The sequence below is a fragment of the Chionomys nivalis genome, chromosome 6 (genome assembly GCF_950005125.1).
Source record: "Chionomys nivalis chromosome 6, mChiNiv1.1, whole genome shotgun sequence".
Classification (NCBI taxonomy): Eukaryota; Metazoa; Chordata; class Mammalia; order Rodentia; family Cricetidae; genus Chionomys; species Chionomys nivalis.
The window spans coordinates 49,053,552-49,197,730 of record NC_080091.1 but is presented as its reverse complement, the minus strand read 5'-3'; the positions used below and the strand labels follow the sequence as shown (position 1 = coordinate 49,197,730).

The following is a 144,179-nucleotide window of genomic DNA, read 5'->3' as shown; positions in this document are numbered from 1 at the left end:
TTGTCTAGAATAAATTAATTAATACAAAAATATTAAACAAAAAAATTTAAAGTCATTAGGCTATTTCTATCCTATAGGTCTCTTCCTTGCATCCTTTGATTGTTGAGTTTATTACCTTTTTCCTGTTGATTTACAGTAGGTCATTGTGTATTGTTAACATTTTGCACACTGCATTTTCAATTCCATTTGAAATGTCTATTTTTTCCATTAGTTCTGACTTTTATGATTTATAATAAGGTAACTCAGATCATGTAAGAAGTCCTCCCTTTGCTTGTGGTCTGAGGTAGAGCTATTGCTTCACATTTTCCTCATCTGAGTTCTTTCCCCAGTGTGCACTTCTTGAATCTGTCTGTACCCACTGCCACATCTTGCCACTCCTATCAGCCAGTCCCTTATCATGCATGCAATCACTCTCAGGCCCTTCCCCTTTCATAGATATGACAAAAAATGCTGTGACAGCATGGGCTTTGTCACCAGGGCTTTGTAGTGAGCCTTCAGGTCTATTCATGAATGACCCCATATTTGCTTCTCTTTTTAAGATTTAACTACTTCTGGATTTTTAACATTAGCCACTAATTTGAAAATATGTATAACTGTCAAAACAACATCTTGAAATTTTGAATCTGAGTTGATTTAGAAATTTTATTAGGCTGTCTCCATTATAGTTTTCATATTCTACTCACAAAGACAATGTCATATTGATGTTTTCAGTCTTTATCTATTTCCTTCCTAAAGCTGTAGATTCCTCTATGTAAAGCTCTTGCACAGATTAGAGATGGAGCTTAATATGTTTGAGGACCTGGGTTCCATCCCCAGCACCAGGTACATAATTTCTTGTATAAGCTCTGTTTAAGTAGATCTTAAATATGCGATAGACTTATTATAACCAGGATAATCTTTTATCTTCCATGTTATGCCCCAGTTTATTACTGCTGATATAAAGAAACACTTCAGATCATAATTGTATATAGTATGTTAATATTACTGGACTTATTAACTAAACCATTGGTGAGTTGGTGAGTGTTTGTATAATTACTAAAGCATCTTCAATCAGTGTCACTTTTCCTTTCCCTTTCAATCTTAAAATGCATACTTCTGTTTGTGGCTTGTTTTTTTTTTTTTAAGGAAAGCCTCATTAGGTTCCAAGGTTGGCCTAGTCTCAGTCAAGTAAGTGCTAAGGTCATGAGACTGTGCCCCCACCCCAAGCACTACAGCCTGTTTCTTCTCGCAGAGAACACCAAGACCTCTACAACCACATGACAGTAGCCATGACAGATCATCACAGTCTGAGTTCTTTCTCTTAATGAGAACAAAGGCCTTTGCTGCAGGATTAGGGTGTATGGCCCTTCCGTATATCAAAAAAAAAAAAAAAGACATTTTGTTAACCCAGACTTAATGAGAGCCTTTAACATAAATGTGCATTAAATTCTACCTGATTTTAATCCATCACTTGTATGTCTATTCACCTTTAGATGATTTATTTAATTTCAGCTTCACTTTTGTCAATATTTTTGTGGGCTCAGAGAAAGCATCACTCAACTGTAATTTTATTGCTCACTTATCTGACATCAACACTTCTCCAGACATTTCAAAGTTGTCCATCTACCCTTAAAGTAGTTACATTTATAACTACCTGTGCCTGCTTGTCTCTGGGGTTTCTTAAACTCGGTATTAACTATTTTTCCTCAAAACTAGCTGCTGGTGGTATTGGCTATGTTGCAGGGTTGTCTTGTAGAAGTTAGTTCTATAGAGTCTGCTAACATGTCCATCCACTGAGTTCTTTTGTTCCAACTACTAGTTCTCATATCCTAATTTCCAGTCTGTAGTCCTTTACAATCTCCCGTCCTGGCTCTGCATTACATATCTTCTTGACTGCACCTTTGAGATGTCTACTACCTCTCTTTACAATCCTTTTTCTCTTTTTTCCATCCGCTCTGATTCATCTCGCAACCTTATTTTCATCCACTTTGGTTGCCCTTTGTTTAAAACTGACTGAACAGCCAACAGAAGATGCCCATTCCCTGAGGCACCACCCACACCCCCCCTTCTGCTTCACACAGCTTTCTGTCTCCCTCATTGGCCACTCCTACTTGGCTCCATCCGCCTCAGCTGGAGCTGCCTTGACAAGGCCCCAGAAGAGAGCAGTTAAATGACTCATTGGCCCACAGTTCTGGAAGCTAAAGTCCAGCAGTCAGCAGATGTAGTTCCTTTCATGTACTGTGAGGATGCATTTCCCATGCCTGTCTCCTGGGAACTGGCTCTTCACTGCAATCTTCCGTGTTCCTTCATTTATATCCATATCACCTCAACCTTGACTCCATCTTCACAACACTCTCTTTTCCTTGCTGTATCTGTGTCTAACTAACCCTTTCACTAAAGACACCAACGTATTGGACATTTTGGTTTGAATATGAGCTATCCCCCCACAGGCTCGTATGTGGGGACCCAGCATCCCAGCAGAAGGCACTATTTTTAGAGGTGTTAGAAAAACTCTAGGAGGTAAGGCCTAAAATTCTTGTACTTTCTTCTTCTTGCTCTCATTTTCTCTCACTCAGTCCCTTCTGCCCACTCCCCTGTCTTACTGCCATGACCTGAGAAGTCTATGTCAGTCTTGCCACCATGAAATTCTGCCCCACCACACTTCCAGAATCAAGGTAGACAAGAACAAACACAACCAGTAACAACCAGGACAGTATGTCTCCATCAGAGCCTCGCAACCCTACCACAGCAGGCCCTGACTATTACAACACAGCTGAAGCACAAGACAAAGACTTTAAAAGACATTTATGGGTGTGATAGAGGTCCTGACACAGGAAATGGATAAATTTCTTAAAGAAATCTATGAAAATATAAACAGTAGAAGGAAATGCATAAAACCATTTAAGACCCAAAAGTAGAAACAGAATCAACACACATACACACACAAATTCTTAAGGGAAATCTGGCATTAAAAAACCTAGCAGCTCAAACAGGAACATCAGAGGCAAACTTTACCAAGAGAATATAAGAGATAGAAAACAGAATCTCAAGTATGGAAGACACAACAGAAGAAATGGATCAAAGAAAATGTCAAATCAAAAAAAAAAAAAATCCTGGAACAAAACATCCCGGACACAATGAAAAAAATCAAACCTAAGAATAGAGGAAGGAATAGAGGAAGGAGAATGTCAAAGACACAGGAAATATTTTCAACAAAGTCATAGAAGAAAATTTCCCTAACCTAAAGGAGAGGCCTATCAAGGTACAAGAAGCATATAAAACACCAAAATAGACTAGAACAGAAAAAAGTCCCCTTGGCACGTAATAATCAGAATAATGTTTCTAAATGTACAAAACAAATAAAGAATCTTAAAAAGCTGAAAGTGAGAAAGAGCAAGTAACATATAGAGGAAGCCCTTTTAGAATTACATTTGACTTCTCAATGGACACTCTAAATGCCAAAAGAAACTGGACAGATGTTCTACAGACTCTAAGAGACCATTGATGTCAGCCAAGACTACTACACCCAGAGAAACTTTCAATCACCATAGACAGAGGAAATAAAACATACCATGATAAAACCAAATTTAAAGAATATCTATCGACAAACTCAGTCCTACAGAAGGTGATAGGAAGAAAACTCAACTCCAACCTAAAGAATTTAACCACACCCAGGCTAACATGAAGAATAAATGATTCCACACCAGCAAATCAAAGAGAGGAAACGCACACACCACCACCACCACCACCACCAACAACAACAACAACAACAAAATAACAGGAATGACAAAATAATAGGAATCAACAAAAACTGCTCATTGATGTCTCTTAATATCTCAATTCCTAGTTGACAGAGACTAACATAACACATGGCAGTAAGTTTTAAATCCCAGTTATTGGAACTCTGCCACAGCCAATGTAATAAGTCAATCAAACCAAATTATTAAAGCTAGGTTTAATCTGAGCAAAGCACTGCTAGGAGACTCTCAAGAGAATATGAGAGGCATCACATGGCAAATATGGCTACCAGGTCTTAAGCAGCCTATAGGCATAGTCTTGAGCAGACCCAAAGAGGGGCTGACTTTTGGCTGGATTTCTCAGGGGTAGAGTATTAAGAGGGCAGGCCCAGGGGAGGGGCATGCTTGGCACATTGAGCATGGTACTTGGAGAGGGCAGTTCCAGGAGAGATGCTGTTCAGGTGTGCTGAGGATGGGGTCTGTAATGGGGCTCTGAGCTGGAGATTCCAAACAGATGGGAAAACAGGATCCGTCCTTCTGTTGCATCCAAGAAACATACCATAACATCAAAGACAGACATTACCTCGGAGTACAAGGGTGGAAAAAGATATTCCAAGCAAATGGATCTAAGAAGCAAGCTGGTATAGTCATTTTAAAATTTGACAAATTATACTTCAAACCAAAGCTAATCAGGATAGGAAAGTGCACTACATACTCATCAAAAGCAAAATCCATGCACCAAACACAAGTTCATAAAAGAAATATTACTAAAGCTTAAATCACATACTGATCCTCACATGCTGTTATACCTTACTCTCACCAATAAATCATCAAGACAAAAACTAAACAGAGATTTAATTGACATCATAAAGCAAAGGTACCTAGCAGATATTTGCAGAAAACCTCACCCAAACACGAACGAATATGCCTTCTTCTCAGCATTTTATGGAACCTTCTCCAAAATTGACCATATACTTGCACACAAAACAAGTCTCAATAGATACAAGAAAACTGAAATACCATCCTGCATCTGAGATGACTACCAGAAACTGAAAATGGCTATCAACAACAGAAAGCATTCAACCCCACAAAACTCACTACTCAACTGAAAATTGGTGAGGATATAAATGGTTAAAGAAATTAAAGACTTCCTAGAATTAAATTAAAATGAATACACAACATATTCATCTTATGGGACAAAATAAAAGCAATTCTAAGAGACAAGTTTGTAGCACTATGTGCCTACATTAAGAAAAAAAAAAGAATAGGAGAGATCTCATACTGCTAACTTAACAGCACACCTGAAAAGCCTGAAACAAACAGATGAACCACATCCAAAAGAGAAAGATGGCAATAAATAACCAAATCAGGGCTGAAATCCATAAAATAACAAAACAAAAATTAAAATACAAATATCAATAAAACAGCCAGGCAGTGGTCGTGCACGTCTTTAATCCCAGCACTCGGGAGGCAGAGGCAGGCAGATCTCTGTGAGTTCAAGGCCAGCCTGATCTACAAAAGCTAGTTCCAGGAAAGGTTCCAAAAGCTACAGAGAAACACTGTCTCAAAAAACCTATATATAAAGAGAGCTTTGAGAAAATCAATAAGATTGACAATCCCTTGTTCAAATTAACCAAAAGGTAGAGAGAGAGAGTATCCAGATTAACAAAATCAGAGATGAAAAGGGGGACATAACAACAGACACTGAGGAAGTCCAGAGACTCTTAAGGATACACTCTAAAAACTTGTACTCTGAGAAACTACAAAATAAAAAAGAAATGGATAATTTTCTCTATATACACTACTTAGCAAATTTAAATCAAGATCAGATACACAGTTTAAACTGACCTATAACCCATTGTGAAATAGAAGCAACATTAAAATCTCCCAACCAAAATAGAGCCCAGGCTCAGATGATTTTAGTACATAATTCTACCAGACTTTCTAAGAAGAGCTAACACTGATATTACTTAAATTATCCTACAAAATAGAAACAGAAGGATCATTGTACAATTCTTTTTATGAGTCTACAGCTACCCGAATGCCCAAATGATATAAAGACCCAACAAAGAAAGAAAATTACAAACCAATTTCCCTTATGAACACAAATGCAAAAATTCTCAATAAAATACTTGGAAACTGAATCCAAGAACCATCAAAAATATGATCACAGAGATGCAGAGATGGCTCAACATATGTAAATTGATTAATATAATCCACCATATAAGAAAACCGAAATACAAAAACCACACAGTTATCTTATTAGATGCAGAAAAGGCCTTTGACAAAATTTGACATCCCTTGTTGGCATACAAAAGAGTTCCACAATAGCTGGAATGGAGTTTAACAAAGGTTTATTTATCTAGGGATAGACTCACAGAAAGAGCAGCGACTCACAATCCTTTGCGTGCACTGGGAACTGGAACCAAATCCAGCAGCCAAGAGACCTGAGTATGCTTTTCTGTCTGTATTTATAGTACATAAGACCACACCCAAAGTGGACAGGTATCTAAAGACTATTGAGTAGAGAAGTTCCGAGCAATCCCTTCATGATAAAAATTTTGAAGAGTTTAGGGATATATTGAAACATACCTCAAGACATAATAACATAGTTTATAGCAAGCCTGTAGCCAACATCAACTTAAAGAGAGAGAAATTCAAAGCAATTCCACTAAAATTAGGAATAAGTCAAGGTTTTTCATTCTCTCCATAATTATTTAATAAAGTACTTAAAGTCTTAGCAAGAGTAAGAAGAGAGCTGAAGGAGATCAAGGGGATATAAATTGGAAAGGAAGAATTCAAAGTATCTTTGTTTTTAGATGATATGACAGTATACATAAGTGACTCTAACAATTTCACCAGGAATCTCCTACAGCTGATAAACACTTTCAGCAAAGTGACTGGATACAAAGTTAACTCACAAAAATCAGTATTATTCCTATGTACAAATGACAAAGCCATTGAAAAAGAAATCAGAGAAACAGCATCTTCTATAATGCACCAAATAATAGAAAATCATAGAAATTATATCTTGAGGTAATGCTAACCAAGTAAGTGAAAGACTTATATGATAAAAAAAAAAATCTTCATGTCTTTGAAGAAAGAAACTGAAGACTTCAGAAGATGGAACAATCTCCCATGCTCATAGATCAGTAAAATTAACATAGTTAAAATGGCCATCCTACAAAAAGCAGTCTACAGATTCAATGCAATCACCACCAAAATTCCAACACAATACTTCACAGATCTTGAAGGACAATTTTCAGCTTCATATGGAAACAAAAAAACCTAGGAGAGCTAAAACAATTCTGAACAATGAAAGGACTGCCGGAGATATAACCATCCCGAAACTCAAATTGTACTACAGCATGGTATTGGCATGAAACCAGACACACTGATCAATGAAAGTGAACCAAAGACACAAATCCACAGACCTTTGGACACCTGATTTTTGAGAAAAAAGGCTACACTACATGCTGGGGGAAAGATAGCATATTCGACAAATGTTATTGGTCAAACTAAATGGCTACATATAGAAGAATCCAAATAGATCCATAATTATGACCTGCGGAGACCCAAAAAGGCCTATTTCTATGTTGACCAAAGGTGAGAGACTTGGGATTTGCTTCTAGTTGCTTCAAGGTTATGGTGCTTCTACCTCAGACAAAGGTCCCACCTGGTAGTAAACCTGAGAGTTCTGCTCACTCAAGGTTATTGTCAACAGGTGTGGCTAATTGCCAGACCTTGTACTCCAGGAATAGAGAAATAGATCTGTTCCTACCTCAAACAAAAGTCTAAGGGTCCACTGAGTTCTGGTTCCCTTTATGAAAATACTTGGAATTCCACCCAGGGAATGGTTTGCCTGTAGAAAGTTTTGGTCTAGGGTGTAAGCATGACTTGTTTTGTTCTAGCAACAGAATGCTTAACTGTGAATGTAGTCCATGACTTTCAATTCGTATGTTCATTTCCTTGTATCATGTTAATGCAGTCTTTTGTCTTACCTTTTGGGGTCAGGGATATTTTGAGCAGTTGGAAATTAAACATGGGTGAATTTTCTGTACTCATGGAAATCCCTCCAGATACTATCCTATATGTTTCTCTGTTTTATTGTTTTCATTTGCATCTTCATATTCTTTACTCTATTTCTAATCCCCTTGCCCTTACCCTGGCGAGAGGTATTTTTTTTTTTAGGCTGGTCCTTGACAACCACCCTGAACAAAATTCAACTTAAAATGGATCAAAGACCTCAACATAAAACAAGATAGACTGAACTGGATAGGATCGTTGAACTCACTGGCACTGGAGAGGACTTTCTAAACAAAGCACTTAACACAGACACTAAAATAAACAATTAATAAATGGGACCTCATGAAACTGAGGAGTTCCTGCATGGCAAAGGACACTCATTTTGGACAAAGTGGGAGCCTACCGAATGGGAAAAGGTTTTTAGAAACTACTCATCAGATAGAGGGCTACTGCTATCCAAAGTACATAAAGAATTCAAAAAGCTAGGTATCAAGAAAGCAAATAACTAGATTTTTAAATGGGATACAGATCTAAAATACAGTGATCAAAATAGGAAACTCAAGTGGCTGGAGATCATTTAAATAAATGTTCAACATTCTTAGTCATTAAGGAAAATTATGTCAAAATTACTCTGAGATTCCATCTTACACCCATCAAAATGGCTGAGATCAATAAAGCAAGTGAAAGTTCACATCATTGAGGATGTGGAGTAAAGGGAACACTCATTCATTGCTAGGGAGAGTGCAAACCTGTACTATTACTTTGGAAATCTGTGTGGCAATTCATCGGAAAGATAGGAATAGATCTACCTCAAGATCTAGCTATACCATTATTGAGCATGTACCCATAGGAAGTTTCATCCTACCAGAGACAATTAATTGTTCACGTGTTTCATTGTTGCTGTATTTATAACAGTCAGAAACTAGAAACAACTGAGATGTCTCTCAATGGAAGAAAGAACAAAGAAAATGTTCCATTTGTAAACTCCACTTACACATTGGAGTATTACTCGGCCATTATAAAAATGAAATCATGAAATTTTCAGGTAAATGGATGGAACTAGAAGAAAATCATTCTGAATGAGGTAACCCAGAGCCAAATATGTATTTGTCTTCATTTATATGTGGATATTAGCTGTTAAGTCAATGATAACCAAACTACAATCTGTAGAAGCACAGAGGATGGGTAAGGGACTGAGGGACTGAGGGAGAGAACACATGCATCTCCCTAGGAAAGGAAAACAGAATATTTAGGTATGCGTGGATGTGGAGACTGGGATGGGAGGATCAAGTAAAGAAAGGGAAGGAATATGGGGGGAAAAAGCTAAAATTAAAAACCATTAGAGGGGTAGTATGGAAACCTAATACAGTAGAAGCTTACTGTAATACATACATACATTTAGAATATCTAAATGATATCACCAAGTAATGGGGGAAACAAATCTACAACAGGACATTTCTTGATAAAAATGAAGCTTCCAGTAGTGGGACTGGGTTACTTCTAATTGAGTTGTTCGCCAAACAATCCAGGCTGTTGTCAAGACTATAGGTTGTTCTCCACACTCTGATAGCAAGACCTCATTGCTGAAGAGACTACCTACACAATTCATTGAACATGGATAAGTTGAGCTGGTGCCTACATAGAGCCGTCACCCTAAATCTTAGTGTTGCCACGCCTGCACGGCTGGAACCAAAACCTAAGCAAAGGACATCAGGATTAAACACGCACACACACCTCTAGTTACTGGTAAAAGAAGCCCTTTATTGAATAGCTCCACAGAGGCTTTTATACCCAACAGAGTCAGGTGGGCCAACAGGTGAAAACCTCATCTCCTGATCCTCAATTAAGGTCAAGGCAACATGTGCTCGGGAAGCAGGGCTGGCAGACAACTTTAACACAGCTTTTAGAAGCTCAAATCAGAAGAGCAAGAAAAGGTTACTAGCGGGAGAGAACAGCTGGAGGCCAGGACCCCAAATGGTTCCAACATTAGTGTCTTTGGTACACTAAGATACTCTGCATGATACAAAAACAGAAACACCAACCCAGGCCAAACCCTTTGCTCTACAAGGGTGTCCTGCTTGCAAGATATGCTAGGGAATGTTGGCACAAAACTGGTAGGAGTAACCAACCATTACTTCATTTGACTTAAAGCCCACATGATGAGCTGGAACCCATACCCAGTACTGCTGAGTGACCAAGGACCTGAGACAAGGTATCCCAGGGATCCAGGGTAAAACCAAATACTATTGCGCTAAAATATTTTAAAACATAGCAATAAAATTTCTCCTAATGATATTCTGCTATACTCATAGGTCAGTGCCTTGCTCTGCATCTTCAGAGAAGCTTCTCCTATAGTAGACAGGAACAAACACAGAGACCCATAGGGATGCATTATGCAGGGAGAGAGAGACCTTGGAAAACTCATCTCAAAACAGGACTTCTCCGTCAAATTCCCCTCAGGACCAGGGAATAACAAAGAAAGAGAAATAAGGGAGGGGGTAAGAGCCAGAGGGGGAGTCAGGACATCAAGGAAAGAAGGCCTCTAAATCTATAGGACTGACGCACACATACACTCACAGAGACTGAGGCAGCAAGCACAGGGCCTGCATGGTCTGCACAAGTGGGGTCCTAGGACAGAGAGAAGTGAACACACACCCCCATCCCTAAGCCACTACTGATCATTTGTTTGTGTGTTACAGTTTCCAGTTTGATGCTCTTATGGGATGCCTGAGTGTGCAAATGAGTGGGTCTCTGTTTCTTCTGCCTTGTCTTGGGTTATTTTCCTTCTGTCTGTTTTGTCCTATTCTGATGCACTAGTTTTTGTTTTATCATGATATTTTATCTTATTATTATCTCTCAGAAAGCCTGTTTGTTTTCTAATGGGAAACAGAAAGGGTGGATTCCGATGGCAGAGGAGGTGGGAAGGAACGGGTAGAGGAATGGGAGGAGAACTATAATCAAGATATGTGAGAAAATAAATCCATTTTCTTTTTTGTTGCTGTTGTTGTTGCTGTTTATGTTTTTTGAGACAAGGTTTTCCATGTAGCCATGGCTGTTTGGAGGACACTCACTTTGTAGACCAGGCTGGCTTCAAACTTCGCCTCTGAGTACTGGGACTTAAAGCCTGCTCCAGTGAAACCACACCCAGCTTTTAAAAATCTATTTTTAATAAAAGGGGGAGATAAGAATTTTAAGAGACATAACTGAATCCATCCCAGCCTTGGGAATACCTCTCTGTGCCTCCTGCCTGAGCGCTACAATTTTCTAAGTTACCTACGCATCTCCCTCTTGCCCTACAGGAAGGAATGGAGAGATGGCTGCCCTTATCTTCTGCTAGCTGCCCACCTCAGCCTCAGATGTAACAGTATATCTAGGTTGACAGCCTGAGAATCTGCTACTCTTTTCTAGTCTGTGTTTACAGAAAACACATGGCAGAGGAAAACAAGAAGGAGGTTGGGAAGGGGCCTCCTGTCTGCTGCACCAGGCATCTGCTTTCTCTAGCTGTTGCTTCTCTGCATTGCTACCTGACCTGTCTTCTCCCTGGAGGATTTGTTGTTGTTGCTGCTGCTGCTGTTGACCCTTTTTATTCACATTCTCTGAGCTATCCCTTTCTTTCTTTCGTGGTATTACAAAGGCCACTTGCCCAGACAGAAGGCCTAGTCTTGATTAATTTAATATCTGATTGGGATCATTCTTTGCCTGAAAGTTATTTTCTAAACACATCGGTCTTCAACCAACCTGGAGTTCATCAGCAGTTTCTCATTTAGTAAGAAAAGCAAGGGGTCCGCAGTCCCCACAATGAAGGCACCACCTAAGCAATTAAAGCCAAAAGCAAGGTTTTAGGATATATTTCAAAGTTAAAGATTTTTGCTCAAGAAAACTAAGTATCTATAGAAAAAGTTAGGACATTGATAAATGATGGTTTCTAGATGTGGATTATTGTTCCAAACAAAAGGATGTTGGTTAAGGAGCTGTAAATACATTCATTTTTCATTTCAGTGTTTTCCATGAATCCTCTATGATGGCTTCTCCTCGAGTTCTAGGGAATTTTATAATATGTGTGTCGCATGGCAAGCACCCATAGTGGCAGCTGAGGGCTCCAGGTGCTTTTACCATGCACCAGTTGACCTTGATCAGGCCACCGAATGAATTAGTTTCAGTCGGTGAAAGGAGGAAAACCCCCACATCTTCTCCAAATCTGGGCCAACTCTAATATTCTATGAATAGCATTTGCATATCACAGACTAGCGATGAGTGCATCTTGCATGTGTTTGTCTGAGAGCATAAAGAGCTTAATGTCCCTGAACTTTTGTTGTATTTATTTCTGTGTTTATTTAGCTTGTTGACAGAAGGGATGGTATATCTGGACTGAATCTGAATCTGAAGTTGAAATAATGATGACATGAGATTATAAACACATAACTTGACCTTGATGTCTAAATTTTCAATTGGATAAAAACAATTAATACATTCTGAGATGGGGAAGCCCCCTTGGCCATGTTCTTGCACTGTAAAAGTGATGATGAGACTTCCAGCAGAGATGTCAGCTTCTGAAGTATCCAGGGACTAAACCCAGAACCAATAGTGCCAAAGAACCCTGCAGCTTCAAGTCTGACCTGCGGCAGCCGGACGGCCACCCCACTGGAGCATCACCACTAAAGTAGGTTTTCAAAATTCAGATTTGCACTGTGGACACAACCTCTTCAGAACAGAGGAAGGAGGAAATGCCTGGTTCCCAGGAACTGACGTCATTCCAGAATGCAGTGACTGCTTTCTCCTCAAGGGAGTGGGAATGCCTAGACCCTGATCAGTGGAATGTATTTAGCAATTTCACATTGGAAAATTACAGAAATCTTAACATTTTTGTTTCCTATTCAAATAATGCGCAGTGAATGATCAATGCACCTTTTTGCTTCTACATATGAAACGTGACCAGCTGCATCATACCTGGTGTTATGAATGCCTTGTCATGATGGAGTACCCATAAACCTTTGCTCCTAAAAAAAAAAAAAGCACCTGTGTGAACCCACAACTCATATAATTCACAGTGACACACATGGAAATTACTCACAACTTGTCACCATGACATGTTTAGTTTCCTGGCATTGTTCATGAGGAAATAACCAGTCACAAGTGTGATGTGTGCATTCACAATTGAGCCACACCTACAATGCCAGCCTCCATCAAAGGGAGCTACTAGAGGAATGTGTGGATGCACTGCAGGCCATAGCCTACAGGCCTGGCAGGAATGGACATTTGTTGCAGGGCCCAGAACCACCTCTAAGAACCCCAATAGAGATACCACCTATTCGACATTTTCCAATATCAAGGACTGTGGCAGTTTCTGAAATCACACACTTTACTTCCATTACCAGTTATACAAATACATGGGACCCTGAAGTCACTGACTGCCTCATGAACTGAGACCTGTTGACACTTTATATTTCTATACACCTTGCCCCCTTCTTTGTCTTCCACACAGGGAAATGTTTCTGTGGTAGACATAGGTAAGACAGCCTAGCTAGCCGTCATCTTTGCAACTCTGACTGAGAAGAGTCCAGGAAACAAAGAAAATACTTTCGTCCAAGATCATCATATCAACTTCAAACTCAGTCCAGATACTTCATCCCTTCTATCTATTAGCTGCATAAACACAAAAGTAAATACCGTGAAAGTTCATGCACATTTAGCTCTTGATGTTCTCAAAGAAATCATTAAAAATGCAAGATAAGAATCAAGGAAGAGGTGAACTGACAGCTATAAAGACAATGAAACAGTGATTCAGAGACATGGAGAAAGTAGTCCATATTTTCAACCCTGCATCCACAGGGACCTTCAGCCCTGCATTCACAGGGACCTTCAGCCCTGCATCCACAGCAAGGATCTCATTTTGTGCTTCCTTCCCCTCCGGTAGACTCTCTCCCTTGAGCCACTCGTGAAGGTAAGTGCAAACACACACACACATACACACACACACACACACACACACACACACAGAGACTTTTTAATAATAGTTTTTGAGTTGATGAAAGTTTCTCATATATACCTTCACCTCCTCCCAAATGTCCTCCCTACTATCAGCATCCCATATTATAATTCTTTCTGTTGAACAGTCTGTAGATTTGGACAAGTGAGTAATGACATGTACCCACTGTAATGGCAAAATAAAACACTGTGGTTCCCCCAAGGGGTGTAGTGGCAGGCGGGTCCCAGGCAGGGCAGGCAGGAAGTCATGTGGTGGGTGAGAAACATGCAAAGAAAGAGAGAGAGAGAGAGAGAGAGAGAGAGAGAGAGAGAGAGAGAGAGAGAGAGAGAGAAAGAGAGAGAGGGGGGAGGAGAGGAGAAGAGAAGCTACTTCGGGAGAGATAGAAAGGAGAGTGCACAGGCTGAAAGGAAGATCTGCTTGCCTCTGTGGAAGGGGAGGGGAGTGAGTGTGGCTTATCTCTTAAAGGGACAGGACAGACCATTACACCCACCATTGTAACAGTACACAGAATAATTCTCTTATTGTCCTAAAAATCTTCTGTGTGCTTCCCACTTGGGCTTGGTACGCCACCAACAGTTATGAGGTTTTAGTTTTGTTTTTGTTTTTAAAGTTACTGTGTAACCTTAGCTGGCTTGGAACTTGCTATGAAGATCAGATTGGTCTTGAACTCACAGAGATTTGCCTGCCTCTGTCCCCTGAGTGATGGGATGAAAGGTATAAGCCACCAGAGCCTTGTTTGTTTTTGTTTTGTTTTTTTATCTCAATAGGTCTGGAAATAATTTTAGATTTTCAAAAACTTTGCAGAGATGTACTAGATTTATCTAATGAGTTCCCTGGATGGGAATAGTTTACATTTCAGCCCTCTTGTTGGGACTAGAAGGTGTCTTTCCAAAGTACAGTCACCAACCAGATGCCACCAGGAGAGATGGAAGAAGGATGGCTTTCTACCCTGGCTTGGTCAACCTTAAAGCGGTATGTAGGTTGACAGAAGAAAAATCCAGCCCTACACAGAGAGCCCAAGTTCCCCACTGAAGGCCTCTACACTCTGGAGATTAGCGTTGTTCACTAAGGGACCTGTATCAACCAGTTGTTAGAGGTCCCTTCTAATTGCAACCAAAGACTTCAATTCCTCCTCCTTCCCCACTTGCTAAACCTTCAGTGTTCTCTGCTGAAATTCGGCCACACCCTCTTGAGAAGTATTAATCCTCCAAGTGTCTCCCGTGTTACAAAGCTGGTATTTTAATAAACTATCCGATTTCTCTTGCTGATCTATTCTTTGAAATAAATGCCATGTTATCTCTTTGTCACTGTAACAAATCATATTAAATAACTGGGTGTGCGAGATTTATCTAATATCTCTGGTGGAATTAACTTTTATCACCAGGTTGAGGCAGTGCCTGCCAGAGGTCTCTGCTGTAAAAAGGCTACTTGTTTCCACCCTGTTAGCCTCTGGAAGATGTTACTAAGTGTAGCTACTCTCAAGAGGAGTAGAAATTAATCTCCAATTTTAGAAATATATATACATATATAAATATATATGATAAATTAATCTCCAACTCTTAGAAATATATATGAATATATAGAATTTATGTGCATATGTGTGTGTTGAAATATTCTTTATCCATTCTCCTTTTTATAGAGATTCTCTGTTCCCTTTTACTGTGTTTCCTTGAGTTTGTTTTAACCATATGCCTGTGGTGTGGCTCACATTATACTGAAACAATCTATTCCTCTTGCAAACTATTTGCAACTCTACTATTTTGCATCAAGTTTTGCAGGAGAATTTGTATCACAGACGTTGGCAAACACTGGACTCCATGGTTCCCATACACATTGACACAGGAGACCTCCTTGTGGTGTACTCCCTATCATGCACCTGTTAGATAGGCACAAAGTGTTATAAAAACAAAAAATTAAAAAAAGTGGTGGTTAGACTGTCAGCATGGCCTTTATTTCCTTTCTGATTGGAATGGAAAATAAGGTCAGCTTCCCTGCTCTGCCATCTCCCTCCTGCATCCACTGTATACCATTGAGAATGAGGCAGTTCAGCTGTGAGTTCAGGCAGCCCTTGGGCTGTCAGGAGAACAGCGGACTCAATACGTAAAGCACATGCTACCACGCAGTGGACTGGGATCTTTGGGAGCAGGTGTATCTCTTCCTGTCTTAGCAGTCCTGGAGCTTTAGACATCAGAAGAAGCTAAGGGGCCAGAATGACAGACAGAGACCTGTAGCTCTAATCCCTGAGAACTAGGGGCTTTTAGAAGTCATAGATCTGTGGCTTTAGATGCACAGACTGGCAGTGTATCGTCTGAGCTTTGGTTGTCAGAGACCCAGCACTCGGCAGCTGTTGTAATCCTCAGCTCTTACAAGGGGCTAATGACTGCTGCAGTCAGTGGCAGCTAATGTTACAGCTTCCACACCCTGAGCATTGGAACCCTTACTTTTCAATGGGAAGTAGTGTTACAGCTCTTGTCACTCGGGTGTTGGGACCTTGAGTCTTCCAGATCTCTGGAACTCCTCCAGCAACTGGGCCCCGTGGTTCCTGTCTTTGGGTCGCATCCTTGTCAGATGACACTGGTGGGTCTAGACAGCCCAGATGCCTTGTACCTCCATCCAGGAGCCAAATGTACCACCTCTCTTGCCCTAACTCTTTGGACCCTCAGCTGAGAAGTTTTCAGCATCTGTACTTAAGTCATTCTCAGTACATCCATGGGCTTTCAAGCTCAAAGCAATGATTATTATTTGCTTATTGCTATGACTGCCTCTCATCCCATGCCAACCCTTCCTCTCCTATAAGAACCACACCTTCACATACTGGGAATTTATGGAACCTCTGGAGAGGATTCCCCAGCATATGAACCTGGGGCCTGATGTACGTGCTGCCTCTTTTACTCCCCTTCTTCAAGGAGGGAACTCTAACCTGCCGAGGGTACCTGAATTCCCCTTGGGATGAAACAGAAAGGGCTCTGGTTTCTTGTCCTTTGGAGTGTAAATAAATGTCTCATTTCTCAAGACAAACTGGAGCTGACAGCAAGGGATCAGTGTCTGCCTTGGTAATGTAGCTGCAGAGATGCAGTAAGGTCTCCCGGCCTTAAACCACCCTTTAGCTTCCACACGTGTCCAGTAGTGTGAGCCTGACCAGGGTCTTTGTTCTGGAAACCTTAACCATGCAGAAACATGGGAGCCTTTTCTTTCTTATCTCACACTCCCCTCTAAGTGAAGACAAGAATGGGTCAGATTAATAACTTACTTTAAATCAACAAGAAGTAAATTTGGCCATCGCTAGACTCTGCAGATTTTTTGTGGTTTTATTAAAACTATTGTGGTTTTAATGAAAGAATCCCAATTACTAGAACCTTAAAAACTGACTGGTTGGGATTTTAAGAGGAGTGGTTGATGTCATGAACAGAAACCTGTAACAAATGCAACTTCTCGGGGAGAAAGAGGATGTTCTCTGCCAGTTCATGGGGCACACCTGTGTCTGGCTGTGGTAAGGTGGGCATGGCCACAGGGTGTGTGTATAAAGTATTCTCACAGTGTGGTTTTCCGACGCCTGCATCCCTGACACCAGGACCTCCTGGATTTGCGTCTCTAAGATCCTCTTGCTCCAAATTTCATACTTTTACATCTTCAGCTGGTAAGCTAAAAGGCACCTAACAAAGTTTGACATCTTTTGTGCCAACATCCCTCACATGGCAGAAAGATCCAGTTCTAGGAAGGGTTTCGGCGCCACCTAAAGGCGGTTCTTGGTTTTGCACAATCTCAGTACCATCCGCAGTTAGGCAGGTAATGCGATGCTGATGGAAGGTAAACATAATACATAAACGCATTTGCTTTTCAGTAAGCACCGAAACGCTTTAGGACGTCTTTGACTGTGATCTTGGGCAGGTTTCATAACATTCCAGGCATTTTATCAAATTCCTGAGCTATCTCTAGGTTTCCTCATCTCATCCTCTTAAGATGTATGGACCTGCAAACCCAGCCTTTCCTGCTGGCACAAAAGACTCCAGCTGACTTCTCACCTCCACAGTGTAACAGCCAAGATATGGGGAGTTGGTGCAATATCTGTTGTGTGCCTCCAGAGCCACGTCGTGTTCTTCCGAGCACTCCCAGCCGCTGTCCACTCTGCCTGAGTGCAGTATCAGGATCCTGCAGTTTCTGCAACCGACCAACAAAGGAGTGAGATGGCAGCGCATCCCTCCTGCAGCCAGCTCAGCTCTGGGTGCACCTTCCTCTATCTACCTTACATCCATGGCAATTGTGGCACGGCAAATATGTTTCTAACTTCCCTTACAGTTTAATACAGCCATGTGAGCTGGCGTCTTCTAGACTGGGAAGGGAGTTCTGGCCAATGCTTTCTTTTCCCTCAATGACAATTCCTTTAAAAAGACAAACACCTTTTTCAGCCATGCCTTCTCCTTCTTAATTCAGACATAGTGACAGAAGTAGCTGTACGAGTCATCCTTTAACCATGAAGAAAAAGCCAAAGGAGCAGTATAAATGTCAGCTCTGATGCTGGGGAGCATCTTAGTGAATAGAAGACTGTGAGAAAATCCTAACCTCTCCTACTTTATCCATTTTTGTCAGTTTTCAAGGCTCTGAAGTTACAATCACTGGGAAGCTCAATAACCAATTCCTTATTTGCAAAATTAGAGTACCAAATCCATAGGGATATTCAGAGAAAGTATCTAATAAGATACAGTATGTCTTACTTCATGTTTTAGTGCTGTAAAGAGACACCATGAACATAGTAACTCGTATAAAGGAAAACATTTCATTGGGGTTGGCTTACAGTTCAAAGGTTTGGTCCATTATGGTCATGGCAGGAAGCATGGTGGCATGCCGGCAGACATGGTGCTAGAGAGGTAGCTGAGAGTTTTGCAACTGGATTCACGGGTGGCAGGAAGAGACAGCCAATGGGCTGAGACCTCAAAGCCCGCCCTAGTGACACACTTCCTCCAATAAAGTCACACCTACTTCAACAAGGCCACCCCTCCTAATAGTGCCACTCCCTATGGACTTCTGGAGATCATTTTTACTTAAACTACCACACAATATATGAATCACTTTGAAGCTAATAAATATCTAATAAATTTTAGACCCACAAATGATAAGTGAATTGTCTTTCTTTTCAATTCTGTGCATACCTTAAATTTGGAGAATTGTCTATTGGCCAATAATCATCTCTGCCATCCTAGCTATCTACTCTTGTTTCTGTTTCTCATGAACAGTTCCAACATCAGTAAGTGATAGAGCTGTAGACAAGATCCTAGACTTGAGTCAGTATGTCCGCCTGTGTAGTGGTTTGAATGAGAACACCTCTATAGGCTCGTATATTTGGATGCTAGGTCCCTAGCTGGTGGACTGCTGAGAACAGGTGGCCTGGGGTGGACTTGTTGGGGGAGGTGTGACACTGGGGATGGATTTGGGATTTTATTTATTTATTTATTTATTTATTTATTTATTTATTTATTAAAGATTTCTGCCTCTTCCCCGCCACCTCCTCCCATTTCCCTCCCCCTCCCCCAATCAAGTCTTCCTCCCTCATCAGCCCAAAGAGCAATCAGGGTTCCCTGTCCTGTGGGAAGTCCAAGGACTACCCACCTCCTTCCAGGTCTAGTAAGGTGAGCATCCAAACTACCTAGGCTCCCACAAAGCCATTACGTGCAATAGGATCAAAAACCCATTGCCGTTGTTCATGAGTTCTCAGTAGTCCTCATTGTCCGCTATGTTCAGCGAGTCCGGTTTTGTCCCATGCTTTTTCAGACCCCGGCCAGCTGGCCTTGGTGAGTTCCCGATAGAACATCCCCATTGTCTCAGTGTTTAAAAGCCCACACCAGGCCCAGTCTTGCTTTGTGCCTCCATCTTATAGATAAGATGTAAGCTGTTAGCTATATGTTCCAGCCCCATGCCTGCCTGCCTGCCTGCCTGCCTGTCTGCCTCCATGATGGTCATGAACTAACCCTCTGAAACTGTAAATGAGCCCCTAGTTAAATGCTTTCTTTTTTGAGCACCTTGGTCATTGTGGTTCTTCAGAGTCATAAAATACTGATTAAGATAATCTCTTCCCTGAGTTCAATATACAACTGACTTACTCTCCACAGTATTTTGTTTTCTTTGTATTTCTTTTTACTTCTCTCACTTACTTTACTGAATTTTGTCTCTTAGTTTGCAGAAGAAACAATGCCAATGGAAAGAATAGTTTGTTAAATAGTGTCCCGTGGCAAGTCTCGTTCAATTCCTACATTTAGGGCCTTTGAATATAACCTTATTTGAAAATAAAGTCTTTGGCAATATAATCAAGTGAAGACTGGGTCATATTCCAGCAGGGTAATTCTATATCAGATAGGACTGACGTCTTTATAGAAAGACAAAGCCGAAAGACTGATGAGAGGGCTCACTGGGTAAGGGTATGTGCTGTTCTTCCAGAGGACCTGTGTTTGCTTCCCAGCACCTAGAGCAGGAGACGAGAACCTGTCTGTAAATCCAGCTCAGCTGGATCTTAAACTTCTGGCCTCTAAGGGCACCTATATTCGTGTACACAAACTCACATAGAGACACATATATGTATACATAATTTAAAAGGTTTTTTTAGTATTTTTGAAGGAAAAAAAGAGAAGATACGTAAGTCTAAGAAATCAGTAATGTTTCTGTTCCCCACCACCACCACAAGGCCAAGTTCTCAGAACAAAGGAGATTTCATTGCCCTAGAGGGACAAAAGTTACAGAAAACCACACAAAGACAAGCAATAGAGGATGAGGAAGAGGGGAAAGGAACAAGAGAGGGAGCAAGGGTATTTGTCCTGTGGTACCAAGGACAGCTTCTGTATAGCAAAGAGACAGATGTGGTCCATAGGAAAAGGAAGGTTTATAAAGATAAAAAGGGAAACCCTGTCTTAGGATGAGGTGTTTAATTTTAATTGGGCATCTTAACTAGGTGAGTCAAAGGGGGCTTTTGCTTACTAGATTTCAATACTCTTTTAGCTAGGCTTTGATCATCAGTCTCAGGAGGAGGAAGTAGTCAAATAAGGGAATAGACCTTGGGGGCTAGCTTCAAGAGTGTAATCTAAGGGTTTTTAGCAAGGCAGAGAGAATGGGGGAGAAGGGCAAGGCCTGAAAGAACCATCTTTGTGAGCTGGCTAGAGTCCCTTCCCAGAGGAGAATGTGTGTCATGATAATGACAACAGAAACCAAAGTAAATGGCTGGCCTTGTGACAAGGCAGGGAGATAGCAGAGGCAGGTAGATCCAGAAGAGGATGCTTCAGAGAGCGCATGGCCATGGCAATACCTTGATTTTAGATTCCTGGCCTCCAGAACTATGATAGACTAAATTTCTACTGCTTAAAGGCACTCAGTTTGCATAATTTATATACCAGCCATGGGAAATTGATACAGGAAGGGTGGCAGAAGTCAAGAAACGAAACAGGAAGGATTGTGATTATGCATAGGGAGAGACTGTGATAAGGCAGACTAAAGGGAAGCTGGTGGGCGGAGAGGAGGCCCCGTCAGTCTGACTGATAATTACATGTTCGGAGACAGATAAGGAAGGAAATATGATTGCCTATTTCTGGCCTGAGGAACTGACTCAGGCCAGCTACAGAGGTGAGGAACATCGGAGGAGGAGCAGATTTGGAAGAAGACAGTACTCCAAGGTTGGGAACTTGCCAGAATAAAGAGGACCATTTCACAGAGGGGGTACATCAGTTCGGGTATCAAAGAACAGTGTAGCCTAGAAATAGAGCTGGTCATTGAGGCCGTAAGAAGTGATGATATCATTAGCCTAGGTTCTGAGTAAGATAAAATGAGGACTCTAAATGTGTAAACAAAGGGCAAAAGGAACTAGAAGAGAGGGAACGGAAGGAGGAAGGCAGAGAGACAACATCAGAAGAAGGCAGTGCCATGGATTGCACAGGTAAAGTCTGCGATTGCAAGAGCTGCATCACTAGGAAGTTGTAACACTCTGTTTAGGTTCCTTCTCCTCAGACTACAGTGGATTTAAATAAGAAGGAAGTCTCCAGGGAAGCCCCTGTTCAAGAGAACTCCTGGTGGCTCTGTGATATTAGGACCAGAACTCGAGCCCCATTTTATTCTGCACATATCCTCTCTCTCTCTCTCTCTCTCTCTCTCTCTCTCTCTCTCTCTCTCTCTCTCTCTCTCTCTCTCTCTCCCTCTCTCTCTCTCTGCTGGTTTAACCCTACCATTTTATTTTGCACAGGAATCACCTCTCCTGACCAAAATACTTCACCCAGACGTGCTCTGTAGCCCGAGTGGCATTTTGGAGAGTTGAAGCGTGTGCATTACTTTTCTCATTGCTGTGCTCAAATACCTAACAAACAACAACCTAAGGAGAAAGATAAACCTCAGATCACAGTTCAAAGGGCTACCGTTCATCATGGTGGAGAAGGCATGGCTGCAGGGCAATAAAGTGATGGTCACATCGGGTCTGTAGTCAGAAAAAGAGGAAAAACAGAAAGCGAGGCTTAGCTACCACCAGTAACCTTCTTCCTCCAGCTAGACCCCACTTCACGGCCCACCCCAGCTACAAACCCAGTGCTCACACACCTAAGCCTTTAGGGAGCACTGTGTTTTCAAACCACAACCTAGTAAGGTTGCTGTAGTGGGGTTTGTTTGTTTGTTTTGTTTTTTTGTTTTGTTTTTGTAAGCTCCCTAAAGAATAGTTAAGAAGTACATTACCAAAGGGACCTTTAATTAGGAACAATTTATATTTTACTTTTCTAGTATATTTAAAAACAGTATTGGGCTATGTTATTCCTAATTTACAATTCATAAGGAAATAATCATATTTGAGAAGACAGGCTTGTGTTCTAGATCAAATCACCTATGCCAATAATGACATTTTGTGTAACGTGGTGTGTGTTTTTATGGCCTCCAAAGGTCTTTTGTGTCAAGCTTTGATAATTATTTTATCCTTTTTAAAGTGCATTTGTTATATCTCTACCTTGTTCAATGTGAAAATATATTCATTTGTGAGGGAAGGATGTCAATTGATAGTTCTATTAAAAATTAAGAATATGGTATTAGGGAGAAAAATTTGAAACATAAACACCTATATATTCAACATTTTTAATAAGAGATTTCTGAGATAAAATTTCAGAGATTTCAGGTATAAATTACTTTACAGTGGAATGTATAGTTCAGAAATGCAAAGCAGAAATGCTTGCATCGATTCATGTTGAATGTCACAGAATTTCATAGGAAGGAAAGGCAGCTTGGTATTTAAATTAGATTCTAGCAACAGCATCTGTAAGGAAACATATTGACATTGTGCTCTGTGCACTAGAGAATAATATCAAGTATTCTTTTCTATCAAATTGCAGAAGCTTTAAAATGTCATTGTACAGTCAACCATCAGATTTTTTTATATAAAAGGTTGAGCATAAATAATTTATTTAAATATTCACTATCATATTTAATTACTATGAATATATTTTATATTTGAAAATTTTTATAAAAATTATTTATGATATTTTAAAGATGTTTGTTAATTCTTTGGACACAGAATGTATTTTGATCATATTCACCCTCATCTCCTCGCCCAGCCCTTTGCAGATCAACCCTCAGCTCCCTACCTCTCCCAATTTTATGTCCTCTTGGTTTGGGCTGTTTTTTTGTTTTTTGTTTTTAAATAATCTGTTCACTCCAATTTGTGCTGTCCATATACTTTTAAGCGTGGGGTCCTGCACTGAAGCATGGTGGGCCTACCAGCAGCCACATCCTTAAAGAAGACTGACTCTTCCTTCCACAGAAGCCCTCAGATGCCTGTGGTTCCTCATAAACCCTTCCTACTCCATCCTAGAACACTAACAGGCTCGATTAGAGCAAATGACCATGCATAGTCACACTAGGTCCAGAAAACAGGGTCTGCTTTGGTCCAATCTTCCCCAACTTCTGGGTCCTGTGAACTTTCCAACCCTCTCTTCAGTAAGAGCTCCTGAAAGTTTGGAAGGGCTATGACATGGATGTCCCATTGTGGCTGAGCACTCACTGCTACTTATTCTCTGCATTTCAGCCAGTGCGACTTCTTTCATTAGCCAGCATCCACCGCACAAAGAAACGTCTATGATGAGGTGAGACAGTTCCACAAGTCTACTAGGAGAGAGTTGTTCATTCAGGGAGCAATTTGACTCTATGGCCACTTAGTAAAATAACAATAGGTTCACTCTCGGGGTCTGTAAGCTTCTTTTGTGTGTTCTTGGGCCAGATTTGTAGTGCCAGCCATGTCTTTCCTCCTGTCAAAGAGTCATTCAATCCAATAAAAATGCAGCTTGTTTTCCCATAATATCCATGCCACTATTACATATATATATTTATATTTATATATTCTTTTATTTATGTTATATTGAAAGTCATTTCAAGAATCAATATATTTACTGTAGTTATAGGACCAAAGAAAAAGCATCTTTACCTTTATCAAAAATGTGGTCCTAGGTGCCTTGCTTCATCAAATACCCTGCTTCTCTGGAGGGAAGTTCTATAATTAAGTAACATTAGACTCATAGGCAAATGAGAATGTTTCAAGACTTTAACTACAAATCTATATTCTGGTTGCTCTTAAAATATTTGCTCTTAAAATGTACTGTCTGTCTTAAAAAATAAAATAAGTACTCTAGGAAAGTGTTGGTGAATAGATTGGTTTGCTAGATAATCAGGGAAAATTACTTTATTCTTCCTAATGCTTGTCTTTATTGCAATACTACACTCAAAGGGTAATAGGGAAATTTTGAATTTACTAAGAATTCCCATTTAAAATAGTATATGTTCATGTTAATACCTGCAACTCTATATCCCTAAATAACCCATAACCCATTCTTCTCAGCATTGGGTCTTAGGTATGGACCTGAATTAAGAGGGAAAGAGAATGTGATTCAGACAAGTCAGAGGGTTACCACCTACGTTCTCTGAGTGAGGCCTTCCAGGGGGAGTTCTGGGAGAGAGGAAAGGGGAAGAACAAGAAACCATCCTTATTATAGTGCCCATACAACCAGGAAGAAATGAGGCAACCAGGCTGCAGCTGGGATGGAAATGGTGTATCTGGAAACTCAGGAGATCCCGCATGAAAAAGCATGGTTGTCTCACTTGGGAGTTTGAGATATGATCAGCTTTCAAATGTCCTTCCATCCCCCTTATAAAAATCATTTCTAAGTGCTATGACATGAGAGGCACCAATTTGAGACACCAGTAAACAAAGATACCATGTATTTTATGTGTCTCAGTGTTTGGACAGCACATATGTGTGTGTACTATGTGCATGCTTGGGCCCACACTGGACTGGAGTTACAGACTGGCCACCATGTGAGTGTTGGGAATCAAACCCAAGTCCTCTGTGAGAGCAACAAGTGCTCTTAACTGCCGAGTCAAACTGATGATTTTGTTGAATCGGTCCTTCTGAAAGAAATTGTAAACACTAAATATTTTCATTGCATCATGGCACATTGAAGGGAAAAAAAATCTTGTAAAATGAAGGCTACCCCCCTGCTTGCTTCAGTTTTCTTCTTAACGAACTTCCTTATACTGTATTCGGTGTGTGCAATAGCAGACTACATGTGCAAACACATAAATGTGTCTCTGAAACCCTGGGATTGCTTTCAGGTTTGCGTTATCAGATTGTAGGAGGGACCAACTAGAAGAAAGGAGGAGGATGAAGTGAGTAATCTACACTGCTAAAGTTATTTTCATGTATATTTGTGTGGGGTGTGTATGTACATGGGTGTTCAAACACATATAGGTGCAGATATGTGTGCATGTGTGGTGACCAGAAGCTGACACTGGAGTTCTCCTCCACTACTCTCTGAGTTATTCACTGAGGCAATGCCTTTCAACTGAAGCCAGTGATGGATGATACAGGATTAGTCTAGCTAGCCTGCTTACTGTCTCTGGCTTTCTAGGCCAGAATTACAGAAGGGTTGTCATGTCCACTGTCTTAGTTAGGGTTACTATTGCTGTGATGAAACACCATGACCAAAGCAACTTGGGAGGAAAAGGGTTTATTTGACTACTTATGCTTCCAAATCACAGTTCATCACCAAAGGAAGTCAGGACAGGAACTCCAACAGGGCGCAATCCTGGAGGCAGGAGCTGATGCAGAGACCATGGAGGAGTGCTGCCTACTGGCTTGCTAAACTGACTGGTTTTATGTCAGCGTGACAGAGACTTGAGTCGTCGCACAGGAAGGAGCCTCAGTGGATCCATCTGTAAGCATTTTTAATTAGTGATCAATGGGGGTGGGCCCAGCCCCAGCCCACTGTGCGTAGTGTCATCCCTCAACTGGTGGTTCTGGGTTCTATAGAAAGCAGGCTGAGAAAGCCATGTGAAGCTCGTCCATTGGCAGCACCCTCCCACAGCCTCTTCATCACCTCCTACCTGTGGGTTCCTAGCCTGTCCTCACTTTCTTTGGCGATGAACAGCAATGTGGAAGTGTAAGCTCAATCAATCCTTAATTAAGAAAATGCATTACAGGCTTGCCTACAGCCTGATCCAATGGAAGGGATTTTTCAGTTGAGCTTCCCTCCTCTCTGATGACTCTAGCGTGTGTGAAGTTGACATAAAGCTATCCAGCACACCCATCCAGAATTTAAGTGAGTGCTGTATATCCAAACCGTCATTCTCTCACCTGTCCATGAGCACTTGATCCTCTGAGCCACGATCACTTACCTTTTTTAATATAATTACCTCAGACAGACACATCTGCTATTTGAGTTGTTTTTCTGATGCATCAATGGTTTAGAAACTCAACGGTGACAAACAAACTGGATCATTGATTTAGGAACTACAGCGGCAACTCATTTACCAGAAGTGTGTACCCTGCTTCCTTAACACTGCCATCTGGCACAGCTTTCCTGTGATTCATGAGCAACCATTCCACAACATTACCACAAAGCAAACAATGCCAATTGCCAGCACAGCTAAGCCGTAATTACCATGCAAATGATTTCAATAATGTAATAAGATGCAATATCTGGTCATTCCAGAGCAGACAAGTCACAATGCTAATTAGGATTAGTCCATTTTCAAAGAATAAATAATATTAACTGTAAAATAAATCCAAGCTAATATGAGGTTTGGTTTTGCTTATAGTCAAGGGGAATGGTCGGCTTCTTAAATTATGTTTCCATTACAAAGCACAAACCATACTCACTTCAGTCTCAATCAAGAGCGAAATTATTTGGATTAAAAACATTGGAAATGGGGGTTGGAGAAATGACTTCGGGGTTAGGAACACTTGACTGCTCTTCCAGAGGTCCCGAGTTCAGTTCTCAGCAACCACATGGTGGCTCACAACCCTCTGTAATGCGATCTAATTCCTTCTTCTGGTGTGAATGAAGATAGGGCTCTCATATACATGAATAAATAAGTCTTTTTTTTTAAAAAAACAGTAATATGGGGAACAAAATTATATAGAGTCAAGATTTAGGTCCTGAAAACAGATTCAGTAGTTGAAGATAGATATGGAAATAAACAACTTTGTTTCCCAGAGAAGCTGAAATGAACCTGAGCAGGAAATAAACCTTTAAGGAAAAAAAAAAAAAAAAAAAAAAAAAAAAAAAAAAAAAAAAAAAAAACCTAAAAAGTAAAGAGAGCAAAGAGAAGGGAAATTGCTGATGTGTTTCCTCTTAAGTCCTCCTCCCACCTCATTCTCCTCGCTTACCCCACCTTGAATCTCCATTACCACTTATTTGATCTGTTTCGGTAGTGCAAGTCCATCTCCTTCCTTCCTCCCACCCATCCATACCCACTCTTTCCCATTCTGTCACACCGGAAGCAAACATGTGGCTCTTCCAAGCCACTGCCAATTCCCCACAGCTTCATCCCTTTCAGTAGAATTCCCAGGAGCCCCTTTCACCGGAACCTGCCTTCTCACCCTCTGTACAGCCTAAGGGAAACAGGTCATCTCAACTGGGCCATGCAGATGCAATCTCCCATTGCAGTGTATTACCCCAGGAGCACTGCCCTTGAAGAGTTCCTAATGCTTCTATACTCACAGCTAGCCAATAGCCAATTTCTGTGTTGACCCCTCCATCCTACTTAAGCCAAGTTTTCCACAGTCTCCCCATTCCTCAAACAAATTCTCTTTCTGTGACTTCAGTCAAACCCAAAAAAGAACCCCAACCCATGCATTTCCCCCTAAGAAATGAAAGCTAGATCTAGTTTTAGGTGGGAAGAATGAAAATACCCAGTTATCTAGTGAATGGAAACTGTTTATAAAGATTGCATAATGTCATTTTAAAGTTAAAAACATCCATGACTAGATGCAGTGGAAATAGTAAATGAGGACCAAGCTCTGGAAATAGAAATGCAATTCCGCTGTTTGAGCATTCGTGTAGAATGTACAAGGGCCTGGGTTTGATTCCTAATACTACATAAACCAGGCATGGTGGGGTAGGCCTGTTACCCCAGAATTCAGGAGGTAGCCACAAAGAGAACAGTTCAATGTCAGTTACATAAAAGTTTAAGGCTAGCTGGGCAGTGGTAACACACACCTTTAATCCCAGCACTCGGGAGGCAGAGGCAGGCGGATCTCTGTGAGTTCGAGACCAGCCTGGTCTACAGAGCTAGTTCTAGAACAGGCTCCAAAGCTACAGAGAAACCCTGTCTCAGAAAAAGGAAAAAAGAAAAAAGAAAAAAAAATTAACACCAACTTGGCTACATGAGAACCTATTTCAAAAAAAGCCAAACCAAATCTGATGAAGATTTGACCCTCACTCTGGCTGTCCTAGAACTCACTCTGTACACCAGACTGACCTCAGACTCACAGAGATACATCACTTCTGCATCGCAAGTGCTGGGATTAAAGGTATACAACACCTGGCTGTGTAGTCTACTTTAATAAGTACACTCTTTTGTGTTTAATAGTTATCCCATTTTAGATGGAACAAGCGCATACTTAGGTGTGCGGGCTCTGAGCAAAGATCTGAGGGAGAAATTCTGTAAAAAAGAAATGCTGGAAATGGCAATATCTTGGGAATATTTGTAGCCCACATGGATTCTATTGGATGTTGCTTAACTACTTGAATACAGACATTAAGTATGTTTATTGAACTGTTAATTAAACTATGTGATTTACTTACCCAAAAAGGCAGCATCACACTGAGACCATGTCTCAAGAAAGTGTGTGTGTGTGTGTGTGTGTGTGTGTGTGTGTGTGTAGCCATGCCCCCTTCTGTCTCCCTGCCTTGTCAAAAACTGATGCTGCATGAAATAGCAAAAGTGAAGAGCTGTGACTCTTTGTTCCTTTGGGGGCAACCATTTCCCATGGCTCTTCTCCAAGAATCATCTGGACATGCAACCTCAATTCCAGACCCTAAGTTTCCTGAGTGTCCCTGACAGGTTCAGGGGGATCAGGAACGACTCCATCTCAGAAGACACACACAGGGAACCAACTACAGACCAAAATAACAATACAACCAAAACACAACTTGGCAAATCAGTAAGCTTATTGTCCTTACCTAAAGGAGCATGGACAACTCAAAGATGGACTTTGAAAACCCACCCAGCATAGGTGGCCTGTGCTGCCACAGGGGCCATGGTGACATCTGGGTCTGAGCTGCTGCCAACGGTTAAGTCCGGATCCATGGTCTGCTGTGGATTAATCATTCTGGACACTGTGAAGCTGTGTTACTCTCATTATTATCAAAAATTTTTAAAAGCTGGTTGGCCAATAGTTAGGCAGGATTCTGGGGGTAGAGAGAATGCTGGGAATGAGGAGAGCACTATTGGAGGAATCTCAAGCCAGACATGGAAACATGGGAAGTTCATAGATTAGGCAAACAAGTCTCAGAGCAGCACATAGATTAATAGAAATGAGTTAATTTAAGTTGTAAGAGTTGGCTGGAAATAAGCCTGAGCTATCAGCCAAGTATTTATAATTAATATAAGTCTCTCTATGGTTATTTGGAGCAGGATGGCAGGACAGAAAAAGTCCACCTACAATGTCCCTGCTGCAGCTGAAGTCTGTTCTCATCTCCTTGGACCAAGATACCACAAGGAACCATAGAAATCACCCATGTTGTTATCCAGGGGTCACATTGAGGCAACATTGCCCTATGCTGGTCCTGGGAAAGCTGTCCTTGCCCCTCACTGGCCACTACAGCAGAAGAACTAGTCCCACCCTTCATGGGAGAGATGGTCCCATACTCGGGAGAGATGGTCCCACACCTTATCATAGGCATGGGAAAGCCCATTCCAATGGCATGGGCATAGAAGAGCTGACTCTGTCCTTTGCCTGAGGGGTCAGCTCAGCAACCAGTCTGACCAAATCAATTACCACCCTGAGCCAGGGTTTTGATTTGCCACACTCCAGAATCTACCCCATCCATAACCTGCTGGAGTTCATGTAGGGACTGGTCCTGTGGAACCATGGCCATGGGATCTCCATTACTCTTGGCAATGGCAGGATATCTGGGAGGAGTTTCAGTGACAGTACAGTATTGATGGTGTACCAGAAGCCAGAGGCCTTGAACCAGACCAACAGCTCATTACAATGACCATTTACAAGTAAAACCAAGTAGACAAAGGGGTATGTATGTATACTGTGTAACACACCACAACTCCAACTAAGAAGAATGAAGAGATGTTGGATAGACAAAAAAGATGAAGGAGCAAAATGGATATTTTTATTGGTTCATTTTGTTTTTAATGAATATTTTATTAATTTTCTTTTGGAGGGTACTACGTGGGTGAGGAACAAATATGGAAGGACTGGGAAATAGGGAGAATTGGGGTTCATAATGTGAAATTCCCAAAGAATCAATTGAAAATTATGTTAAAAAAATAAAGAAAACCCACCCAGCATGGGTGACAATAACAAAATCTGGGACCCTTGAGCTTTCTACTCAACTTACAAGTTGCTTGACAAGTCACAGTGTCTCTTCTCTTTGTCAGTCCTTACTGCTTATAGAAACTTGGAAACAGAAAGACCCTGTGCATCTAATAAGTTTCAGGGACTTCCTGACACTTGTGAGTTGTTGACTTCCTGAGTCTCAATGAGTCTCCCTTTAAAAGTTCCTGAGTTTTAGTGACCTCCTTCCTGGATAGGAGATTTCAAATAAGAGGAAATTGCTGCATAACAGCTAGCATGCCGGGATTCTATTTATTTGTTTGTTTGTGGATTTTTGAGACAGGGTTTCACTGTATAACAGCCCTATCTGTACTGAAACTCGCTTTGTAGACCTGGATGACCTCAAACTCTGTCTCTATCTCCCAAGTACTGGGATTAAAGGCATATGCCACCATGCCCGGCTAGGACTCTATTTCTTTAAGGCCAACTGAACTTTTTACATTTTTCTATGTCCTCATAAATCCTTTTGTTCTTTATATATTTTTGCAAACTTAACAAACTACTTCCAAATTTAGGGGCACAAGGTAGTTCATGATATTTAATCTCTCCTGCAGTGATTCCTTTTTCCTACTACTACTGATTCTTATTTGCCATTATTGTCAATATTAATAACTATTGCTGGAATTTTTTACTTGTCTTTTTGAAGACTAGTTTTAATGATTGTTTTTGGTTTGTTTCCTATTCAGTTTATACTGCTTTCTATCACTGCCTTCTCTATTTTAAGCTTACTCTGCCATTCTCTACCTAGCCTCTTAGACAAAGTAGATTTGCTATAGGAAATCAATCTACCAATAACCTTGGGGCAACAAGCCCTAGAGCATGGTCCTGTCTGCCATGTGATGACTAATGAGCTGAAGGTGAAAGGCTCTCGGCTCTCTTGCTCTTGCTCACACTTGGCATGGTTGGAGACCAAGCAGCAGAGCGGGATTAGCGGTGGCATCTGCTTTGTTCTGTATCTGTTTTTCATTGCACCCCTTAGTAAGTTGGTTATTATACTTTTTTGGGTTCTCACATCAAGGACTTTTTGTTTTGGTTTGGGAATTTTAGATGTTTTTGTATTAATGTCATAAATTTAAATTATTGTAATACCCGAATTCTATCAGCTTTTATTTGCAGTGTTACTCAACTCAATAGTTCATAAATTTAATTTGATTTCATCTTGGGATATATATTATTGATTGAAAACTGTTAATTACTTAAGTTATGAAAATATGAGGATTCTTTTTATCATTTCTAATTTAATTTGTCAGACAACTTGATTTGTGGACTCTTTGGTTTTATACTGTTACTCAGACCCAGTCTCTGGTCAATGTATTTTTATTCTCTAGTGAATAAATCAGAGCTCCATTATACTTATTTTGTTGCATTGTAAATTTAAAAAACAAAGGAGATGGGGGTGGATCCAGAGGAAGTTAAGGAGAGGAGTGAGGTAAGACATAAATATGGTCAAAATACATTATGTGAAATTCTCAAATAATAAGAGTATTACACTTAAAAACAAATTTTCTAAATTTCTTAAAATATTTGCTTCATCAAACTTTGAAAAAAGTCAGTTAAAATCCAGTAACACTGAACCTGAAAGAAGAGAAAATGGGAAGTACTTTTAAACACACTGGCACAGGAGATCACTTCCTGAATATAACACCAGTAGCATAGACACTGAGAGCGACTATTAATAAAAGGAACCTCCTGAAACTGAGAAACTTAGGGAAGGCTAAGAATACTGTCGACAAGACAAAATGACAGTCTGCAGTATGGGAAAATATCTTCACCAACCCCACATCTGACAGAGGACTAATCTTCAAAATATATATATATACCTTCAAGAAACTAGACATCAAAATACCAAATAATCCAATTTAAAAATGAGGTACAGATTTAAACAGAGAATTCTCAACAGAAGAATTTCAAGTGGCCAAGATGCACTTAAAGAACTGTTCAGCATTCTTAGCTATCAGGCTGTCAGAATGGCTAAGATCAAAAATACTAAGACAGCCTATGTTGGAGAGGATGTGGAATAAGGAGAACACTCCTCCACTGCTGGTGGGAGTGCAAACTTATACAACCACCTTGGAAATCTATATGATGGTTTCTCAGAAAATTGGGGATCAATTTACCTTAAGATTCAGTTATACCAATCTTGGGCATATACCCAAAACATGCTCAAATCATACCAAAAGGACACTTGTTCAAATATGTTCATAGCAGCATTATTCATAATAGCCAGAACCTGGAAACAAACTAGTTGTCCCTCAACCTAAGAATGAATACAGAAAATGTGGTATATTTACAAAATGGAGTATTACTCAGTGGTAAAAAAAAATAACATTATGAAATTTGCAGGCAAATGGACAGAACTAGAAAAAAAATCATCCTGAATGAGGTAACCCAGACCCAGAAAGACAAACATGGTATGTACTCACTCATAAGTGGATATTAGATGTAAAGCAAAGGATTACCAGGCTACAATCCACAGCCCCCGAGAAGCTAGGTAACAAAGAGGACCCTAAGAAGGACACGTGGATTTCCCTGGGAAAGAGAAATAGATGAGATCTCCTGAGTAAACTGTGGATGGGGCTGGAAGGGAGGAGATGAGCGGGGGAGAATATGAGGGATCAGATCGATCGACCAAGTAGGAACAGGACGGAGGGGGGAAGTAATAAAAGAGGTAGTTTGATATAGGGGGCTATTTTGGGATTTGGAAGAATCCTGGTGCCAGGGAAACTCCTAGGAATCCCCAAAATGACCCCCAACTAGGACTTCTAGCAATAGTGGAGAGGGTACCTGAACTAACCTTCTCCTATAGTCCGATTTCTGACTACCTTTACTGTCAACAGAGAGACTTCCATCCATTGGAAGCAGATGCAGAGATTGAGAGCCAAAGCGCTGGGCCAAGCTCTGGGAGTCCAGGTGACAAGAGCGGGGAGGGGTTGCTTACGCAAGAGGTATTAAAGATCTTGACAGGGGAACCCACTGCTGACCTGAGCTAGTGGGAGCCCATGGACTCTGGGCCGACAGCTAGGAAGCCTGCATGAGATCGCCCTAGGCCCTCTGACTATGGGTGACAGCTGTGTAGCTTGGTCTGTTTGTGGGGTGAGATCGGGACCTGAACTGGCGCCTGAACTGGCGTTTTGGAACCTATTCCCCATGCAGGAGTCTTGGGGGTGGGGAGCTTGGTCCTGCCTCAAAGTGATAAAACATGCTTTGTTGACTCCCATGGGAGGCCTGCCCATTTCTGAGCAGAGGAGAAGCAGATGTGGGAAGATAGAGGTGGGGGAAGGGAACAGGAAGAGAAAAGGGAGGGAAAATGGAGGTTGGAATGTAAAATAAATGAAATTTTTTAATTAAAAAAGAAAAAAATCAGTTAAATTCTGTCATTACTAAAGAGAATGTACCAATGTCTCAAAATTTTTTAAGTATTTGCTTACACATTTAGAAAGATAAGAGTACTAGGTAGACACAAATCCAGAGCCAATTCAGTTTCTTGTTTATTTTATATAGTGACTCCTTTCAGTCCAACATTGCCTGTACTGCTATGAAAAGCTAATATTTGACTGGTATTAATAATTAATCACTAACAGCAATAATTAAGTCAATATGAAAATTGCTATCTCAGTTTCGGGTCACAGGGCTTGGTTGAGATATGAATGTTGAATATCCTCTATCTATTGGATCTTGTGCTTAAACACTTGCTCTCCAGCTAAGGACACTAATTGAGAAAGATGTGGAACCTCTAGGAGGTGGTGCCTCCCTGGGCAGGCCTTGAGATTTTCCAGCATAAACTCACTTCCATTTCATTCAGTGTAGACACAATATGACCAGCCAGACTCCTGCCATCATGTCTTCCCAGGAATGATGGAATAACCCTCTAATGCTATAAGCCAAAATGCAACATTCCTTCCTTACTTTGTCTCGGCCATACATTTTGTTGCCTCAGTGTGAAAGTTACTAATGGAGACTTGCATAGAAAACTCCTTGTTTCTAGACTCCTGGAGGATGGTGAGGCTGTGGGGCCCATGAGCTATGCAAAGCAAAAGAGAGTGCCCTATCATTTTAATCTTGTCTCTCCTTGTCCTGCACACCCTGGCCAAACCTCCTCTCTCCACAAGGTTCTCCCCACACGTGCTGGAGAACACTTCTCCACTGCCTATGGACCACGTTACACGCTCCCGCAGAAGCCACCCTCCCAGCATCGTTCTCCGGCCAAACTGCAGCTTCTCTCCCCCCCAGTTCATCTTTCTCAATCTCTCCTACCCTAGTGTCTGGAGCATCTCCAGCCATGCAGACACTTGAGCTTAGTCTCAGTTCTGAAACAGGAGCACCACAAGACCCCTCAGTGTGTGTGCTTCTTCTATGACATAAAGGAAGGACGTCTTATTAAATCCTGGGGTCGTGTCTAGCTGAGGAATCCAACACCTGCTTGCATCAGGGGGCTCTACTTGATTTCAAACCCTAAAGACATTGCCGGGAAGTTCAAGAAACTTCAAGAATTAGACAGACAAATATGGGAGGGGGAGACGAGGACAACAGAGATGACAGAAAGTACTCATTGGGTATTGCAGGAGCAGGAGCATGAATGGTGACTTTTTCCCAGAAAATTCTCTGTTTTTCCTAACTTCCACCTCTCTGAGAAAAGAATGATAACGATTTTCAAAACAGAGCAAGTTATAGATGAAGAGAAAATATCTTTAACAGGCATTTGAATTTTCCAAAACTCTAAAAACATAGATTTCTATATGCTAATAACAGATTAAAAATAAATAGTCCATGGGCCTGGTGTCCAGAAAAATCTTAAATATACCCGTGTTTTCACCCTAAAATATTACTTTACTTGAAGGAGTCACAAATGTCAGCAACATTCAGACACAGAACTCACAAGTGTGCCATCACCGGCCCAGCTCCACGTCCCACCAAGCCCATGGTCCTCACTAGATGGCAGCATGTAACAACACATAACGAGACAGCAGCCATTGCTGCCGTCCAAAGCTCCAAGAGAGAGCAGCTGTCAACCTCTCGAAGGCGCTAACACAGAGCAGAGTCAGCCCTTCTTTGGCTTCACTTAAAAAGAAAACTCATTTTGAGTGGGGAGAGATATCTGAGACGAGATCTTGACTAACCATGATGGCCTTGAATTCTTTTGTAGCCAACCAGGACCTTGAGTTCCCAAACCTCTTTGTGGCCAGCTTCTGAGGACTGGGATTGCAGGTCTATACCTTTATTTCCAGCTAGAAAACTAAAAATTTAACCATAAGGCAATCCACCTAAGTAGCTAAGAAGTTTAAGGTCATGGGAAGGAAACTGGCACTCTACACCCAACGGAAGGATCTATTTTATTTAGCTTGAAGAAAAAAACCTGTCCATGCATAAATTAAAACAATTTCATTCAAAAACAAATGAAAGAAGAGGTAAATTGATAGAGAGTGCCATTCACAGACTGGAAGAATCAACACTATTAAGATGTAGCTCTATCTAATCAGAATCTCAGCAGGTATTTTGGAAAGCACAAAAGATTCTGCAAACAGAATATATAAAGATTCACAAAAGATCCAAAGGACAGAATTATGAAGCAAACCACAACAAAACCAAATCTGTATGATTTTCTTTTTTGTTTTTTGTTTGTTTGTTTGTTTTTCTTTAGATAGGATTTCTCTGTGTATCCCTGGCTGTCCTGGAACTAAGATCCACCTGCCTCTTCCAGAATGCTGGGATTAAAGACATGTACTACCACTGCCTTGCTGTATAACTTTCTTGGTAGTTAGTATTTATTACTGATAACTATCACTATGTATTTATCATTTAATTTTCTTAAACATATTCTAAAGCTACAAGCAACAAAGACAGTATGATATGGTTGCAAAGACAGACACCACAAGACAGGAGAATAAAGAGTTTAGACACAGATTAAAAACATGTACATTTACACAATGGAGTACTACACAGCAAAAAAAATAATCACATCTTGAAATCACAATCCCAGAGAACCTAGACAACAATGAGGATCCTAAGAGAGACATAAATGGATCTAATCTACATTGGAAATAGAAAAAGACAAGATCTCCTGAGTAAATTTGGATCATGGGGACCATGGGAGAGAGTTGAAGGGGATGGGAGAGAAAAGGAAGGGAGCAGAGAAAAATGTATAGTTCAATATAATCAATAAAAAAATTAAAAATTAAAAAAGAAAGATAATTATACAAAAAAATGCAAGGTTCATTGACTTTGCTAGAAAATGTCAAAGTTTTGGAAAAAGCCATGTCATACAATAAAATAGCTCATGCTTTATGAGACCTGAAGACAAAATTATAACTATAAAATATCTGTGAGCTACTTTTATGTTTTATATAAAAGGGGGGAATTTTTCAATGCTTTTTTTCTAAGAAAGCATTAAAAAGGTTCTGATAGCCTTGAAGTTAGTCAAAGATTTCTTAGGTTAGAACACAAAAGACACACTATGAAAAAAAATCGACTACTTTGACATTATCAAAATTTAATACTTGATATTTTTATTTATTTTATCTTATTATTAAAATATTTTGTTTTGATTTTTCAAAACAGAGTTTCTCTGTAGCTTTGGAGCCTGTCTTGGAACCAGCTCTTGTAGACTAGGTGGTTTTGAACTCACAGAGATCCGCCTGCCTCTGCCTCCCAAGTGCTGGGATTAAAGGCATGTGCCACAACCCTGACAATACTTGCTTTTTTAAAAAGATACTATAAAATGTGAAGACCAGCCACAATGGCCTGGGGTGATGGCTCAATGAGGTAAAGTGTTTGACTCACACCACACGCATGAGGACCAGAGTACTGGGTAGATGTGTCAATTGGACATAATCCCAATGCTAGGGAGACAGAGGCAGGAAAACCCTGAGGCAAACTGGCTGGCTGGGCCAACCAAATGAGTGAGCTCTGGTTTCAAGTGAGAGACTTGGCCTCAATCTATAAGATGGAGAACGGTAAAGTAGGGAACCGATCTTCAACCTTGGAGTATGCATGCATGTGCATACACAGCTGCCCACACATAAGCCTGTAAATATGTGAGCATACATGCAGGTATACCATATACATGCACATACATACCAAAAACATATAAGCTATATACTTGAAGAAAACATTCTCAACACATATATCTGACATAATACTTTTCTTCAGACTACAAAAGGAACTCTATAACTCAACAAGATGCTAAACACATATTTAAAATGTGCCCATATATTTAAATGCAACTAATTCATACAAATTAAAATAAAACTCTTCTTCTCAAAGAATGGGCAAAATCAAATAGGCATGCATTATCGATATTGGTAAAGTCACAAACCAACTTTGCTGTGAAAAACAGCTTAGCAATTTCTCATAAATTTAACAGTTCATCATACTCTTCAGCATAGAAATATAGATACAATAAAAATAAATTAAAATATGTGTATGTGCCTGAATGTTCATAGCAATTTTATGTATAATAATTAACTGTTGGAAACAATTCACTGTGTGCTTTGGTTGTGGCATACAGTTTTCTTGCAATGGTCTTGACTGAGTTTTCTTGTTCTGCCCAGTTCCCACAGTCATTAAGTCTCAAAAAAATCACACAGAGGTCTACAGTAACTATAAACTGATTGGCCCATTAGCTCAGGCTTCTTATTAACTCTTATAACTTAAATTAGCCCATTATTCTTATCTGTGTTAGCCACATGGCTCGGTACCTTTTTCAGCGAGGCAATCACATCTTGTTTTTTGTGTGGCAGGCTCACAACTGCAAAAGAGCTTCCTTCTTCCCAGAATACTCCTGTTCTCCTTGACCAACCTCTACTTCCTATCTGGTTGTCCTGCCTATACTTCCTGCCTGGCTACTGGCCAATGAGTGTTTATTTAAAATATAATTGACAGAATACAGACCACTCTCCCACATCACAATGGGAACACAATGTTAATATGCAGTGTAAATGAGTGTGAAATGTCCTTAGTGGTTTCTTTTTTTTCCTGTATTGTTAGTATTGAGTGGTACAAGCAGTACCATGGAAGAACAAATTACTGATTTATGCAACACAATGGATGGGTCTCAAAAGTACTATATTGTGGGAAAGAAGCCAAGAATGAAATAGCATTTATCATGTGAAAGCATTACAATAGACAGATGTGACTTCACCATAGAACATTCAGTATCCATCTATACCAAGATAACATAGAAATATAGGTTCCTGAGACTGGGGACTGGAGATGTTAACTGCCAAGGGCAAGAGAGAATGTTTTAAGCGATGAAATCAAATCTCTATCATAAATGTGCTGGTAATTACATAAGCAAGTGCTTCACCAAAACTCACAGAATTGAACAACAGTAAAAGTGCACAAGTCAGTAGTCCCAGCAGAGAGTCAGGGAGGATACAAAGAAAAGCCTCATCATTTCACCAGTGTGGCTGCTGTCCACAACGTGCGTTTGATATGGGATGCCTGTGTGGTTCTGGTTGCCCTGGCCTCTGTGCATCAAGCCTAAGAATGGTTAATACAGAGAGCAAAGAATTTTGTCTCATCACCAAGTACTTCAAGTCTTAATCATTTTTAATCAATAAATAGTCTGCACTCTGTGGACTTGTTTTCTTTCTGTTATCAAGGTTACTTTAGCAGTACAAATGTACCAGTATGAGATTTTATACATGCATATGTGCACGTACACACACACACACAGAGAGAGAGAGAGAGAGAGAGAGAGAGAGAGAGTTGTTTCTTTTTTACATTTTATTTTGCCTGAGTTACAAAAATATTAGCAATAATCAGACTTATCAGGCAGAAACCTAGCATAGCAGACGTGGGGATTCTAATATCTAATTGCTCAAATATATTTAATGCAGACACCATGATAGATGCCATGAAGTCTACAGAGATGGAAAGATAGAAGAGAAAGGACAAGAATGCAAGCATGGAAACTGGTCATGGCAAAATCAAGAAACCAGCTCAACACACTTAGGAATAAAGAAAAGCCTCAGTAGCATGATGGTGGGCCAGGTCACCAGGAGGAACCTCAGCAGCCCTGCATGTTATGGTGACAGCAGTGGCCTCCAAAAATTAGTCGACCACCAGAGTCTTAGCCTCAGCCCTGCCTGCATCTGAAAGAGCAACCATCTGAGCTTTGGGCCCATAGGCACCTAAAGGAATGTTCCCCAAAGCTGTCTTGCTTACACCTGAAGGAGTAGTCACTGGAGCCACAGTCCCCAACTATACCAAATAGAGGAAAATGGACTTCCCGGAAATACAGGCTCCACCTGTTCAGATTGGAAGAAGAAATGGGTAGACAGCAGGGAAAGAATGCACTCAACATAATAAAGAGCAATATGGCACCACCAGAAACTAATTGGTTCTACAACAGCAAGACCTAAACACGCCGACACAGATGAAGCAGAAGAAAACGACCTTAAAAATAACATAATGGAGCTGGGTGGTACTGGTGCACACCTTTAATCCCAGCACTCAGGAGGCAGAAATAGGCAGGTCTCTGTGAGTTTGAGCTAGTTCCAAGACAGGCTCCAAATCTCTCAATCAATATAGATGGAAAAAACAGGATATTTTATGACAAAACTAGATTTAATCAATACCTATCCACAAGTCCAGCCCTACAGAAAGTGCTAGAAAGAAAATTCCAAGCCAAGAAAGTTATCTACACCCACAAAAACACAGGCAATAGATAATCCCACTACAACAAATCCAAAAAAGAGAAATGCACACACAAAACCAAGAACAACAACAAAAACAAAAATAACAGGATCATCAGTGATCATCTATATCCCTTAGTATCAATGGACTCAATTCACCTATAAAAAGACACAGGCTAATAGATTGGATATGAAAACAGAGTTCACCCTTTTGCTGCAAACAAGAAACACACCTCAACTAGAAAGATAGACATTTCCTCAGAGTAAAGGGTTGCTAAAAGATTTTCCAATCAAATGGACGTAAGAAACAAGCTGGTGTAGTTATCCTAATATCTAACAAAATAGACTTCAAACTAAAATGAGTCAGAAGAGATAAACAAGGTCACTTCATATTTATCACAGTGTCCTAAGCCATCTTTTATGGGGACTTCTGTGGTGGTCCAGCCATGACAGGTTTGTAGGTCCCAAGATTGGGGCATGTGGATTACAGAGACACATGATAGTACTAGAGGGCAACTGAATTCGCACACATTTATTTTGTATACACTTTTATACTCCAATACAAAAGGGAGGGACGAAGACAAAAGACTACTTTAACATGACACAAAGGACAACCAACAGTTACTTGCTTTAATACTTGAGGCATCAAGCCATTATTTCCTGAGGAAAGCATTTGTTGTCTCGGGCAGGATTTGCAGTGAATAAACCCTAGACAAAGTATCCTGTAGACAGCCACTCCCTATGTCAAATCTCCTATTTTAAATTAAGAAACAAACAGGAGTATGCTTGAATTCTCTGAACTTTGGTCAGGGTGGAGTGGATCCATCTTTATGGGATATCTCAATGTCCAAAACACCAAGTAACCACACCCTAGGTCAGGGTGTGGCCACACCTGTTGTGAACAACTTTGAAGGAGCAAAAATAAGCTCAGACTCTCCAACCTCCAGTGAAGGTGGAATAGGTTCACATTTGTGGGTCTCCACATCACAGGAAAAATCCATTAAAATGAAGTCTCAATTCTAAACATCTATGCTCCAAATATAAGGGCACCCTCATTTGTAAAAGAAACATTACCAAACCTTAAATCACACATCAAACCCCACATACTAATAGTGGGAGACTTCTACAACCCACTCTCACCATTGGACAGGTCTGTCAGACAGAAACTTAACAGAAAAATAAAGGATTGAACAGATGTTATGACTTAAATATACTTAACAGACATCCATAGAACATTTCACCCAAACACAAAAGAATATACCTTCTTCTCAACACCTCATGGATTCTTCTCTAAAATCAACCATATACTCGGTAACAAAGCAAATCTCAACAGTTACAAAAAAAAATTGGAATAATCATCTCTGCCTTATCAGATCATTGTGGCTTAAAGTTAAAATTCAGCAACAACACTAATTGCAGAAAGACCATAAACTCATAAAAATTGAACAACTCTCAACTGAATCACCACTGGGTCCAAGAAGAAATAAAGAAACTAAAGACTTCCTAAAATTCAATGAAAAAAACTGTACAACATAACCAAACTTATGGGACACAATGAAAGCAGTGCTAAGAGGAAAGTTCATAGCACTAAATACCTACATAAGGAACCTGGAAAAAAACCACACTAGCAAATTAACAGAAAACTTGGAAGATCTAGAACAAAAAGAAGCAAATTCACCCAGTAGGAGCAGAAGACAGGAAATAATCAAATTGAGAGCTAAAATGGACAAAATAAAAAGAAAGAAAACAATACAAAGAATCAATGAGACAAAGAATTGGTTGGTCAAGAAAAATCAACAAAATAGACAAATCTTTTTCCAAACTATCCAATAGGCAAAGAAAGAATATCCAAATTTAACAAAATCAGAAATGAAAAGGGGGACATAACAACAGACATGGAGGAAATTTAAAGAATCATCAGGCCATACTTCAAAAACCTGTACTCCAGAAAGTTGGAAAACTTAGTAGAAATGGACAATTTTCTGGATAAAATTAAACCAAGACCAGATATACACATTAAATAGACCTATAACTACTAAGGAAATAGAAACAGTCATCAAAAGTCCCCCAACAACAACAACAACAACAGGAACAACAACAAAGCCCAGGACCAAATGATTTTAGTGCAAAATTCTGTCTGAATTTCAAAGAAGAACTAATACCAATACTTCTCAAATTATTTCACACAATAGAAACAGAAGGAACATTGCCAAACTCTTTTTACAAGGCTACAGTTACACTGATACCCAAACCACACAAAGACATTACTAAGAAAGAGAATTACAGACCAATCTTATTCATGAAAATTGGTGCAAAAATACTAAATAAAATACTGGCAAATCGAATCCAAGAACACATCAGAAACATCATCCATCATAATCTAGTCAGCTTTATCCCAGAGATGCAGGGATGGTTGATACAAAAATCTGTCAACGTAATCCACCATATAAACAAACTGAAAAATAAAAACCATATGTTCATCTCATTAGATGCCGAAAAGCTTTTGACAAAAATACAACATCCCTTCATGACAAAGGTCTTGGAGAGAGCAGGGATACAAGGAACATACCTAAACATAATTAAGGCAGTATACAGCAAGCCAACAGCCAATATCAAACAAAATGGAGAGAAACTCCCAGAAGTCCCACTGAAAGCAGGAACAAGACAAGATTGTCCACTCTCTCCATATCTATAATAATATAGCTCTTGAGGTCCTAGTTAGAGCAATATGACAACAAAAGCAAATCAAGGAAATACAAATCAGAAAAGAAGTCAAACCCTGTTGTAATAAGAGTGGTGGGGCTGCATCCCCGGCAACCGGCTGCCCGCATGGCTTTACCCAAAATAATTACACGGAAACTGTATTCTTTTAATCACTGCCTGGCCCATAAGTTCCAGCCTCTTATTGGCTAGCTCTTACATATTGATCTAACCCATTTCTAATATTCTGTGTAGCACCATGAGCTGGCTTACCAGGAAAGATCTTAACCTGCGTCTGTCTGGAGTGGGAGAATCATGGCGACTCCCTGACTCAGCTTCTTTCTCCCAGCATTCTGTTCTGTTTACTCCACCCACCTAAGGGTTAGCCTATCAAATGGGCCTAGGCAGTTTCTTTATTAATTAACCAATGAAAGCAACAGAATACAAGACCCACCTCCATCAAAACCCTCACTACTTGCTGATGATATGATAGTTTACATAAGTGACCCCAAAAATTCTACCAAGGAACTTCTATTACTCATAAACACTTTCAGTAATGTAGCAGAATACAAGACTAACTAAAATAAAATATCAGTAGCCCTCCTTACACAGATGATAAATGGGATGAAAAAGAAATCAGAGAAACATCACCCTTCATAATAGCCACAAATAGCATAAAATTATCTTACAGTAGCTCTAACCAAGCAAGTGGAAGATCTGTATAACAACAACTTTAAATCTTTGAAGACAAAATTGAAGAAGACACCAGAAAATGGAAAGATCTCCCATGCTCTTAGATAGGTAGAATTAACATATAAGCATTGTAATCTTACCAAAAGCAATCTACAGATTCAATGCAATGTCCATCAAAATCCTAGCAAAATTCTTCACAGACCTCAAAAAGACAATATTCAACTTCATATGAAAAAAACAAAAAACCCAGGATAGCGAAAACAATCCTGTACAATGAAAGAACTTCTGGAGGCATCACAATCCCTGACTTCAAATTCTACTTCAGAGCTACTGTAATGAAAACAGCTTGGTACTGGCATAAAATCAGACAGGAGGACTAATGAGTTCGAATTGAAGACCCTGATATCAATCCACACAACTATGAACACCTGATTTTTGACAAAGAATCTAAAATTATACAATGAAAAAAAGAAAGCATCTCAAAAACTGGTTTTGGATTAGTTGTATATCAACATGTAGGAGAATGCAAATAGATCTATATCTGCCATCATGCACAAAACTCAAGTCCAAATGGATCAAAGACTTCAACATAAAGCCAGCCACACTGAACCTCATAGAAGAGAAAGTGGGAAGTAGTCAGTCTTAAATGCACAGGCACAGGAGATCACTTCCTAAATATAACTCCAGTAGCAAAGACACTGAGAGCAACAATTAATAAATAGGACCTCCTAAGACTGAGAAGCTTTTGTAAAGCAAAGTACACAGTCAACAAAACAAAATGGTAACCTACATAATGGGAAAAAATCTTTACCAACCCCACATGTGACAGAGGACTCATCTCCAAAATGTACAAAGAACTAAAAAAAAAAAAAAAAAAAAAAAAACTAGACATCAAAAGAACAAATAATCCAATAAAAAAAATGGGTACAGACCTAAACAGAGAACTCTCAACAGTGGAATCTCAAATGGCCAAAAGACACTTAAGGAATTGTACAACTTCCTTAGCCATCAGAGAAATGTAACTTAAAACAACTCTGAGATAACATCTTACACCTGTAAGAATGGGCAAGATCAAATACACTGATGACAACTTATGCTGGAGAGGTTGTGGGGTAAAGGGAAAACTCCTCCATTGCTGGTGGGAGTGCAAACTTGTGTAGCCACTTTAGAAATCAGTACAGTGGTTTCTCAGAAAATTAAGAATCAATCTATTGATTGATTCATCAATCAATTAATCAATTGATCCAGCAATACCACTTTTGGGCATATATCCAAAGGATGCTGAATCATAGCACAAGGACATTTGCTCAGTTATGTTCATAGCAGCATTATTTGTAATAGCCAGAAACTGGAAACAATTCAGATACTCCTCAACAAAGAATGAATAAAGAAAATATGGTCTGAAGGCGCAAGTCATAAACAATCCCACACCAGTTTAGAATTGTGATTAATAGGGTGGTATTTATTTAAAGGGGAATAAACTTACAGATCACCGTCCCAGACAACAGCCCTCTGCGCAATTAGGAAGAAGTCTAGTCTAGAACCGGAGCAGGAAGTAAAGAGAGCAAGAAGGGAAGTAGCCGCTTTTTTAAAGGGAAAGAGACCATGCCCCAATGGGCTGGTATCTCAGCGGCTATTGGCTGGAGGAACGGAAGGACCTCCCGCAACAATGGTCCATTTACAGAATGAAGTACTACTCAGTGGTAAAATATAATGACATCTTGAAATTTGTAGGCCAATAGACTACAAAAAAACCATCATGAATAAGATAACCCAGACTCTAAAAGACAATATAATATGTACTGACTTATAAGCAGATATTAGACATAAAGCAAAGGATAACCAGCCTATAATCCACAACCCCAGAGAACCTAGAAAACAAAGAGGACCCTAAAAGAGACATACATGGATCCACCTAAGAAGGAGAAAAAGACAAGATCTCCTGAGCAAATTGGAAGCTTGGGTGTTATGGGGGAGGGTGGGAGCAGAGAGGAAACGAAGGATGGGGAAAATGTATAGCTCAATAAGAACAATAAAAAAGATGTTTCAATAAAAAAAATAACAAAAAAAAAAGATAAAATAGCGCAGTTCTCCAAGGGGAGGCAGCGGACCATGAGGGGCGGCCAGGTCCCTCCACCCAAGGCCTCTGTGGGTTCCAGGCGGTGGGTAAGAGATCTTGGTGGGTTGGCGGCGGGGCAGCAGGTCTCACGATGGGTGAGAGAAGGATAGGCACCATGCAGAGAAGGTGGACAGGTTTATTTAGTGGGTTATGGAAGGGAAGGGGGAGAGAGAAACAGAAGTGGAGGAGAAAAGGAGCAGCCATCTCTTCTGAAGAGGGACAGAGAGCACTGGAGGAGGTGGGATATCTGCTTCCCTTGTCAGAAATGGAGGGGTTGGGAGAGAGCAGGCTTGTCTCTTAAAGGGACAGGGTACACAGGTGACAGACCAGGCAAGTAGATCATAACAGAAAGGATGCACATGTAGGCAAGGTTACAAACCTGGAGGCTTTGCACCTAGGTACCTCTCATACTGACAGGCAAGCAAGACTAGGCAAAGCTGGAGCTCCCGGGGAACTGAGAGAAATTTGTGATAACCACTGTATAGAACTAGGAGTTGTAACAGAGAAGCCAGACTGAGCCTGCTCTGGACCAGCTGTGGCAGAAGGCAACACTACAGAGGGGCCAGTCAGTTTGGAGTTCGGGGTATCTCATAGGAAAGACCTGATTCTGTGATTCTGCCTTATTGCTTGAATCTCCTGGGGAGAGAGAGAGAGAGAGAGAGAGAGAGAGAGAGAGAGAGAGAGAGAGAGTTTATTGACCTCTGTGTGTGAGAAGTGATATCTTTCCATTCCTTACACCCTTTCTCATTTAATATCTTACTCTAGAAGCACCCCTCAGTTGTTTGCTTTTCTTGGCAGCTTTTTCTCAGATATAAATGGCAGCATCAACAACACCACCATAATGTTTCACATTACTTTATGTAATGGTTACCAAAGTGTCCATCTGGCCACTGTGCTCAATGTTTCATCAAATATTCGCCCAGATGTTTGTGTGGAGGTGTTTTCTGGATGAGATTAATATTTGTGTTAGCAGAGTTTAGATACAGTAGCTGCTGTCTGTAATATGAATGCCCTCACCCAATTACTTGGAGGCTTAAAAAAAACGAAGTCTGATCTTCAACAAACAGGACAGAATTCTGCCAGCAGATGGCCTTTGGACTCAACTGCAGCTCCTCCCTGGGGCGTTCAGCCTGGCAGACTATACAGTATCTGGCCTACAGTAATCCTCCACAACCATTGTACAAGCGAATAAAACTAGATAGACAAATGATAGATTAGACAGGAAAGCTGGCAAGCAGGCAGACAGGCAGGCAGGTGATAGATAATATCCATAAAGTCATAGGCATTAACATCTACGGATCTATGATCCTGTCTTTTCCTGTTTTTTCTGGAGAGCTCTAACTCTCTAATGTTTGAATGTGCACTGCCAAAATATAAGTGTTGAGAACTTAACGCCTAATGTGACTGACCTGGGAGGTGATGCCTAATGAGAGGTACCTAGGCCTTGAGGGCTCTGCTCTCTTGAACAGATCCAGGCCTTTATAAACTGTCTCGCAAGAGTGAGTTTGCCACAGTGCAGTGCAGAAGTCCTTGCTAGAATCTAGCACTTTGATAGTAGGCTGATCAGTCTTCAGAAATACAAGCCAATATTTTTCTGTTCTTTATAAATTACCCAGCTAAAGGTATTCTGTTATAGCCATCCTACATTTAACAGGATGCAGAGTTATTGAAAAGGTTTTCATTTAAACTACCCAGGAAATGGATAATAGAGGCCACTTCTACCAGTCAGTTCCTGCTGCCTGCTCGGTCTTCTTTCTCTTGGGAAGCTTAGGAAGGGCATAAATTGTGCAGTTCCTCCCCCATTTCTCTTCACTAGCTATAGCCGCCAAATCCCTTGCCCTAAACAGGCCACCAGACTCTGTGATAGATCAACAAGAGACCAAAGAGTTTCAGAGTGTTAAGTCTCACTTTATTATCTGCCACTTTAAGGCGAACTAATGACCAGGAACTAACTGATTCCTGTTCTGGTTTTCTTCTTTGTTGCTATGATAAACCATTCTGACCCCAGGTAGCATGGGGGAAGAGAGGCTTTATTTCAGCTTTCAGGGTACAGTCCATCATTAAGTGAAGTCAGGGCAGCAGATCAAGCAGTAACTAGAGGCAGGAACTGAAGCAGTGCATCATGGAACACTGCTAACCAGATTGCTCCCAGGAGCTCCCTGCTAGCTCTTTTTGCATAACCAGGCCCACCCTGCCTAGGAACGGTGCTGCTGACCATGAGCTGGTTCCTCCTACACCTATCGTTAATCTAGAGAACGTCCCCACAGGCCAATCTGACAGAGTCAATTCTTCAACTTTAGGTTTCCTCTTCCCAGGTATACCAAGATGACAACCAAGATTAGCCATCACAGCTAATGACCATAAACTAGTACCCACTGATCTTTCAGTAAGCTACTCCAACAGTGCAGAGTTTCACACAAATCATATTTACTACAAAGCAGATCTGGGAATGCATGCAGTCGGCTGGACTCAAGATGACTAATCATGTATTGTCAAGAGCAATAATAGCTAGGCTGAGGCAATTGACAAGTCACCCACATGCTCCTCAAAACAGCCTGTACCTTTTATAGATCCATGATGTCACACTGGCCACCTCCGCTTCATGCTGAGCTGCCAGGGTCTTTTCTATGACCCAGTTCCTTGACAGGTCGATACTTTCTGGGCAGACTGTTCCTTATTCTTGAGTTGGATGGGAAGTATTGGCACGAGGGTATGTCAGCTGTTCTCTCTCCTTGCAGCTCTGGTTATATAGGATCTTGTTTTGTGGAGAGTTATCTCTAGATACTTCGAACAGTCAGTCTTTTTCAGTATGATACTTGTTGGGAAATGGCTGCTACAGCAATGTAAACCCTTCCATTTATACTTGTCTGCCTCTGCTTTTTTCCCTCTTTGGGATTTGCCTTAGTTTCATTCTAATACTGTGTTAAGGAATATGACCAAAAAACAACTTGAGGAAGAAAAGGTTTATCACAACTTACAGCTTGTAGTCCATCATGAAGGGAAATCAGAGCAGAAATCTGAAGGCAGGAACTGAAGCAGAAACCAAGGAGGAATGCTGTTTACTGGCTGCTCCCCATGACTTGTTTAGCTTGCTTTATTATACAACCCAGGTGGGACCATTCATCAATGTCAATCATAACTAAAGATAAGCCTCCACAGACCTGCCTACAGGCAACATTGCTGTGGGACAATGGTCTTGTACCCTGTCAAGATTTGTCACTTATATTGGCTTAATAAAATGCTGATTGGCCGGGCAGGAAGTATAGGCGGGATGACCAGAACAGGAGAATTCTGGGAAGAGGAAAGAATCAGTCTGCAGTTGTCACCCAGACACAGAGGAAGCAAAATGAGAATGCTGCACTGATAAGAGGTACCAAGCCATGTGACTAAGACAGATAAGAATTATGGGTAAATGTAAGATGCAAGAATTAGTTAATAAGAAAGCCTGAGCTAATAGGCCAACAAGTTTATAATTAATGTAGGCCTCTCTGTGTTTCTTTGGGATTGAACAGCTATGGGACCAGGCAGGATAGAAACTTCTGTCAACATAACATGATGGAGCCATTTTCTCACTTGAGGTTCCCTCTTCCCACACCCCTAGTTTGATAAGATGTCAAAAAAAAAAAGAAAAGAAAAATAAATGAAGACAGGAAGGAAGGAAGGAAGGAAGGAAGGAAGGAAAGAAAGAAGGAAGGAAAGAAGGAAGGAAAGAAGGAAGGAAAGAAAGAAGGAAGGGAAATAAGAAAGATAAGCAAAGAAAAACAAGCCAACCATCACCTTCAAACAATTTCTAAGTAAAGAGACATGTATGACAGGGTCAGGTCTAGTTACTGCCAGCATCCATCCACTGGGCTTCACCAGTAGATCAAGATTAACACCATAAATATTGATCTGGAAAGTCTAAGGCATCCTTACGTAAAACACAGACTCTTTGAATAATATATCTTGTTGGGGAAAGTACTAGTAAAATAAGAGGCATAGATTTTTTGTAGCAGAATACACTTTATACTTATCAATAATTACTTGTTTAAGCCTACAATGTTCTAAGCTTTCTCTCTCTTTCTCTTTCTCCCAGGCTATTTGTGCTTCTGCAGCACACAAGCTGGGTAATTTATCAACAATGCACACTTATTTATCAAGTTCCTGGAAGCCAGGAAGGTCAAGATCAGGGTGACAGTGAAATGTTGTCTGTGGGAGCCTACCTTCTGCATCCTCCAGAAGAAAGAGATGCTGTGTCTTCACATGATGGAAGGGACAGAATGGCAAGAAAGTGCTTCCTGTAGTGCAGAGCCTTTATATTACAAAATGAGGGCTGAACATCTCCCACAGACAGACCACACCTTTTAATGTCATTAGATGGGGATTCACTTTCAACATGAATTTGGAAGAAGACATGAACATTCATAGCTCTCACACATGTAGACACATACATTATTTATTCCTTATGACAATATTGTGACTTATATGATACATAACCAGTTTTACCACCTATTACATGATTGATTGATGGCTAACATTAATCTGTATCCTAGATGATAAAGATGAGTTCTAGAATATGAGGTACTTTGCAGTGGCTAACTGATCCAATCTATAATGTCGTGATATGTGGGATTTTGTCTCCAACAGATGGGGGTGCTGCAAGAGGTGAAGTCAGAGCTGATAGGAACAGTGCAAGAGTGTTTAATCCAGTTTTCTAACCCAGTGTCCCAAATGTTTGTTCCATTCTTCACGTTCTCTTGTGCAAGAAGCAGGTTTTGGCAGAGGATTGAATAACCGGCCCACTGCAATCTCTAAATGGAAAACGTTCCCTGTTCCCTTAGTATTGGCATCTTATATCTCCCACGTCAGAAACTCATACTGGAATCCAACTGATTGATGGGAACTGTGCTCTGATTTCTCTTTGGTAATTCTTTTCTTTAAAGGAAAGGCACTTTGATACCCACGGAGATATTTTCTGTGTTCTCTTCACAGATTGTTTTTAATGTTTAAATACTGAGACTTCCACTTTCTGGGGCTATTATATAGTTGACTGGAAACTTGCCCTGGTCCTCACCCTTGCCTCAATTTTCTCTGTTCTTATTCGATGGAGAATGTTAGATATGAAGGCTTGAGATCAGGGACTATGTGTTCCTTATTATATCCCTGACCACTGACCTTGTGCCTAACAATGAGACAGTAATAAATATTGCTCAAGGGATGGCAAAATAGTTCCAGGAAAGAACAAAGAAGGTGCTTACCACCAAGCATGACAACTTGGGTTCAAACGTGGTGGAGGGAGAGAAACAACTCCCAGTTGAAAAGTGGTCTCCTAAGTTCTACACCCACACCACAACAAATAAGTATGCAAATGTAATTAAAATTTTAAATAAATACTGTTTGAGTATGGGAATATGCAGGATTGAGGGATTTTCTAGTTTGCTTTCCTGTTGCCATGATAAAACATTCTGACTAAAAGCATATTATGGGAGGAAAGAGTCTATTTAGTTTACATTTCCATGTCAAAATCCATCACGGAAGGCAATCAGAGCAAGAATTCAAGCAGGAGCTGAAGCAGAAACCTTGAAGAAATGCTACTTACGGGTTTGCTCCCAGGGTCACACTCAGCTACCTTTCTTATATAGCATATGCCTGCCTCGGGATGGTACCAACCACATTTGGGTTGAGCCCTCCTGTATCAATTGCAATCAAGCAAATATTTTCACAGATGTGCCTACAGTCCAATCTGATGAAGGCAATTTCTCAATTTGGGGTTCCCTCATCCAAGTTATGTCAAATTGACAACTCAAATTAGGAATCAATGAAATGGTACTGTTTAGTCACTTTTTGTCTCCTAATTTTATCTTTTGTTTTTTTGAGGCAGGGTTTCTCTGTAGCTTTGGCTGGACTTGAGCTCACAGAGCTCCACCTGTCTCTGCCTCCCAAATGCTGGGATTAAAAACGTGTGCCACCACCACCTGACATCTCCTGAAATTTTTTATTTCAGACTCCTATAATTTTAGTTTTTATCATTCTTTTATTATATTATCTGCATAGGATTTAGCTCATCCACTTTTTGTATGCAATTCATTGGTTTATAGCATATCCATAGTCATGCAACTATCAGGACACTCAACATTAGAAGATATTCATGACCCACCAAGACACCCTACACCAAATGAGTGATGTTGTTAGAACACCATTTCCCAAATATCACATCTGGGTGCTGTAAGACCATAGCAGAATTCTCTCAGGTTAACAATCCGCACATTCAATGCATGGCTCCTGACATTTGGTTCCCACTTTATACTTCCAAATAGCAAACTCTCACTGGGATAGTTGTTCACTTATTTCCAGATATTTACTAAGTATTTGCTATACACCAAGCAATATGTTAGACTCTGGGACTATTACAAGGAGGCAACCAGGACTGGCTCCTCAGACGCTTACATTCTAGTTGTAGAAAGGAGGCAAGGATAAATAAAATAGGAATAATTACCAACCGTGGGAAGAGAAAGGGTATGGTACTGGAATCCTCTCATCCAGCCAATACTGGATGAGAGTGTATGCGGAAGTCATGGTGGCAGAAATGTAAAGTAACTGGTCCTATGGCGTGCACCACTAGGAGGCAGACACAGGAAAGCTGGCACTCTACTGGCTTTCTCATGTCCATTCAGTCCGGGTCCCAGCTCATGGAATGATGCTGTCCACATTTAGGGTGGATATTCTCACTTTGGCTAAATTAATCTAGAAATTCTTTCACCTATGCCATTAGAAGTGTATCTTTTAGGTGACTCTTGATTCTGTCACGATGACACATCAAAACTAACCATCACACTTGGAGGTGGGAGCCATGAGTATATACTGCTGACCAGGGGCTCCCAGAAAGAGACCCACATGGCTTGTTGTAAATGGAGAATAAACAAGCAGAGATACTTGGAAAAGTAGATGCCAGACTTGGCCCACTCTCCAACTCAAAATGGTGAAAGAGGGCATGGGACAACCAAACATGTCATTTGCACCTCTTTCTTTTCTTCACATTCTAAGGAAAGAAAAGAATATTCCCTCAGTAGGAAGGAAATGCCTTAACAGTGAGTTCAGAAAGATCACCTGAAGGTGGGAAATCCCAGAGTCAAGTATGGTAGCTCACACTTGCAATCTAATGCCCAGGAGATGGAGACAAGATCATGGGTTCAAGATCAGCCTCGGTTACAAGAGACTCTGTCTCAAACAAAGAAGTGGGGAAAATCCCAGAATGGTAGCTTTATGTCTCTTGCGTGCACATAAAGCAATGAAAGAGACATCAATTACAGAAGGAACATGCACGGAGTACAGAAGGGGAAAGTCAAGGATGCTCAGGGAAAGGCAAATGGGCCATGTGTTTGATGAAAAATTAAAGGTTTTGATGGGGAACAGTGAAGGCGGTGAGTAGCCAGGTGGAAGAGGATCTTAGATGCAAGCCAAGGAGATTGTGGACTATTTGGTCAGAAATTGGAAGGCCATCAATGTTTTTATAAATGAAAGGAACATAATTACAGCAATGCGTTAAGAAGATTAAATGGGCAGCAGTGTGCAGAATATATTATCTAGAGAGACTCTGGAAGCAGAAGATTAGTTAGAAGCTCCCATTGGAACTGGGCGTAGAAGCAACATTAATTAGCGTCACTGTGCTGGGAAGCAAGTGACATCTGTGTGGTGCCTTGGAGCTTACAGAGTTCATGCTGTATCACTTATCTGGTTGGATACAGGACTTGTGGGAAGTAAGCAGGCCAATGATAAACACACTGTAAGGCAGTTTGCACTCAGCAAATGTTAATTGAATAAACACAAGGCTGACTCCAAAGGGCTCGGTGACTCCACATAAGGGGCTCAAGTGTGGAGTCAAGGATGAATCATCACCTTCAGGACTGAGAAGAACTCATTCACTCATCAAATACTCAAAGAGGTTTACTACAGTCTAGGAACTATTCCAGATGCTGCCATTGTGTGCGGTTGGGGGAAGACCGTGATGAACAAAACCTGATCCTCAGGGAGCTTATATACTAAGGAGAAGAGATGATTGATAAATGCATAAAAATATTAAGGCTTGTGCAGTAAAGGGAAAACAAATCAGGGGAGGTGAGCAGGGAGTCATTTGGGAATTTGTTTAAACAATGTCTTAGTTACATTTCCTATTGCCGTGATAAAATATTCCTGCAGAAAAGCAAGTCAGAGGAGGAGTTCCTTTGGGCTTCCAGTTCAAAGGCTTACAGTTCAAGAGTACAGTCTGTCAAAGCAGGAAAGTCATGAGAGCAGAAGCTTGAGACTGCTGGTCTCCATTGCATCCATAGTCAGGAAGCAGAGAGCAATGAACTTTTGTGCTCAGCTCAGGAGCCCCCTTTTATACAATCCAGGATCCCACTCCAGGGAATGGTGCCACACCCACACAGTGGATGGCTCCTCAACAAGCCTAATCAAAATAATCCCCCACAGCACGCTCAGGGGTGGGTCTCCCAGATGACTCTAGATCTCATCAAGTCGGCCATTAGTCTTCTTTCCAGAAGTGACTACTTCAAAGAGTTGGAAGCAAGCAATACAATGACCTTAGACATTTCCAGAAGAGTGTTCAGAGCACACATAAGAGCCAATTAGAGCCCTGCCAAGGCGCCCCTCTGGCAAGTGCAGGAAGTGGGACTGTACAGACAGTGTCCAGTATGAGGGAAGATGATAGAATGTGGTGAGTTTGGTTAAGGAGTGGGACTCTATGGAGGGGCTGACCAGGGAGGAGCAGGATGGACATGTAACAGTCAGAGAGAAGACACCCAAAATCTAGCAAGAACAGACTATGACTTGACCCAATAGGGATTGATAGAAAAGATAGAAAATTCTCAGGTTTCACATACATGATATGGTTAAGCCTTAAGAATATTTTTACTCAGTGTGATGTGTGTGGTGGTTTAAATAGGAATGACCCCCATAGGCTCATAGATTTGAATGCATTAGGGAATTCCCACCACTTGACAAGAGATTAGGAGTTGTGCCCCTCTTGGAAATTATATGGCCTTGTTGGAGGAAGTGTCTCACTAAGGGTGGGCTTAGGGGTTTCAAATGCTCAAGCCAGGCCCAGTGTCCGTCCTCGGCCTGCTGCCTGTGAATCTGGATGCAGAACTCTTAGTTATTCTCTTGCTCCGTGTCTGCCTGGACACCACCATAACCCCCAGCATGGTGATCATGAACTAAACCTCTGAACTGTAAGAAAGCCCCAGTCAAATGTTTTCCTTTACGAGTTGCCATGGGTCATGGTGTCTCTTCAAAGTGATAGAAACCCTAACTAAGACAATGTGGAATATAATAAAAAGGCAAATTAAAGATGCTTCTGATGTTTGTGCTGTGGGCAGATGGATTAGTGACAGAGCCCTGAGGTAGAGAATGGCAGGCCAAGGAATTCTTGCTGAGAACTTAACTACCTATGATAGGCCTACTAAGCATCATTTGATACTAGAAAGGAAAGACATGAATCTGGAAGAAGAGAAGTCAGGGTTAGGGTCAGGGACTTAAAATTAATATGGTTTCACCATCATTAAAATGAAACAAAAACAAAAAGCCTGAGGAGTCTGGCAAAATGGACTAGCAATTAAGCACTCTTCCCAAGCCTGAGGACCTGAGTTTGATCCCAATGATCCATGTGATGAAAGGTGAGAACCAGTTTGTCCTCTGACATCCAGACGCATGCATACACATGCACGCACACCCGCACATGCGCTCACACACACACACACACACACACACCATATAAACAGTTTTCCACTGACCATTTTAAAATGAGGATATAGTGCACCATCTGCAAGTCCATCTTGCAAAGTTGAGGTAGGAAAACTGCTTGAACCCAGGAAATTGAGGCCAGCCTTGGCAGCATAGCAAAACTAAATCTCTTAATAGAGAAGTCAAAATAAGCCAAAAAGCCCGGAGGAAAAAGCAGTTTAGCACCTATTCAACACCTACTATGTGCAAACACACTGCTAATCCTTGTGAGGCAGCAAACTAAAGTGACAGTCTTCTTGGGACCTTCATTGAGTTTGAGGTTATACACATACTCTCCTTGTAACATGGCACTTGACAGCCTAGGTCCATCACATGCATGCACTGTGCACACATATTTCTCCAAAAAATGCACTGACCAATCTCAGAATTCCTTCACCTACTACATGCGTACAGTCACATATGCCTATCTCTGAGCAATAGTCTATGTGTCCTCACTCCTGGTAACAGCCAAACTTAGGGGGTTTCTGTTCGAGTATATTCCCCAAATTTCCAATCATGAAGAAGGAGAAGAACTGATCTGGCCTCAACTGGTTTTGTGGTGCAAAATTTTAAGGGTAATCTCCCATTGACTATCTTGTGCCTATGCACAACCAGGTAAGGATTAAAATATGATACATTATGGGAAGGGACTCATGCTGTAGAAAAATCATCATATAACCTAGTCTATCAATCAAAACAGAGATCCATTCAGGCTACCTACTTCATAACCAATCCTCCTTCACTTGAACCCCACAAAAGGAATCCCTAAACAGGAAAAATAATTGGGGCCCTTGAATTAATAATTGTGTGATCCATTGTCAGTCTTGGCAGTGTATCCCTCAGAAACTTTTACTGTCTCTTGCTTCTTCTCCATATCTCTGTGGACATATTTTCAACTCCTTGGAAAAGAGACCAAAGCCTGGGAGTACCTGTCCACCAGTAGTGCTTAGAGGTGCAGAGATTAAAAACAGTCCTCTCTCCCGAAGACTCACAGTCCAGAGGGGAATATGAGCCAGTTATCTACAAAACAATGAACATTGTTTTAGCAATGTCAAGTACGTTGGTTACTTCCTTGCTGTTGTGAGAAAGGTTTTATTTTGGTTCACAGTTTGAGGGTAGTTGACAGAGCTGGGAAGACAGGAATGTAAGGCGGCGGATCACATTGCATCCAAAGTCTGGAAGCAGACAGGAATGTAGGTGGTCAGTGTATTCGCGTTTCTTCTCTTTGTGTGCCATCCAGAATACAGGCTCCCAGTCCACGGAATGGTGTCACCCGCTTTCAGAGTGGGTCTTCCCTCTTCAGTATAGTCTCTCTGGAAACATTATTGGAGACATGCAGAGGCATTTTCCAGGGGAGATGTCAATGAAGATTTTTCAGCGCACTAAATTTGAAGCACACAAAGGACATCTCTAGAAGGCAGACAGCAGGGAGTGAAAGACAAAGCTAAAGATAAAGCTGGGACCAGATTCACATATGTATTTATGTCTCTAAATATCTATGTATTTCACAGTCTCCCTCATAATAATCACTGGTGAAGCCCTAGACATGTATCACATATCCAAGACCTAGAAAATGCAGAGCAAAGAGAAACAGAGGAACAAGAGCTATTGACAATGTCTACAATGCCCACAATTAACAGAAGGAGCCGGTGTGGAACTCTAGACAAGAATAGTAGGGACATTCAAGAACTGGAGTGCCTTTTCACTCAGCCTCATAAAGAAGGCCCATGAAGCAGACTGGTTGGCAATGCCAGACACCAAGAGCCACTAAAGACAGTAAAATAAAAAAGAAGCCATTAAACGTCATACCACGTAGTAATCACCTGATGTGCTGGTTAGTTTTATGCTTGCATGACCTAAGCTAGAATCATTTGGTAAGAGAGAACCTCAACTGAGAAAACGCCCCCATCAGACTGACTGTGGGCAATCCTCTCAAGCATTGACTGATGATTGGTGTGGGAGGATTCAGCCTACTATGGGGCAGTGCTACTCCTGGGCTGGTGGTCCTGGGTCCTATAAGAACAGACTGAGAAAGCCAGGAGGAACAAGCCAGTGAACAGCACTCCTCTGTGGTTCCGACTTCAGTTTCTGCCTTGGCTTCCTTTGATGATACACTGTAATGTGAAGTAGAAGTGAAATAAATCCTTTCCTCCCCACAGGGTGCCCTTTTGGTCATGGTGTTTATCATGGCAAATGTGATGAGCATGGAAACCTAAGAGCAATGAAAGCAGACTACCAAGTAAGTGGGTTACCAAGCCTTCGCTGCCAAGCCTTCCCATCTTCCTGGCTAGTATCTGCCCTCTGGGCCCCCTCAGCATGCTCCTAGAATTTTGTCCTGTTGTTTTTGCTGCTACTGTCTACTGTCTCAGTGTGTGAGCACAACTCTTTCCAGTCACTATTCTAGCGTTTAACCAACTGGTAAGCCGTGCAGTGAGTTATCAACATCTGTAAGACATGATGTGGGATGAAATAGAGAGGATAAAATGTGTTGCCATGTATTCCCTACCATGAACAGGATCTCTTTAAGGATAGCATTAGTAACGTTCCCACCGATCTAACAATGGTCACTGGTAGGGTGCTGCCTAGTAAAAGGAGACAGGTGATAACACAACACATTATTGTTATTGATGGTACAAATGTTTCTTTTTTTTAAATTTTGAGTGTTGTAGTTTAAAAAGAAAGTAAAACAAAGACAGATGTCCTCTAGTCTTTTAATCTACAGATATATCATTTGGCTAAGGCTGTCTATATTTCTTATTTTTTAATACTGCCCCCCCCCCATTCTTTGGCAGTCAGAATTAACTCAATGGAAATTTTGGCAAACTCTCAGTCAGACATTTGTTCTTTTTAATGTCACAGCCATCTCCAGATAATTGTTTTCCTATACCAATTGGTATCAAGCTTTTAATGTAATTGGGTCTTTGCATAGCCAAAAGCCACTTAATGCAAATTAAAAGAATGACTCCACTCAATAAACTCAGAATGATAACCACAGTCTATCTGAGATCCAGCGAAGCTAGTTGAGGCTCCATCTTCATAATTTTCTTTTTAGAAACAAACAACTGAAACAAGTGGCACCAAGAAGGGAATAATAATTGGTCACTTAATCTAACCTTGCCATTTATGATAGTCATAACACAAATAGCAAACAAATTAACCACTGCTCTCCAGGAGCTGATCAATTACCAAGTTATAACAAGTTCACTTCCTACTCCTTGAGTCTCCATCACTGTTGCATCCAAACCCTTTCTTTTCTTCTCTGAACTGTGACATCTTCTTCACTTCTGAACTGGCTGGTTTTGTGTATCAGCTTGACACAAGCTAGAGCCACCAGAGAGGAAGGAGCCTCGGTTGAAGAAATGCATCCATGAGATCCAGCTGTAAAGCATTTTCTCATTAGTCATCAATAGAGGAAGGCCCGGCCCATTTTGGGTGGTGCCTTCCGTGGACTGTTAGTCCTAGGTTCTATAAGAAAACAGGCTGAACAAGCTGTGTGAAGCAAGCCAATAAGCAGCATCCTCCATGGCCTCTGCATCAGCTCCTGCCTCCAAATCCCTGCCCTGCTTTAGTTTCTGCCCTGACTTCCTTTGGTGATTGGCCACACTGTGGAAGTATAAGCTGAATAAACCCTTTTGTTCCCAACTTGCTTTTTGGTCATGGTGTTTTGTTGCAGCAATGGAAATCCTAACTGAGACAACCTCTCTATTTGTTCCTCCTAAATATATATTTCCATGTCAGCCATAATCAGTTTACTAGTACAGAGACCAAGCCATGGGATGTCTAAACCCTTCACTGTAATAAGAATGATGGGTAGTTTCTGTACAGTACCTTTGAGTCTTAGAAAATCAGGCTGAAATACACCAAGTTTGGTTCATTTACTATGAGTTGGGTTTTTTTTTTTTTTATAGAGTTCAGATCACTGCCAGACTCTGCTCTCTATGACAGTGAATTTCTCTTTGGAATCTGAGGGCTGTCCCCTGTCACTGCCCTATTGATAAGGACCACAGTCCATTGTAGCAAAATTTCCAGTCTTAACCATTTTGTTCCTTGTGGACATTGTAGGGTCTCATTGATAGGCGCTTAGAACCTGTGGTGCATTGGGTGTTGGTGTGAATGGGTTGGGTATATGCACAGAGAGGCCAGAAGCCAACCTCTTGTGTTGATTTTCAGATGCCTTTCACAAGATCTCTTACTGGGATCTAGTGTTTGTCAGTCCCCTCAAGCTGGATTGCCAGGCAGTCAGATCCATCTACCCCTGCTTCTCCTTGTTGGGATTACAAATACTTGCCACATCATCCAGCTTCTTCTTAATACTGCTAGGCATTGAACTCAGGTCCTCATGCTTGCACATCAAACACTGTTGACAGGGGTTTCTGTCCCCACAGTCATTCAGTCCCAAAGAAATACACAGAGGACTACATTAATCATAAACTGGTTGGCCTATTAGCTCAGGCTTCTTATTAACTCTTACATACTACATTAATTCATAATTCTTGTCTGTGTTATCCATGTGGCTTGGTACCTTTATCATTGAGGCATTCTCATCTTGCTTCCTCTGCATCTGTGTGATGACTGCAGACTGAGCCTTTCCTCATCCCAGAAGTCTCCTGTTCTGGTCACCCTGCCTATAATTCTTGCCTGGCTAGTGGCCAAGCAGTATTTTATTAAACCAGTACAACTGACAAAACTATGCAGGATACAAGACCATTGTCCCACAGCAATTCCTTCCTCCTTTTTTTCTCAAAACAAGAAGTCTGAATCGAATCTCCTTTGTTTAGCTTTTTTCCTGACCATTATCCATAATAACTTTGTAACCAACATTCTAAACATAGACAAACATTCATAATCTAGGTTTTGGGAATGTGGGCATAACTTTCTAGGCTACTTCCTGCTGATTGGGGGCACTGATAATCTTATGGGGACCTAAAGAAAATTTAGGATTATGATCAATTCCTGACTGGAATATTCTGTGAAGCTTAATCATCTCAACAAGAAGTCTTGAGGCTGTTCTGGATGTAGAACTCATACATCTGAGCCATCCACTCCTATCAGAGATTTCTTAGGTGGTCTTCTTTGATCAAACTTGATTTTCCTTAACCCAGAATAATTCCACAGCCTCTCATTTCCTGTGCAAACAAAAGCAAAACCTCTTCTCCAAAGTAACATATCTTTTGACTTAATTTTTGAAATCAAAGCATTTTCAAAATATGTATGTTGTATTAATCCAGCAACATTTGTAATCAAATGTCTTTTAGCACCTATTGCTCCTTCATCAGCCATCAAACCATTCAAAGACAACACAATAACCAGGCAGTGGTGGCACACACCTTTATTCCCAGCACTCGGGCAGTAGAGGCAGGCAGATCTCTGTGAATTCGAGGCCAGTCTGGTCTACAAGAGCTAGTTGTTAGTTCCAGGATAGGCTCCAAAGCTAGAGAGAAACAACCTTGTCTCGAAAAACCAAAAAAAAAAAAATTCACAATAACATAAAGTATCCCGACTCTCTGTGTATTTTCCATCTTTATGTGACTTTATTTTAAACTCTATTTCTTTCATTTTTATTTTTAATTTTTGTTTGTTTTTTTTTTTTTTGGGGAGGGACAAGCTTTCTCTGTATATCTTTGGCTGTCCTGGAACTCACTCTGTAGACCAAACTGTCCTCGAACTCACAGAGATCTGCCTGCCTCTGTCTCCTAAGTGCTGGTATTAAAAGTGTGTGCCACCACACCCAACTACTCACTTTTTAAAAAGGGTTTTCTTTTTCTTTTCTCTCCCAAGCCTACATATATTCAAACACATTGTAAAACATTTAGAGGTTTTCTTCGTCTGAATCTACCTTTACTCTATATCTCTTTTTCTGATTACATGAGTCTTTAATTTGCTAAGCGAGATGGCAAGGATTAAAGCGTGGCTTTGACGGTTAGATCTAGCCCATTCCTTAGCTTTATGAGAGTCTAGCCTCACGACAGAAGTACTATCCAGAACCATGTTTATTGCCACAACTCTATGGAGTTTCAAGGTCCCTGCCACCACCAAAATGCATGCAGTTGGCTATTCATCAACACTAAGTGTTTTGTGATAGGTCTTCTTGAAAGAGCTGCAAGGTTTTTGCAGTCAGCTAAAGCTGAGTCAGGAAATCTCTCTTAAATGCGATGCACTTGCCTCCAGCAAACAGAGCCCACCTGAGAAAATGTTGCTACCAAGAAGTCGTACTTAACTGTTCTTTTGTGTCTAGAATTCCTTTCCAAGCTCTCTCAAGTTTTATGTAGATGCAGTTGTCCATGTTGGCACCATGTGTTGACAGAGGTTTCTATCCCACCTGTTCCTCAGGCATTCAGTCCCAAAGAAACGCATAGAGCTCTATATACATAAACTGGTTGGCCTACTAGTTCAGGCTTCTTACTAACTCTTATATCCTATATTAAACCATATTTTTTGTCTGTGTTAGTCATGTGGCTTAGTATCTTTGTCAGTGAGGCATTCTCTTCTTGCTTCCTCTGCATCTGGGTGATGACTGCAGACTGAGCCTTTCCTCATCCCAGAATTCTTCTGTTCTGCTCACCCCATCTATATTTCCTACCTGGCTACTGGCCAATCAGCATTTTATTAAACCAGTACAACTGACAAAACTTTGTAGGATATAAGACCATTGTACCACAGCAAAAACACTACTAAAAGAGCTACTCCCCAACCCAGAGCCACAGAAGGTTTTTTTCAAAAGTTAATTGAACCTTTTCTTATTTTAAGAACATGCCTCTTAGAGAACTCTGCTCTGAACTGATTTTCTATGTTCACTGCTTTTTAAAAGGATTTCTTTTAATTGTTATTACATTTACACATTAGATTTGGGTATATATGATGGGGAGGGAGTTTGCACATGCATGGAGGTCAAGAGACAACATGTTGGAGTCAATTCTCTCCTTCCATCAACAGGATCTGGTGATTGAACCGATGCCATTAGGCTTGGTGACAGGAACCATTGTGCACTGAGCCATCCACCCCACCAGTCCTCTGTGTTCAACGATTCATAAAAATTTCAACCCAGCAGGCATATTATTACACCCACATAATTGGATTTTTATAAAATTCCAACCCACTGTGAGCACACATACATCTCAAGCTTTGCATCTCTGCTTAGACAATAACTTTCTTAACAGCCACCTTTCATAATGGCATTGTGTTTCCTAGGAGGCCTTACAGGTCTTTTGGTGGGTAAGTGGCATTGAGATCAGAACCTTCTCTGACTTTAACATGAATGAATGAGACCATTCAACTAACTGGTTATTATTTCTTTTGTGATAGATTTCTAAAAGAAGGGAGGAAAACTCTTGGTGGTATATTTGCTAGAGACTGTTTGCAAGGGCTGCTGAAACGGTGTTCTACAGACCTCTGTCTCTCACACAAGAAATTCCTACAGGTCCTACCAATCACTTGTAAGACAAGACTGTCAAACTCAGTCAAGCCCTTCCATCATGGGTAAAGCTACTTCTGGAAGACTTGCTTCAGGCATTCAGGATATAGCAATCTCGGAGAGAGAAATTTCCCCTGAAGAGATGAAACCTTCAGGAGTAGAATGCTGGGTGCTCTAATGACAGGACAATAAACTTCCTCAATTAGCAAGATGAACCTTTCCAGGAGCGTTTAATAGAGGAGGTATTACCGTGTGTGTGCTGTCAAGTCCTCTGGTTTTATGAGATTTCTGTTCTGCAGAAGATCAAGCTGAGGCAGACAAGGAGCTGATAAGAGATTTTAGGAGGTTCTGGAATCTCTGAGAAGGTCAAGGATTCACACTTGGAAGCTATCTGGCTGAGCACAGTGTAACCCACTGTGACTGGTTCTGATTATTTGTTCTGAGATTGGTTATAGAGAGAGATGAAGAAAGCTTCAGTGGTTGGAGAGATGACTCAGCGATTAAGTTCATAATGTCCTTGCAGAGGACACTAGTTTGGTTCCCAGGATCCACGTATGGTGGCTCACAACTACCTGTCACTCCAGATCTAGGGCATATGACTCAGATGCCCTCATTTGTCCTCCACTAGCATTAGCTCGTGCTTAGAAACACACACACATACAAACACATACACACACACGCACACACATACACACAAAATTAAAAATAAAAACAACAAAAAGAAAGGTTTGGTTTTCTGCACCTTAGAGTTTCTTTTCTTTTTCAGATAAGTACGTATAACCCAATATCCAACCCCCTTTTGCTTAAGCTGTCTGTGAACCTGGCCTTTGAGTTAGGGCTAGTAACATCTACTTTTTTCCAAGTATCACCTTCTTTATAGGGACAAATTCACAAAACCAGGAGGAAAAGTCCAAATGTATAAATTAAGTAGAAAGTACAGCGAGGCATGGTGGCACACGTCTTTAATTCCAGCTCTCAGGATGCAGAGACAGGTGGATCCTTGTAAGTTTGAGACCAGCATGGTCTATAGAGCAAGCTTCAGGATAGCCAGGGCTGTATACAGGGAAACCCTGTCTTGAAAAATCTTAAATATATACAATTATCACCATATGCACCAAAAGAAAGACATTATAAATAAATAAAATTAAATATTCTATAAGTAAATTAAATTAAATATAAATAAAATTGCCAGTGACTGCTAAGTTCAACCTAGAAGATCCAAAACCAAGTGTTCGCGGTTTCCCTTAATAGGTTCCTGTCTTCTTAGGTCATCATCCATTACTACATCAAGAAAAAACAGCAGAAGCAGCAGCAATGCCACCAGCTACCGACAGTCCTGGTTTCTATCTGAGGTTTTGCAAACCCAAAAAGGAAGCGTATTTATCTTACTGCTTCAGGGTCATTGATTGCACCCTGTCTTAACAGCTTCCCAGAAAGAGAATTAAGCACAAAAGGTAAATAGCAGTCCCCAATGTAGGAATCTTCTAGAGCCTGACACTTGTACTAAAGTCTCTGAAAGCTGTTGAGACACAGGTAACAGAAACAAGCTAATTCCTCTCTTACAGCTTCACACCCCCCCACTGCATCCCGCTTGCTCATTTTCAACCACTCTTAGAAGCTGACTAAACATCTGGACTTTGCTCATCTCCTTTAGAGACTGTGCTAAGAGTTCACAAGAAGGTTATGTGATGTCATCTGGGGAGGGGAGGGAGGGCTATGAACACAAAGAAGTCCTAGAGGAGCCCACTGTGCAAAACAGGCATGCTGACTTCCCACCTGTGGAGTGTGTGATGGGGGTGTCCCACAAGTCGTCTGTGACATAGTAGGTGGCTAAGTGTGGGGCATGTACCAAGAAATAAGAGCAAAAGAAACAAAGGGCAGACTTGTTGCTGAAGATGGGACACTTGGCAAAGTTCCCACTAAGCACAGCAGATCCGATCTGGGAGAAAGAAGAGTAGAAATGGATCGCCAAGCTGGTCTAGTTTGCTTTCTGCTGCTGTGATAAACACCACGACCAAAAAGCAACTAGGGGATGAATGTATTTATTTCATTTTACAGTTCCAGTTAACAGTTCATCTCTGAGGGGAGTCAGGGCAGTAAGCCAATGGAAGAACCTGGAGGCAAGAACCCCGGAGGTGCATTGCTTACCTGCTTGCTCTTTCCTTTCCTTTCTTCATTCCTTTCTTCTTACTTACCTTTCTTCTTTCCTTCCTCCCTTCTTGTCTTTCTTCCTTTTATTTTTTTCTCTTCTTTAAGACAGGATTTCTCTGTGTAGCCCTTGAAGGGATTCTAGGCATCCCAGGCCTGGCAAACAAACCTCTTACAGGTCTTGCCCTTCTCCCCCATTCCCTCTGCCTTGCTAAAACCCATTAGACTACAGTCCTAAAGTTAGCCCCTAAGGTCTATTCCCTAATTTGGCCAATTACTCCTCCTGAGGGTGACAACCAAGGCCCAGCTATCAGAGTACTGAAGTCTAGCCATCTAAAGTCCCCTTTGACTCACCTAATTAACACGCCCAACTAAAATTAAACACCCCATCCTAACACGGGGTTTCGCTTTTACCTTTATACACCACCATTTGCCTATGGGCCACATCTGTCTCCTCTCTATCCAGAGGCGGTCCTTTGTCCCTCTCTTCCTTGTTCCCTTTTCCTTCTCCCTTGTCCTCTATCTCCTGTCTTTGTCTCTTATTCCCAGCCCTCTGTCCATCTGGGGAAAAATAAATCTCCTTTGTGCTGAGAACTTGGCCTTGAGGTATCTTGAGCTGACTTTGAGATTCCCTACCACCCTGACTGTCCCGGAACTCCCTCTATAGACCATGGTGGCCTTAAACAGAGAGATCCACATTCAGGAGTACTCGCTCACATTGCATGAAGATTTGTCTATGTTTTGCCTCACCTGCCTAAGGCATCTGATTGTAACTGGAGGTTTCTCTTCTCCCTTCCCATTCCAGAATAAACACTCAGAGGCTCATACTAATTATAAAAGTTTGGCTGATGGCCCAGGCTTATTACTAACTCTTTTAAATGTACCTATTTCTATTATTCCATATTTTATCACAGACTCTTGGCTTATTACCTTACATCTTGCTTCTCCATTGACTGCTGGCATCTCCCAGACTCCACCTTTTTCCTTTATCTTTGCTTGGATTTCCCATCTGGCTCTCTTCTGCCTGGTTATCAGCCAAATCAGCTTCTTTATTAACCAATGGTAATAAAACACATTCATAGTATACAGAGAAATATCTCACAACACCCGATTGGTTTAATAAAGAGCTGAATGGTCAATAGGCAGGCAGGGGAGAAGAGGCAGGACTTCCAGGGAGAAAGAGGAACTCAGGGTTAGAATCTGGTGAGGCAGGAGACACCAGCAAGACATGGAGGGAGTCAGGCATACATGAAGAATAGGTAAAAAGCCATGTGACAGAATGTAAATTAATAGGAACAGGTTAATTTAAATTGTAAGAGCTGGTTAAAGGCAAGCCTGCACAAAGGTCAAGCTTACATACTTAATAATAAGTCTCCGTGTCATTATTTGGGGGCTGGTTGTCCAAAGAGTCTGGCAAGTTGGTCCAACTATGGATCTGCCTGCCTCTGTCTACCAAGTGCACCACCACTGCCTGTCTACCAACCCTTTTTCTTACACAACTCTTTGACTGCTTGGCCAGAGATGACTGGTCCTTCCCACATCAAACATTAATCAAGAAAATGCCACTGTGACATGCCTACAGGCCAACGTGATGGAAGGATTTTCTCAATAGAGGTTCTGCTCGTCCCAGATAATCAAGTTGACAAACTGGCCAGCATACAAGGAGAAAAGGTGAAAAGAGATATTACAGGCAGGATTCCCAGAAGCCCACGACTGCATGTATCCATGCTAGACAGGTGACCACCAAGAAAGCATAGGATGCCTGCAGGAAGAAGAACATGGTTAGGGCCAACTCCAGAAGCTGTAGAGGATCATGGGAATTGTTCCAGCAGGAAGTGCTTTGTTAACATATTCTCCAAAGAGCAAATCTTCTATTTAAGAAGCAAAGTAGGGAATGAAGAAGACAGCAAGACCAGTTAGGAGACTTTTCAGGAGGCCTGCAACTTACTGTGTTCTCCATGAGCACCGGGCGCTGTTCCAGACTCTTAATCCTCACTGCACTGTGTTAAAACCTCTTGTGCACCTGTGTTGACAGGAGAAAACCAAAGCTCAGAAGACCTCACTGCCGGGAGGCCAAGTTGAGGAGTACCGAGCAATGGATTAAAACTAGGCATCTGGCTCCTTGGTCTACAGATTTTTCTCTTCTATTTTTCCCGAAGCAGTCAAAGATGTGTTGTGGGGGCATAACAGGCGGTAGTAACTGCCATGGAGAAAGGGAATGAAACTAACTGCGCTTTTAAGATGGTTGTAGTTAAAGCAAGAAATAAGACAACAAGTTCTAGTTTCCAAGGACCAAGGAAGGGAATTAGAACCTGTGACAGAGAGAGCAACAGTAACACATCATTTGACGCATTCTAACTGTGTGAACTGAGAGACAACCTTATGGAATTCCTAGAAATGCTTTCCCGGACCCCCAGTCTTATCTTCCTTCCTCTCCATCATGAGATGCACAGTATCAGCCCTTTGCCGCATCAATGTCTGTTCTAACGCAAATGCCTAATAGAGATCTTCACACAGTAGCGACACTGAGTTCTCTTGTACTGGGTGGCTCTCATATTAAACAAGAGACTTTGTGCTGAGCAAAAGATTAGTGAAAATTGAAAGAATTTCATGGAGGGGCCAGAGAGATGCTCAGCAGCTCACAGCACTTGCTGCTTTTGTAGGAGACTAGAATTTGGTTCATAGAAACCAGACAGCCAGCTCAGAACCACCTGTAACTCTAGCTCCAGGGGCTCTGATACCCTTTGGCCTCTGAGAGCACACACACACACACACACACACACACACTAAAAGAGCATAAATAAAGAGGCTTCATGAAACCCATAAAAATCCTGCCTGCTTAATTTAGCAAGGTAGTCCCCGACCTCCCCAGACAAATCTCCACAGCGTCAACAAATCAGGATGGTCTTCCATGGACTCAGTATCTGTAGACTGGATTAGAGCCCTTCTCTAAGTCCTCCCACAGAGCACAAAAGCTGCAGGGAACAGAGAACCCTGAGAACAGTCACCGGCTCCCCCCACAGCAGCCAGATCTTCTTTCCAAAGTGTTGTCCTAAGGATTTACTCCTCCTGCCTTGTCCCGCCCCTGCCTTCATTCCTAGTTGTTCTTATTATAAATAGAGGCACAATTTTAAAATGTTCAAGAATTTATTATTTGAGCAGACAACAGTGCACAGATTTGGAAGAACAAAACTGGAAGAGGCTTGGGGCTCCATCAGAGAAGCCCAGGGGACAAGCTTCTGCAGAAGGGCCTGGAGTTAAACAACGAATCTGATTGGTTGCGGTGCCACAGCCTTACTTTGTCCATCCGAATGCAGAGTCCTGGGCTGTCAAGTGTGCTTCAGGCGGCTCTTTCAGACTGATGGAGCTTAAGTTCAGTTTTTCCCTACCAGAAGCATTTACAAACAATAGGCCCAAGCTGTGGTCATGTTTTCCGTCTTAGCACGTTTATTTTCAAGGTAGAACCGGCTTCGTTAGCTAGGGAAATTTCCCGGACTGGTCTCCATTTCAGTTTGCTTAACAAAGTCTCCACTCTGCTGTACCCTCCGACAGCTGAAAGAGGAACAACCCAACACTCCAGTGTGACTCTTAGTCACTGCCTTGGAAGATCTCTCCAGTCACTGGGGGTCATGTAAACATTATCACACTGGGACAGAGGATGTTGTCACTGTCATTAACAGTGATTGATCTTGAGCTTTTGATCCTGGTGACCTTAATTCAGTCATTGGGTGAATGTCACTGTTGGCAAGGTTTTGAAACCTCCGAGAAGATGCCATAATGATGGGGAGAGTAATGCAAGGACTGAAAAACTAATCCCTGGGGAAGAAATTCCCAGACCCAAGATGTAAACAAGTCCCCGGAGCAGTGTCTCCTAGTAGATATACTTAACACTCTTAACAGTCCCTGACTTGTGGACACATACCCAACTCTTCCCACCTCCTGGGAGTACCTGGTATCTAAGGCTCACCTGCCTTGCAAGTGTGTGTGTGTGTGTGTGTGTGTGTGTGTGTAAGGCTGAAGGCCACATTGGAAAAGTTTGAAGAGAAGCAGTGGCTTTGCTGAAGCTGTTTTCCTACAGTCTTAGAGACATTTTCAGCTGTCTCTTCTGATCCAAGAACACCTTCGGGAGGAATCAGCGCTCTGATGGGCAAGGGAAAAAGGAAAACGTGGAGCTACTTTAGCTGAAGGATTGGTGCTGCCTGGAATTTATGGACCAATGATCCCAAATCAATGATTTTTGTTATCAAAAGTGCCTTCTGAAACAGCACCTGAGCATGAGCAGGGACCAGTCCTAATCCATGGCACCCATACTGATGGCGAGCTAGCCTCGGACAAGGTTGAGCTGTTTGGAAAATAAAATGCCTTACCTTTTAAGAATAAAGCTAATTTTTCAGGTTCTAGATTAAGGCAAATCTTGGATTCGTTGACCTCAATTTCCCTAAGAATTAAGGAGCAAGCGAAACTCCTAACTCCTGAATTCAGGTAGGGTTTGTTTTAGGGTTTAGGATGGAGAAGAGTTACTTTGGGAACATTTATCTGCATATCAACACAAAACACAGCTCGTGCTCCAAAGGGAAGAAGAGAGAATTTATTCTGAAACAAATATGAGTGACCATGCCCCACGAGCTAAGATAGAAGCAGCTACATTAAGTTTTTCATAGTCATAGAACAACAACAAAACCCCAAATTTATTAATCATTAAATTTACAGAATACATAAGTGGGACATGAGGTAGGTGGATTGCAGCAAAGCAAGGGAATCTCTGTTCTAAGTGTCAAATGTTACCTGTCTTAGCTTTGGAATTGGTGGAAGCTAATAGTCTAAGTTAACACATTGCAAAGCTCCTACCTGATATCCAAAGGATGTTAGGCTAGATACAAAAGTTGGTAATAAATGGTTATTAAGAGAACTGAGGCTAGAGGGTTGATTCCTCGGGTGAAGATGCTTGCTGTCAAAGCTAAGGACCTGAGGTCAATCCTTGGGACCCACATAGAAGAAAGAAGGAGTTAGCTTCTGGGATAATTATTGGCAGCATTCCAATTCTCCATCACGGGACTGTTTTCAGCCAGTCAACCAGCCTATCAGAATCTTTAGCATAGGTGTGACTTTTGTTAGACATGCCAGTTCACACTGATAGTAGTTACAGGCAAAGGAGGGTTTGGTATGTTTGCACTGGGAGCACCAGATTCCAATACTTTGAATGCATTGTTGAAGAATAACAAATTCACATGAAATGTTCCGAGCTTGATCAGTAAGAAAACAGAAAGCGGTGTCTGTGGTTGCTTTAGAGGTGGTGAGGAAGTAGAGTTGGGGAAATCTGATTAGCTGGCCTTTGGGGATGTGTCCATCCCCTGGTGGAAAACATGATATGTTTTTACAGCTGTGCCCAACCAATAAGAGTCGATAGTCCAATAAGAGTCTGGTTCTCCACATCTGGTGTATGGGCACAAACCCAGCATTCTCATTCTTCTTGATTAGTCTCTCTCTCTCTCTCTCTCTCTCTCTCTCTCTCTCTCTCTCTCTCTCTCTCTCTGTCTCTCTCTCTCTCTCTCTCACACACACACACACACACACACACACTTGTTAAAGTGTCCATTAAGCACTATTTGTAACCACTGTTAGAAAGGCCTACAAAAATGGAAAGTGTGGTGAAAATAACTTGTAAAGAGATTAATAGGAGATACTATCCATGAGCAAATGCCCACTATGAATTCAAATCATAGTTTGAGCATGGTGTGGCCCTCTGAGAAAGGGTCTGAAGCTGAGAAATCTTGTAGTGCTGCTTCACCCCTGAGTTCCAGTCTAAGTAGGTCTGTAGAGCAGTAATAAAGGATAATGGTAGAAAAAAAAAAGAGTATTCTGAAGAAAGAGAACCCAGATGTCTCAAGAAAAGAGCAGTCAGGGAAAATGACAAGAACACTGGAGGAGAGAAGATGCATAGACGAGGCACCATACCCCCAACCTTATCACTGCCACCTGCAGTCCTCACTACCCTCCTATACTGGTGCTGACAGAGGTTCTGCCCCACCCGATCTCACAGCTGTTCAGTCCCAAAGAAACAAACAGAGTCTACATTAATTAATTATAAACTGTTTGGCCTATTAGCTCAGGCTTCTTATTAACTCTTACATCTAAAATTAACCCATAATTCTTGTCTATGTTAGCCACATGTCTTGGTACCTTTTATCAGTGAGGCTTTCTCATCTTGCTTCCTCAATGTCTGGGTGACAACTGCAGACTGACCCTTTCTTCATCCCAGAATTCTCCTGTTTTCCTCGCCCCACCCCTACTTCCTGCCTGGTTGCCATGCCTATACTTCCTGCCAATCAGTGTTTTATTAAAACAATGCAAGTGACAGGGTACAAGACCATTGTCCCACAGCATACTAGTATTTGTATTAGTTAGAAATATATTTTGTAGTAAAAGGAGTGGTAGGCTGCATTCCTGGCCACCTGTCTAGTTTATCCGAAATAATTACATGGAAACTGTATTCATTTAAACACTGCCTGGCACATTAGTTCCAGCCTCTTATTGTCTAACTCTCACATATTGATTCAACCCATTTTTAATAATCTGTATGTCACCATGAGCTCGTGGCTTACCAAGAAAGATTCAGCATGTCTGACCTGCAGCTTCATGGCAGGTGGCTCTCTGACCCTGCTTTCTTCCTCCCAGAGTTCAGTTCTGTATTCTCCACCCATCTAAGGGCTGCCCTATCAAAGGCCAAGGCAGTTTTCTTTATTCAACCAATGAAAGCAACACATAGAAAGAAGGACCCCCCTACATCAATATTTAGACAGAATCCATTATTTAAGGGGAACCCTCTGGTGGATGGCCATGTGGCAGGACACTATAGGGGCCCTCCTTTGGCATTCTGGGTCCTCTGGTTGATTCTGTGGAACCCAGAAAGGTTCAGTGTCTTGGGGAATAGATGACTAGAGTAGAAATTAAAAGCCCATTTGACTTACACTCCCAGTTCCTCCACCTGCACAAGAAGGTGCTAGAGCAGCCTTGGATGCTTAAGAGGAGACTATCGTGTCACTATAATCCAGAAGCAAAGGGTCCCACAACCAACCTGGGCCTGTACTCCAAGCAAGGCAAACTGGAGACAGACACAGAGAAACACACTAGATGGAATGGGCTGTGAGAAAGCCATGTCAGTACTACAAACAAAGAGCAAAGCCAGTTCCCAGTCATAGCAGGGAGTGTGTTCCAGCCACCAATGGAAACCCTGTCAGACAGGGAAAGAGTCACCGAGAGGGAAGCAGGTCTCTTTCCCTCCTTTCTGTTTTCCAACAGCGTATGGTAAGGAGACTTCAGAGCTCATATGAAAGTGGCATGACTTAGAGATCATCTTAACAGTGTTTACTGCACACTTCAGTTTGGGGATTAAAATGACAACCGGTATCTCTGATGATGTTTCTACCTCACTGGACATACTTCAATCAAAGCACCAAGGCTTGATACGGGGAAGCAAAAACAGCTGTCTCCAGGTTGCCTGGGCTCTTCCAGACTCTTGATGTCCCCTTTCTGTCCCCTATATAGCGTGTGAACAAGAGCTCTGAGAAAGAAGCTGTATCTGTGGAAACGGACTGGCCGACAGAACTGCAGTACTGTAGGGAGACTGCAATGTTACAGGTCCACATGCTGATTGTTCTATCTTGGGCTATTTTTAACACCCCCACCCCATATAGCCATCTCTTATCCACCTCTGTGTCAGAGCTAACATTCTGTGACTAATAAAAAGCCTTGGGAATCTCGTACCTAGCAGACCCCTTGCAGTGACCAACCCAAAAGCAAGAATGTCATCAGATGCTACCGGATGACCTATAGAGAAGCTTCCCCTATCTTGCTGTAACCCTGATGTATCCACCAATGTATTTGAATTGCCTGGTTTTATGACTTTTTTTTGTTCTATAAACTACAAAACTTCACAAAACTACATTGGAATGTGGAATTTGGGGTAACCTAAATCTGTGTCCCCAGGTCACAGTCACTCATCATGGCACCAGAATAAACTACCTTATTCCCTTTAAGAAGAGAACTGAGAGCTTTGGAGGTTGTTTTGTTTTAGTTGGAGTTTTTGTTGTTCTTTTATTTTATTTTTGCACTGATCAGTACCAACACTAGAACCCAGAAACAGTGGCAAGCCGGAGCTGAGCTTACTTACGTCAGAACCAGCAAAAACAGAGGCTAGACTTGTCAGGGAAGAATGTAGATGGTGGCTGGTCAGTCCACTTTTTTTTTTTAAAAAAAAAAAGATCCTCATGCCAGGAACTCAGATTGGCAGAAGTCAAGCCAGAATGCTAGACTCAAGATCAGCCAACAAAGTTGTCCTGCCCTTTGTCCCGCAGGCAAAATGACAGGAACAAGAACAGTGTCAGAATAGGATGGAAGGGGGATGCAAGCTGGAATTACAAAGGGACTCAAAGAGAATGCCCTTCCTTCAGTGTCCTGGAGATTCGGCCGCTGGTCTCTACTGCCATATAAGCAGGCAAGTTTCCTTTAAGATACATAGAGTCCTGGAACCTGTCCATTCTTGGAGATGAAGTTAACCTTTGAGGCTGTGTAATCTGGCAGGGAAGAGGCACGGTTAGAAGAGCACATGTCATGTTTGAGTGGACTCAAAAGTTTGTTAATAGATTCTATGGTGGGGAGAGAAAGGGGAAAGGAGAGATGGGAAGTGAAGGGCGGGAGAGGGAGTGGAGAAAGAGGGAGGAGAAGTGGGGAGGACAAAGATGAGGAAAGAAAGTTTACCAGCATTGATTAACCTAAACTAGCTGGTTCATTGCCCACCTTTTCACACAGCAGAGCAAAGAGGACTGGGTTATCTGTTAGACAGGAAGCTGCCCAAGGACTGTGCTTGTGTTTTTTTATGGTGTGAGCTCTCTGGCCTGGTATTAGGAAATGCCCAATAACCAGTGATGATATGAATGAATGAGTCTTGCTTGATAAACACAAATGATACATGTGTTGACCACTGTCCAGTTTGTGTGAGGCAACATACATTTTCCTGTAATTTGCACAGCCGTGGGACAAATGAGAAGAGTGATGGTGGCAAGGAAGGCCAGCGCAGAGGACTTTGTTTTGTTTTACCTGACCAGTGAATGATGGGTCACCATACATGTGGTAATTAAGTCTTCAGCCCATAGCTAGACAGTATATACAGCAAATTCTATCTGATGCGACGGCATTATGGGACAGCAGTATTTCTGAAGGGCAGTAATAGGCAGTGTGACAGGTGACATGGCTGTGGATTAGGAATAGACACCTTTCAGTGAGCTGGATGTGTGTTAAGTGTGTGCGTATACTGTGCACTCAGACTTCAGGGTGGGTGCTGAGGATCTGAACTCATGCTTGTGTAACAAGCATTTTATGGACTGAGGCAACTCTCCAGTCTAGTGAATATTTTGAAGTGCTGGGCAAGTAGGGTTTGGCTAATAATTGATCCACAGAAAGAATCAGAAACTGAAGGAGAAATCAGAGAAGTATAATTAGATGAGCCTGGTGGATGATGTTGGGCACAGGCTGCTGAAGGATCCCCAGATGTGGAGATGCAGGCAGGTAGACAAGTCTAAGACCCAGCCTATGGAGAGGACTAGGTTCTTACTTATGTTCACCAGGGAATTCAGCTCTAAGCTCATCCTGTTCTTATCAACCTATTAAGGCTTCACCATGCTCAAGTCTCCTCCATACTAAAGGGCAACAAATAGACTAGTCAAGAAACACACTTCCCTTTTGGCAGGCAAGCGTTACCAGTTCAAATTATCTCCACTTTGACCTGCCCCCCAACTTGTGTACATGCTGAAGGATATATCTTTCTCCACTCGTGAGATGGCTTTCCGCGAGGACAGGTGCACTCTCGTCGCTATTGCTAAGCCTCAACAGCACACTTCTGAACGTATCCTCGCCCCGGCTGCCAACCTCAGTGACCACTTCCTCTTCCTTGATCAGACTCCTCCCTCTTGTGAGTTTCTCTACAGCCTTGCCTTTCTGTGTTACATTCCTTCTCTATCTACTTCTTACTACAATAGTATTGATCCTACTGGGTTTGGAGGGTAATCTCTCATGATGTGTTCCCCTTGTGAGATTCTCTTGGGTTTCAGACACAAGCGAAAATGACACTGGGCCCAGATGAACTTCACAGATCTTTTATCAAACAAGTCTCCACTCTTGTGTCCATGAAGCTGTTTCCTGGACATCTCCCCTGGGTTATCTCTGAGCACATATACCTCACTGATGCTCATAGGGACAGTTTTGATCTGAGAGACTAACTAGAAACTGACAAGGGCCAAACTACACATAGCAAAACTTCCTATAGATAGAGAGGAGGCTTCTGAATCACCTATTACAGGCCAGAAAGATGGCAGAGAGGCTAAAGGCACTTGCAGCCAAGCCTGATCACCTGACCTGAGCTCCATCTCCAGATCTTACATGGGGAGATGGAGGAGAGTGAGGGGAGAGTCCACTTCTATAAGTTCTCCTCTGACTTCCATGTGCATCCACAGATAGACAGATAGATAGATAGATAGATAGATAGATAGATAGATAGATAGATGATAGATACATAGATAGATAGATGATAGATACATAGATAGGTAGATAGATACATAGATAGATAGATACATAGATATATAGATACATGGATGGATGGATAGATGGATGGATGGATAGATGGATGGATGGATGGATGGATGGATGGATGGATGATAGATACATAGATACATAGGTAGATACATAGATACATACATACATAGATAGATGCAATTAAAATAGAAATAATCACCTGCCGTGAGTAAATAACAATACTGAAATAATTCTCTGAAGAAAATATTGGGCTTTTAAAAAAAGATTTATTTATGTATTATGTATACAGTATTCTGCCTGCATGTGTACCCCAGAAGAGAGCACCAGATCTCATTACAGATGGTTGTGAGCCACCATGTGGTTGCTCGAATTGAACTCAGGACCTCTAGAAGAAGAGTCAGTGCTCTTAACCACTGAGCTATCTCTCCAGCCCCCTAGGCTTTGTTTTTTAAGTTAAGGTAAAATACACCTGAGAATAGTAAAAAATATAAAAGAGAAAAATATTATTGCTTGCAACTTGATGAAAAATCAAAACAATCTGATGAAAGTTTAGATGTCTAAAATTTGATGCGGTAAATTTGACACCATAGAAGCAGTTCTATAAGCTCAAATGAGATTTTGCATGGAAAAGGGTTAAACTGCAAATATCTGAAAGACGAAGTAAAACGAAGTTGATATATCAGGACTTTATTGTAAAATTCACATTAGAAAGATCCTGTGCTGGTACAAATTATCTTGGTACAATAAAAGTCCAAGAGGAAAGAATTTAGAACTGTCATATTGAAAATTAAAGCAAAGATTTAAATGGTGCAATGGAGTTCTCCCAGAACAAACATTTGCCACAAAGCCCATCAGTGTTTGACATGTCATATGATGACGGAGTATTCACATACAACAAGAAAAGAATCAGTGTTACAATATATAGAACTATCACAATAAAAGTCAAAATGCCCTACTCTTCCAAAGAGCACCCCAAATCCTAATTTCCATATTAGACTCATTTTATATACCCCACATTCTTAGTTTTCTCTCTCTGTTGCCACGACAGAAAACCACAGACTGGATAAATGACAACAGAAACTTGTTCGGCTGTGATTTGAAAGGTTGGTGTATTAGGTACTTTCTCACTGTTATAAACGATCTGACAAAAAGTAACTTAAAGAAAGGGGGTGCTCTAGTTCATTTCTGTTGCTCTGATAAGATAATTAACAAAAAACAACTTAGGTAAGAAAGAGTATACTTTACCTCTCAATTGAAGCAGCTAGTCATGTGCCATCCCATCAAGAGCAGAGAGAAATAAATGTGCTTGCTTTCTTACATGTGCACAGCTAAAATTCTGTACTCTTACATAATCCAGAATCTTCTTCCTAGGGAATCATATTACCACACACAGTGGGATAGGCCTTCTCCTATCGACTAACTTAAGACAATCCCCACAAGTATGCCCACAGGCAACCCATTGTAGACAACACCTCACATAGATATCTTCCAAGGCAACTCTAGGTTGTATTAACAAAGATAACCATTACAGGGGGTTACTGTAGCTTACAGTTCCAGAGTCCTGTCTATCGTGGCAGAGGAGGTGTGGTGTCAGGAGCATGAGGCAGCTGTTTACATTGCATCCGCAGTGAGGCAGAAAGCAGTGGCTGCTCGTGCTCAGCTTGCTTTCCTATTTTGATTCATCCCAGCACCTCGATCCAGGGAAAGCTGGTATCTACACTTGGGCAGGTATGTCTTCCCACCTCCACTAACACAGTGCATGGACTCCCTTACAGGCACACCCAGAGCTTTTTCTCCTAGGTGACTCCAGACCCTTCCAAGCTGATAGTCAATATTGATCACCACAGCTGGGAAGACTTTCCACTGAATCATAACATGGTGGGAAGCAGCGCATGATGAGAATGAATATGTGTGCCTATGCGCATGCGCATGAAAGGGAGCCTGAGAGAGAGAGGAACGGAGGGTGGAATGTCCGCAACAGGGCCCACTCCCGTGACATAAACCTAGACACGAGAGCACAGCCCCCAAACCCTAATCATTACATAAAGGCCCAGCTCTTAATGCTTACTATGGCAATTAAATTCCAGCATGATTTCTTGGAAGGGACATTTAAGACACAGCAACCAACTGTAGCTTATGAATTCTCCATCTTGCATTCCCTATGTCACACAGTGGACCATCAGCCCAAGTCAAAATCCTATAATCTTCCTTAAAGTTTCTCCTCTCCTTCCCTCCTCTAGATGACCACTGCCTCACCCCCCACCTTTTCCAGCTCCTTAAGTTTCTCTGTGTGTTGAGTCTTCCCCATTCCCACTGCTGCCCATGCTACCTTTGGTCTAACTGCAGCCTCCTAACTGGTCATACTGGTTCACTGAACCCTTTCAAAGAACTCCACACCTTGCCAAGGAAAGAGATCTTCTAAAAGCACAAATAGGATCCTGTTCCCTTCGCAGGTTCTGTGTCCTCAGCTGGCTTACAAGGCCCCTTCTGATGCTCACAGCTCTAACCGAGTCACATCATCACAGAGACATTGCAGCTCCCCCTGTGTTTTGAGCTTGCACTGCTCTGACTCTGACGTAGTCTGTGCACTTCGCCCTCTACTCAATGCCCTCCTGATGCCCTCACTCCAACCCTTATCCTCACAAATCCTGCTCATTCATCAATGATTATTTTGCAGTTGTCTATCTTCTTGTTTGTCCCTTTTCATAAAGTCTTTAGGGCAGGGTCATGGCCTGTTCACCTTCATGTTCTTAGTACTAAGTATAGTAAATAATAGTTGCAATTTCCAATGAGTAATAGGTCTCTCTATACATGTTGAGTTGAGAGATGGAAGTTATTTAATCTTGACCACAATCCTGCATAACAGGTATTATTATCCTCACTTAAGGAAGTTCAAAGAAGGTAATTGGTTCCAGTCCCCAGGGCAGGTAAGGAGGAATATTCATCCTCTAACAGCACAATTATGATGCGTGTGTGCCTTCTTTCTAGTTTATTGTTTTGCACCTTACAGCTGAATGTCATTAAAAAACAAAACCAAAAACCAAATTCGGGAAAAGGGCTCCTACAAAGGTGGCATTGAGAACTACAAAGGCTACTTTTCTTGTGGCTGTGGCAAAAGCATCTGACTGAAGAACTTTATTGGCAGGGTTTACTTTGGCTCCTGGTTTGAAGGTAGTGAGGGCCTGGTGTCAGGCGCTTGAGGCAACTGCCTGAATTGCATCAGCAATCAAGAAGCAGAAAGCATTGAATGCTGGGGTTCAACTTGCTTTCTCCTTCTTACTCATTCCAGGACCCCAGACCATGGAATGACGCTGTCCATATACAGAGTGGCTCTTCCGCATTAATTGACCCAATCTAGAAACCACCTCGCAGACACGCTCAAAGGTTTTTCTCCGGGTGACTCCAGGTCCTGTCAAGATGACAATATTAGCCACCAGAAAGGTCGACAGAGGAGGAAGCACTTTTAACAAAATGCTATGCAGTGCAGTCTGAAGTTGTAGAGGGTGGAAAGTTGTTATAAACGGAAGAGAAAGGTGGCCGCAGAGGAAATGTTAGTGAAAGATGGTTATGGGGAACTTCAGAGATTTGGGAAAAGACAGAAGGGCAAAGTTGGAGGACAATCCTTGGAAGATAGAGAAAGCACATAGTTTCCTCATCCATCAGCCACTTTACCAAAATGAGTAAGAAATTAGTATTCTCAGTGTGGCACAGATGACAGCAATGCGCACGCCAATATTTTGACATCTGAAAACACTGAGATGATTAATGTACAAGAGCATAAATGCCAGCCAGGGTGAGTTCTCAGAAGCTTACGCATCGCACAGAGAGTGTCTTTTCTGGACGCTGCCAGAGTCCTCAGGCAGGCCATTATGAATGTATTTCTTCATGTCTTGTGCCTCATCAACGCATTCCACTGTGTTCCAAGTGCTAATTAGAATTGCACACCAATTGCCAAAGTAAAAGCAAAAGCACTTACATTATAACGAGTGTCTAAATGAAATGGCTCAAAGTGGACAGTCTCATTGCAAGCTGACATATGCTGCACAGCCACCCACAGGAGGGTCTGGGGGGAAGACTGACATGGACCAGAAAATCAGATAGTGCGCTTTCCCTCTCGGAATTTATAACTATTCCAAATCTTCTAGAATTTCGAAATTTACAAATAACAGCGTCCTAAACGTCATCCCGTTCTACCTTTTCAGTAGAACCAAAGTGGCTCGGTTTGGGACTCTGAAGGAGCAGTGATGTGCATGTGATAATCAGATTGCCTGTTAGGAAACGGGATCTGAGTCCCTTGAGAAATCCCCTCAAGTAGTGATCATCTTACAGCCATACAAAGACAATCTTTAAAATGTTTGCCCCACAAGTGTTACCCTAACTTTCCATGAAGAAAAAAGAAGCCAGGTGCTAGAAAATTTTCCTAACTACATATTGGACTTGCTATTGAGAAGAAGACTTAGGACACCACTATACTTTCTAAACACAAGCTAATCCTCAGTGTTCCTGCCCAGCTGTTGTGGAAACAAGTGCAAGTGAATTTCCATACATAAGAGTTCCAAACTGTTCAGTCTGTGAAGGTGAGGGCAGTGTCAGCAACCTTTTAAGATTCCCTAGCTTCCAGGCCTGTTTCTTGGCCATTCTTGCCCATTCTTCTGCCTAGCCAATGTCTCATAACATGTTCTTTAGGATTATCTGGACACTGAAACTTTGTCTTCAAGTTCAAATCAAAGATTGCTATGTGTTCCTGCCTCACTCTGCACATTTGTCTACATCATCTGTAGGTCCTTCAGACGCCTTCCTTGGCCCTGCTTTCTGCTTGGCAAGCTCATCTTTGCAACCCCAGTCAATGGCCACTTCTTTAAAGCCTTTGTGGCTTCCCTCAAACTACAATTAGTCAGCCTCTTCTATGACTACCATGACACCTCATCTACTGAGCCCCACCCCCGCGTGAGTGTGTCCACACACGCACACTACTACATACATTTCTAGTATTTACTTCTGGGAGGGAAGTGCCTCTTAGTTATCTTGTCAGGCTAAGGCTTTGTGTAATACCTACCGCATAAAAGCACATCAACAGCGTGCACTGAAAAAGAGTACTACAGTCTGTTGGCTGAAGGTAGGCCATTCAAGATAAGCATTACAACTGAGAAGCATTCAATACAAAAAAAAAAATGATATTAAAAGAGAATGCAAAATCAGCATTGAGTGACAGCCTAAAATAATGCAAGAAGTAGCTAAAATCGCATGGTTCTAGAATAGGAGGAAATTTATTGAGACTCTAGTTTGTCCTTTGCTACATGAATTAGGACAATAAGGCCAATAAACACAAGGCATATCTCATGACAAGAGTGGCCAGCCTCCTACCCAGCTTTCCCAGTCTCAAGTCAGAAGTTTCCCCTGTCATATCCCATCATCTTTCTGGAGAACATTTCTTGCCACCACTGAAAATCCCAGCCTATGTTCTAGTCTCATACAACTATCTTACCCACTTTGATGCAGAAAAAAAAAAAAAAAAAAAAAGCAGTTGTTTTGAGAAACCATCCGTTAGTTAAAAACATGTGCTTGCCTGGGTGAGCCCACCTGGGTTTACTCGAGTCCCTGAAGGGATACCGGATATTGCCCCAGTAAAATGCTGGTGATTAGCAACTTTTAAAGCAAAATACTCCTAATACCAAGGAAAGTATTTACTTGACACGGAAAAATCAGTTACACATCCTACAAGATACCACTGTTAATCACACCAGGGGCTCTTTCCATGAGAAACGATTAAGTGTTAGAAATAAATGCAGACTGAAGGAAAACATCATGTTCCATTCAGTTCCAAAGTGAATGGAATCCGTTTATTTTAGTTCCTTTAACTCCGTATGAGACTGACTTTTATGGCTACAATAAGATAAATCACATATCATGTTTCTATCAACCTTATAAAAGTAAAAACCACATTTCATAAAACAGTACTGTTCTAAAAAGGAGTATCTATCCAGTTCTCAGATCATAAACTCCAGCACCATAATAAACATCAAAATTGAATACTTAAAAATGGTTTGCAACACGATAAGCACATCTCGATGTACACATTTAATGGTGCCATATATCTACTACATATGTAGATGAAAGGTCAGCGTGAACGCTAAGGAGAGGAATAAAGATCAGTGTCTAGCCTGGCCTTTCGTAGCGAGCAGAAATTCATGTGTGACTTACATGTGTCACATTTTAAACCCAGCATGTATGTGCCACCAGAGGACATGTGCTCAAGGGAATGCGATGCAATGTTTGTATTCCTTAGGCAAAGCAGAATACAGAAAACAAATCGTCCTCAAACACAGTCTGGCTAACGCCACACTATATGCCGTCTTTACTGCTGTTTTAAACACATGACCACACACTGCTCCTTTCTGTGAGGGAGACTGTCTTCCTAGGTTATAGGGGAAGCCAGGCAAGTTGTTCATTATTTGAAAGTGGCACAGAACGAGAAATGAGAGGAGCACAAGCATTTCACAAATATACGCCCGCCCGCCCCGGAAAAGAACTAGAATAGCACAGATGCGTGTGAAGACAACTGGAAAGCAGGTGGAGCTCTAAAACTAGGAAGGCACGAACCAAAAGGATTATTTTGAAAATGTGAAATTTCATTGAATATTTGTAATGATTTGTGGTAATCAGGGCAAAAGTGAAAGATTAATCATTTGGTTACCATAAGAACAACTGATACTGTAGAGTGAACCATTATTTGGGTCCCATTCATCAGCATTTTAGAATTTTCCAGAAAGTTAAACACCTATACAGAGTTATATTGACTATAAATTTTAAATGTTGTCTAACAGAGCATGGATTATGTTCATACCTTTTTTTTTCCCCTTTTAGTTTTTTGAGACAGGGTTTCTCTGTGTAGCTTTGGTGCCTGTCCTGGAACTAGCTCTTATAGACCAGGCTGGCCTCGAACTCACAGAGATCTGCCTGCCTCTGCCTCCCGAGTCCTGGGATTAAAGGTGTGCGCCACCACCGCATGACCACATTTTTGTCACATAAATAGAACTGGTCTTTCAGTTTTCAGAACTCAGTATCTTTGGCTAAATATTCCTTTTAGCAAAAAAATTATTAGATAAGAATATTTTGTATAATTTTCAGAGTTTTAAATACTGTGATCTCAGTCAAATATTCTCATGGTAAAGAAATACTTGGGGATAAAATTCTGCTGGTGACTGTTAAGTTGTAATGGGTAAATTACAATTAAAGGTGTATTATTCAGTGTGGTTACTTCTTCTAGAAACAAAGTTAGTTTCTATGGAACAAACCCAGAGAGGATAAAAACATGAGAGTCAGTCGTTGGAGGGGGGAGAATTGCAAAGGCAGAAAACACGACTGAAACCCAGAGATATAATAACCTCACACCAATTTAGCGCAGACTCATCATAGACCCAACAGTGTCTTTTTATTCCTAACCTTACAGCAAAGCCGTTTAGATTTCTTTAAAAGACCTCAACTCTTAAGCTGGGCGTAGTGGAGCACATGTGGAAGGCCAGCACTTGGGAGGCTGAGTTGGAGGATCATTAATTTTAAGGCCAGCCTGGGCTACATGAAACTCTACCTCCAAAGCAAACACTCAGGAGCTGGGCAGATGGCTCATCAGTTAAGAGCTCTGTGTCTCTTGCAGAATACTTGGGTTCAGCTTCCAGCACCCACACGATGGCCCACAGGTTATCTGTAACTTGAGGTTGAGGGATCCAATGCCCTCTTCTGGTCTTTGCAGGCTCCAGGCACACACACAGTACACACACAGGCACAAGGGCAAAACATCCATATACACATAAAATAAATCTCAAAGAAACCTCTATCTTTTTCTCTGAAGATAAAATAGCAAATGAATTCAATTCAGAGCTACAGTTTCAAAACTAAATATTGGCTTCCATGGTTCCAGAACTAGAAGTCATGTATTGTCAAAGTGGATTCCTACTAGAGACAGATATCACTGTACAAGAGATCAGCTAGATGTGCTATCAGGAGATTAAACTACTTCATAGTTGAAAACTGAAAGCATCATAAAGGTGGTATTCACGTTATCACAAAAGGGAAATAGTACTCTTTTGGCCTATATATTAATTCCAGGGCCACACAAGTAAATGTGTCGTTGCGACAGTGTCAGCCCCGAGACTTGTAACCACAAGCCCCATACTCATTGTTGTACTATTCCTTGAAGGAACAAATGCACCGAAAAAATCACTTACACTGAAGCATCACTCTAGGGAATCATGATGTTCTTACAGAAGACCCAGGTTCGGTTCCCAGCACCCACATGTTGGCTCACAACCACCTGTAACTCCAGATACAGGTGATCAGACGTCCTCTTCATGGGCACCAGGCATGCACATGGTATGCACACATACATGCAGGCAAAACATACAGGCAAGCAAAACACTTAAACATAAAATAAAAATGAATACAAAATGGCTTTCTGTCTTGCCATTTTCAATAGCCACACAGTGGCTATAACAACCATAACACTCTTCCCAACTTCTCAGCTTCTATCTACTGTATTAAAATTATTTCCCCCAAATAGAAAATTTCTTGATTTTTTTTTCTTTTTTGAGACAGGGTCTCACTATGTAGCTCTGGCTGTCCCACAACTCACTGTGTAGACCAGGCTGGCTACCAACTTGAACATCTGCCTACCTCTGCAACCAGATGCTGGGATTAAAGACCTGCACCACCACGCCTGGCTGGTTAATTCCTTTCATGAACACACCTAGTCAGCAGCATGTTTCTTGCTTGCAGAATTAAATTTACTATAGCTCATTATCATCCAAGTCTAGTCCTATAACTCAACGCAAAATATTTGATTTGGAGAAGGCTGCTATTTAAAACACCTGTTTTTAAATGATAGCGTTGTAAACCTAAGCCTTCGTCTTTCTTTTGAAAAATTATGTTTAATTGGTACTTAAGTGTTCCTCAGAGGTTTCCTGGTTCTATACTAAGTTATTTGTATCTTAAGGTTATTTGTAACCTAATTTTGAGGGTTCTGAATGCTTATTATTTTGAGGTTGGGGAGGAGAGGCCTCATGTCACCTAGGTTTAGTTTCCAGTTGCTAATCTTGCCTTGACCTTGAGTGTTAGAAGTACAGGTGTGTACCACCACACCTGGTTTCTAAGTGTAGATTAGAAGCACTGCTTCCTGGATTCTGAATTAACTGCTACAGGTCAAATTATCTTTAAAATGAAAAGAAAAATAAAAGTTGGTTATGGTGGTGTATACCTTTAGTCCCAGCACTGAGGAGGCAGGGAGGTAGGGAGGTATCTGAGTTCAGAGCCATCCTGGTCTACATAGTGAGTTCCAGGACAGCCAGGTCTATGTAATGAGACCCTAATTAAAAGCAAACAAAAAACCCCCCAAAATAGAAAGAAGTAAAATAAAATTAAAAAACCTTTGTATATACAACAGACTACTTGATGATTTAATTAGATACCTATACAAGGAAAGAATGCTGTCTGAATTTAAAGCATTTTGTGTGTACAGTGAGTTTGAAATTATGCAGTTTTACAAGTCAGATGCAATAATGTAGGCCTAGTATTAAAGCCCAATAAAAGAGAAGCTCAAAAGCCCTTGAATTTTTCATGTGTCCATCATGCTTACTCTGGCTGGAACACCTTCACTTCTTGGACAGGCTGAATTTCCTGACCGGGCCCCTCTCTCCCTCTCTGACTATTTAAGATAGGAACAGCCTTCGAAATATAGCATCTTTCCTCAGGTTTGAGACTCAAAAAGCGACAAGCCCATTCCTACAAACCTCCCTTAGCAAATCGAGCAAATCCCTTCTAGATCCAAGCGAATGGCGGGGCAATAAGCAGACAGATGAGGGACACAGACACTGGTAAAAGCAAGCAATAAAATCGGCTGCCTTCTTAACAATCAGCAGATAAAACAGGGGGTTGTCTGCACAATACCAGAGAATAATGCAATCTAGGCTGGAAGGAACCTTAGAGGCTATAAAACTTAATGTCTTTTGATTTTCATGATTCTGTTTTGACCAAACAAAGTTAAAACTGATATATTGCATTGTTCGGGTTTCCACAAGGGAATGGATTGGTATTGAGATTTCTTGGACTTTGCAAGTTCCTCTTTAACCTTTCCTCTCCCCCAAACATACTGCTCTTCTATCAAATGGCCTTGCTATGCACAGTCCTGCAAACTGGGAGTTTACAGTCCGGTGTCAGGCTACCCCGTAGGATCTCCTTGATGTACCATGACCTGTTCCATCGGTTCTCTTAAGTGCAGGGCAGATCAGTGCTAGGAGAGGCATTTGTTATGCTTTTACTAATTAAAAAGTTGCAACGATACAGGTAAATCCCAAATTCCGAAGTGGGCAAGAAGGCAATCGAGGGGCCACCGTGCCAGTTGCTGGGGCGCACAGCAATCACGCGGGAAGCCCGGGTGAAGGTCTCCAACTCTGAGCCGGATTCATTTCCACCCAGCCCGCAGCGGGTGGGCTCAGAGCGGCTAGCAGCGAGGGGTTATAGTCGCGGCCCCAATGAAAGCGGTGACCAAGTTACAGAACCAGGCCACCTTGGCTGTCACCTAACCCGAAAGGCAGCCCAGAATGTCCGCGGCGCGTCAGGCGCATCAGGCACACTGCCCGTCGGGCCGAGTCCCCCACCTGTTGGCACGCTCCCCCGAGCTAGGCTTTGGACACTGTCCACGGACAGGGAATGTGACAGACGATCATAAATATGCAGGACAGATGCAGCCAAGACAGCAGAGCCACCGGGCCGGCGCCGGCGGGAGCCGCGGAGCTGGAGCCCGGCCTCAGTCGCCGCGCTGCCAAAGCCAGGCGGGTCGCGCCGGCGCACTCGGGTCACCGCAGTGGCACCAGGGGCTCGGGTCGCGCCGACAGCCACGCCGAGCCCCGCCGCCGCCCGCCGTCCCCCACCGCGCCACCCGGCAGCATGGAGCCGGGCACGGCGGCCCGATCCGCAGAGCCCGCCGCGCGCCACGGCGACGGCAGGAAAAAGATGGCGGCGGCCGTGGCGGCGGCCACCGCGGCCTCCCACGCGCCGCTGACGCCAATGGCGCGCGCCGGCCGGCGGGCTGCGGATGGCGGCGGCCCCGGCTCGGGCGAGGGGCGGGGCGAGGCGGCGAGGGGGCCGGCGGGAGGCGGAGGCCGGGCGGGCGGCTGGAGGGAGGTGGTGGCGGGGACAGTGTGTGGCGCTCGGAACATGGCGGGCGTCTGCGACGCGGCCGCCCCGGGAGAAGGCGGCGGTGGCGGCGCGGACGGCCCCGATCGGACGGGCCGCGGCGAGGCGGAGCAGCCGGGCGGTGGCGGCCACGGGCCCGCGCCGCAGCACACCGAGACGCTGGGCTTCTACGAGAGCGACCGGCGGCGGGAAAAGCGCCGCGGCCGCGCAGGTGAGGCGGGCGGCGAGCGAGCGAGCGGGCGGGCGGCGCTAGGCCGCGGCGGGCTGCCGAGGGGCCGACGCGGGCTGAGGTGGCGGGGACGCCGCAGTCTCGTGTTGGCGCGCGCAGCGGCCGCGGCTCCGATGGCTCCCGAGTCCCCGCGGCCGGTGACAGCTCCCCCGGCCGCTAGTGCGCGCGGCCCGACGCTCCCGCGGCCATCCCCGAGCCAGGTGTGCCCCATAGCTCGGCTGTTCTCCTGGTCACCGTCTGCTCCCGGCCGGTCTCAACAGTGACAGGCGTCCCCCGCATCCGAAAGAGGTCAAAAATGGGAAGCGCGGGGCTTTGTAGATGATGTCCATGCCAAGGTGACTCCCCCCCCCCCCACCCTGTGTTTTATGCGAAGTTGAGCCTCGGAAACCTGTTAACTTTCTCTTGGAATACGTTTTTCGTAGACTCAGCTGACAGTGTGGTCGTGACCGTGAAGTTCACTAGTTTCCTCCGAAATGTGCGGCACCCCTTAAAATGTTACATGTGGACTTTCCCTCAAACTGAAACTTCTGCCAGGAGAAACAGCATTGCCACACAAGAAATCATGTACCACTTTTGAGCCCCACCGTCCATAAACACTTTAAAGCATACTGCTAAAATATTAGAATTCCTGTGTGTTCTTGGGCCTTATTATTTTAAAAGAATTTTTAATAGCTTTGGTGTTCATAGGGAAGCTTTGTAGTCAGCCCGGAAGAAAAGGGAAGATTTTGACATGTTTCTTTCATTTGGTATACTAGTGATTACATGGTAAGCCCAAGGTCTTGGACAGCAACTTGATGGCATTTCTTCCCACTTACTCCAATCTACTGCAGTGGAATGAGGGCTGTGTTAGCCTCTAGAGCGTGCAACCTGTATAAACACATTCACGTTATCATTCGCTGTGGGTGTTAAAGTTTTAGCAGTACAAAATGACTGGTGGATAGATCTGATAGAGTTGCCCCTTCTCAGAATTGGATGTAGAGTTTTATGTTGGTCTCCGTATCTTTGAAAACTTGTGCCTTGTTTGGTCTTTTTCGATTAGCCACTTCAAATTTTTCCAGCATTCTCTATTTGGTTTAGTTGTCGGTTAAACTCTCCCCTGCAAGAGTGTTTGCTCTCTGAACTGGCAGGACCTAATAAGACAAAGTCTTCCATCTCTCGGCTGCTTGTTTACTTAGATTGACTGCTGCAAGCAATAGAGGTGACCAGGTTTCAGTACAGTTTCTTTGAAGTATTTCTGAGCTTCGGGAAAGCTGTTACTGTTGAAACCGTATGTTGTTAGCATGAAGAAGAAAAGAACGAAGCTATGAGGAGCCCTTGGTGAACTCAGACCTTGAACTTGTGAAGAGGTGGACTTTCCTAAGGTGCCCCTGAATACTTGGATTTCCATAAACTCACCTCTTAGCACACACTTGTTCTTCTCCAAGGCGGTCCACTGAGCAGAGTGTGCTTAGTAGTTAAAAGCTGAAGTTGTCAACTTCCAGTGACAGAAAGTCCTTACTAGGGAGATACACAGCATTAGCTATTGGGATGACCCTCCTTTTTCCTCTGTCCATCAGTCTTGTGTAAAGGACCGATAGTGGCTACCCCTGTTTTGGTAGGTGACATTAGGGACCTAGGCAGGCATCCCAGGATCATTTCAGTTAGAGGTACCAGCCAGTGGTTTTCCTCTATGGGTTCCATATGAATCACCCCGTTTTGTCCCCTGGTGTCTGACTTTAAGATTCAAGCAGCTCGCCGGGCGGTGGTGGCGCACGCCTTTAATCCCAGCACTCGGGAGGCAGAGGCAAGCGGATATCTGGGAGTTCGAGGCCAGCCTGGTCTACAAAGGGAGTTCCAGGACAGGCTCCAAAGCTACAGAGAAACCCTGTCTCGAAAAACCAAAAAAAAAAAAAAAAAAAAAAAAAAAAAGATTCAAGCAGCTCTCACTGCCCACCTCTGACTGGGACTTCATTTGGCAGTGGCATCTGCCTAGAGTAGAAATCTATGCTTTCTTGATTCACCTCCAGTGCTTTCTTTCAAGGCTGTTCTCTTTCTTTGCCTCCTTTCCAAAATATAGGAAACTTACCGGTTGGGCCAGAGAGCACCACCTGGTGTCAGACTGGCGACATCTCTCCTAAAACTGGATGCTCACACTAAATAAAGTATTACTTGACCCTTCTCTGTAAAGGCTCCTGTGGACTTGCCCTGGCCTCCCTCTGCAAGCTAGGGCAGTCTTTGCCGCTCCCTTTGAAAGTCATAATCTTGTTGTCTAGATGGCTCTAACCATCACTTAGTTCCACTGTCCCCTTTACCATTTTCCCCCAAGGAATTCAGGGCTTTTATTATAAGACATTTCTTGGTCAGTCCGAACAGTCTAGCAGTCTCTTTAAATGAATATCCAGTTAAGATGCGTATCCATACTTTAAGTGAAATAAAATGCAGTGGTCAAGGTTCATTTTGTATTGTATTCCTGCCCATCCTGATTATCTGTTGAAGAAAATATGTATATATGTTTATTAGTTTGAGTATATACGCTATAAATATGACATGCATTTATCTGTCAGTTATGTTTTCTTCCTGTTTCTCAGACTCTGCTTTCATTTGACTCTCAGCAGCATCTTTTTTTCAGACTCACGTACTGTCTGACATATACTACTACTCACACGTTAGCACAGTTAGAAATGGATACACTACTCACCATTCTTGTATGTGGTCCCTGGCCTCGAACTCTGGGAGTAGTGATCACCAAGAACTGCAGTCTCACCTTGTTCTTTTTTCATACTCTTAAATTCTTGCCTTTTCATGTTGCACTTTTAGACATAGACCAGATAGTAAGCAGTGCGTATCATCCTATTCCTGTGTTGTCCCGTTTGACTCATCCACAAAGTTCCAGGTGAGAGAGGCTCTATGTAGCTGTACTTGCCTTTGGGAATTGATGCCTAGCAAGTCAACTTTGGACTACAAATTAGGCAATCTGTGTTCTTAGCTTGGTTCAGTTGTTGAATTGCTTTTGTTTAGACTACTTGCTTAATCCACTTGGCTCTGTTTCATCAGGCCACTACTAAACAGTATTTAACTTAGCTGTTTTACTCTCCATGGAGACGTAACAGGTTTGTAATAAGATAAACATGACACTTGCCCAGGAGCATCAAACAGTTCCCAATAAGGCAGGTGTAGGAGGTGAGCAGATAAGCCTTGCTTGTAAAATGAGACGCCTGATGGCAGGTGTGGTCACCAGTGCTGTTGGTGCTGGACGGGTGCTGGACTGTTGTTCTCTAGCATGCTGACTTACGGAGCTCACCCTTGTCCATTTGTTTCCGCCTTTGCACATCTTGCTGTAGCCCCATGAGCAGAAAGAAAAACGGAAACCCAGAAAAGCCAACTGGTTTTCTGTTACCAGTTCCCACAGATTGACAATGGGCTTCAAACAATTCATAGTTCCTGCATCTTATTGTTTGTGACCTGTAAGCTAGCTATAGGTTTGTTGATACACTTCTCACATTTTTGTACCTTTCTGTCTCTAGACTCTTCCTCTTTACTGTCCTAAATGAGACCACCGTAAACATTTTTTAAAGGGTGGGAGGCAGAAGTAGGAAGATTCTGAGTTCAAGGGCAGCCTGGGTTACAAGGGGAACCTAAGTCTCAAAAAACAAAACAAACAATAAAAAACTTCAAGAAATTAAATATAGGTGGCTGGAGAGATGGCTCAGAGGAATAGAGCACTGGCTGCTCTTCCAGAGGTCCTGAGTTCAATTCCCAGTAACCACATGGTGGCTCACAACCATCTGTAATAAGATCTGGTGTCCTCTTCTGTACTGCAGGATACATGAAGGAAGAAACCTATATACATAATAAATAAAAATCTTTTTTTTTTAAAAAAATTAAATATAGTATGCAAAATGGTTCTTTTTCTTACATTTGATTTAGGAGGGCAAAACTACTATTGTGCTGTCTCCTAGAAAAGTTGATTCCTAGTTTCCCTATACGAAACATGCCTATGTGTAAGAAAAGTATGTTTAGTATTTAAGGTATCTGTTTAAACTTCAGAAACACTTTCTTAAGGCTGGAGATATGCATGTTTCATAGTTTAACGGTCAACCAGCATTCCTTTCCAATTTGCTGTTTTAAATGTGCAGTGCAGTATTTTAAGAAAGATATATTTAGACCTATTGCTGAACATATAAATATATGTATGATTACTCATTATTTTAATAAATACTTTTTGATCCTAGCTTCTAGTTCCTAAAGTAAGCTGTAGTAAGCTGTCTCTGATGAGTAAGACTAATAGTTCTGTTTCAGGGATGAGGAAAAGGATTGATATATTTATTTCTCAATCTAAAGTACAGGTTTACAGAGCATTTCTGTGATAGGTGAATACTGATTTAAATACACTGGTGGAATTGATTTGGACTTACGACTGGTGTTATTTTACCTTATTAATGTGTACACTCTTCTAATATAGACATACTTATAATTAAATAGTAAAGTTGCTCTATTTTCAAAAGATTATACCCTAAGTCATAGTACAAGTAAACTCAAATAGGTCTATAGAATGCCACCTCTCCGGGGAGTGAGGGGGATAGTGGCACAGGCAGCAAGGCCAACATGACAGGTCAGGTCCAAGGCAGTGGACGCCCCTTCCTTTGACACGGGTCAGAGCAGACTCTAGCCAGGTCTTTTTCTCTAACATAACCAACAGTGGGTGTGGATGTAATCATGGCAGGAGAGAGAGCGCCATGCGTTTGCTGGTCAGAGTTCTGGGCTTTGCTCTCATGTTTGTCCTTTAAGTGGATTGACAGATCTGTTGATTTTCTCTTTCTTCATTTGTATTATGTGAATACTGTTGTCTTCCCCTCTTTAGTTATAATTGTTCTGAGAATTATATGACGCGGTGAAGAGAAGACATTTGTAAGCTGCCTCAGAGTAGAAGGATCCCATCCCTTGAACAGGGTCTTATCTCCTTATTGTTAAGGAGGCAGGATAAGGCCTTCATGCTCTTTGCTACCATGAAGCCTGGGCTTTAGTAAGCATTATTTTACTGTACCTTTGAAAAGCATTCTCCAGCCCATTAGCATGGTGTTGTGTGCAGAGACAACTGTTACATTTAGAGCTTGCTTAGGAGGGACATTATAAAAATAAGGTACATGGTACTTGGTTATGGTCTCCTAAGGGAGTGCACTGGCTTAGTGTGGCTGCACAGCAGTGAGCTCAGGTTCTGTGGAAGTACAGAGAATAGGAACTGATGGGGTACTGGGTTTTTCAGAAGGAGTATAGGTGTCTATTTTAAAAAACTCTTGGAAGCTGGGCGCGGTGTCTCATGTCTATAATTCTAGTACCTTGGAACAGAGACAGGAGGATCACTTCAAGTTTGAGGCCAGCCTGATCTGTATGTGAGTTCTAGACCAGCCAGCCATAGCAACTCCCTGTCCCAAGAAAGAACAGTACTGGAATGTGCAATCTAGTAGTGAAAACACCCACTTGACCAGAACTCTCACTCTGGTCTATCACTTGGTTTGGGGGTAACCTCGGAGATGCCTTTGCTTCTCTATATCTTGGTTTTCTTTTTCTTCATCTGCAAGACAGCCATATCTATAGAACTGGTTTTACAGTTTTGAGTACTTGTAATTAAAGAATACTCTTTTATGATTTAATGTTTTAGCATTATAGAATCTAACTTGGGGCAGGAGTTAAGAATTTAACTTGGTGCTTAACACTAAGATTCTTGTATTTCTAGAGGTAGATTCCTCACATGGTCCTCTTTTGTGTTTATAATACAGTCATAACATTTTTGTGCATATCATGACCTGTTTATGAAATCTAATTAATGTAGGTTATATTGTTTGTTAAATGTACTTGTGATACTTTTCACTGTAGAACCAGGATTGCAGAAATAATATTAATAGATATTAGGTAACAAGCACACCAGGAGTGGTTACTATTACAGCTAATATGTAGACACGACACTGCATCTGCCTTGTGGCTTTCATCTGCTCTCCCACAAACACTGGCAAGTGCCTCCGGATCTCTGTAGAAGGCAAGACCCAAACAGGTGGAACTGGCAGCAGGCTCAGTTTTCTCTTTGGGGAACTTGAGATTTGTGACTTGACCGTCACGGACCTCAAAGGTAGGAGAGTTGGTGCAGTAGTCCCTTCTCCATCTGACCCCACGTTCTTTTCGTGGACCAGAACAAAGCACGGAATATGTCAAAAACTGACCTCCACAGTCACCAAGCAAAACGCCACTATGGCAGAGAATTTTCCCAATAAAACAAGGTGTATCCGGGACTTTTTGTTATAGTTTGCTCTTTTAAAATATAAAGCTATTGTATAATGACCTGCCTATGTGTCTCTTTAGTACAGATGACAGATTCCTAGTATCCCCTACTTCTGGCTCATGTTGAGCAGGAAACCTCTGATCCTGAGATGGCACCTTGACACCGCTCCAAGGGGTTAGGCCCAGGCCCCTTAGGCTGTCATTTATAATCATAGTCACTGAGGACCATAGGACAAGGCTGAGGGCCTTAGGTGCTGCCAACTCCCCAGTCTCAGAACAGTGCCAGCCGTAGCACCCAGCCCTTCTCTTCTAGAGACTTGTATTCTCTTCCGTTACACTTCTGAGTTGATTGTCTTTTAAAAGTGTATCATTGATATTTGCTAAGTTCCACTAATGTTGAACATTTGGATTAATCCTCCTTTTATGTTCATGTAGATCATCCTCAGTTACGTCAGTGTTAAATAAGGTTAGATGGGTAATGCCAAAAGTTGACACTGAACTCAGTATAAGCGTAGCTTTCTTTAGGGTTAGCGTTTCTTATATTCAGCACATTGGGGCTCTCTTTTTCCCTTAAAGTTTTGCTGTAGTTCTAGAAAGTTTCTCACCGAAAGTTTTACTCTTTGTGGGTGAGGTTATAGCACACCTTTAAGTCTGAGCATCTGTTAATATAAGCAGAAGCATCTGTAACACCCTACGAAGGGAAAGCAGGGTGCACAGTGACCCTGCCAACCCTGTGCCAAGCAACTATGGGGAAATGGTGACATTTCTCCCCATGAAGTCTTGCCTTCCCCCATTTCAAACTCAGATATTTCTTGATATATTAGCAATTCTGCAAATACAATATTAGTCTGCTGTTTAGAGGTGTGTGTATGTGTGTACTTACATACAACATTCCACTTAGCAGAAGAAGTCAGGCATGTGACCAGAGCTAGGAATCATTCCAGTGCTGATGGAAGTAAGCTTTAGGGAATACTGTTCAGACCCTCAGCTAAGCCTGCTTCTGGTTCGCAAGAACCTTCTGAGGCTCATTTTGACTGTCCCCACTTGCCACATTTGTAAGAGCAGAGCACAAGCTCAGGGGTGAGTTTGAAAACTTTTGCTATCCTGGAGGAAAGTTTGGCCTCCTGTAGAGTGAGAAGGTGATGGTCAGGTTGTTGAGGTACCATGGGAAACATGGCACACCAGAAAGAATGGGCTCGGGCATCTCCACCTGAGCTGCTTACCTCAAATCCAGCAGAGCCGAACACATTTCAGCTACTTTGGCCTTGCCTTCCTCTACTAATCTAAGCTGCCTGATGAACTTATGCTGGAGGAGCAGAGGAAACATGCACAAGTGGACCAGCCTCTGGAAAGGGAGGTTCCACTTTGTGTGGCTAATGACCTAAGGCGGTGGGAAACTTCCACATAGCAGGCATAAGCTGTCACAGGGAGAGGTGCCGCTGTTAGCCCACTTCTGCAGGCTCTCCGGCTCACCTGAGCAGGAGGGAGCTGACCTGTATCTGCATGGCTATCCTGGCATAGGGATGGGCTGAAAGCAGTGCCTTCCAGGCCTCTGGGCTACTGGAATACCTACTTGATGGAGTCTTCATAGCTACTCTTTCTTCTGTGTCTCTACCGTTCACTGGTTGGAAAGATATTCTGACTTCTCTGGCTCTCAGTAACCATCCCTTCCATGCTCCTTAGTGTTTTCAGTTTATGCACCAGTACTCAGTCCCCAACAGTACCCTCCAGTCATTTGGGTGTCTTTCTCATCAAGGCACAGATCGTAGCATTCCCCTTTTGCTTCCTATGTGTATTACTTATGGCCCCAGCTCCCCTGTGAGTTCCGTGATAAACACTGTTCTTTTTGTTTTGTGTCCTTTTCTTTTTTCTGTAGAACTTTCATTATTGAGGTTCCTCAGTGCTGAACTAACAAGAGGGTACTTCCTCGAACATAACGAGGCCAAGTATACAGAGCGAAGAGAAAGAGTGTACACTTGTATGCGAATACCAAGAGAATTGGAAAAGGTACTTTTTTTATTTCCAAACATTATTTGAAAGTTTTAATTGTGAAAAAAAATTGTGAATAGCTTGTGTTGAGTTTTTAAAATACCATAAGTAATATGGTAAGTAATTGAACATGCTTGGGGCTATAGGATTGCTGTGTAGAAAGCGGCTTATGGCAGCTAGTTTTAGTGAGAAGGGAACATTACTGACTCTCTCCACGCCTTAGTTTGTTACTTACTAAACTTAGATATTTTCATCTTATTCAAACAGCCTTATCCAGGATTCACTTTCTGTCTCTGAGCTCTGCTAGCTCCCCTCAGTTGTGTTCATCTAGAATAGCACTTTCTTTTTTTTCCACTTAAGGTATTTAATTTCAGCCTTTTCTGGGGCTTCAGTTTTTAGAATAGCCACATGTTTGAAGACATAGGTGACAAACCTTCAAAGGAAAAAGATGACTTGTTTAACCCTTGTCACAGAAAGCGTCCTGTTAAAACAAGACCAAGTCTTCAGTAGCTCATTGCAAGGTCAGTCAGAGGACAGGAAAGCCCTTTTCCTCTGGTGCTGCTGGGCTAGGAGTCCTGAGAGATTTCAGATCTTATTACAAGGAAAGATGTATGAGCTAACCCATTGGTTTTTATAGTAACAGAAGGCTTGTCGAGTCTGGCTGCCTCCTCAGAGCTGTGCTTCCTATTGGAATGGCTGTGGGGAGCTTCCCAGCTTGTTCTTCTCTTGCACTGTGAAGCAAGAGGCGTGGCAGGCGGTGGGAAACCAGTACCCAGCCACTGTGGACGAGAAGAAGAACAAATGTAGGCAGCCAACTTCAGCATCTTTACTTTGTTGAGGTTCTTGGTAGAGTGTCACATGCTACAGATTTGAGGGAGCTGGCACTGGAGCGAGATTTAAGATTTAGAGGACTTCCGAGGAGAGGCAGAGGCCCTGTGTGTGCCAGTGATCAGCACATCGTTGTCTCTCTGAGAAGGATGGAGGAGCCCTGGAGCAGCCTGAGGGACTAATGGAGCCGGGGGAAGAGTAGCTGCATTTTCTCTTGGGGGATTCAGCTAAAATTGTGTCTGGGGTTGGCAAGGTGAGACAGATGTTTGTTATGGGAAGAAAGGAGATTTGAAATCAGTTATGTTGGAAAACACTGGTTGCCTTTTAAATCTCATTGTTTATTTTTTCCAGTGGTAAACCATGGGGCAGAAGTGTTTGGACGTAGTGTAGAGGCAGGGGTAAGACAATCTGCTGACATCTAGTTTGTCTGGGGTAAGACCAACATGTACCCACCTAGCCTTAAGTTTTTCTCTCAGTGAGCAATCCCAGACACAGTGTTTCTCGGGAGAAGACAAGGAGGAATTTCTCTGCCAGCACAGCCAAACTTCTCAAATGCAACCAGGGTCTGTCCTACAGTGGGACCATATGTATCTGGCCCCTTTGTTACAATATCCGTTAATTGTTTTCTTCATCAGAACAAGCACAGTGTATACATCATTTTCCTTCACAGCAATTTTAAAGTGGCAAGCAGATACCATGTTTCATGGTGAGGAAATGCTCACAAGTCTCAATAAGACTTAATACAAGCAAGTGTTCTTAAACTAGAGTCCACTGTGAGACCACAGGTGGGTTAAGTAATGTATGTGGTGTGTTGCCATCAGGATTTGCCTTTTCAAAGAAAGAATCTGTACCAGGAGTTAGTATTGTTTATAAAATTGCATGTATTTGTATGAAGGTTAAGTGAATAATATCCCAAATTTGAATTAACTTTCATTTCTCAGTTATTTTGCCTTCCATGAAAGTGACTGCTGGCTGTAAGACTTTTAGGAACATGGGAAATGCTTCAGAAGAGAGTCATATTTTCCAGTCGAGTACACTTCTCCTTGACTGCTAATATAGAAGCAGGACCTCACTAAAGCCTGGGAGACTCTTGGACATTCAGGTTAATCAAGATGATTTCTTCCCTTTTAGTTAACATTGTCTGTATCAACATACAATACCTTATTGACCGTTTTCTTGGTAAACGCTGTCACATAACATTATTTGGAAGAGACACTTTGCAATTAGTGAGCTCTGTGCTTCTCTGAATTCTGCAAGGACTCTAAACATCGCTGTTTATACTTTAAGGCCAAGGAAAATCAGTTCAGTATCTTTTACCAAACCTGTCAACTAATGTGGAACAAAATAATCCCAAAAACTACATATGTCAGTGGATTAACAGCTTTACACTTGATGTTGTGTAGAGATACGTCCTCTGTTTAAAACAGTACTTCCAGCTTTTCCCCAACATTCCATTTCAAACTTATTCCTCTGGTATAAGGCCCTGACATTTTAGAGTACTTCCTTGGTCTGTGTAGGGATAAATTTCTTTCTTTCTTCCTTCCCCCCCTCCCTCCCACCTTCCCTCCTTCCTTCCTTTCTTTTCACGCAAGCCTCCCAGTCCTGCTCAGCTTTGAGACTCTTCTGAGGTCTGCTCCTAAGTTCTTATGGTCCATTTGGGGAGTGTTATTCTGTGTCCCGTAAAGCTGAGGAGACTGGCATTCTCTGAGAGAGAAAGCACGAGCAGAATGGTGCAGTGGCTCTCAAACCAGGCTGCTGCTGCTGCTGGCTTCAGATCCCAGCCCCACGGCTTCTGGCTGTGACTCCTGGGTTATTCCCTCACCTTCCTGGGCCTGGATTTCCTGCTTCTGGATCAACTACATGTCAAACCCTGTAGAAGTGTTTTAAAATCTTTACCAGTCCTTCACTTTAGCACCTTTTCAGGAGTGTCCTGCCATAGAACAAGATGAATTTCTTCATCCACAGGTTTCACTCCTGAGCTTTCAGGACGCGGCAGGAGGTGCTTGGGAGAGACCTGCTTCCAAGGCACCCTTGGGTCCCTTATCTCCTACTTTGCTTTCATTAAACATGACTTTGCCAACTGTGCAAGAAATGGTTGTTTGCCAGCCTTTCTCAGATTGCTAACCACTGGTGGACAGAGAACATAGGGAAAGCCTATGTTCCCACTTTCCTTTTAGTCAGACTGTCTTGGGGTAAACCTGATCTTATTCATGAAGATTTACCAGACAGGCACACTAGGTAGCATGGCCTACAGTTGATTCATAGTTCACAGCTTTTGAAGTTTAGTTTCAGTGGGATACAACTAGAAGTTAGTTGAGGACAAAGTCCCATGCCTTCTGCCCTGTGTGGCAGTTTCTATGCTGACTTCCAGACTGAGTTCTCTTCCCCTCCATATTTTGGTAGGGAACAGTACAAGGGAATGATTTACTATGTGTCACATATGCAATTATCTCTGTCCAAGGGCTATTTTTGTTGTCTCTGTGAATCTAAAATTACAATTTTGCAAAAATTAAAATTTTGAAAACCTTCCCATCATAGTGTTTTCTAAAATTCCCTGACCAGTTTAAGTGCTAATTTAAAGAAATAAAGATCACATACTTACTGATTTATTTGCTCTCTCTCAAGTACTTATAATATATCCTAGGCATTTGTAGCATGGAAATGAGTAGGTAAATATAAAAATCATATTTTATCATATGGTTATCTTGGGAAATACTGAATACAGAAGTAATTATAATAGAAGGTAAAGAATGATAAGTGCTTTTAAGCTGTATAAGTAAAATGCTGCTAAGAATTTCAAGAAGGGAAAGTTTGCTTAGAAGGTGAGCTGCAGAAGAAGGCTGGGGCAGAACCTATGAAAGAAATTGGTGTGGCAAAGTTAGAAAAGGAAAGGCAGATTGCAGAGGTAAAGCGAGCATCACAGGGTATGTGTACATGCACCAGGTGGTACAGGTGACGGTGCTGGAAAGAGTCAGAGATGGGCACATGGTGTGAAAAAGGAGCCACCAAGAACTGGAAGATGAGCTTCGTCTAGATTTTGTCTTAGGATCATGCTGAAGAGTTTCGAATGTAGGCTTCAGGAGGAGACTACCCAAGATGTATTTGTTAGGAGTGCTCTGGCTGTGTGTAGCAGACAGTCAGGATAGTAGAGGCTTGCTCAAACATGCTTTATCTCCTTCCCTTTGAGCAAATGTGGTCCAAGGAGGTCTCAGTTGGTCCAGCAGGCTAGTGACCTGCCACAGCTCCAAGACATCGTTCCACCCATTCTCCAGTATTTAGCTACTGGTCATCCCGATTATTGATTTTAAATAGAAAGTTGAGAACAAGTTATTAAATCTGCATTATAATCAGAAAAAAAAAAAGAGGGACTGGTAGTGCCACCTTTTGATGCCCTTCCTAAGGAATTAAAGATTTCCCTGAGCTCTTAACACTCCCACTTGAGTCTTGCTGACTAAATAAAAATAAGCACATGGCCACTCCCAACTATAAGAGGGACTAGGGTGATGAATGTTGGGTTTGGGCAACAGAGCAAAGGATTAAGAACAGTTACTGGGTTAGCCTCAGAGTTCTGCTTCTAAAAAACTAGGACAGCAGCAGTCAGTGTGGACTGAACATGAGCAAGGAAAGCTCATATCCTTCCTTATGTTACGTATCTTTCTATAAAATATTATCTACAATTGATTTATTCACGTCTACTTGTCATTTATCCCTCATGTTAGATATATATTAGATATAGGTTACAGTAATTATTGTTGTGCAACTTTTACAAAAATTACTTGTTTATGAACCTTGCCTGTTATGAAAAGTTAAACTAAAATGAAAGTATGTTTTACCTTGTAATGGCATGTTTTGGGCAACCATTTATTTCACGGTTACCATACTTTGTATATGATAGTTTCTAAATACATCTTATGTAAACTAAGCTCCTCTGTTTAGTCTTAAATGCAGCTACCGTTTTTTAAGGAATCTTTCAACCACCTATTTATTCATCATTATTTATTTATTTTGTTGTACTAAGGATTAAACATAGGGAGATGCAATGAGGCAAGTGCCCCACTACTGAATCACCCCAATTTTTATTATTTCAAAACAGATCTCACTAAATTTTTCCTAGAACTTAGTGTGTAGCTTAGACCAACTTCAAAACTGAAAATTTCCTGCCTCTAGCAAACTCACAAATTTTTTGAACCTTAAATTTATCAGATTGAAGGTTAAAAATAATGATATTTATGTAGTTGGTCAGATATTTGAAACTGGCATAAACAACTAGGGAAAACAAAATTTACTTGTTCATATTATTTCAGAAGTACAGTACATAGACCTTAACTCTGTGGCTTCTGAGTTGCTGGTGAGGCAGAACCTAGTGATGGGAGTGGGTGTCAGAGGCAAACAGAAAGCTGAGAGAAAGCAGAAAGGTGTCCAGGATAGAATACAGCTCCTAAGGATAACCCTTCCACAACCTCTCCCCTCCCTAGGCTCTGTCTCCTAAATTCTCAGCCTCTCACCTGGGAACCACATGGTCAACACATGAAACTGTTGTAGGACCTTCATATTCATCCACAAGACATGGGAAGTTATTACTTAACATGGACTTTTAACCAAAAAGAAGAGGGGTTCCCAGAGTACCAGAAACATGTGGTCCACCATCAGCTGCCTGCTCGTTTGAGTCTCCTATAGTAAATATAGGACTTTACTATATTCATCTAAGATGAGAAGATTGGCAGAGTCATCTCAAGAGGCCCAATAGTATGTGAACCTGTCATAGTTACTTTTCTACTGATGGGAAAAGACACCATTACCAACACAACTTATAAAAGAAAGCATTTTGTTGGGGGCTTCTTTACAGTTTCAGGGGGTTAGTCCAGGATCATCATGGTGGGGAGCATGGCAGCAGCCAGGCAGGTAGGCATGGCTCTAAAGCGGTAGCTGAGACCTTACATCTTACCTGCAAATTCAAAGCAGAGACAGACAAACAGAGACTGACCTGGTGTGGACTTTTGAAACTTCAAATCTCACCCCAGTGACACACCTCCTCCAAGGCCACACCTCCTAATTGTTTCCAAAACAGTTCCAATGACTAGGGAGCAAGCATTCAAATATATGAGCATATGGGGACCATTCTTATTCTAACCACCACAGGCCCTTTTAATGAGTTTGCTTCTGAGAAACAGGGAAAATAGATGGTAACAGAAACATTCTAGTAGGAGAACTCAATTCTTGCCCTTTTTTTTTTTTTTTTATCATTTTTTTTATTCTTTTTTAATTAAAATTTCTTGCCCTTTTTTGACAGTAAGCAAAGTTAGCATTTAAGCAGAATAATTCAAAAGTTTATTTCATAGTAATGAACTTAATTTTCATCATATAAAGCTGGTTTTGTTTCATCACAAGGCGTATGTAAAGAAATCTATCAGTTCACTTTATTTCAGTGAAACAGCTCCTGATTTCATTGTGAAACTGACATACTGCTTACTCAGACCCCTGTTTCTGTCAGTGACTTATTGGTCATCCTCTTGGTTTCTAATTCCATGACAACACGTTTATAGAAACTTCCTCTAAATCCATCTTGGGATGCAGCCTTTCTTTGTCTGGGACACACACACATTGCCCAGATCCCCATTTAGGGAGTTACATAGAAGATGGAAGACCAGTGCAGCCTGATTAGACTCAGCATTTTGGCACGCCTTCCTCCTCTTCTTTCCAGAGTGTATCATCCCCGCCTGAGGCCATGATGACAGAAATAAGGCTTGATAAGACAGGCCAGCAGCCAGTGAATTATCACTACCTCTCATTGTGAAGTTGCTGTTGTCTGCTGGGCACATAAGACCGTCCAGCTAATTAGAAGACGACTGTTTGTAACCTTACAACTTAGGAGCTGTTGGTCAGGAACTTTTTGTCTTGTTGGCTTTGGATACCTTATATGATGCCACCTTGATCCCTTACTCAGGCTGTTTTGACTCGACTGCTTGCTGTCCACCTACCAAGGCTGATCTCTTCCTGAAAAGTAGATCTGAGCCTAAAAGATGTGTTGTCACCTTGTGTCCGCTTCCTTCGTCTGCAGGAGCTGTGAAGGCCTCATGTATTTGGATAACTTTCATCCTGTTCCAGCTTTAAGGGCACACTTACTGTCTTGCATCTGGCCAGCCTCTCAGCAGGACCCCCTCTGCCCAGTCTGTCCCATTAAGAGTATCAAGTAGTAATTCTGCCTGTGTATTGAGAAAAGTCCTAACCAAGTTAGCATAAGTGAAGTGCTTAGGACATACCATCAGATAAGAGACTAGAAAATAGTAGGGTCATTCATTGTACTTACCTTTCCACAAATTCAGTTCTTCAGTTTCTCTACCCTTCATGAAGTCTGTCTATTGTTAATTGTGTACCAGATGTGGATTATGATGACTGTGATGCATTGATTGAGATTGCCTTGCTTTCTGTGCTTACAGGTGTGTATATAAACTCACCCAGCACAGAAGAACCTGACTCAGCAGTCCTTTTGTTGGCCATCTGAGTATAGACTTCTTAGGGACATGAATTTTTGAGTTCAGGTACATGGAAATTATTTACTTTGCAGATATCCTTGAATGTGTGGCAGTTATGTTCAAAGTCAGATCCTTACATATGCGTTTGTTGAGAATTGCTGGATAAGAAGTTGAGCTCCTTAGCTATGAACTGAAGATGGTATTATGCCTCTTATATAACTGTATCCACAGCCTACACCCCACATTGCATGAGGCGCGTGTTTCTGTGTGGAATTCTGGTTCTCTTGACTGCCTGGTAACTGTTGTTTCCTCTGTGGAAATCTTTCCTGACTGTCTTGTGCATAGGCTTCAGTTCACCCCACATCTCCCATCACAGACACCACAAACACTGATCCTTCCCTGGGGCTTTTAAAATAGTCACTTTAGTTCTTAATTTGTAGAAAGGTTATACATCGTGAGTGGCCTCTCTCACCATGCTGTTGAGCATTGCTGTATCCCAGGCACTCCACTTAGCCTTGCTTTGGACTCTTCCTTGGCTCACCACTCACCACCTGCACTCACTGCACTGTTTCCTTCCAGCTCTGAGATCATTAACACCCGTGGAGCCTCTGTCCCCAAGTGTAGGACCAGATACAAAGTGGCAGTTGGGGCCAGAGAGGGAGCTCTTCTAGGCTCTTTACCCATGTTTTCCAGCCAGCACTCAAGGCTGCAGTGCCTTGACATAGTAGAAGATGTGTGCTGGCCTCGGTAGAGGAGACAATACTCACAATTCTGATGAACTCTGAAGAAACAAATACATTCCACACCTGTTTCTGTTTCTTTTAGCCATAGTTTTATTTATTTTGAAATTTTAAATGACATTAAGGGAGGGGCCCTGGAGATTTTTTTATTGTCAACTTAAAAAATCAAATTCCCCATACATAGAAGCTATGTTTTTGTTTGTTTTAAGACAAGTGTTTCAATGGCTAAGAATAACTTTAATAGGTTCTGTGTAAATGCTTAGAACATTTCACAAGTGTTTAATGTTTATTGCCCAGCAGTGTTACAGAAATATTACCACTCCTATAACAGCCTCAACACAGAGTATCGCATGGGAAAAGCCTTCAGTGAATCGTTTTTAATATAGAGGACTAGGAATTCAGCAGTGAATTTGAGCATAGAACATGGTGTGGTTTTCTGCAGAATGACCAACATCTTTGCCATGGCCCTGCTGCTCCAGAACATATCCGTAGTGTCACTGCAGAGTTAGTCCTGGCCTGATGGCCGTAAGAAGGGGCTACACCTATAGAGGCCTCAGTAGACTGAGGAACAGATCTCAGCATCAGACTAGCAAACAGTCCTGCCCCTTGATTGCACTCAAGGGCTTGCAGTGGTCACCTTATTAATTAAGCCCACAGTTGTTTTTGAAGGAATCTTTTTATGCACGTTTGATCAGTCTGTGCTCTGAAGATTGAAGAGAATACATTTGAGAATGGAGTGTCTGCAGTTTGTAACTTGTAATTCAAATTCACCTTTGTAAGAACTTCGCACTGTATTCCAGCACTGCCCTCAGCAAAGGCCCACTGTCTCCATGTCTGCAGTGTCTGCTCCGGAAGGAACCAGACTTTAACTCGCCTACCTTCCTAGGCTGAGGTTTTTTTCATACTATGAGCCAGCATGGATTGGTGGTTTATGGACTCCCTGAGAACACGTTTCACTTGGTGCTCAGGATTGGAGATATCATTATTTAGAGGGAAAATAGAAAACATCAGCTTGTGCTCCAAAAGCAGATACTATTTTTGTGAGGCTTTCTTCCCATTGTTTCACTATGTATATAAATCTACATAGTGAAATACAGTGTAAAGTGTATTCTTAGCTGTGGGAAAGTTCCAGCCAGCCAGGAATACACAGAGAAAATCCTGTCTCAAAAAACAGCAAACAAACAAACAAACAAATCACTGCTGGTTTTGTGGTAGTCACAGCATTGCATTGTTTTGAAAATGAAGTGATTGTCCAAGGAAGGCAGGAGACCTTTGTGTCTCAGTAAAAAGCTGCATACATCACTGGTGTCGTTCTTTACTTTATACTTTGTCTGCTAGAGAAGGAACTCATTCACAGATACTTACAAATGACTAAGTAAGTTATAGTTAGTGTAAATAAAAAAGAAATGCAAATGACCTGCCTTCCCAAGATACCACACAAAGATTTGAAAGTACACATTATTTATGTTGATGTGTTCTCAAAGCGTTTCATTGGTCGCATAGTTTAAAGCTAGCAGCCAGTCTTAAATGTGTGATCCATTAAATTCTTGGATTTTCTAAAGACAGTAAACAGATTACAAGATAAGTTAGTGAAAAGAAAACCCAGCCTAACCCATAAGACTAGTAAGAATAGTGGAAGTACTCTGCTTGAATTACTTGAAGAAGCCAAAACAGGAAGGACATTTGGTCTGACTGGACAGACTTGCTAGTTTCTTTGCTGATGCCCATCCCTGGGCCAGCTTTCAGCCTTCACATCCATGGCTTCCTAATGTGTCAAGTAGAGGTGACCATTTCCTCAGGAGCTGATAGGAGCATTACATGCTGAACACCAAACCTGCCCCTTGCCTGGAATGCTGCAGACATTGGCAGTAGGCCAGAGCATCCTGAGTCACTGTGTCCATGAAGTGGATGATGGACAGTGATATCCTGCACAGGGCTAGGCTCACACTCCGCTTGTCTCTCTAATTTCTTTGCATTTGTAAGGAATTTAGAAGAGTGCTCTTTAGGAGAAAATGTGATGCCACAGTGGCAAGGACTGTCCTCTTCCCACATCTCCAAACTGAGGGGCTTTCCTCTTGCTTTTCCTTTGCATTTTGTACTCTCACACTTGTGAATATTTACCCTCACTCAGCTAAAATGGCTTTAAATTGCAGTCACATGCTCTCCTCTGTCTTAGTCATGAGATTTTTTTTTTTTTTTTTTTTTTTTTTTTTTGCTTTTTCAAGACAGGGTTTCTCTGTGGTTTTGGAGCCTGTCCTGGAACTAGCTCTTGTAGCCCAGGCTGGTCTCGAACTCACAGAGATCCGCCTGCCTCTGCCTCCCAAGTGCTGGGATTAAAGGCGTGCGCCACCACCGCCCGGCTTAGTCATGAGATCTTTTACCAGCTGCAGTGGTTCAGTTATAGGGCCTACACAGTCACTGGGTTTAAGGCATAGACTTGTATTGTGAAAGGAAGGTCTTTAGACTTGTGCTCCTGCTGCACACAAAACCTGCTGAGCTGAGGAGGAGTTTTATTCTTTCCATCTTTACTCTCTTGCCAGCACCTCACGGCCCTTAAGGCTTTCTTTCTCCCTACCCCCCTAGGCCTGGCCTAGCATGAGCTCATGAGGAGACAGGCACACACTGCTCTTCTTAGTGTTTTGTGTCCTTGTGTAGACATACCCAAGACTCTTCTTGGGATGTGCAGACAGAAAGTGTTCCTCAAGGGCAGGAGAGTCATAAGTAAGGACTGCTGCTCAATCTTTAGTACTCCTCTGCATACCCGAAAACATGGATGAAAACCAGCCCTGCACACCTACAGTGACATCTGGGTGACTCATGAAGAGGGAGGACCTAAAACTGTAGTCTTCCACATGGCTTAGATTAGCATTCTGCTCTCATTGTTGTTCATGAGTCTAGACTGTTGAAAAAAGCTGTATGTTCAGATTAAGAAATCTGGCATATAGATAAGGTATTTATTTCTTGGATTTTGTCAGAAATTAATAAAATACAGGCTTTTGTTTAAATACGTATGCATTTGTTGGCTGAGACTACCATAACAAAGTATTGTGCATTGTACAGTTTAAGCAACAGGAATACAGTAGGAGGAAGCCAGACATGTAGGAGTCAGCAGAGTTGGTTTCCCCTTGGTTTGTGGACAGGCTCCTTTTCCAAAGGTCTCATCTGGTCATTCCTATGGGTGTCTATGTCCTAATTCCATCTCTTATAAGAGCTCTAGTCTGGGCTGGAGAGCTAGCTAAGCCATTGAAGGCAAGGCTCACAACTGCCGTATCCAGGGTCATGTTGGATCAGGACCTAGCCTAATGACCTTTGCACCTAAATCACCTCTTTAAAGACCCCATGTCCTGGAAGTTAGAACTTTCTCATGAGTTTTGAGAAATTTCTGCTTATAACAGGGTGAATTTGGATAGTACATACAGGCAGGGCAGTTTATTGCCTCCAGTTATGTAGGGTATTGTAGTGAGAGCATATCCCTCAAACATGTTTGTATGTCAGGCGTACAGTAGTCACCACGTTGGAGCAGCAGAGTTTAATAAACTAGGTCCAGTTACTTCAAGCTAAGAAAATACTTTACTTCCTTTTAGGAAGTATCCTGCTAAATTTAGTGGGGGAAATGGAAGGTATAAATCCATAAGAAACAGGATAGGTTAAAAATAGTAATTATTTCTGCAGTTAATCAGAATAGGGCTTTCCAAGTATAGCAGCTATCCATGCTTGCAAAATTATATTAAACTTAGTAACCAGTTTATAAAAACTGTTCAAATTTAAACTGCCTCTATCTATCTGATGAACAGAACATAGAAGAATAAGGTTAAAGGTAGGAAGCTCATCTGAAAGACTTTACTTAGTTTCTCTAATGTTTTAAGAAGTACCAGAAAGTCACGTCATTGAGTCCAAGCCACTCATCTTTTGAGTAGTTAGTTGGCTTCTGTGGATGGTAAAACTCTGGGAGGAGGAATGAGAGCCTAACATTGTGCTGGTTCTTAAACCAAGTCATCGGGAATTCATTTCTCATAAGTTTAGAAATCCTGAATGTTTGAATTTTGGGTCAACAACTATTTAAAGAATATTTCTCTTTTTTTTTTTTCCCTTCTCTCCTTTGTCAATGTAGCTCATGTTTTTTGGAATTTTCCTGTGCCTCGATGCCTTTCTGTATGTGTTCACCCTGCTTCCTTTAAGAGTCTTCCTGGCGCTGTTCAGGCTCTTCACTCTGCCTTGCTATGGCCTGCGGTAAGTTTAGATCTTTGGCTATTTTTAGTGTCTAAACAATTAATTTGCTTTATAACTTGTAGGGTTCTTAGAATAAAGATAATTCATGTAGTTTCAATCACAGGTCTTTAAACACTGCTTATCTGTTCAATTTATATTAGATAATGTTACACATCTTATATATGCATTGTTTTCCAGAGAGATTTTGTGCCAAACCTTTGCTTAGCCAGTAAACTGATACTGATGTGGAGGGCCGTGTGGGCGAGTAGGAGAGAAACGAGACTAAAAGTAGAGACTGGCTGGCCATGTTCTTAACCCACCTGTATGTGGATTATGAGGTCTTCTGCGCCTCATCTATGAAAGATCCAGCTTCTAGGCTGGGCAGGTGGATATCTGCGTCCCCTAAGTAGCCCTCACTGCAGGCTTCTTCCTCTAGTTCTCTTGAAAATCACTGTTGGTGACCTGTGAATCCTTCATCACAGACTTCCAGCTGATGGCAGTAGAGAACTACAAAGGCACCATTCTGATAGGAAGAAGTCAGCCCAAACCACCTTGGATGGAGTGCCTGCCTCCCCTAAGCTTGTCCCTCATCTGTCAAAAGAGGACATTGAGAGCTCAGTACCAGTTCCCAGAAACCTGGAGATATAAAAAGCATGCCAGCAGGGTGCCTGCTTACAGCACCCAGGAATAAATACCAGTTCCTTTCACTTCTGGTGTGTTAAGCCTATGTGGAGTTGTGTGCTTTTGTTCTTCAGGGGAGTAGGAAGTCTGGTTTTAGAGTTTCCTTCTAGACAGTCATGTCGGCATGCCTCTACTCCATGTCGTCTTCTTTACCTGTGCTACTTGGCTCCAGCACAGTTGTTTGTGTTACAACTCTAACAAGGGTCACTTCTGTAATTTTTTTTTAAAAAAATTCTTTTCTGTATGAAATTTTAAAATGCTAAAATGAATAATAATTTGTGAAACTCCATTTAATTATGGTGAATATTTGATGGAACATAACATTTGGAATTACGGTTTTACCACCAAAGTTGAGTTAAAAAAAATTCCTAGTACATATTCAAAATTGTAAATTTTTTTTTTTTTTTTTTTTTTTTTTTTTTTTTTGGATTTTCGAGACAGGGTTTCTCCGTAGCTTTTGGTTCCTGTCCTGGAACTAGCTCTTGTAGACCAGGCTGGACTCGAACTCACAGAGATCCGCCTGCCTCTCCCTCCCGAGTGCTGGGATTAAAGGCATGCGCCACCACCGCCCGGCCTGTAAATATTTTTTAAAGACTAAAGTCACAAAAATGTTTCTTTGGAGGTAGAAAATTAGCCTATACTTAGTACTTCTAGTAAATACAATCCTTTCAAAAGAGCCTCAATCCATTGAGAATGAAGAAATGCTTCTAATGCAAATAGAATAATAGAATGATCAGGTTGTGGAAGGAATAAAAATTACTCTTAGCAAAATTGCAGAGAATAAAACAATTGTAAGAGTTCAACTTACATCAGTGTAATAGAAGTTAGTATTTTGTATCTGTAATCTTTCTCAGCTTCCAGAATGATATGAATTATGCCACATGCTTTATTAGTCATAAGTTAATCAGATTGTCTTAGGAGCTTAGGATCTGTCACGTATTTCTTTTGACTTTGAGGAGAGTTTTCCAGAGGCTTGATCTCATTATCATTAGTAAGCATTTGGGGACCTCTGTGGCCGGGTCCTTTACTCCTCACAGCCTCACCTTCATGTGCTGCTTTCTGTATTGAGAGCTTGCTGGGTCTTGGCATTTTAGTTCCCTTTTCTCAAGCCAAAAGAAGAAAATCAATAAAATGCTACCAGTTGTAAATCGTCATGTGTGGCTACATAAAGAGGGAGATATAGGGATGTTAGATTAATCCAGTGCAACAACCTGACGTAAAATAACTAAGGTCTTGCAGGGGTTTCCCACGTGCGTTGTGAGTGAGATTACTTCTTTGTTATTCCTTTATCAGCAGTGTTGAACAGGTTCATGTTCTATCCGTGGCATGCTCTGATCAGCTGTTGGCATTCTTGGGTGAAACATTGAAAGGGTTTATAACCTAGAGACTCTTTCTTCTGGATTGGTTCATCCCTTTCTATGTGGGTAGAGCATGGGTAACATATACTGCCTGATAATGGCATGTCAGTGTTCTCAAGATTCTCTTGAGGGTCAAATTCATCATCTCATTTGAAGATACTTCGTATTCTTGAGGCATCTAATACGGTTGTATGCTCAAAATCATTTCTGTGTTTCTCTGGCAGTTGGGGAAGCAGAACATGTAAGTAGCATCGAGCATAGCCTTTCTATTCCAGATATTAAGAGGTATTGCAGAAAATAGGAATCTTAAGTCATTTATTCCAGTTTGCTTCAGGTAAATGAGTGGTGCTTCCTGTAGTCAACCCTTTTATAGTAGTATAAGGTTTTTTAGCACGTAACAATGATTGCTTTAGCAGATTAGTTTGAAGCATTTTTCAGTCAAAATTAACTTTGGTTACATTTGAAAAGTGCCTTCTATTTCCATGGTTTTGTAACTAAGAGGACTGTAGGGGGCAGCCTAGTATAAACAAACAATACTCTGTCTGCAGTGTAGGTTAAGTGAAGAGTTATATTTTATGCTGTCACTCATATTTAAATAATAATTGAAACTTGAGAATACAGTTAAAATTGTATTGAAGAATTTCAACCATCTTGAAACATCTATATGAGCAGGCAAGAAAATACGAAGTATTGCTTTAATGCCTTACTTATTACCTTCAATATTGTTTATCTGAGTCAAGCAATGTGTGTTTAGAATAATGTGAGCCACAGTTTATTTTCTCTGATCAGTGAAAACAAAGTCTGTAGATTGTTTGAAGCATGGAAATATATTAGACTGTGAAAAGTGACTCTGAACAAACCTACTGCTAACATTATGCTTACAGCCTTTCGGGTATTTCTGGAAGACCGAAATACATTTGATTTTTACAGAATTATTTTTAAATAGCCAAATTCTTCTATCTTACAGCTTCCCTTTCAATGTTCTCTACTTCCGTTAAAGATTATTTGATTGTTTTGCCTATCGCTGTTTCATGTTCCATCTTTTTCAGCAAAGTGCTCTCTCCTCCAGTCTGACTCGAACCTGCAAAGTTGACTGTGTGCTTCTTCCCAGCCGCTCTCATTCTCACCTCTTCTGTTTCCAAAAAAAAATTTTTTTTATTCAAAGAATAAAAATCTTCCTAGTCTCTTTGTTAATTTTTTTCTAAAAATAGAAGAAAAGTGTGCTTGTTAATTAAGCCCGACATGGAAACGGCAATCTGTTGCGGGGCAGACTCAGCAGCAGCAGAGTGGCCCTGAGTGAGCCTTTCCTCCTCTGCCTGAAGTTCTCTCTGATCAGCGTCTGGGACAGGCTTTTTAAAGCAAGCAATGGCCGGGACCCAGAGTGCCTGCTCTGAGCCTGTTCCTAGATCTTCTGCTATCTTGATGTGGTTTTGGCTTTGGTTTGAGGTTTGAGTTTTTGTTGCCGTTGATAACAATGGACTGAACAGAAACATTGCCTTAGCCAAGGGTGGGAAGCAGCAAGATTTTGTAGCCTATTCAGTAACTCAGCCTTCATTTTGACTTCCTGGTCAGCAAACCATGTTGACAACTCTGAACCAGCTAAAATTGTGTTGTTGGGGGATGTTGTCAGGATATAATTGTGAGTCTACCCTGGGGTGTGCTCCTTGTAAAGGATGCTGCACTGCTCCTGCAGAAAGCGCATCCCACTCTCAGGGATCCTAGAAAGACTTGGCTGCATCTGTTTCTGATGAGTTAACAGTCTTAGCCCCTACTATCCAATGTTTAATGAGAGAGAGCGATGCATCTAGAATCATGAGAAACAGGTTCTTTCCTTTCCTAGATAGGATAAGATAGCTCATTTTACAGAAGATTAGGATGTTTTTGATACTGAAAACAGAAACAGAATTGGGTTATGATAATTATATGAGTTATTGGGATGTATCAAATATCATCTTTCTAAATTTAACATTCCAAGTTTGTGAAATATGTTAAAAATACCAATTATATGGGTAATTTAAGTAGTATCATTGTGAATACTATCTCTTCCTAAAATTTCCATTATTTTGTGCTTTAGAATTCTGTCACACTTAGTTAAACATTGAATGAGATTGCAGAGGGAAATGGTAAGATCTCGGCCCAGAGCCTACAGCTGTTAGTAAGAAAGCCCTGCTTAACATTACAATGCTAAGTGCTAGATTTAGGAATACGGGAGTGTTTTTCTTTTATAATTAGAGTAAATAAAATTCAGACAAACAGATTTTCTGGTCCCTTGTCTTGCTTTTAGACATGACTCTTACTGAAGGCTTCACTGGCTTCTTCTTCTTTTTTTTTTTTTTTTTTCTTGTTTTAGGAAAGGAGAGTATCTTTTTCTTTTGAGTGATGACCCCATAGGAGAGTTCTTAGCTCCCAAAAGAACTATGGATTTCAAGTTCTTGAGTTTCTTCACCTGTTGGCTTTCTTTCATGTGCCTTAACCTCATTCAGTATAGTCATGCTCAAATTAGCATTTTATGTGCAGTATAAATAGGCTTTTCTCTTACCATACAAAATTAAGTCTTTGAATCTGGCCTGAATAACTAATGCCACCACAAGAGCATGTATGGAGAGCTCTTAGTATCTTTGTTGGGGAAACAAGTACGTCCATTATTTCCTCTTGCCAGGCAGATGGTGTGCTGCACCAGTGGAGAGCATTATACTGTTGCATAGAAAGCCCTCATAGCATCAGGTTTTGTTGTCCCGTGTTCCTCAGCATGACGCTCTAAGTAGCGTAGCAACATTACAACCTTCTTTCTTTCTTTCTCTCTTGTAAATCAGACCGAAGGGAGGAGCACTTTCACTTCCTTTATAGGATGGAGTGTGGTGGCACAGGGACTCCTTGTGGTGAGTAAACCCTGATTTTTCCTTCTATACTCTTGGCCAAATTAACCTGCGTACAAAAGCAGAAGCACCAACATAGGCCACATAACCACTTGAGGATGGAAACCTGAGGAACTGGGATTTCCTGTCCTTCTCTAGCATCCTCACTTGGTCTTAAGCTTTATCCATGTTTATCCCACAATGTTTGACCATACCTCACCCCTGACAGTCACCTGTGACGTAATCTCTAATGACTTGTTTGAGTCTCTGTGGCAGCAAACAGCCCAGTTCTTGCCCCAGAACACAGCCCAGCTGCTTGTTCCTAGAAGCACTTTTTACTGTTATTCCAAACACAAACAGCTTCATAAATCAGCCACTTCATTCTAATATAACTAATATAAGGTAGAAGAAAAGATGTTAGCCATCAGGTATAAACTGCTAAGAGATTATTTAGTTACTGTGTGTCAGTCAAACTTGAAAAACTCTTCAGTTTCCCAGGTCAGGAAAAGCATCTTGTTCTTAGTACTTTATTCTAGTCTACTTTAGGATTATAAAGGGACTTCGCTTACCAATGTGAACACGTGAAATACATAGGTTTTAAGTCTCAATAGTACTTGTCCTTCTCCCCCCTTTAGTTGCACACGTATTTTACAGTGAAATAAGTCATGCTGACACTTGTCCTGTGTCCATGGCTTGATTAACTGAGCAGCAGGGCTCTGGTGCCTCGGCTTGAGGTTGCCTCTTCCTTCTTGATCTTGCTAGTTAGTACCAGTTTCACTTTCCCGATAGAGTATCAAGGGTGAGGCTGCCTCCCAGTGAGCATCATTCTCCGCCACATAATTCTACTTCCATGGATCTATGAGACTTTAAATGGCTCAGAGATGTATAATGTATAAAAGTAAAATGTAAAACAAGAAATTGCCATCTGTAATAAATGCAAAAGTATAGTGGAAGTATTTGTAGGAATTAAAAGGTGAAATTTAGGATGCAGAGAATCTTTCAGTATGGGTTTTTTTTTGAGACTGTATGGGTGTTTTAACTTGAATATCCTTTAAATTGTGTTAAATATCATATTTTTATTTTAAGTTCTATTGAATATCTTATTTAAGCTTGTCACTCCATGGCATGTAACCAAACCATTATTCTAAACTATATTAGATTGGTGTGGGGTATTTTTGGATTTTTTTTTTTATTTTGTCCAGCATGCGCTTGAGATTTCCAGCATTTGCTGAAGGAGCTGCCCACAGCTGCTCTTTAACAGCCATCGGAACCAGAACCTCAGGTTGTTCAGGTGCCTATTCCAGGTTAATTGGCAGCTTTATAGATAAGCTTCTTACGGTGTTGATAATGCTGACTGATAGTCATCTAAAAATATCCTGGCAGAGAGGAGCAAATGCTGTGATTGGTTCAAGTTACTTTAATTAGATAAACTCATTTGTGAGCTTAGATCTTGAAGAAGATGTGGTGCATGCAGGTATCTTGTAAGATGCTACTTGAGAAGTGAGTTTGTTGTTTTCTCTTTGTTGCTTTCCTTTTTTATTAACAACACGTGTGGAAAAAGAGCCTTGTTTACAGGGCTGTGAATCACGTTTTGTGCTGTATTTGAATAGTAGTCCTTAATTTTGAAAACCTATAGTCACCATAGGAGCCAGTTAAGATGTTATTAGTCGAAGAGTTCACCAGAGCAGACAGTGACAGATAGCTGAGGAACCAGAGAAGTGTATATTGTCCTGTTTTTTTACTGTATATTTTAGAAATTAATAAAATGAGAGGTATGTTTGTTTCTTAAAGCAGTAACTTTTCCAAATGATAAATTTTATAACGTTAAGTTTGCTGACAAGTAGAAAACAGTAAATTGCTGACTTGTATCAGTTTGAAGGTTCAGTTTTTAAAATTACTTATGTAGTAATTTTGTATGCAGTGTTCTGCCTGTATATATGACTGCAGGTCAGAAGAGAGTACCAGATCTCATAGATGATTGTGAGCTACCATGTGGGTGTTGGGAATTGAACTCAGGACCTTTGGAGGATCAGGCAGTGCTCTTAACCTCTCCAGCCCCTGGAGGTTCATTTTTAAAGTGTTGAAAGTCAGTGTTTGTTAGAGCTACACCTGCATTAATGCTTCTCAGTGTCTTCCCTGGCTGTTAGTGGGACAACAAGCACCCTAGCCCAGGAATGCAGACTATTCAGCATGTCTCCTTCTGATATTTGAACTCAAAATGTATTTGCTCTTGACAAGAATCCCTGTCCCCAGTTCTAGCCTCGTGTGGAGTGAGGCATGAAATCTCTGGGATTATCAGTTAGCCCTTGGTAGAGAGTGTGCTCTAAATTGGGTGTGTGGGAAGTGGAATATAAAATTTACCCTGCTTTCCATGAGTGTGAGCCTGGGATCTCTGTGGGAGGAAGGGGAGCAGCCCTGGAGAAAGGAAAGTTGGGATAGAAGTAATGATGGTGACTGTGCTGGCTGCGCTTCTGCCCAGAGCTCTAACTTGAGCTGCAAAGAACAGTCAGTCAGAATTCGACATCTTTTGGAGGATGTGATCCGACTAACGAAGCCAGGCTTGTCTCCATGTAGGGTCACTAGAATGTCTTCCCATCTACTTATAACCCTTCCTGAATGTGTCCTTTTCATACCTGCGGTGTCCTATATTGTTTCCAGACTTGCTGGTAACCCATGGAAATGCAGTCCTGTGACAGGTGCTTTCAGAGCTGCACTGCAGCCTAGTTGTAGGAACAGTTTAAAAGACTTACACGTTCTTTTGGAAAAGTCCTGCTCATATGGGCTGGCTGAGAAGGAGCTGAACAGAACAGATAGCCATGGTTATAATTTCAGCACTGACCTCAGACTCTCTATGTGGCCCGCTAAGTAGAGTGGACGAGGTGCAGAGTGGTGTGCATAGTGCACCCACTGGGCTGGGCGGGTCCGTCCAGCAGCCAGGAATACGGGGAGCTTTGCCGTCCCCGGAAAGCTGCTGTCTTAAAGCCGGTGCCTGCCCACTCTCTTCAGTTGTGATCTACTTCTAGGATAACGTCTTTATACTGTGCACACAGCAGAAAGTGTCCTGTTACAGTCTTCTGGGTGGCCATCCTTGTGAAAAGTTTTACAGCGTCAGCCTGATTTTCACTGTGACTTTGGTATGCTTTGTGTGTCCAGTAAAGATGACTTGCTGCGAGAACACGTAGAGTGAAGCTCCTATTTCCATTACTTGTGTGTTTCAGGGACAGACGTGTGCTTCAACCTGCACAGGTGTGTGACATTTTGAAGGGTGTCATCTTGATAATCTGCTATTTTATGATGCACTATGTTGACTACTCCATGATGTACCACCTCATAAGAGGGCAGTCTGTCATCAAGCTCTACATCATCTACAACATGCTGGAGGTAAGGGCCCTTGTGCTGCAGACTTGCGGGACTCAAGACTTGAGTCTAGCAGTGTCGAGGGAGTGGGGAGAAGAACGCTTGCTGTAGCTTCTGGCAAAGGCGCTTCATTCACCTGAGGGTCTTGGGAGCTGAGCTTTTGTGGAGGTGACGCCTGATACACTGGTCCTGGATCGGTGAAGGGAACAGCTCCTCAAAGACAGGGGTTTCCTCCAGGTGAAGGCACGATTCCCACTGCGTAGTTCTGAGAACGCGTGCTGTCACACTGCACATTCATTGGAAACCCTCTTGCCTATGGGTTTTTGTTGCTGTCTTTTTTTTAACAAGAACTTTAAGGATTCTGAGTGACTGTTAATTTTGAGCTTGGTATACTAAATGTAAATTGCTTTGAACTTTTTAGTTTAAGTTTCTCAGGTTTTTTTTTATATATACACCTGAAAAATCGTTTATTGACCACTGTCCTTGCTAGTTTTTATGTCAACCTGACACAGATGAATCATTGTTGAAAAAATATCTCTACCAGATGGACTTTTAGGCAAACCTATGTGATATTTTTCTTTTTTTTTTTTTATTGATTTCTTAAAGATTTCTGCCTCTTCCCCACCACCGCCTCCCATTTCCCTCCCACTCCCCCGATCAAGTCTCCCTCCCTCGTCAGCCCAAAGAGCAATCAGGGTTCCCTGTCCTGTGGGAAGTCCAAGGAACACCCACCTCCATCCAGGTCTAGTAAGGTGAAGTTTCTCAGTTTTTTTAAGTTTTTATTTTTTTTTTTTTGTTTTTGTTTTTTGTTTGTTTGGTCTTGTTTTTTACAAATCCCTAATTTGACAAGGCCAATTCTGAGTCCGCAGTGTATTGAGTACTCAGCTGAGCCAGGAGTATGTAGAGAAAGTGATAAGCTTTGCTCTTCTTCAGCTTTCCATCCAGAAGTGTAAAACTCAGGTTTCTAATGATGGATTTTCATCTGATTGCTGGCAAAGTACTTAAATGAGCAGTTAAGAAACTTCCACAATTTCTCTCTGCAGGTAGCTGACCGTCTGTTCTCCTCTTTTGGACAAGATATCTTAGATGCTCTCTACTGGACAGCCACAGAGCCTAAAGAAAGAAAAAGAGCACACATTGGAGTCATCCCTCACTTCTTCATGGCTGTTCTCTATGTCTGTATCCTTTTTGACTTAGTGGACATTCCAGCCACCAGTGTGATCTACCCTATTTTATTTCTTTACCTATCCCTGCTTGAAATGGTGTATATGTGGAGATTAAAATGAAATCCCTGATTCCTTTTGAAAAATTGGTTGTAATATCCATTGTAAATTAGTTTAAGGCCTTCTGCATGCCCAACTGCTTTTTTTTGTGATTGGTTGATTAAGGGAAAAGTTGATTTCTGTCTATAACTGTGTGACTCTTATTATGCTTAACAGCTTTTTGAAGTTTCTGATTTGCGTGATACAGTGATAGAGATTTTGTATGTGTCTGTGTGTCCGTATGTGTCTCTTCAAGTTTCTCTTTTGGAAAACAAGTACTTTCCCATATTTGTGTGTGGCTGTACATGTGTGCATACTTGTACCTATGCTTACCCTCACATAGATTTACATACACGTGCTTAACTATGAAACCTGTACTCACTCACAGAACTCTACCATGTCTTTTCCCCACTGTCAGTGACACTTTGGAGAAATTAATACTTGGGTACAAAATGGGACAAAGCTTGTTCCCATTTTAGTGGAAGAAAGGTAAATTATTCCGTGTGCAATATAATATAATTCTGCATGACATGAAGAACAATCTAAGGCATTTCTTACCATTTTAATTTTCTGTATCAGTTGAGTAACCAAAGAAAAGATATTTAACACTAACTTTGTGTTCACTTTTAAAACTTTGAATTATAATTCAGATTTATATATCTTCATCTCTTCTTTCATTGCTTACCATGATTTCTTCCGTTTCTTTAACACCTGTTTGAAGGTTTAATTCTTCTTAGGTACTGTGCCAGGCACCAGGGGTTCAGTTTTATATAATGAATGTACAGATTTCTTCTGCATCTGTTTGTTTCACCTGGAGAAATCTGTACCAAATAGATAACAGGAAAATTGTGACAGGATAAGAAAATATTAGTCCGATTTGCTTTAGAAAATAAGACCATTTCTTCCGTTTTTGATACTGTGTCAATAATTCTGAAAACAAGTTTTTTCCTTGACTTACTGTTAGTTCTACATGCAATTCTCATAATGGTTCAAGCAACGACACTCAATGTGGCTTTCAACTCACATAACAAGTCACTGCTTACTATCATGATGTCAAACAACGTAAGTGCAACATTCTGCTTTCTATTGTTAGTTAGGAAGGGCGTTCACATGAGTACTATGCACGAAAACAATTCTTTGTTTCCTCTTATCCTAAGAATCTTTTTGTGGAGAGAGTTGATTTTACAACTGTTGAAGTGACAAAGATGGTATTTCTGTTGCTATTTCAGTTTGTTGAAATTAAAGGAAGTGTTTTCAAGAAGTTTGAAAAGAACAATCTCTTTCAGATGTCAAATAGTGGTAAGTAGTTAGATTCTGATTGTAGTTCTAATTAACATTTGTTGAAAGTGACTCATTACCATAAACGTTAAATAACATTTTAATGAAAATTAATTGTATCTTAAAATAATTTTTAAAGCTTTAAAAATCGTATTTTTCTAAAACAGATCTGTATTTAGTGAGGTATTTTTCACGTCGTAGTGTTAACATCTGGATAAATATTAAGTGAAAGAACTTTGACCCCAAACAAATTAATTCAGAATGTTCTGTTGCCATTAGTAGGAGTGCTACATCTTAACATTTCTGAAATAAAATATGGGAGACTATATCCACAAGTATAGGGGAACATTTTTAGAGACTACGCAAATAAATTCGTAACCATCAGGACAATATAAAAGTTGAATTTCAAAATTTAAAATATATATGCTGATTAAAAATGAAAAGACAGGGACTGAAGAGATGGCTCAGAACTTAAGAATACTGGCTGCTCTTTCAGAGGACCTGTGTCTGTAACTCCAGTCCCAGAAGAGCCAACGCCCCTTCTGGTCTCCTTAGGAACTGAAAGTACATGGAGCACAGATATACCCATAGGCAAAACACTCAGGCACACAAAATAAAAATGAAGGAAAAGCATTTTTTTAAATGAAAAGGTAGATCACATTTATGTTAAGAGAAAAATGTTGAGGTTATATATATATATATCGGGAAAAGGACTTTATTATCCCTGAATATTTATTGCAAATTCTGCCAAAAAATTATGAAAGAGTGGTCTGATTTAGAGGAGCAGAAGACTTGGATTTTGAAAATGAAAATTTTCGAATGGCCAGTGTGTTCTCACGAACGTTCCTAGCATCATTAGGGAAAATATCACTGGGAAAATACAAAGGAAAATCAAATGAGACGTTACCACATGGCCACGAGAATGCTCTTGTAGGCTGCCAGTGCCCTATCATGGGAAGACAGGCATGACTGGCTCTCGTGCCTTGCTGGTGAGTGTGAGTGTAAATGTCGAGCAGCTCTGGAAAGCTTTGGAACAGCTTCCTTCTCAGTGTTCACACTCCCTGTAACTCAGCACTGGGAGTTAGCTTGACGGCTCTGCTCTAAGAGTAGCCCCAAAATGGAAATGACCCAGGATCCACCAAAGCATGAATAAAATGAATGGTCGTTCATACAGACCGTGTATTACTGCTCAGCAAGCGAAGGAAATGGAGGCTGGAAGTAGCCTGGTCGCTACAGTGCTTTGCCACCCTGACCTGAGTGCCCGAGTCTTATTGTGAGAACACACAGAACTCTGGATGAGGGGCATACGCTTTTAATCTCAGCCTTGGGGAAGAAGGCAGGTAGATCCCTGAGGCTCCTAGCAGCCAACCTGACCTACTCAGCGACCCTCAGCACAGTGAAAGTCCCTTTCGAAAGAGAGGCGTATGGATCCTTAGCAAAACCACCTCTAGCCTCCGTAAACTATACAGACTTCAGCACATTCACGTAATGCCAAACAAATTAAATAAAAATAAAGGAAAAAAATGAATTACTGATATAGCCTGCTATGTACATCTCAAGCATTGTGTTCCTCAACAAACACCAGCCTCAAAAAGTACGATTTCATTTTTCTGAGGTCTGCAATCAGACAGAATTAATTCATGATGACAGAAATGAGAGTGGTTACTTGTTGGGGATGGGACATGGCTGGAGGAACAGTCAAAGGAACTTTCTTGATGGTAAAACACTTCCGTTTCTAGTTAAAAGGGCACCAGACATTACCAACCTATGTACTCAAGATCTGTGCATTTCATTTTATGGAAATTAATGACAAAAATAAAGATGGATAAATAAATTAAAGCAAATAGCTTAGAATTGTAGATTTGAAAACTTTTCAAATGGGAAATTAGTGAGGTCTAGACAATTCTGTGGGTCTTTAGACAGTTCTGTGGGGCTATCAATGATGGGTCTGAAAGCTCTGAGCCACAATGGCATTTATAGATTTTACTTCACTAGGAAAACCCCTTTTTAAAGATTTGAGATACTAAAGAGCAGTCCAAATTCCCTGCCCTACAGGAAGACCAAGGTCCTCCCACTTCCATCCAGGCCCAGGAAGGTGAGCATCAAAACAGGCTAAGCTCCCACAAAGCCAGTTCATGTATTAGGATCGAAACCTAGTGCCATTGTCCCTGGCTTCTCATCAGCCTTCATTGTCCGCCATGTTCAGAGAGTCCAGTTTCAACCCATGCTTATTCAGTCCCAGTCCAGCTGGCCTTGAAGAGCTCCCAATAGATCAGTTCCACTGTCACAGTGGGTGAGTGCACGCCTCGTGGTCCTGATTTCCTTGCTCATGTTCTCCCTCCTTTTGCTCCTCATTTGGACCTTAAGAGCTCACTTCAGTATCGAGAGGGAGGGGGAATGGACTGGGGTGAGGAGAAGAGGAGTGGGGATGGGGGAGGGGAGTGGGGGGAGGGGGCAATGTGTGGGAGGAGGGGAGGGAAATGGGAAACGGGGAGCAGTTGGAAATTTTAATTAAAAAAGAATAAAAAAAAAATTAAAAAAAAAAAATTAAAAAAAAAAAAAGATTTGAGATATGTTTTAGTAGAGCTCACAGCTTATGTAAATAAAGCCTTGACTTCAAGATGTATGTAAACATTAAAATAGAAAAAATAGAAAGTAGCAGAATAAAACTTCTTTTTAATATTCCTGGGTTTCATTTCATACTTAGGTTGATAGATTTTTTTTAATAAAAATTTAATTTTTTATCTTCTCAACTTTTATTACTATTTAAAACTGTCATTTTTCTTTTCTTTTTTATTTATTTATTTATTTATTAAAGATTTCTGCCTTCTCCCTGCCACCACCTCCCATTTCCCTCCCCCTCCCCCATCAAGTTCCCCTCCCTCATCATCCCTAAGAGTAATCCGGGTTCCCTGCCCTGTGGGAAGTCCAAGGATACCAAGGCCAGCTGGCCTGGGTCTGAAAAAGCATGGGATAAAACCGGACTTGCTGAACATAGTGGACAATGAGGACTGCTGAGAAGTCAAGAACAATGGCAATGGGTTTTGATCCTACTGCACGTACTGGCTTTGTGGGAGCCTAGGCAGTTTGGATGCTCACCTTACTAGACCTAAAACTGTCATTTTTCATATTGCAAACTTATATTTACCCATCAGAAATGGTTGATTTTTATTCATTTTCTCATATTTTGGATCACCTGTCTTCTGAACTGTTTTCCTCAAGAGTCCCTGAACAGTTTTTTCCTCTCCCATCAGTGCCCTTCCAGCTGACATGGCTGTGAGTGTTGTATGTTGTAGCTTCTATGTGCGAGAGTTGGATACAAGCTAAATACTGCTATCATTCTGGCTCCATTATCTCAGCAACCCAGTTGTCTTACTTCAAATAATAGATGCTCAGTTTCCTTGCAGATAATTGGGTTAAGAACCAAATTTGTCTTATAGAGCCATTCTTAGTAGTATGGTTAAAATGAGTACATTTCTTTAAGTTTGTGAATGAAAATTAGAAAGAAGTCAGCACACATACAGAGACAGATTTGTGAATAGCTGTATAAAATTCCAGTTAAAGGTACATTAAGAAAAGCACCCCCACAAATTCAGATCCATCTCTAATGAAGCACAGAGAATATGTCCTCCCGTTGGGCTGACTTTGCTAGGCACTATGCTAGGACAGACATGGAAGCGTGTGCACGTGTGTTGTGGAGCTAGTCAGAACATGCACTTGGAAACCTCACGTGCTTTTCCAGTTTTAGTATGCATTCACAGGGGGTGAGTCTGTACTCCACACCTCAAAACTCATTGCTGTACCTACCACACAAATGGTATTGTGTAAGGATTTATACGCTGGCTTCATGGATAGCACAGCATTTGTGTCCACAAGGAGTTAAAGGCCCAGTTCAGACCCATAAATGAGAAGCTTGGCAGCTCTGGAAGGGCAGGTTCCAGCTCTGACTGGAAGAGTTCAAGAACTTAGGGAAGGCACAGACAGTAAAGGTAGCTCACCTGAGAGGATTTGCGGTGGAGGGAAAGTCCAGTCGTGTTGTAGAGCAGCAGCAGTGGGAAATGGTGAAGCAAGGACAATCCTTAGAGGACATTGAGGTGACAGTAAGATGCATGGTGCTAGCAGGCGGTGCCACAGTCAGGTGGTATGGAAGCTATGCTTTGTGAGGGAGAGTTTCTAAGCACAGCTCCCAGGCACACACAGACACACACACATGGTTCACACTCACTGTACACGTATTTATTTCTTGACTCCTAGAAGAAAATAACAGCTGAAAAAAATTAAATATATAAACTGTCTCTGGCAAGAATTCAATTCTTGGTTTTCATTGAATTCATTCCAATTAATTGGCTAGTTATTAACGTAGGGCAAACACCTCTGTGAAACCTGCATAAACACACACACAAAAGAAATTCTCCGCATACCACCAAGCAGTGCTGTTACAATGCCAGCATTCTCTTAAGTAGGAAATTACATACACATTCACTACCAGGTTAGATAGTTCCTGGGAGCACACAAAGTCTTGTATTTTATTCTGTGATTCTGTTTTCCTTCTATAAAATGAAAACACTTGTCATATATTCCCAAAGACTGTTGGAGGCATTTAATGACTCAATTTGAACATTTTAATTTTTATTTTTGTTTTTGTTTTTTGTTTTTTCGAGACAGGGTTTCTCTGTAGCTTTGGTGCCTGTCCCGGAACTAGCTCTTGTAGACCAGGCTGGCCTTGAACTCCCAGAGACCTGCCTGCCTCTGCCTCCCGAGTGCTGGGATTAAAGGCATGCGCCACCACCGCCCGGCTTACATTTTAATTTTTTAAAATTTCTATACTAGAAATATGTTGGGAAACGAAGTAATGGTTTGCACGGATGGGGATATGTGCATATGTGTGCACACGCGTGTGTGCACAAGTGCCTGTGAGTCCTCTATGGCTGTAGGAAATTCTAAACAGAAGTCACATCTGCATTAAACATGTGAAGACTTTCTTGTCCCTGCTCCCCACGTAATGTTGTATCATAACAACTTTATACATTGTTCTTAAGTTGTATCAAATATTATTAAGGATGGAGATGACAGAAGGTGATAGATTATGTCCAGATAGATAGTGCAGTGTTTTGTCTGAGGGACTTGAGCACTGTGAATTTTGGTATCTAAAAGGTAATCCCATAAGTTCCAAAAAACACTTTGTTTTTTAACAGATGTTTTAATAAAATTACTTTAATTATCTCCCTATTTAATATATTTTAGCACTTAATGTTCAATCTCTTTTTTTTTTAGATATTAAGGAACGATTCACAAATTATGTGCTCTTGCTAATAGTGTGCTTAAGAAACATGGAACAGTTTTCTTGGAATCCAGGTAAGTGCCTCTTGAATCACATATGGTGTCCTGTAAAGTTTACTTTTAAAATAAACCAAGGCTGGGTAGTAATGACACATGCCTTTAATCCCAACACTTAGGATGCAGAGGCAGGTGGATCTCTGAGTTCTACAGAGCAAGTCTAGGACAGTCAGGACTACACAGAGGAAAACCTATCTTTTTTAGTTTTCAAAAAAACTAAAAAATAAATAAAAAAAATTCTTCTTTTCCATAGAATGAAGTCAGTGCTGGAGGGACTGTCTGTACCAGGGTTTATGTGTTGGAAATGGCTCTTCCAGATGGAGTAGGGTGCTGTCATTTCTCATCAGACCCCTGTCATCTCTGCAGATGTCTGTGGATAAGCTTACTTCACCAAGCACAGCAGCTCTGGGCTCTCTGTTGGAGTGGGCTGTGTGGTTACTCTGGTTCCCGTTAAGACTAGAGCCTTTGATCTTCCTCGTATTTATCATTTTTAAAATAGGGGTGAATTTTAGAAATAGGGTATCAGTAACTGTGTTGCTTATATTCACTCCTGATCCTGGCTGACACAAAGTTGTCAGAATTACACAAATATTCGCCTGTTTGGTTAGCAACTAGGCACTGGTATGCCCCATCTCAGACAAGCGGCCCAGCCCTGTGCAGCTTAAAGTGCTAAGAAATGCGCAGGACTCACAAGCTGATGGAGTAGAAGGCGACTGCAGTGCAAAACTTGCTCAGATAGCTCAGATCTTTGTCAAGCTTTTTTTCTTAATGTACAATTTGTTCTTAATGGAACAGGCAGTGTTTCATATTTCTTGTGTTACTTCCAACATTATGGAAGTCCTAAGCATCTGAAAGAAGCCCTTGCCTCCTTACATGACCTATGCCCTGTTTTCAGGGACAATTAAGAATCAGGACCACATATAAAGTGATACTGAGTTTGGAAATACATTTCCAGAGGTTACCTTCTTACAGTAAGGTCAAGTCGTGGGTCTTAGCAAGTTCTAATCTGAATAGATTCAAAGGCCATTTGATTTACAGTGGGAAAGCCCCTCATGCAAAACACCTGACTTTGAGTTATCTACATGCTTTCAAAATGTGTGTGCACATGTCCTCACTCATGCCTGTGTGTACAAATGCTCACTTGCATACTCATGCAGTTAGAGAACAGCTTGTGACAGTCACTTCACTCCTTCCACAGTGGCAATTCTTGGACATGAACTCAAGTGGTCAGGCTTAGCAAATTCCTTTACCCACTGAGCCATTTCTTTGGCCCCTACCTAGATGTTTTTGGTGCATAGTGTTTACAAGATCATCATAGTTACCGCAAAAGACAGAGTGTCTGTGTGTGGCTGGCCCTGGGAGCCCAGATGGAATCATTCCCAAAGGAATCTTTTTTTTTTTTTTTTTTTTTGTTTTTCGAGACAGGGTTTCTCTGTGGTTTTGGAGCCTGTCCTGGAACTAGCTCTTGTAGACCAGGCTGGTCTCGAACTCACAGAGATCCACCTGCCTCTGCCTCCCAAGTGCTGGGATTAAAGGCGTGCGCCACCACCGCCCGGCTAAGGAACAGAATCTTTATGTCAACGGAAGGCCTGAGCCGTCTGACGACTGAATGTGTGAATTCCTATAATCATACTTTAAGTCTCCTTTATCTCCACTGTACAGTGACAAACCAACACCATGCTTTGATGCTTTCAGTTTTAGACATTGTGCTTTGATATTTCTGGGTTTTTTTTTTTTTTAATTCCTTTTCCTTTGTGCCCAGGGCAACTAATAACAAAAATACTGTTTTGCATGGAAAGCACATGGCTGCATATCAGTATCTCAGTTAAATCTTATGGTAATGAAAAGTAAACATTCTGTTATTCTCATTTTGTCGATGAGGAAACTAGAATTTAGTTGCTTAGAAAATTTGCCCAAGAATGTAACAGGAGATGGCAGCATTTGGTATTAAGAGTTCTAAGAGCCGGGCATTGGTGGCGCATGCCTTTAATCTCCTCACTCAGGAGGCAGAGGCAGGCAGATCTCTGTGAGTTCGAGACCAGCCTGGTCTACAGAGCTAGTTCCAGGACAGGCTCCAAAGCCACAGAGAAACTCTGTCTCGAAAAACCAAAAAAAAAAAAAAAAAAAAAAAAAAAAAAAAAGAGTTCTAAGAGTCTCATAACTTCCGCCAGACTCAGAAAAACTGCTCTGTGTTGGCCATGTAGGTGGCCCTGCCCTCCAGGAATCCATGCTGAGTTTCTGTAAGCTCCTGCTAGCATTTCCAAACAAGTTTGCTTTATATCTCTTCAGCTATGGTTTGGGGCCTAGGAAGGATGCCTGTAGATGTGTTTATCACTTATGTAGCACTGAATTGAGGTCTCTTACTATAAAAGTAAGTAGTTAAAGTAAGTGGATATAGTAAGTTTTGTCTATGTGGCTCTGAAATAAATGAACCAGATCTTTAAGTGATCACGGTGATCAATGAGGAAAGGGCTTCACCACTTACCCTCATCTCTCCAGTGGGAGGTTTCCTCCCAGGCCAGAGGTGCAAAGTGGTGCTAGGATAGTGCAAGCTGAACAAGCATTAATTATCTTTTGACTTGTAAGATGACTCTGGAACGCTAGTTCTCCACTGTTGATTGAAAATACTGCAGTGCACCCTAGTGGAGGTTCCAGACTGCTAGGAGCTTGAGGTACAGGTTCTGTTTATGAAGAGGTCTAATTATCTGGTTCTTCCCTGCTTTATAGATCATCTCTGGGTCTTGTTTCCTGATGTCTGTATGGTGATCGCATCAGAAATTGCTGTGGATATTGTAAAGCACGCCTTTATCACCAAATTCAATGACATCACTGCAGATGTATGTATTTCTAGCAATTCCTAGTTAATATTTTCTTGATTCTGTATTATCATAAAGGTGTAACCTTTATTTTATTGTATTTATGAGTTATTAAAATCATATTAGATCTATTTTTAAAATAGAAACATCAAAACCTTGATTAATTTGCAAAATATTTCCTATTTAAATTTTTTTTTCTCTGAATATAAACAGGTACCTAACTCCTAGGAAACAAGCTGTACATTTTACTTGTGAACTCACTTGAGGAAGCTTTAATGGATTTGCTCTATATTGTAATCATTTTCTCTAAGATCTTTAGAAATAGTTCTGTGCCTATAAATCACTATCCAGATACGTGAATGTGGAGAGTGTCATGGCACAGCCTCAGCCTTAGTTCCAAATGGAGAATTGGCTCAACAGCTTTCTTGATTTTCTTGTGTTGTATTTTTGACAATCTGTTTATTGTTTACCTCAAAACTGAATGGAGTATCCGTTGTAACATTCTATTTCTATTTTCTAAATGCTTGAAGCATGTTTCTGTCCTTTCAGCAAAGCAGGAATCATCATAATTTTTCTCTCTTGGCTTCTTCAATACAGGGTGGTTCTCTTTTCATAGGGTCATTTTCTCAATAACTGAAATTAAAATTAAAGGTTTGATTCATGCCATTTTTAGTGAGACTATAGTTGTGAGGCTCCCCAGTAGCTGCTACCATGACTCTGATAAGGTCCAGTCCATTTCTGTCTCCTTCACTATCGCCATCCTTTTGTTATTGTGGTTGAATACATGGTTATAAAACTTATTTTATAAAAACTTATTTTAAGAATTATTTTTTTTTTTAATATAGCACTGCTTCAAACAGCCACATCTCCGTAACTTCTAAACTCTGGGAATGATAGTCATTGGCTGCTCCTCTTCTTTGAAGCAAATCCTCAGGCCAGCTTAGACTATCTTCCTCAAGCTGTGGGTGGCAGGCTGCTCATTAGCATCCTGCATCTGTCCCTGAGCAGTTAGCAAGCATTTTTATCTACAAAGTCTAAACCTTTCCACTGTGTATATGTTCTGGACTACATCTTACTTTTTTTCTTATTTGTCTTCAGGTCTACAGCGAATATAGAGCCAGCCTTGCTTTTGACCTTGTTAGCAGCCGGCAGAAAAATGTAAGCATTTCATTAAAGTGTTGTCTGAAATTAACTCCCCAGTAGTTAAAAGTACTAGAGATAAAACACTTAAACTTGTCTTTTTCTAGACATTGAATATTTATACAGCAATAACTTTAAATACTGTATGTCTGAAACAGTGTAGCAAGGATATAATTTCTTATTTGAAATGTAGGTTCCTGCATCCTTCTGCTTAGTTACAGGGCAGGTGTCATGTTCTCTTCTGTTCACACTGCTCCTGCTCAGAGCATTTACTGATTAAACCGACTGAGTCCTTTTCACCTTTCTCTGCAGGCATATACAGACTACAGTGACTCAGTAGCACGGAGGATGGGATTTATTCCTCTCCCGCTAGCTGTCTTAGTAAGTTCATGCTTTTTTATTTTCATAATGAGATGACCATCATCATAAAACATCAGTGTGTATTATCAATAAGTTTGTTTCAACAAGTCTTTGTATTTCAAAAAATTATAAGTAATCCAAAAGAAGAGTTTGTCTTAAATTCTAAAATCATTATTCCTTTGGATTTTGAACTATCCAGCAGAAAAGTGACATCAAGAGGCTGCTTATCCAAATAGTTTTTCTAACAATGAGGCTATTCTTTTTTTTTTTTTTTATTTTTTTTTTTTTATCCATTGAGTAAAGAATTTTCTTCTCTATTGGAGATATACCCGAAAGTGGGCAATTTGCTCTGGCTACTGGAACATGGAGGTGGCAGCACAACTCGTCTTGTTTCTAGAGGGCACTTTGATAGTGATGTGCTAGATGCCATCGATCTAATGCTGGGAATTTATGCCTAGGAAAGAAATGCAGACTGCAGAGCGTGAGTGGTGAATACGTCTGAGCATTGCAGTGTGGTTACACCTTCCACACTACTGAATCCAGCATCAGAACATGAAAAGACCTGAAGGCAGTTGTGTCCAGGTCAACTAACAAGAAACTGGAAGTCATAGCAACTGTATTTAGATTTTATCCAACATTTTCAGATGGTGGGTGATGATAGGCTTAATGTTAAATTTCAACAACTTAATAGATAACCATATCCTAAACATTGTTATGGTTTTAATTGCTTATGATATAGTAAAACAAATTTCTTTTCCTTTAGAAAAGGAACTCCTAAAATTTTGGAGAAACTCAGATTTCAAAGGTTATTTAGTGAAAGTTAAAGAAACTGAAAAACAATAGCATATCAAATTTTTCTACTTGTATTTCCTGGTATTAGAAAAATTACATATTCAGTCATGAGGGTAAATCTAGCTTGTGCAAGTGTTTTTTAATAAAAGAATTAGTTAAATGGTAGTAGCCTTTTCTCTGCTAGAGGCTGTGGCACAGGTAAGGGTTCCATGGTGGTTTTCTCAGAGTGAAACTTGATTGAACACATGACAATCCAGTCTCATATCTCATTCCTATTGTACCTTTTATTTTTTTTTATTTTTTTTATTTTTATTTTTATTTTTTTTTTTGGTTTTTTGAGACAGGGTTTCTCTGTAGTTTTTGGAGCCTGTCCTGGAACTAGCTCTTGTAGACCAGGCTGGTCTCGAACTCACAGAGATCCGCCTGCCTCTGCTTCCCAAGTGCTGGGATTAAAGGCGTGCGCCACCACCGCCCGGCTTGTACCTTTTATTGGTAACATTTTAATTATATTTAAGGCATCACAATAGAATCTTGGCATTACTGGGTGAGGCCAGTTATCTCTGCTTCATTTCCATGTAGCCACTCCCACCTGTAATATGTAAATGTTTTCTCTCAGCTGCTCCCACCAGATTCACTCAACAGGCTTCCAGGGATAATACTTCTGTTGCATAAGAAACTAGGTGTTAGCCATAAGTAGCCAAGGGGACAGAGCTTCATGGCTTTTAAGTAATTAATTGTGTGCTCAGTTTCCTAAACAGTGTAAGTCTTCCTTTGCCCTATAGTCCCTACAAGTTACTGGGTGCTCTTAAAGAATTTGAACAACGGACAGGAAAAAAACAGGAATGAGAAAAATGTCCAGCCAGTATTTTCTCCCCGAGCAAGAATTAGATGAGCTTCGACAGACAGACTTATGGATTGAGTTTCCCACAGCTCTGTTAGATGTAAGCAAAAGCACAGTCAGTGAAGTAGGCCATGTGAGGCCCTGAGAGTCTGTGGCAGCTGCACTGCATGCTGGGTTTGCCTGCGTAAACCCACGCCACCACAGATGCCATAGGAGGCAGATTGCCAATGAATTGGGAAATCTAGACCCAAGCCCTTCGACCTAGATGCAAGTATACTCTAAAATATTAAAATAAGGAAGAAAAAGTAGTTTTAAAATATTAACTAATCACTCTATGGTTGTGTTTTGTCTGTGTTTTTTTGTGTGTTTTGGTTTGTTTCTGGCTAGCTCATCAGAGTTGTAACAAGCTCAATTAAAGTGCAAGGAATCCTGTCCTATGCCTGTGTGATACTCTTCTATTTTGGGTAAGATTGACTATTCTTGAATATGTTTTGCTTTTACAGAAAACTGTGTATAACTATAAGATGTAATAGAAGCTAATTGCATCCAAAAATATTTTTCCTATTCTAGTATTTAAGATTAAATCTTTAACCAAAAGTTTACAGTAAGGTCTTTTTGTTCAAGATCTATATTCTACCCATACTTTTTTTGGTGGGGGGGGGAGAAGGGTCTTTCATTGTGTTAGCTTTTCCGTATTCATAAACACCTTTGATTGTCCTGTGTGCTTTCCAAGCTTAATATTGAGCACACTGGACCTGTGCCACATCAGCCTAATAATGTCAGCTGAACCTTCTGTGAATTTGTTGATCCCAACTAGCTTAACATTTCTGGTTGGGAAACACAAGCAGGAAGTAAACAGTTTAATTTCTAATAACCATAAATGTTAAATGTTATTTTGCCATTGTTTGATTTTTCAAGAAGTGAACTAAAATAAAGAGCCTGCCTGAGTTCTGAGACTTTGCCCAAAAAAAAATCTGGGAAATCCATAGCTGAGCTGGCTTATGTGGGGTGCATGGGCAGGAGTGCTGCAGAATGCCCGCCAGTGGGAGCGTGCAGACCTGAGGACCTCCAGAGGAAAAGGCGGTGCTCAGATAAGCAGAGCAGGAAGTCTGATTTCCAAAGGCATCACCAGCCTCATGTTTGAGTGTTTTGGTTTATGTGTGTGTTTGTGTGTGAGAGAGAATATATATATACTGGTTTCTTCATATAATGCCTGGCTCATGGCAAGCCCCCACATACTGTTTGGAACATGACAGGTACCCAAGACTGTCCAAACAGCTCAGACATGGTCACTCCTGTGGGCTGCACATGAGATCCCTAACTCATTGCAAGTCATGAGTGCTTCCCAGCGCCTCTCTTAGCCCTCCTCCTCCAGAGCTGTGTCTGGGTGAGGTGACTGTTTGCTGTGACACCAGGGTGTGACCGACTGAGTGCTGTGGTTACAGGTGTGTACCATGGTTTATGCTGTGATGGACATTGAACTCAGGCCCTTGTGCATGCTGAGTATATACTCCACTAGCTGAACTACATCTCCACCACACACTTTTTTGTTGTTTTTGAGACAGGATCTCACTTAACCCAGGCTGGCCTTGAGCTTGCTATGTACCAAAGGCTGGTTTTGAACTCCTGATCTCCTCCCTCTGCCTCCTGAGTGCTGGGATTACTGGCAACATGCCACCATGTCCAGCTCTCTTAAGTTGTTTGACACTAAGGTTTTTATATGAAATTATGCAATATTAGAAATTTTACTGTATACTTCCTTTTCCAGGTAAGAGTTAAAACCCCTATCCCAGAAAATTGACTGTTATTTTCATGTTCTGGACTCTTCCCATCTTTATCTGCATTTCCCCTGAGCTGCTTCTTCCTTTGGCTATAATCATACTTGCCTTTTCTCTCTTCTCTTTTACTAATATGCCAGAGTTGTTCCAACTGCACACCAAAGACAATTTTAAAACTTGAAGCTATTGAAGCTATGTGCTATTTTTGAGGATTGATATTTAAGGAGGTTTCGTTGTACTTAGACTGCATTACAATAGATGCTAAAATATTTCTTAAAAATAGAAAAAATCCTGACGCTCCTTCTGTAGTGCAGGTTCCCACATCCTGCCTTTGGTGCTCTTAGCGTGGTTCCCTGTTCCTACTCACATTCTTTGTGTAAAGATAATTGCTCTCATAGTTTGATCATAAATCAGGAAAGTGAAACTTGAATATAGCATACTTGAAAACTTGTCATGCATCAGCTAGGATGTGAGACCAAGAAGATACACAGAACACTCAAACATGAGGCTGGTGATGCCTTTGGAAATCAGACTTCCTGCTCTGCTTATCTGTGCGCCGCCTGCTCCTCTGGAGGTCTTCAGGACTGCACGCTCCCACTGGCGGGCATTCTGCAGCACTCCTGCCCATGCACCCCACATAAGCCAGCTCAGCTATGGATTTCCCAGATTTTTGTGGAGGGGGAAAGAGATGGAGAGTGACAGGAGGACAGCTGAAGTTGTGACCACGGCAGAAAGCAAGTGTGCTTGACCCAGGGAGTCCAGGGTATAGCCTAGAGGGTGGGCTTGAAGAAGGTGCATGGCAGAGGGAGAGAGCTTCAGATTTTTTCTAGAGGGCTTTTTGCAAGAGCCATTCAATGCCTATGTAGAGGTTGGCCTGGAGTGTAGCAAGAACAATGAGTCAGGAAGCAATGGCTCCACCAGGAAGAGGTGAGCAAGGCTGAACTGGAAGTGCTGGCGGTGGAAGGGTTAACACTTGTCTTCTGGATGCACATTGCTTGTACATGAAATAGAAAGCAACGGCTTCAGGTATGGTAATAGAACCTGGGGTTAAGCAGGGAAGGTAATAGAATTATCACTTACTGTGATTGAAGCTTGTGGCAGAAGCAATATATAGGGGTGGAGAGATGAGGGCCTGCTAAAAGGGTGACTAGAATCTGGAATTGGGGTTGGTTTGGCAAGTATGGAATTTTCTTAGGCAGAACCACAGAAACGAGGGGGGTGAGGGTGCGGTGTGTGGAGCCCTGCAACTGGCAGTGAATTTGCACCTGTGGGGCCATGAGCTGTCTGTGCTGTGTTCTGAGATCCCGAGTGAAAGGCCTGAGGACCCGGCAGGAGTCCTCATCTCTTTTGTACATTGACTCACGGACATGTTGAGCCACTGATGGTTCTCACTGGCTTGTAATTCCATGGTACTGACAGTGTTTCGTCTTGGGCAGAAAAACAGCAACCTACAGCTAAATTGTCAGTCACAGCCACAGTGTGTGAGAAGATGGAATGAGATACTGCAGTCTCTAAATCATTTTGCCAGAATTACAGTAGGCATTTTAAAATATTAGATAGTTTTTGACCAAAAATTTCCATGTCTGTGATTGTAGGGATTAGCCATTTATAAGTACAGGTTTAAGCTAACTTTTCTTAATTACCAACTTTTTAATAGAAGCAAAATGTTAGAAATTATATCCAGTGTATTTGTTATGTAGCCCATACCACAAAGCATTCTTAAGATCACATAGGAGCATTAACCGACATGGAACAATGTTTGTGTGTGTGTGTGTGTGTGTATGTAGTGTGTGTGTGTGTGTAGTAATGTATGGTGTGTGTATGGTGTGTGTGTGTGTTATGTAGCAGAGTGGTAAAGGTGCAGGCTTGGTTTTCATTTTTTTGTGCTGAGCATGGCTCTGAGCCTCTCCTAGTCCTCTTCTTTCTGATCAGCTCTGGAGGATTTTGCCCACATCCATAAAGGACTCCACTCACACACTGGCCCCAGATCCCTCTTCTTGCTCCCACTTTGCCTCTACCACAACCTTGTAAATAGGCACCATTTCTGCACAGGGAGGAAGCACAGACGATGTGCGTAGAGCAAATGGCTAATATAGACTGGATGCCACATAGGGAATTAAAAATCATCTTTTATTTCTTGCTCACCTGCATCTACCTGTTTCACGCTTCAAGAATACATGTTGGCTTATCTATACTAAGAAGAGCTGCTGACTGATAGAATTTCTCATGAATTAGAATGTATCAGAAGTCTTCCTTTGTGATAAAGCCTTGAGAAACTCAAACTTTGTGCAAGGAACTCATGTTCACCAGTCCAGCTCCCCTCATCCTGTCCTGCATCCCAGAAGCAGGCTAGGAGGTTGGCTTTAGATCAATTCCCACAACTCTGTTCTCTGTCTAAGGTTGATCTCCCTGAAAGTACTTAACAGCATTGTGCTGTTGGGCAAGTCATGTCAATATGTGAAGGAAGCCAAGATGGAAGAGAAGCTGTTCAATCCTCCCCCAGCCAGCACTCCCGGCAAACCCTCCAGTAAATCCCAGAGCAAGGGCAAGTCCTCTCAAGGTACGTTGGCTTCAGAGGTCATCTGAATTCTTCTGAGTAAATCGCTGCTCAGCCAAGGCTAAGTGGTTTTAGAGACGTGCTTCATTCCGCATCACTGTTGGGTCCTGTAATAGTTCTAGTCTAGGACAGATACCCCTGGCCCAGCGCTGTTTCTCATTGGCTAGCCCACTGTTCTGGTGGTGGTTATTAAGCACCTATTACATGTCAGTACACGGGGATGCAGTAGGGGAGGAAATGCCGTGTGCCTGCTCTGGGGAACTGGATCTGACTAGTGGGAGGAGGGAAGAAGAGCAATAGGTGGAGCCTGTGTCGGGCACAGTGATTGCAGTCAGGAATGGGAAGAGCTGCAGTCACAGCCAGTGAAGGACTTTGGTGTTCAGAGGATAACACGAACCCGGTGGCTGCTGTGCTGGTTAGGGCTGACTTGGTCTGAGGCCTAGGAGGACCGTATCTCCCCGTACCGTAGCGGTGTCACTCTCGCAAGGCCCTTGACTTAGACTTGAAAGGGAGAGGAGGCCAGTGCATCCAGACAGCGCCCAGCCATGCTGGAGAGTGTAAAGCTTGATCTAGAGAGAGTAAAGGAGACCAGCTGGTGCAGGGTCTGAAGCAAGGTCGTGTTCCTGTGTGTTCTCTCAAGCTAAGGTGGAAGCTCAAGTTTTAGATTGTACGTCGCTGTGAGAACTCTGATCTCTGTCAGTGATGCGAAGGTGCAGGTGCATCTGCCTGCGTTCTCTTACTTACATCGAGAAATTAGTAATGTCCTTACTTCGAGAGGGCCAGTCTAATGGAGGATGGCCATCAGATGAGGGATCATGTCATGTCACATGAAGTACACGTAAGAGGAGTGTCTGTGAAGGGTGCCCTAGAGGTCAAGAGTTCAGGGGTTGTTGAACTCAGGCTCTGAGGAGGGGTGGAAGTCAACCCTGAAGACAGGCTTAGCTTTTCACCTTCTCAGAGTCACAGATGACAGGGTCTCGGCACAACTGCACACATGGCAGAACTTACCAGGTCGCATCTTAGATAGTGGCAGTTTATCTACAGCTCACTCTAATTTAAAGCTTCCTTAAAAGGATCGGATTGGGTTAGGGAGGGGCATTGAATGGGGTTGAGGATGTTAGCTCAGCGGTTGAACACTTAACCTAGCAAGCATGAAGTCCTGGGTCCAGTCCGCAGCACCTGGGAGAAGGAAAGAGGAAGGGAGTAAATTTTAAATCAGAGGTCAGTGGGTCCCAGTCTCGCTCAGCTGCCTCCTAGGCCAGGCTTCTAAATTCCTGGGCTAGGACGAGGAGGTGGGGGCCTTCCTTCAGATGTGGACTTTCTGCGGGTGATGATGCTGGTCTGAGATGAGCCAGACCAGCAGACAAGAGATGGAGCACCTTAGGGTCTACTTAGCCCCTAGTATGGAGTAAAGAACAAGTGCTGTTTTCACTCAAGCAATAGTTCTGTTGATTTGCGGCCATGTAAGAGGGAACTGTAAAGACAGGGAGGATCTTTCCAGAATCAGGTGGTAGTATTACCTATGGGTGTACGGAGTATGACTAGCCTCAGAACTTTATTATGAATTACAGTTTATACAGTATGCTTTTAGTTTTTATTTGTTTATCTAAGAGGAAAGAAAACAGATACTTTTCATCACCCCTGAAAACATGGTGTTTGATAAGTGTTTTCTGTGGCTGAGTCATCTAATCTATGGATCTGCTTTCCCACAGGCCTTTCCACAGAAGAGAACCTGTCCACTTCTGCCACCAGCCAGCCTGTCCATCAGAAAGAAAACGTCATACCCTTACTTGTGACCAGCAATTCCGATCAGTTTCTGACAACCCCAGATGGCGATGAGAAGGACATAACACAGGAGAACTCTGAATTAAAACACAGATCCTCAAAGAAAGATTTGCTAGAGATAGACAGGTTCACAATCTGTGGGAACCGGATTGACTGAGGTTGTGGCTGACGAGGTGAAGATGCCGGGCCCTGGGACCACAAATGCTGGTCCGCCAGGACACACTTGCTAAAAGTGGCATTTAATATTTATTTAAAACCTTAAATTATTAATGGCAAGCAAATCTTAGTATCTTTCTTCCAGTAATGTGGCCTGGCAAAAGGGCAGATCACGGAACAGCGCCGGCTCCTGGCCTCGACTGGAATGCTGATGGAAGATGAATACTCCTCCTGCTTGGCCAACAGCAGCGGCGCTCCTGGCACCCAGCCAGAGAGCACTGCAGGAGCTCCTTTGCTTCGTCAGCCCGGGCTTCCTGAATGGTGGATTTCCCTCAAGGCCTCGTCAGTATAAGGACATACCTGGGAAACTGTGAAGCTTTTACCCTGGTTATCTTTCCGGCCTCATACAGTTTCACAAACTCTCTCCAAATTTGACTTCACCTGCCAAAGCACTAAAAAAAATTATTAAATATAAGTCCAGATAAATGTTCTTACCACCAGAGTCATCCTTGGCAATACATCTGAACTAATAAGCAAAATAAAAGACTACATAAATACATGGTGAATAACAGCATCTTATAGGAAACAGAGCTCTTGGCCCCTCCATTTACTTCATGAAGGTCATGTGTAATTGTCTCAGTTACTCTCCGAGCAGTGTGAGCTGTGTGGAACCTCATGGCAGTGACGCAGTAAAAGGCAGTCTGTAACGAACACACAGAGCAGTGTCAACTCTAAGGTGTGCTTAACCCGGTTTCGTTTTAAATTGCATCAGTTATTGCAAATTAAAAGATTTGGTGGTGAATTGGCTGAAAAGCTGTTGATACACAAAATCAAAGTGGTTGCTATCAACAGGCCGGTTTATTTTTGTTTTGAGCAACATTTTGTTTATTTGGTTTTTTTCAAGACAAGGTTTCTCTGTGTAGCTTTGGAACCTGTCCTGGAACTAGCTCTTCTAGACCAGGCTGGCCTTGAACTCACAGAGATCCGCCTGCCTCTGCTACCCCAGTGCTGGGATTAAACGCATGTGCTGCCGCCACCTGGTTGAGTAACACTTTCAAAGTATTCACAACAGGTTGAGCAGCATCACCTTGCTGGGCTCATAGAATGCATTTGTCCTTCCATGGCTCTGTGTTCTATCAAGGAAGGGGACGGCGGGTGCCTTTGCTGGGACAGTCCCTCATATGACTGTAAAGGGTACTGGGATAGGAGAGGGTACTACACTGTGGACACTGGGAATAGCAACCAAAAGGTGCTTTGGGTTTTTTGTTTGAGATGAAGATGCTGTTCCTGCTTCATTATTTGTTGGTGTCATCCAAGGGCAAGTTCTTACCACCCCATTTTTATCTTGAGAACCTTTTCTGCACTTCTCTTTAAAAGAAAATTGACCACTTCTGCTTTCTGAACTGTCCAGAAGATGGTATCTTAACTGCATTTCCTTTACTGTCTCACTTCTGAAACTGCTCTCATACAAACACTTCAGGCACAGATGGCAAGTTTTAGATGGTTTGCCTGTATCCTGGATAAATATAAAACTAGTTTTGATGCTTTGGCTTATGCATTTAAAATACAGGAGGGTTTCTAATGATTTGCACTAACAGAATCTAAAGCTGTTGGAGATGTTATACATGCCTTGTAAAACCAGGAAGCAGTTTTAAGTTTAAAATGAACTTTGTCGTTCTTTTGTGTGTGTTTCAGTGGGGCCCCACTTTTAAAATATTCTTTTTACTGTCAAGAAAGTGTCCATTGCAACTAGCAGCAGTGTGGAGAAAGCTTTGCCAAACGCAACCCTGATCAGAACAAGAACATTGCCTACATGTATCTTTCAGTTCCGCTCGGATTTTGTGTTTCTGTGTTGTTTTCTGAAGAATGCATTTCCTTTGCAGATGCTGTTCAGAGTGTGGATGATACTCACTTCTGTCATAATGGCATTCAGTACTAATTTTATAAGTGCATCTTGTGTGAAACTCAATAAATTCAATTTTGTAATCTTTTTTTAAAAAGGTGGCTGAATTTCTTTTAGTAACTATTACTATTGTATTTGATAGAATGGGTGTCTCATTGTGTAGAACTTATTTCTAGTTTATAAATACTAGAGCTGTATTAATTATGTTTAGTTACTCTTGTCCTAAATGATTAAAAAAAAAAGTTGTGTTTTTGGTTTTGAAAGGATAGGCTGCATGTTGGTCATAGACCATTAGTATCTCTTCTTACATGAAGCTGTTTACATTTGACAAGGAACTTAATGTCACAGTGTCAGCATGTATTTGTGTTATATGGGAATCACATTCAAGATGATACTTTGGTTTTTAAATAGTCTAGGTAAGGTGCAACATATTTCAGACCCATTTTAGCTTTTCCTATAGATCAAAGTACTAAATGCTATTGATGAATTTACCCTGGCTCCCTGAGGAGCCAGTGTTTGAAAGAAACATGCTAAAATTGGCTCCTCAGCATCTGCCCTACCACATCTGTTAGCATCTGCCCTGCTACATCTGTTAGCATCTGCCCTGCCACATCTGCAGCGTCTGTCCTGCCGCATCTGCCCTACCACGTCTGTTAGCATATGCCCTACCACATCTGCAATGTCTGCCCTGCCACATTTGTAGCATCTGCCCTGCCACATCTGTAGTGTCTGCCCTACCACATCTGTAGCATCTGCCCTGCCACATCTGTAGTGTCTGCCCTACCACATCTGTAGCAGCTGCCCTGCCACATCTGTAGTGTCTGCCCTACCACATCTGTAGCAGCTGCCCTACCACATCTGTTAGCACAACATAGATGAGTTCACAATTGTTTTTAAATTACTATATTTTCATATGTCTCAGCTCTAGGGCTCCCCCCTTCCACAGTGATTTGCTAGTTATCTCCTATGTCAGAAACTTTTCTGGGCAAGGGATAGCAAGAAACAACGTTTCTGCTTGCTGGGCACAACTGACAAAAGCATGCCTGCTGGTCATAGCTGTCCAGTGGCCAAGTGCCCTCTCAGGCTTACGGCAGGCCAAGGATAGCACAGTTCACATTGTGGCATCAGGCTGATCTTTCTCTGTTCTGTCTGCTTAACTTTCCCAGAGCTTTGAAAAAATAATAAAAAAGGAAATGGTTTTTTACCACATACTGTTAGTTAACCTTCCAGAACCTGACCTTCCTCCATGCTGTGTAGAGGACTGCAGCCAAACTTCATGGCACCTCATTGTATGAGCCCAAGTGCCAAAGGCAGCTGCGGGAGAAGGGAGTATGCCATTTTCAGGTCAACACCCCTAGCACTGTGAGTCCCATTCACATTTGTCCCCTTCCTGCCTGCTGGTACGCAGCAGCTGGTGGCTTGCTCCCCACCATAGGTATTGCACCACACCCCAGAGTGCCAGGGTCATGATGAAGAAACTGAGGCCCAGGATGCCTCTGAAAAGCAAAATTGCCGTTCGGCTTAGAAAACTCAGACTGTCTTAAAAGGGAAACAAGCTCAGAGTTGTTTTGATTTGCATTTCACTGATGACTAAGGATTGAACATTTCCTTAAGTGTTTTTCAGCCTTTTTAGATTCCTCTATTGAGAGTTCTCTGTTTAGGTCTGTACTCCATTTTTTTTATTGGATTATTTGTTCTTTTGATGACCAATTTCTTGAATATTTTGGACATCAGTCCTCTGTCTGATGTGGAGTTAGTTAAGATCTTTTCCCATTCTGTAGATTGTTGTTTTGTCTTGTTGACCATGCAAATCAAAACAACTCTGAAATTCCATCTTACACCTGTAAGAATGGCCAAAATCAAAAGCACTGATGACAACTTATGCTGGAGTGGTTGTAGGGAAAAGGGAACACTTCTGCATTGCTGGTGGGAATGCAAGCGGGTACAACCTTTTTGGATGTCAGTGTGGTGATTTCTCAGAAAATTAGGACCCAGAAATACCACTTTTGGGTATATATCCAAGGATGCTCAATCATGCCACAAGGACATGTGCTCAACTATGTTCATAGCAGCATTGTTTGTCATAGCCAGAACCTAGAAACAACCTAAATGCCCCTCGACCGAAGAATGGATAAGGAAAATGTGGTACATTTACACAATGAAGTACTACACAGCAGAAAAAAATAAAACAACTTGAATTTTGCAGGCAAATGGATGGAGCTAGAAAACATCATTTTGAGTGAGGTAACGCAGACATAGAAAGACAAAAATCACATGTACTCATTCATAAGTGGTTTTTAAACATAACACCAGCCCACAAATCACAATCCCAGAGAACTTAGACAACAATGAGGACCCTAAGAGAGACATACATAGATCTAATCTACATGGGAAGTAGAAAAAGACAAGATCTTGAGTAAATTGGAAGCATGGGGACCTTGGGGTAGGGATGGAGAGGAAGAGAGGCAGGGAGGAGAGCAGAGAAAAATATAGAGCTCAATAAAAATAAAACAAGGTGCGGGGGGAACACGCTCAGGAAAGGCTTGCGTTCTCAGCCTCTGATGGGCCGGTCTGTGCCACCACAAGTCTGAGAAGATGTGTTGAGACAGTGTTGGTGACAGAGATAAGAGTCAGACCTATCTGAAAAACACTCCCTGCAGGTACCCTTGTTTACTGTGAGTTCAGTGGGGGGAACAGTAAGGCTCATTATGCCCACGTTTTCAGAGATGCTGCCCCGCTTGCTCTGTTACTGAGCAGGTATTTCTTGCCCCTTATCTCAGGACAGTGTGTAAGGGTTTACTTATAAAGAACCAGCAAGAAGGCTCCAAAAGCAAAAGCCAAGCCTGACAACATGAGTTTGACCCCTAGTACCCACATAATGGAAGGAGAGGAACAATTTGCACAAGTTGCTCTCAGATCTACACACAGAGAAGCATGCCCATGTGCACAAAATAAAGCTCAAAAAAGTTACTCCTAAGTATAACCTAACAGCAAGAAGTAGAAAGGAAATTAATGAGCCAAGAGAAGAGTAAAAATCTCAAGGTCAAGGAGACCACATCAGCGGTTGTTGAACTTAGTCCTGTGGTATAGTCCAGCGTGGTATGTTGTGTTCATTAACTGCCTCAGACATCCAGGGTGGTCTAGAGCAATGGGTCTCAACCTTCCTAATGCTGCGACCCTTTAGTGCAATTCCTCATGTTGTGGTGACTCCCAACCAAAATATTAATTTCGCTACTATTATTAATCATAATGTAAATATTGGATGTGTAGGATATCTGACATATAACCCCTGTGAAAGGGTCATTTGACCCTTAAAGGGGTTGTGACCCACAGGTGAGAACCAATGATTTAGAGTGTTTTCCTGTAAAACACCTAAGCAGGAAAGGACCATTAGTTACCTAGAAGAAATGGGCTGGTGTGATGAAGTTTTAGTGATCCTCAAACGTGTTCTTCACAGATATGGAACTGTGAATGCCCAGAGGTTGCCAAACAAGCAAGGCATGACTGGTCTAAACTTCAACAAGAAATGGAAATATAGCCAGATGGTGGTGGCGCATGCCTTTAATCCCATCACTCGGGAGGCAGAGGCAGGTGGATTTCTGTGAATTCGAGACCAGCCTGGTCTACAAGAGCTAATTCCAGGACAGGCTCCAAAGCTACAGAGAAAAGCCTGTCTCAAGGTGGGTGGAGGGAGAAAGAGGAGGAGGAAGAGAAGGAGGAGGAGGAGGAGAAGAAGAAGAAGCAGAAGAAGCAGAAGCAAGCAAGGAAGAAAGAAAGAAAAGGAAATATGAACAAGGTAGTGAGAGTGAGAGAGGCGGGGCCCTCTGCTGTCTGGTGAGGCCACACGAGATGCAGAAGTGTGAAAGCTGAGTGGGTGTCAGTCTGTAGAGTTTTGCTTTGAACATACACCGTGACCTAGCAGTAAGGAAACCAAGCAGTTGGTGAGGGTTTGCCCGGCTTTCTGTGTCTATCTTCATGTGTGGTATACATGCATGTGTGTGTGTGTTCTGTGTTTGGGTGCACGTGTACTGGCATGCAAACACAAGTGCATCTGTGTGCAAGGCTGAAGTCAATGCCCACTTATTCAATGAGGTGGGGCCAACTACCTGACATCTCTTGTAAGAGATTAGATTAGGAAAGCAATACCAATTCGCAAGGTGACCAACGTGCAAAGCGGGTAGCTCATTTGTAGGATAATCATTCTGAATAAGTCTATTCCTGTTTTAACCATGTCTACACAGAAGTGTAAATACTGAGAAGATCAGAGATGCCTGCTGTGTTAGAGTTAACTGGGGCAGGGAAATGAAAACCGGGAAACACATGGCCATCAGTTTCCTAGTCCCTCTGAGGCGTGAAAATGAAAAGGTTGTGCTGTATGCTGGTGAGCAGATCTTGTGCAGTGGGCGTGGGAGGTACCAGCTAGATGTACACAGTAACTAGTGTTACTGTCTCACAGGCACGGGTCACAGGAGACCAGTTTATTCAGACAGGCTCCGCCCCATTCAGTGCTGCTGCCCTTGCACACTCGGCTCCTGACACAGGCAGAGGGTATTTATTGCAAGAACTCGGGAGCCAGATGTGTATTTAAGGTGCTTGAAAAAATAGGACTTAGAGCAAGGGAGGGGCTGGTGAGGCAGTTGTCATTGAAGGTGGAGGAGCACACAGGATGTCTGCAGGACAACCTCAGCCCTTCTACACACTCACTGTGCCAACTGAGAGGCAGCCTCTGCCGAGACCACAGAGAAGAGGGCTCCAGTCGGAGAGCTTCAGATGCAGACAGGACCTGCGAGCTATTAATGCCTTGCTGAGGATCCTGCACCTGCTCCGGGTCAAGAGAGTGGAGCTCGTGTAGGATTTTAAGTTTGGTTGTTATACATCGGGTAAGTGAAGAGGCCGCTCTGTAACTGTAAAGTACGGTGATCAGACTCATGTGTTAAGAAAGGCGGACTGGTGGCCTCCTGAAGGACTGGTAGCTAAGAGCTTTTGTGTGAAGGCACAGTGCTCTCCTCATCTTCCATGTTATTTCATTTATTTCCATCCCCCTGTGGCGTGCATGCTGTTGTCTCATCCTACCCTAGAAACAAGAAAGGAAGCATAACATGCCCACCACACAGCAGAACAGAATGTTAAGCCCCTTTCCTGCAGCCCTGACCTGCTCCATCCGCTGTTTTCTGCAAGAGAAGGATTAGGGAAAGGAGGTCCTGTAAGGAGGCTATTGGGGCTATCCACACCAGAGAAAGGACCCGAGAACCTAAGATACCACTGGCCCTGGGACCTGGTGCTAGAGAGCTGTCTGTGTGGAATGCAATGGACTCACACAGACCTGGGATCGCATTAGGGCAGTGCCATGACTCCAGACTGTCCTGAAGGCACCTTCTAATAGCCTTTGGTGAACCAGACCCAGACAGAGGATTCTGAACCCAGACTTGGTTCCTTTGCTTTAGTGCTGATACCATCTGGAAGGGAAAGCTGACTCCCTTTTTCTTTGGATAATCAAATGATGAACCTTCTTCAAATCTGTCACTCTGCAGGAGTGACTCCCAGAGTCAAGCTGATGTTGCCTATGGGCCTGAGGTAGAAGACAAACATTTTATAAGAACAAGGAAGGGACAGTGGTCTGTGACCCTCAGCACCACAATGAGCTGAGCGCTCTCATGTGGGGCAGAACAGAGAACTTGGTTGTTAGAGCCTCGGTAACATGAAACAAAGCCAAACCAGTTCAGACTCCACCCAGCATGGGTTTCTGGCTGCCATTATATGCATCAGCCATATATGCAAAGGTTTAATTTGGCTTCATTTTCCTGTGTTCCCTCCCATGGGTCAGTTGTCCCTGCTGCTTACCTAACAGCCCAGCCAGAGAACAAAAACCAAGAGAGGAAGGTATGTGAGTCTCACAATCCTCCCAGGACCTGTCTCCAAAACACGCAGCTCCTCCCACAAGTACGCTCTGCAGATCTGCTCAACCGCGCCGCCACCTGGAAACCAAGGCTTTGACACACAGGCCTTTGAGGGATGTTTAAGAGTCAGAGTATCCCACCATCTAGAATTGAAGAATACAAAACAATACAGCCTTCCTCCTCTCACAACTATAATGGCTATAGCAACGTGATTAGTTTCTCCTTCAAGCATACACTTGAGGTTGACATAAGTTCTGAGCTGGGGGAAGTTGAGCATTAAAGCAGCCCTACCAAGGCATGCAACCTATTCCCCAAGTGCTTCCTTGTCATTGAGCTTTGTCTTGCAGTGTTAACAATGATGTTTAAACCAATGTATACTAAGCTTCTACCACAAGTCACAATCCAAGGTTCGATTAATCCATTCCCTCATCTGATCTGCACTTTGTCCCTGCAAAGCCCCCATTTTGCAAATATGGAAGCTGAGGCC

At 41.8% G+C, this 144,179-nt stretch overlaps 1 protein-coding gene across 1 annotated transcript; it reads left to right on the top strand.

Moving 5' to 3' along the window:
- Window positions 1–86,816: 86,816 nt before the first annotated feature.
- On the top strand, window positions 86,817–137,856 carry Tapt1 (transmembrane anterior posterior transformation 1). The gene is made up of 14 exons (XM_057772660.1): window positions 86,817–87,030; window positions 95,177–95,307; window positions 107,442–107,560; window positions 115,652–115,814; window positions 116,834–116,969; window positions 118,017–118,114; window positions 118,282–118,351; window positions 123,605–123,685; window positions 126,395–126,504; window positions 127,582–127,641; window positions 127,936–128,004; window positions 130,004–130,080; window positions 133,794–133,954; window positions 135,664–137,856. Exons 1-14 carry the CDS (start codon window positions 86,841–86,843, stop codon window positions 135,891–135,893), a joined length of 1,695 nt encoding a protein of 564 aa, XP_057628643.1. The 5' UTR covers window positions 86,817–86,840; the 3' UTR covers window positions 135,894–137,856.
- Window positions 137,857–144,179: the final 6,323 nt, after the last annotated feature.

What these genes read in the sequence shown, in the direction of transcription:
- Tapt1 (XM_057772660.1), top strand. Translation starts at nt 86,841, where the DNA reads ATGGCGGGCGTCTGCGACGCGGCCGCCCCGGGAGAAGGCGGCGGTGGC. An exon ending in TACCAAGAGAATTGGAAAAG is followed by an intron (nt 95,308 to 107,441) that starts GTACTTTTTTTA and finishes TTGTCAATGTAG; the next exon opens with CTCATGTTTTTTGGAATTTT. An exon ending in TCATCTACAACATGCTGGAG is followed by an intron (nt 115,815 to 116,833) that starts GTAAGGGCCCTT and finishes TTCTCTCTGCAG; the next exon opens with GTAGCTGACCGTCTGTTCTC.